This window comes from Nyctereutes procyonoides, unplaced genomic scaffold (assembly GCF_905146905.1).
Source record: "Nyctereutes procyonoides isolate TBG_1078 unplaced genomic scaffold, NYPRO_anot_genome, whole genome shotgun sequence".
NCBI classification, from domain to species: Eukaryota; Metazoa; Chordata; class Mammalia; order Carnivora; family Canidae; genus Nyctereutes; species Nyctereutes procyonoides.
Window position 1 is genome coordinate 51,743,409 of NW_026575135.1, and position 144,179 is coordinate 51,887,587.

Sequence of the window (144,179 nt, forward strand, 5' to 3'; positions counted from 1 at the left end):
ATCCTAGGAACTAGACAAGCACTTTGTCTCTTGTGCTGGACCACAAGTCTTTCCTCTCTGTATTTCTTTTCTTTTTCTTTTTTTTTTTAAGATTTTATTTATTTATTCATGATAGACATAGAGAAAGAGAGAGGCAGAGACAGAGGCAGAGGGAGAATGATCCCGGGACTCCAGGACCACGCCCCAGGCCAAAGGCAGGCGCTGAACTGCTGAGCCACCCAGGGATTCCCCCCTCTCTGTATTTCTAATCTGATCCCTTTTCATAAAACCTTAAGCATTGTTTTTACAAGGCCCCAAGTGACTGCCAGCCCTGAGTTGGCCTGGCTCACAACTGCAGGACCCACCACCACAAAAGCAGAGTCAGAGCCTTAGGAGCACTTGGCTGGCTCAGCCCAGGCAATAGTTGTTTCTCCCAGGTTGGGCTTCCAGCTACCAGCTTCATCACCTGGAACATGGGCGAAGGAGTTGGGCAATCTGGTAGTGGGTAGCAGAGGTAGTGGGTAGAGGAAATCCTAGGAGGGATATAGGTAGGGAGCCAATTACAAGTGGAGGGAACAATTGTGAGATGTTGAGATTGAGTGGGTGTCCTGAGTAACTAACCCACTTAGGTTCTCTCTGCCTTCTGCTGTCTTTGACTAGACACCTCTCAACTCTAAAGATGGAAGTTAAGTTGTAGAAGCTTGACAGGGATGCAAGCAATTCCTGTTCACTGAAACACAGACTGCTTGGTGGAGTACAACTGACTATTGCCTTGTGGGTATTGACCAGTTTCGAATCCATTTCTAAAATCACATCAGCATTCCTTATCTGACTATCTATGGGTAATACTTTGAGTTCTCTTTTGAATTGGTTGTAATATTTTAGTGCTTCTCTCATTAATTGATGAATTAAAATAAATCTTCAACACATGTTAATTTTATATCTGAGGAGAATCAGGATTGTATCCACTTTTAAAATGTATCATGGGGGATGCCTGGGTGGCTCAGCGGTTGAACGTCTGCCTTTGGCTCAGGGCATGATCCTAGGGTTCTGGGATCAAGTCCCGCATTAGGTTCCCTGCATGGAGCCTACTTCTCCCTCTGCCTACGTGTCTGCCTCTCTCTCTCTCTGTGTGTGTGTCTCTATGAATAAATAAATAAAATCTTAAAAAAAAAAAAGTATCATGAAGGGGCAGAGTCTGGCTGGCTCGGTGAGGTAGAGTGTGTAGTTCTTGATTTTAAGGTCCTGAGTTTCAGTCCCATGTTAAAAGAATTTCAGTGGAAGTTGTCCAAAAATTTAAGGGCAAAAATTTAAGGGCCATTTTTTTCTTTTTCTTTTTTTATTATTATCTTTATTCTTTTTATTTCTTTATATTTTTAAAAAGATTTTTAAATTTATTTACTTAGAGATTGAGAGAGACTGAGCATGAGTAGAAGCAGATTCCTCACTGATCAGGGAGCCCAATGTGGGGCTCAATCCCAGGACCCCAAGATCTGATCTGAGGTGGAGTCAGACACCTAACCGACTGAGCCGCCTAGGCACCTCTCTATTGTTTGGACTTTACAGACAATAAAAAAAAATTGCAAACCTAATATATGTTAAATTCTAAAGGAAAAAGCAAACTAAATAGTGCAAAATTACATTTTGGCATACTACTACAAGCCAGCCATGGGTAGGCAGAGGTAGTTGTTAGGACATGCTGCCTGCCTCTCAGGGAAGAGCATGAGGTTCAGGCTCCATCCATAGGCCAAAGTGTTCCAGGCACCCACAACAGTCACCTTGTGTCAGGAGCTGCCCAGGTGAGCAGACTTCCTCATTGTTCAATACATGCTGCATCTCCTTCCTCCTGCCCCTTGGCAGCCCAATCCTGGAACACTGATGGAAGCTCATGCCAGAATGGGATTTCTTCCTCCTGCCTTTCCTCCCCTAACAACCTGAGAGGTATCCTGCCCTCCCTAGCTTGCAGCTGAAAGGGAGAATCACTGCCAAATCTCTGCTTCCACAACAATGCACTTCTGAGAAGAGGACATAGAATTTCTGTCAACTGAATCCTGTTTTCCTCCTGACTTACATGATGGTCTAGATATGCTCTGGCTTCCATTGCTGTGGGTGGTTCATCCACTGTCAATGGTCCCAACATTTCATATTTTTCTATCTTCATGAAACCAACCTATAAACTGGAGTTTATTTAAGTACAATCTCTGGGATGCCTGAGTGGCTCAGTGGTTTAGTGTCTGTCTTCGGCCCAGGGAGTGATGCTGGAGTCCTGGGATGGAGTCCCACATCAGGCTCCCTGAATGGGGCCTGCTTCTCCCTCTGCCTGTGTCTCTGCCCCTCTCTCTCTTTGTGTCTCTCATGAATAAATAAATAAAATCTTTTTTTTTTTAAAGTACAATCTCTTATAAAAGCAAAACCTTCCTTCTAGGAATCCTTCTGTCAATCAAACCTGGACATTTGTCTCTGCTGTTTTCTAAGCATATATGTATGGTAGGGGAGACAATATCCACAGGCAGTGGGACCATGTCTCAACCCCAGGAGGCCCCCTGACCTTTGGCATAAGTGCCTGTAGTCCTGTAGTCCCTTGCATTTATCACATCAGCACAGGAGTGCTTCCTTAATGAACTCTGGCCTAGAAGGACCAAGGACAAAGGAAGGCATGAGCCCTGTGCCTCCCATTAGTTGCTGGACACTCAACTGGCCTGACAAGGGCTGGCCTTTCCCACTTTTACCCACTGAATCCAGGGTAGGATGCTCCAGGTGCTCCAGAAAGCTTCCCAAGGAGCTTACCACTGTTGTACAGAGGGAGTCTTACCTTTATTGCCTCTACTTGAGAATGTTTGAGCCTGGACTCCCAGTGTTGTCTGACTACATCCCTTTCTCCCTTAAGTCCTTCAGTGGCTCCCTATTGCTTGCATGATCAAGTCTAAGCTTGGCTTTTTTTTTTTTAAGATTTATTTATTTATTCATCACACACACACACACCACACACACACACAGAGGCAGAGACATAGTCAGAGGGAGAAGCAGGCTTCCTGCAAGGAGCCTGATGTGGGACTCAATCCCAGGACTCTGGGATCACAACCTAAGCCAAAGGCAGACGCTCAACCACTGCGCCACCCAGGCATCCCTAAGCTTGGCCTTTAAGTCCCTTGCTTCCCAATATGGCTTCAACTATATTTCTGGCATCCTCTCCCTATACCATGTACTTAAATGTCCAACCCCTCATTCACTTCATGCATACTAGAGTCCAACTTTCATTTAAGTCTAAAGGTAGTTTCCAAGTTCTCTTAGCTGCTCAGAATGCCTCATTTCCATGACAGCCTCTCTCTTATTAATTGATGTCATCAGAATTGCATTACTATAGCTGCAGACGAAAGCATGCTAGTGCCTGTTCTAATGCAGTGCCTTATTCTGGTGTTCACATCACCTCCATGGCTGCACCTGGGTGAACATCACACAGACCACTTTTCAGAATGGCTCTCTCCACAGGAGCAGCTGCAGATTCCTCCCATCTCCTAAAAGCGCACTGCTGTGGAGCTGAGGCAGTTGTATTAGGACACATCACAGCATCTCGCTGCCAAAGTGACAGCTACAATTATGTTTTGGCCGACAGCTGGAGATGAGAGAATGTACAAACAGCCAAAGCCACATGAGCCTTCATGAATCAGCAGTTTGTAATGCATGTCCAGCTGGTAGGTGAGGTGGGGAACCTGCTGGCTACAGACCTCACATTATTGCCAGGAACCCTCAGGAGAGATCCTCTACTAGATGGTGATAGTTAATGCCTTCAAGGGCTACCCCAGGACCCAGAAGGGCAAGAGAGTAGGATGATCAAGCACAGGTATAGTCTAACCTCAAGGGATAGGCACCTGATTCCCAGGCAAGGGAGGGAGCAGGCAATGCAAGGGGACAAACTTCCCAGTGGTGAAATCATTCTTGCTAAGCTGGCTGATGAGAGGTATATTCATACCAGGCAGAGGGTTCCTGTCGAGACACCAAGGGCACCACCTCCATAAAGGAGCCTCAGTGCCTTATAGGAGTGGGGTCAGGAGAGGGGCCAAGACACCATAGCAAAACCCAACACGGCAGCAGGGGCTGCAGCTTCCACATGCTGGGCACTGTGCTGACCCCTTTGCATACATTTCTTCTTTTCATCTTCCTCACAATCCAGTGAGGTAGGTTCTGTTACTATCTCCATCTTCCCAGTGAGGAAACTGAGTCTTAGTGGAATGTGATGGAGGCCAAGTAGCCAGCAATTATGGAGATGGAATTTGAGCTCAAACCGTCTGGCTCCAGAGATTGCCTGGTTTATGCCTCATTATCCTGGTTGGGTCCTTTCAATTCTGTCTTGGTGGCAGGAAGCTGAGATCCCTGGTGCATTCCACGCATAGGGTGAGTTAGAGTTAGGGCCTCCAAGTAGACTTTGGCCTGAAAGCCAAGACATTGCCAAAGGAAAATAACAACAGCTATTTCAGGCAACAGGTGCTGGGCTATGAAATTGGGGGAAAAAATAAAAAAGCTACCAGGATTTCCTCATTGTACCTTTTTGTACGTCCTGCGGAACAAGCATCATCAGGAAGCTGCTCCATGAGAGTGCTGCCTCTAGAGACAGAGGGCAGGAGCAGGAAGCGTCCTTTCTTTCTGCCCCCACAAGCCCTCTGGGGCAGCACCACAGGTGGCCTCCAGAGGCCAGGGCTTGGCTCTGACTCAGCCTGACCTGGGTTCTGGCCAAGGCCTCTGGGAGGGGTGGGCTCAGGCTCTTGGTGTCCTCCAGGGAGTGCTGCTGCCCTTCTCAGGCCCCTGGTTGGAGCAGAACCCACCTATCCTCACTTTCTGTCCACACACATGCAGACAGGGAGGCCGCAGGCTAGCAACTCTGTTCAACAAGCTTCCAAATGGGACGTCTGAAAGGCGAGTGGGGCTGGGGCACAGAAATGTTTGTATTTCATGTGTCTGCTGCCCATGAATCACCAATTGCATTTTGTGCTCTCAGCTCTGCGAAGGCATCATTTCCAGCAGCCTCACACCGAGCTGGCGAGCTGGCGGCCAGAGCCTCTTAGTGTGGCTATAAATAGCAGATCATCAACTCACCTCTTCTGAGCTCAGCACAGGCTCCTCAGTTCACCGTGTGTCTTCCTGCTGCCTGCATGTCAACGTCACTCAGATTTCCCAGGTGAGGACTGGCTGAGAGACTCAGGGTATGCTCTGGGGGTGGGGAGTGGGGGTGCAGGGTTTGGGTTCCCAGAGCTGATTGGGGTGACAGTGAGGGCAATGGCAGGCTTTTGAAGAGCTTGACATTTCGGGCGTCATAATTATAATCTCCTGTCTCTGAGCTCCTCTCCAATTAAATACAGCACCAAGGGACTGTCATTTCTTTAGGAGTCCTAGAAATAAAAAGCAAAGGACTCATCAAAAACACACCCAGGGAATGCCACCTGGAATGGGTAACAACAAACTAAAGGTTTCATGCCTTCCTGAGGACTTGTTCTCTAACACTGAATGAAATACTTTATGGCTCTCTGGCTGCTGGAGTGAGACACACTGAATGAAAGGCTTGATGACTCCCTGGCTTGAGAAGTGAGCTTACATATTTTAGTATTACTACCAGCTTCACAGAGTGCTCCCTGTGTGCCAGGCTCTGTGCCCAGCCTCTGCAAGCAGCATCTCATCAAGTCATCCCAATTGCCATACTGCTAGCATCTTGACTTTCTGCCGCCGAAGAGGCTGGGGCTTCTGCAGTCAAGTGAATGGGGCTGCTGGCTTCCAGAACCCAATCTCTGAACCACCATGCTTTCTGACTTCTGCAGGAGAGGACTGCTGGGGTATCTACATGTACCCATGTGTGTGTCCACATACTTGGGTGAGCAGCAGGATGTGAACTGTAGTCTCCTTTCCCCAACTCCGTGCATTTCATGACTTTAAGTAGGAGCCAGATGCTCAAGTCCCAGGCTCCTTTGGCACTTGAATGTCCCCTAGCACCATCTTCTTCTAAATCTGATCTTCTTCTAGCTCTCTTGTAGGGAAGGCACCAGGCTCCACTTGGCTCTCCAAGCCCAGTTCGATGGTCTTCCTCATGTCTCCTTCCCCTTAAGCCCTGAAACAGGCAAGGCTCAGGTGGGACTCCCTCCTCTCCTTCCCCTCCCTAGGGGGAAGCCTCCCTCCAAACTGTTTCCTCCTCTGCCTCCCCACTTTGAGGCTGGGTCTCCTTTATTGGTTTGTCACAATAGCTCAGGGCTCCACCCAGGGAATGTCTTAAGAACACAGATTCTTATTCCCTCCCTCCCTTGGTTCAGACCACCTGAAACCAAATCTCAGGGTAGAGGCCCAGATCTGAATTTTTTTTAAAAAGCTCTTCCAGTGATTATGCAGCCAGAGTTAAGAACCACTTTGTCTAACTGGCCGCCTAGATGTTAGCCTCTTCCTCTTCTGAACCCTCCCAACCACAGCTATCAGTTTAATTTTTTTTTAATGAAATCATGGATATGACAGCATTTATTCACTATAAAGAGTGATATCAGGCCACAGTATTATTACAACTTAAGGGTTTTCTTTTTTCTTTTTGCTGCACAAAACAAACTAAATGTTACTTTAATTTTCTTTTCTTTTTTCACTTAAATTTTTTTAAAGCATAGTTTATCTCATGTTATTCTCCTGCTAAAGATCCTTGGGTAGCTCACCCTGCCTACAGGAAAGTATGAAGTCCTTAGTGTGGTATTCAAGGTCCTCTCCATCCTGGTCCTTTCATTCTCCTGTAAACCCTATACTCCACCTACAGAGCTACCTCCCCCTGTGACAGCCTTCTGGCTCTGCTCTCTCCCCTTTGCTTATCTGGACTTAGTGTTAGCTGGGCACAGCAGAACACACCGAAACAACAGTGATCCCTCCTTAAGACTTTGAGCCCTTCAATAAAAGGTATAAGGAATTATTGCTAAAATGCCCCTCTTAATTCAAGAGCCACGTGTGCGGCTCTCAATTGAAGAGAGTTTTGTGTGGCCTGTAGATGAAAGGAGATCCGCCAGCAGATACAACACAATAGCAGTCATGTGTCAACACAGAGAGCAGGGAGCGGTGGGGCTCGTGATTAATTCCAAGGAGAAGGTATTCAGCTTTCTTGCTTTTACTCAAGCTCGGGAGACGCAACAGGTCTGGTAAAGCACTGGGGCCAGGGTCATGTCTCAAAATACCTCTCATGCTTTTTGTCCCTAGTCCTAGACATAAGCAGAGGGCCACATTTGGATCTTGTTCAAAAGGTCAAGAGTGTTTTACTAATATGATTAGTGTGTGTGTGTGTGTGTGTGTGTGTGTGTGTTTGGACTTTGAAACCTTTTCCTATAAAGAATGACCTACTTCCAAGTAAAATAAAAAGTGATTGTGTTGACTGACAGCAAGTGTTATTTCAGAACGGGGTCTGGAAATTGTTCTCCTCAAGTACTTCAGAGTGAAAATGAACCTGAAAGAACTTCTGGGTAAATGAGGCAAAAGAGCCTCTTAGGAATCTCCATCTGCTCCCTCCCAAAACTCTGCTGAAAACACCTACAAAGGAGTAAAAAGAGTTGCAAATGCACAAGGTCCATGAGAACAGGTGAGGAGACAGCAGCAGACAAAGGATGGTGCACATTTTTGGAAGGTGGGAAGCAGAGGAAGGAGCAGTGAGTCACACAGCAGCAGGGGGAGGCTGAAGGCCTGATTCTTGCACATTGGCTCTGGGGGACCGCCAGGGCAGGGCTGCAGGTGGGAGGGCTGCTGAAGGCTGTGAGAGAGCACAGTTCCGGGGGTATTGGGGTCCCACACCTTGCCCATTCCTATAGGTCATCTGAGGTGCTCACTGGGGAGGGTGGGCATAAAGTGCAGAAACTCTAAAGAACAGACAAAAAATCTAGAGGCTAAAAGGTCAAATCCCAGCTCCTTTTCCTCACCTTGTTTTCAGAAAATCTGTGGGTTCAGGACAACCCTTATCCCCAGGACAGAGACTACAGAATGCTTTTATGTAGCAGCTGAGCAAAGTCAAGGGAGAGACCTACACATAAAGACACGATATGGATACAAACTGTCAATGGAAGAGCCAGGTCATGACCATCTATCCTCTACAGGGAAGTCCACTGTTCAACAAGTTCCACCCAAGCATGCAGACCAGCAAATCATTGCTTCAAAGCATAAATCTTAGATATTATCAGACAGCCAAGATCCCCAGACATTTAAGGAAAGTGTCAGACATGAGAAACAGGTATGTGGGGTGGTGAGGAAAGGAAGAATGTCTAGGTTGAGGGAGAATAAAGCTTTAAAAATGCTATAAAATCATCAGGGACAAAAAATAAGATTTCTATTTCAAGATTTATTATCCATGAAATGTCAGAATACCAAGGATAAAGAAAAGACCCTAAAAGGACCCAGAGAGGGAAAACAGGTCAATTGAGAGGATCCGGAATCAGAATGGCACCAGACTTCTCAACAGCAACACTGGTAGCTGGGAGATAATGGAGTGAGGCCTTTAGAACTCTAAGTGAGACTTATTTATAGCTTAGAAATCTAAACCCAAACCATTAATTAAGAGAAATGGTAGAAAAAGAGATGCTTTCAGACACAAAAGCTCACAAATAATGGGCCTCTCATGCTCCCTTTCTCAGGAAGCTCTCTACCCAAACAAAAGAATAATTCAAGGAGGAGGGGTGCCTGGGTGGCTCAGTCAGTTGAGCATCTGTCTGATTCTTGATTTTGGCTCAGGGCATGATCTTAGAATCATGGGGTCAAGCCCTGCTTTAGTCTCTGTGCTCAGCGGGGAGTCTGCTTGTCTTCTCCCTCTGCTCCTTCCTCTGCTTGTGCCGCACACACACTCTATCTCTAAAATTAAACAAACAAACAAAACTTAAAAAAAAAAGGGGAGGAATCCAAGGATGAGGACAACATGCCCAGAAGAGACCAAAGGGATGCCCAGGGTGATGCTGAGGAAAGCCTTGATGACAGTGGGATGGAAGACCCAGGGGCAAGAGCTCCCCTCTGAGCCAGAGGATAGAGAGCTTCAGGTAAGAGATGGCCAGATCACCTGATAGGTATCCCCAGGTAGAAAATTATGTTGAGGGGCTATCAGACAGTTGTAAGAATTAGTAATAAGTTTATATATAAAAAAAAAAAAAAAACTGAGTAGGGACACCTGCGTGGCTCAATGGTGAGTGCCTTTTATTCAGGTCATGATCCTGGGGTCCTGGGATTGAGTTCCCCATCAGGCTCCCTGAAGGGAGTCTGCTTCTTCCTCTGTCTCTCTTTCTGTGTCTCTCATGAATAAATAATAAATAAATAAAATCTTTTTAAAAAACGAGTAAATAAAAAACATGAAGCAATTACTACCTACAAAAAAAAAAATCCATGACACATAAACTATAAAAATAAATGCAATACTACAAAAATTTACACAGCCATAGTAACATAAATACAGATTATTGATTTAGCCAAAGACTATAATAAACAGTGTTGGGAAGCTGGAGGAACAAGAAGGAGGATGCAGGTGCCAATGGATAAAAGAAGCAAATCCACATCTCCCATAATTGCAAGAAAACAGATAATGTCTAAAATTGACAAATCCACAAAATAGCACCTTAAGCGTATTATCTAGAGAAATGAAGGAGGAAGTTAAAACTGGGAGAAACAGCTGAAAGAGTTTATTTAACTGGGTACCTTTGGGTTATCAGTCTGGGGTAGGAGTTGCTATTTTTCACATATGTCTTTGAGAACGATTTCAATTTTCATGTGTATACATTATTTTCATAAAAATAAAAAATAATTTTAAAAGAAAAATCAAAAGAAAATATTATAAATTGGCAAAAACGTGTTTGATATTCATTAATTACATCTCTGCAATTTCTTTCTGTCTTGTGGATCATTCTCTTCATCCATCCACTCACCCATTTTTTTTCTTTCGAAGTCTAAATATGGATTAGAAAACACCTGGGTGGCTCAGTGGTTAAGCATCTGCCTTCAGCTCAGGGCATGATCCTCTTCTGGGGATCCAGTCCACACCGGGCTCCCTATGGGGAGCCTGCTTCTCCTTCTGTCTATGTCTCTGCCTCTCTCTCTGTCTCTTGTGAATAAATAAAAACTAAAAAAAAAAAAAAAAAGAAAAGAAAAGAAAAGAAAAAGAAAATGTGGTAGGGTTGCCAGAGAAAACACATTTGGGATATACTTACAACAAAAAAATGACTCGTTGTTTATCTGAAATTCAAATTTAACCGGATGTCTAGAACTTTTATTTTGCTAAATCTGGTGCTCTAAAATGTGAGATCCCCTGCTTACTCCACAGGCCAGGCAGGCCTATGGCTAAATAGATAATGGAACCAGAAAGTTTACCTACAATTTATATTCACAGCACAGGGGACATGTATATAGAAACTGTCAAAAAACTACGTGGTCAGATGCTGAGCAGTGATTTGTGATGTAGTCAAAATGAGAATGGTGTGGTGGCAACCAGTCCCTGGCCAGCTTCTGTGAGTGTATTAAAGAGGTGCAGTTCTTGCTCTGTGACTGGCAGCTAGGTCCCCCAAGGGCCCAACACCTGGAACTCATCCCTCCATTTGTTCCTCAGAGCTCAGGAGCTGAGCCCAGGGTTCCTACTCATCATCACCCCTCCTGCAACATTTCCTCCCCTAAGAGGGTCAAGGGTAGGATGACAGGTGACCTTAAATTTAGCTAAATTGGGGATCCCTGGGTGGCTCAGTAGTTTGGCACCTGCCTTTGGCCTAGGGCGTGGTCCTGGAGTCCCGGGATGGAGTCCCACATGGGGCTCCCCGCATGGAGCCTGCTTCTTCCTCTGCCTGTGTCTCTGCCTCCCTCCCTCTCTCTCTCTCTCTCTCTCTGTCTCTCATGAATGAATAAATGAAATCTTTTAAAAAAATTAGCTAAATTCAGGAGTGGGACTCCATACGTCATCTCTTATTCCCCCCCCTTTTATTTTATTATTTTTTAAATTTTTATTTATTTATGATAGTCACAGAGAGAGAGAGCGAGGCAGAGACACAGGCAGAGGGAGAAGCAGGCTCCATGCACCGGGAGCCCGATGTGGGATTCGATCCCGGGTCTCCAGTATTGCGCCCTGGGCCAAAGGCAGGCGCCAAACCGCTGCACCACCCAGGGATCCCACCTCCCCCCCTTTTAAAATAATATTTTATTATTATTTTTTTTAAAGATTTTCTTTATTCATGAGACACACACACATACACACAGGCAGAGACACAGGCAGAGAGAGAAGCAGGCTCCATGCAGGGAGCCTGACATGGGACTCCATCCAGGGTCTCCAGGATCACGCCCTGGGCTGAAGGCGGCACTAAACCGCTGAGCCACCCCGGCTGCTCCTCCCCACCCCCCTTTTAAAAACTATTTCTTGGGATGTTTGAGTGGCTCAGTCCGTACAGCATATGACTCTTGATCTCAGGGTTGCAAATTCAAGCCCCAGGTTGATTGTAGCAATTATTTAAATATAAAAAAACAAAAACAAAAAAACTATCTGTGAAACAAATTCTTATAGATATGCCTTATCTTGTCTACAGTGTCCTAACTAAAGAGTTTCATTCTCAAAAGAGGATTTTTTTTTTAAAGATTTTATTTATCCATGAGAGACACACAGAGAGGGAGAGACATAGGAAGAGGGAGAAGAAGCAGGCTCCATGGAGAGAGACTGATGTGGGACTCGATCCAGGGACCCCGGAATCAGGCCCTGAGCCAAAGGCAGATGCTCAACCGCTGGGCCACCCAGGCGTCCCAAGAGGATTTTTTTCTTGAACTGTCGGGAGATTGTCTACCACCACTGACTAATCATTGGTAGGAATGATGTAATCATTTTCTTATTTTTGTGCTGGGGAAAGTGGTCTTTGGAGTTAACAGAAGTAATGCTGAGGATATGTGAGTCCTCCAGAAGCAAAAATCATCTCTGGGATATGCAAATATATAATTTGGAAATACATAGATGTATATAGAGAATCAGCTACAATCCAGATATTTTAAAATGAGGAAGAACACAAATATGAAGTATTTCTGTTGTTTTGCTATTATTTCTTATGTGAGTAGATGTCAAGGGTGGCCAGGCCGGCAAGGGTTTTCCAAAATCTGACTGGGATCAAGGTCATTACTTACAGGGTCCTCTTCTACAAAACTAGTGTGAAAATAACTAAAGAGTTTGCTTTGCTAAGGCATTTTTAAGATTTTCTAAAAACAAATAGCTTTGGCCATGTGTTTTTAAACTGTAAAATCATTAATTATGTATCTCATTCAAAATTAATTTATTATAGATGTGAGATGACTGAAAGCTCAGTTCAACCCAAGGAAGTTATTTTGTATTTTTCAGACAACTATAATTGTTTAAAGTTTTTCTATTTAAAGATAAAGTCTGACTTTATATAGCTCTAAATCTTTGGCCCTATGCCTTCCTTGAACAGCAAAGAATGAGCTATCTTCTACAAAATAGCCCTTCAAAGATCTGAAGACAGTCCTAGGGCCTATCCAATTATGTCCTCTGCTGCCCTGCCACCTGGTCTCCAGCTCCCGTCTGCCATCTCCTCCCTCAAGAGCACAAAGTTCATCAATGTGTGCTTGCAAAAAGGCCCTCAAACTGAACTCCTGGTATGGCCTGAGGCGTACAAAATAGGAAGAGCTGTAACTTTCTGTGATCTGAATGCTGAACATTCATTTGGTTAGGTAAAAGCAGCCACTAGATTGCTGTTTTAAGAACATCAACTTCATGGTTTCTGGCAGGGAGACTTGTCTAATTCAATAGAAAAAAACCTTAAACTTACAACAGATTAAAATATTCATGCATTCGGATACAGAAACACCAACTTGTATGAATATAAATAATGGATTAACAGAAAAACTTTTGCACAACAGAAGCTAACCTTATTTTTATGTCCCTACCTTGCAGTTACCTTTGCACAGTAACTTCCTGCACTAGGAAGCCTTTGGGGAATGTAATTTCCACTGCCTTGTGATGTTAATTTGAGGCAATTATCATAAGTAGACTAAAAAAAGTTTTGCATATTATTTGTTCTTGTGGGAGCCCAGGGCTGTTGGCGAGTCAGGATACAGGAGAGACCATGGAGAGGAATATTCAGAATTTAGAAATTTCTTTAATAGCAGTGGATCATAAGGTTTCAAAGCTTTTAATGTTTCCCAGGCTTTGGCTAGTAAAACCTTCCTCTGCAGATGCTGGAAAGCCAGCTTGAAGGGTTCTGAGAGCTCTCTGCACTTGATATTTTTAATGCACTTGCATTTTCAGGTTTTCCAAGGCAGGATGGGCAAGAATAAAACTGCTTCTCTAGTCCATTTAGCTGTTTTAGAATAGTTCTGTCAGGTATAGAGGGGAAAATATTACCTATTTTCCAGGTAGGAGTGCTTCCAGGATCACTATGAATTTGAGTTACCTGCTGAGCTTATCAGTGATGGGAAGAAATTGGAAACCCTGGCATCCGTGGTTCAGTGCACTCATCTGACCACCCTCTAGGAGACTTCCTTGAGCCATTTCCAGGGGCATTTCCACCTGTTGGACTGGCCCACCTTTGCAAGACCAAAATCCGAAGAGCTTATGGTGCTCTTACTATTAAGTGACTTTCTGTTTTTCCAGACACTTGTCCCTATATTAGGGCATCTAGGCCGGCCGGGGGCTTCTGTGTATCAGTCTCAAAGCAGGAGGCTGCAAAGAGAAGGAAAATTTTGCTCAGGAGAGTCTGGGAACTCAAGAAATGTGAGAGCAGTGATTGCACTAACTATTCACTAGCTTTATTTATTTATCTATTTACTTTTAAAGATTTTACCTATCCATTTATTTGAGAGGGTGGGGAAAGAAGCAGAAGGAGAGGGAGAAGCAGACTTCCCGCTGAGCCTGATGTGAGGCTCTGATCCTCAACCTGGAGATAAATGACCTGTACTGAAATGAAGAGTTGATGCTCAACCAACTGAGCCGCCCAGCCATCTCTACCCCCTAGCTTTAAAAAGGAAGTCCACAACTGGTACAAACGTTCTACAGGGTACTTTGGCAAAACACAGTAAAAGCTTCAGAAGTGTGTCTGCTTTTTTAAATCAGGAATGTCACTTCTACAAGTTTATCAGAAGGAAATGCAGACAAATAAATCTAATGTCCTTAAAAGTTCATTTGAGGGACGCCTGGGTGGCTCAGCGGTTGAGCTTCTGCCTTTGGCTCAGGGTGTGATCCTGCGGTCTCAGGATCGAGTCCCACCCACGTTGGGCTCCCTGCATGGAGCCTGCTTCTCCCTCCGCCTCTGTCTCTGCCTCTCTCTCTCTCTCTCTCTGTGTCTCTCCTGAATAAATAAATAAAATCTTAAAAAAAGAAAAAGGAGAAGGTCCCATTTCAGAAGGAACACGGAAGTGTCTTGGCTCTGAACTGTCACACTCTATCAACAAGGATAACAACACTCAATAAGGATAACAACAAACCTACCAACTGCTTACTTGGTGAAATCAGGACGCAACTTTCAAAGTGTTAAGAGTTGTTGGAGATGAAAAAAGGCAGAATAGCTGGTGAAAAACCTTGAGGGAGGAGGGGATCTAGGGCCTTAGAGAGTTCAGAAATCTCCAGCAATTATTCCCTTTCAGAAAGAGAGGGTCCTACCCTGAAGGGAACTACAAGAACCAGGCCCAAACTGAACAAAGTGAGATTGCTGGGGATGGTGGGAAGTCTTGGAAAGCAGTGAAGGGGGTTATAAAAAAAAACTTTAAAAAGTGCTCTTAGAAACAAAGGCTGTAAAAAATTCTGAGAGAAAGACGAACAGAGAAGCTCTCCTCAACCAAACTCTGAAATCACAGAAGCCTTTGTGAGGTCCATCATCATGCTAACAGTGAGGGCTCCCCTGATCCCACCTCTCCACTCCTCTAGCACTTTCTTTCTTTCTTTCTTTTCTTTCTTTCTTTCTTTCTTTCTTTTTTTTTTTTTTTCCTCTAGCACTTTCTTAGGACAAAAATCACTACAACAAACAGTGGAATAACACCTGCAAGATACTCAAAGTCAGAAAACTATGGGGCAAGAATTTTATCCACCAAACTGATCTTCAAATAGAAAGCTTAAAGACAAACATTTTAAAACCTGTAAGAAATTAGAGAATATTATTTTCATGAGTTCTTTCTGAAGAACCTCCTAAAATCATAAATCAGCAGTCAGAGCACCACTTGGCAAGGCTGATGAAATTGGGGTAAAGGGATCTTCCTTGAGTGTTGGATGTATTTAACTGTAGAAGTAAGAGTAAAACAAACATAGATCAGGGTGCCAGATCAGAAGGCAAATGTTACACACCTAAATAATGTAGAAATTTCTCATAATTAATAAAATACTGCAGAGAGAGAAGATAGGGATAAAAATGAGCTTGCTAATTGCCTCAAATCAATAGATTCAAGGGATAGTATTTAAAATTTACAAATCGGGGCAGCCCGGGTGGTTCAGCGGTTTAGCACTGCCTTCAGCCCAGGGTGTGATCCTGGAGAACCGGGATCGAGTCCCACATCAGGCTCCCAGCATGGAGCCTGCTTCTCCCTCTGCCTGTGTCTCTGCCTCTCTCTCTGTGTCTCTCATGAATAAATAAATACAATCTTTAAAAAAAAAATAAAAAAAAATAAAATTTCCAAATCAAGTAGAATCTTAAGCATATTTAATATAAATACTAAGATTGATAATACTGTTGACTGTATGATGAGGGGGGAAATGGATTAGATTACAAGATAATTTCATTGTGCTCATGGTAGGAAATCAAAAGATACCGTGCCAAAAGAGAGTAAATCAAGGGTATTTTTACATAGGAAACTTCTAGAACAAAATTACCTTAAAAAAAAAATTACAAACCTTCCTAAATATCAAAACTACATTTAGAAGAAGGAGAAATACAAAACTACATTATCAAGGGTGCGTGGGTGACTCAGTTGGTTAACTTTTGATTTCAGCTCAGGTCACGATCTCATGGGTCCTGGGATCAGCCCCACTTCTGGCTTCTCAGTCAGCAGGGAGTATGCTTGAAAGACTCCTGCTTCTCCTCTCTCCAAATATAAATAAATAAATCTTTAAAAAATACATTATGAAAAGACAATGTAACATAATGACAGAATTGTGAACAAATAGATGTCATCTCAATAAAAATAATTGAGTTTAACTCATTTTTTAAAAATGGTTTTCAAGGGATCCCTGGGTGGCGCAGCGGTTTGGCGCTTGCCTTTGGCCCAGGGCGCGATCCTGGAGACCCGGGATCGAATCCCATGTCGGGCTCCCGGTGCATGGAGCCTGCTTCTCCCTCTGCCTGTGTCTCTGTCTCTCTCTCTCTCTCTGTGTGATGACTATCATAAATAAATAAAAATTAAAAAAAAAATATATATATATATTAAAAAAAATGGTTTTCAAAATGGAATTCAAAGTACAATCCAACTTTACACTGTACACATCTAAGACAAAATGATTTAGAAAGGTTAATGATGAAAGGATGGGCAAAGAAAGGCATACCAAAAGATTGCAAATATTAAAAAGCTTAGGATCTGAAAACATAAAATTCAGGACCAAAAGCTTTAAGCAAGATAAAGATAAGTGCCTCTTAGGGACACCTGGGTGACTTAGAGGTTGAGTGTCTGCCTTTGGCTTAGGGCATGATCCTGGAGTTCCGGGATTGAGTCCCACATTGGGCTCCCTGCATGGAGTCGGCTTCTCCCTCTGCCTATGTCTCTGCCTTCTCTCTGTCTCTCATGAATAAATAAATAAAATCTTTTAAAAAAAGAGAGAGATAAGTACTTTTTAATGCTAAAGACTACAATTCAATGTGAAAATTTAAGTTATAAATATCTATGTACCAAATAATAGAGCAGGAACTTTCATATAATAGAAACTATAGAGATTCAAGGAGATTTAGGCAGAGATACACTAATAATAGAGGACTTTGATTTATGTTTTCCAATCCAAAACAGATCAAGTGGTCAAAATTAAATAATGATCTAGAAGTCCAAACAACATAACCCAAATGGTAGGTGTTACTGATATGTATCAAACATTGTGCCCTGAGAATAGAGAATATACTTTCTTTTCAAGTGCTCTGGAATATTCATACACACACACTTACACACACAGAAAAGATAATATATTAGGCCACAAACCAAACCTCACTAAATTCCTACTGTAAAAAAATACATCTAGATAGCATTTTATAATACCAATACAACAAACATGGACATTTATAACATGTTCAGAAAACAAAAATTGTCCTTCTCTTTGGATATGTATGGGGGGAGGTGTCTATATTATGTAACTCCATGATCAAAAGGAAAATATTAATTAAAAATGCAGAATTTCTAGAAAATAACAATAATGAATATACCATATAGAAGGATCTATGAGTTCAGCTAAAGTAGTACTCAAAGAAAAATTCATTACCTTGAATAATTATATCAACATAAATGAAAGGAAAATAAATGGATTAAACTGGCTCAAAAAGGTAGGAAAGGGGGCACCTGAGTGGTACAGTGGTTGAGTGTCTGCCTTCAGCTCAGGGCATGATCCTGGAGACCTGGGATTGAGTCCTGAGTTGGGCTCCCTGCATGGAGCCTGCTTCTCCCTCTGCCTATGTCTCTGCCTCTCTCTGTGTGTCCCTCATGAATAAATAAATAAAATCTTAAAAAAAAAAAAGCTAGAAAAAGAGTTTTAAAATAAGCCAAAGGAAAGCAAAAGGAAAAATTAATAAAGATAAATACTGAAATTAATCAGTTAACATAACAAAATTATAGAGGAACCTATTAATAAATAAGCTTGTTCTTAGAAAAATTCAATTATGTTAACCAATTGGAATTTAAATAAAAACTTGAAAAAAGAGGGATGCCTGGGTGGCCCAGCTGTTGAGCATCTGCCTTTGGCTGGGGTATGACCCCAGGGTTCTGGGATCGAGTTCTGCATTGGGCTCCTTGCAGGGCGCCTGTTTCTCCCTCTGCCTATGTCTCTGCCTCTCAATCTGTGTCTCTTATTAATAAATAAAATCTTAAAAAAAAACTTGAAAAAAGAAAAATTTAATTCAATGAATTAGGTAAGCCACAATCTAAATTAACTTGTTAAAAAACAGAAAATGTACACTCAAAATAAAAAATTACAAGCAGGAGGGAAATAGTCACACAAACATTAGGAAATAAAAAACAAAAAAGCAAAACAATAAACTGTAAGAGAGGGACTCCTGGGTGGCACAGTTGGTTAAGCATCCAACTCTTGGTTTCAGCTCAGGTCATGACTCTGATCTCAGGGTCTTGAGATGGATCCCTGAGTCAGGCTCTGAGCTCAGCACAGAATCTGCTTAAGAATGTCTCCTCGGGCAGCCTGGGTGGCTCAGTGGTTTAGCGCTGCCTTCAGCCCAGGGCGTGATCCTGGGGACCCAGGATGTGATCCTGGGGACCCAGGATTGAGTCCCACGTTGGGCTCCCTGCATGGAGCTTCCTGTGTCTCTGCCTGTGTCTCTGCCTCTCTCTCTGTCTCTCATGAATAAATAAAATCTTTTTAAAAAAAGAATGTCTCTCCCTGCGCACCTGGGTGGCTCAGTGGTTGAACATCTACCTTTGGCTCAGGTCATGATCCCGGAGTCCTGGGGTGAAGTCCCACATCAGGCTCCCCAGAGGGAGTCAGCTTCTCCCTCTGCCTATGTCCCTGCCTTTCTCTCTGTGTCTCTCATGAATAAATCAATAAAATAGCTAAAAAGAAAAAAAAAGAATGTTTCTCCCTCTCTCTTTGCCTCTCACCATCTCTGTTTGTGTTCTCTCTCCCTCTCTCAAATACATAAATGAATCTTAACAAAAAAAAATTAAAAACTATAAGAGACTACCTTATACAATTTTTAAAAAAAGACTATTTGAAAGTGAGAGAGTGAGGGGGAGGGGCAGAAGGAGAAGGAAAAGCAGACTCTCCACTGAGCAGGGAGCCCCACTTAGGCTCTATCTCAGATCCTGAGATCATAACCTGAGCCAAAGGCAGATGCCCTACCAACTGAGGCACTCAGGCGCCCCAACCGTATACAATTTAATGCAAATAAATTTTAAAACCTGTAAAAAATGTACAATTTTATCAGAAAACTAAAAATAGAAAACCAAAACTGACATATCTGCATAAAATAGTCTGTTAAAATAATTTGAATAAACCATTATGCATAGATACATGCAGATATAATATTGTATAAAATACAATAAATAATTTTAATAAACAATGTCAAAATAATTGCTTACCCACTCCCTCCCAGAAAACCCCCAAACACCAGGACCATTGTTTTATAGGTAAACTCTACAAGTCTACTAACCTTTAAAGAACAGATGATTCAATGATTTTTAAAATGCTCCATAATCTAGGAAAGAATAAAGACTTAACAGTTTCTTTTCATAAAGTAAATAGAAGTATATCCAAACCAAAATTAATAAGAATAAAGACAAAAATAAGATAATATCATTTATAAATATCAGTGCAAAAATTCTACATAGAATTTTAGCAAGTAGAATCCAAGAGCACATTGGAAGAAAAAAATTGTGGCCAAATGGAGTTTATTCTAGAAATGGAAATGAAGTTCAATATTAGAAAATCTACCAATGTAAATCATCATAAATCATCATATTAATAGTTCTAAATATAAAATTATATGATTGTGTTTGTAGGTACTGACAATGCTTTTGATAAAATTAAATATTCTTGATTAAAAACAAGACATTCAGTGAAATGGAAACCAATGGGTACTCCCTCAAAACGAAGCAGTATTGTTTTTTCATACCAGAAAAGCAACAATTTACTTAACAGGGATATACTAGAGACTCAAATATTTAGGATATGTTAGACATAAAAACCAATGCAATGTAGACACAAGAAATAAATTTGTGGTAAAAGAAACAGAAGAGAAACATTCTAGATCTTTTTCTAGAGTATCTTCTAGAATTCTCTTAAGATTTTCAGGGTCACAATCAAAAGAACTGATGAGGAAATTTCTAGAAGATAAACTGAGGAGATGGAAGAAAAGATGAACAGAAGAGGGCAGGGGAGAGGGAGAGAGAAACTTGCAGACTCCTTGCCAAAGGCAGAGCTGGTTATGGGCTTTGATTCCACACTCCTGAGATCACAATCTGAGCTGAAACCAAGAGTCTGACACTTAAGCAAGTACACCAATCAAGTGCCCCCTGAATTACTGTTTTATGCAGATTGTGAAATAATAAATGTTTATTTTTCTTAACTCATTAGGTTTGGGGGAAACTTATGTAGGCATATAAGTACTAGAGGACAAAATAATGTCATTTTCAGATTGGCAAAGTGAGCTTGTCTCCAGCAGATCTGTACTAAAGGAAATACTAACAAAATTTTTCAGGTCGAAGAAAAACGATACCATATGGAAGGTAAGAGATAGGGGAAAAATGAAGGACAAATAAAGTAGTAAATATGTGTATTAATCAAGTGTTTCATCAGGTTTCATTTTTAATTTTTATTATTTTTTAAAGATTTTATTTATTTATTTACTCATGAGAGACACACACAGAGAGAGGCAAAGACACAGGCAGAGGGAGAAGCAGGCTCCATGCCAGGAGCCCGATGTGGGACTCGATCCAGGAACCCCAGGATCATGCCCTGGGCTGGAGGCAGGCACTAAACCTCTGAGCCACCTGGCCTGCCCCTCATCAGGTTTTAAAATACACAACAAGGGATCCCTGGGTGGCTCAGGGGTTTAGCGCCTGCTTTCAGCCCAGGGCATGATCCTGGAGTCCCAGAATTGAGTCCCAGGATCGAGTCCCACCTCGGGCTCCTGGCATGGACCCTGCCTCTCTCTCTCTCTCTCTGTCTCTAATGAATAAATAAAATATTTTTAAAAAAATACACAAGAAGACCTAAATAAATGGAGAGATCTACCATATTTATGGATTACAAGATTCGATATTATTAAGTGTTAATTTTCTCTAAATTGATCTATAGATTCAATACACCCTCAATTAAAAACCTAGCAGCCAGGGATGCCTGGGTGGCTCAGCGGTTTGGCGCCTGCCTTTGGCCTGGGGTGCGATCCTGGAGCCCTGGGATCAAGTCCCGTGTCGGGCTCCCGGTGTGGAGCCTGCTTTTCTCTCTGTCTGGGTCTCTGCCTCTCTCTCTATGTCTATCATGAATAAATAAATAAAATCTAAAACAACAACAACAACAACAAAAAAAACAACAAAAAACAACAATAGAGGGACGGCTGGGTGGCTCAGTGGTTGAGCATCTGCCTTCAGTTCAGGGCATGATCCTGGAGTTACGAATTGAGTCCTGCATCGGGCTCCCGGAATGGAGCCTGCTTCTTCCTCTGCCTATGTCTCTGCCTCTCTCTTTCTGTGTCTCTTATGAATAAATAAATAAAATATTTTTTTTAAATTTAAAAATTAAAAAAAAAAACATTAGAAAAGGTTTCCTAACTTCTGAGTCACAATAATCAAGACAGTATAGTATTGGTAAAAAGATAGACACATAGATCAATGACACAGAATAGAGAGTCCAAAAATAGACATACACAAATATGGTTAATTGATTCTTGACAAGGATATCAAGGTAATTGAATGGAAAAAAGATAGTCTTTTCAAAAAATTCTACTGGACCAATTACCTGACCATATGAAAAAAAAAAAAAAAAAGGAGAAGGAAGAGGAGGAGAAGGAGAAGAATCTCAACCTCTGTTGACAGACAATTCTTAAAATTCTCAGTGGGTCTCCTGTATCTGCACATCTTTAGATTTAGATACTAATTGCTCTTTTGTTGCAGACTGTCTTCTTAAGGATGTTTGTCCATTAAACAGCTCAGAGATAGTGTCCACCTTCAGAGTAAAAGGCAAGTTTGTTTACTGTCCAGATTAAAAAGGTAATGTATTGTTCTGGGCCAAAGGTTGGACAGGTTAGCTTGTAGTGCATTATAAAAAGACTGCTGTTCCCTAAGCTTAGGGTTTCTCAGCTGTGATGCAAACCTACTGTGTGTACCTCCTGTACTTCATCCACCTGACCCTTCAGCATAGCTTCTCTGGGACTTGTGGACAAGGGGAACCAACATAAGCCTGAGGCCCATGCTGCTCCCTATGCTATGAGTCATAAAGTTCTTTGTCTCTATCTAGGAGGCTTTCGTCTTTTGCTAGCAGCCATTGAAACTGTGGCATGGATCTTATTAACTTGCCAGTAGAGTAAAATCTTATATCCTTTACCCCTCCTGACAACCCATACCTTGCATCATATACAAAAATTAACTTGAAATGAATCATACAACTAAATGTAAAATCTAAAACTTCCAGAAGAAAACAGAAAATCTTTACATCATTGGGTTAGGCAAAGGTTTCTTAGACCAAAAATCATGATTCAGGGGCACCTGGGTGATTCAGTTGGTTAAGCATGTGCCTTTGGCTCAGGTCATGATCTTGGGGTCCTGGGATCAAGCCCCACATTGGGCTCCCTATTCTGTGGAAAGTCTGTTTCTCCCTCTCCCTCTGCCTACTGCTCTCCCTGCTTGTGCTCTCTCTCTCTCTCTCTCTGTGTCAAATAAATAAAATCTTAAAAAAAAAAAAAAGCATGACTTGGAAAAAATAAGTTGTATTTCATCAAAATTTAAAACTTTTGCTCTTTTGGGATGCCTGTATCGCTCAATGGTTGAGCTTCTGCCTTTGGCTCAGAGCGTGATCCTGGAGTCCCAGAATTGAGTCCCACATTGGGTTCCCTGCATAGAGCCTGCTTCTCCCTCTGCCTATGTCTCTTCTTCTCTCTCTCTCTGTGTCTCATGAATAAATAAATAAAATCTTAAAAAAATAAAAATAAAACATTTGCTCTTCAAAAGACAGGATTTTTAGGGCAGCAAAACTATTGTGTATGTTACTATAATGGTGGAAGCATGTCATTATACATTCATCAAAATGCATAGAATGTACAACTCCAAGAGTGAACTCTAATGTAAACTATATGGACTTCAGATGATAATGATGTTCCAATGTAACAAACGTACCACTCTGGTGCTAGCTATTGACAGCTGTGGGGGTCTGGAGAGAGAGGAGGGAAGGGGGAGATGGAACTGCATTTTCTGCTCAATTTTGCTATAAACTTATAACTGCTCTAAAAAATAACATCTGGGTCTTTTTTTATTTTTAATGGCAAGAAATCTAAATAGACATTTCTCCAAAGAAGATATACAAATGGCCAATAACCACATGAAAGATGCTCAACATCATTAGTTCTTAGGGAGATACAAAACCACAATGAAATACAACTCTGTACCCACTAAAATGACTATAATCAAAAAAAGGGAAAATAGTAATCGATGGCAAGGATGTGGAGAAATTGGAATCCTTATACAGTGCTGGTGAGTATGTAGAATGGTGCAGACACTGTGGCAAACAATCTGTTAGCTCTTCAAAAGATTAAACATAGACCAAGCAATTCACTATATATCCAAGAAAATTGAAAACGTATGTCCACACAAAAATGTATACATGAATGTTCATAGAAGCATTATTCATAATAGCCACAATGTAGAAACAAACCCAGATGTCCATCAAATGATGAATAGATAAACAGAATGAGTCTTATCCATATAATGGAGTGTTTTTCAACCATAAAAAGGAATGAAGAACTGACACACACTACAACATGGATGAACACTGGAAACATGTAAGTGAAAGAGCTAGTCACAAAAGACCACATACTACATGATTTCATTTATGTTACACATCTACGATAGGAAAACCATAGAGACAAAAAGTAGGTTAATGGTTGCCGGGTGTTGATGGGAATGGGGAGTAATTTCTAATGGTATGGCGTTTCTCTTGGGTTTTATATTCAGCTTGTTTTGATAGTTGCACAAATCTGTGAATATACTAAAACCATTGAATTAAATACTTTAAATGGGTGAGGTTTATGGGATGTGAATTACATTCCAATAACAAGAAAAAAAAAAGATGAAGTAGGCGGGCGTCTGGGTGGCTCAGTTGGCTAACTGTCTGACTCTTGATTTTGGCTCAGGTCATGATTTCCGGGTCATGAAACTGAGGCCCATGTGGAGGCTCTGAGGGGAGTCGGCTCAAGATTCTCTCTCTATCCCTCTGCCCTTCCCCCTCCCCTACTCTTACATGCTCTCTCTCTAAAATAAATAAATCTTAAAAACAAAAAGATGAGGCAGGAAAATTGATCCTTGTCTATGTAAGTACTCCATTTTGAGGAAATTTGAATCATAAACAAGTTAGAAATAATTACCCATGGGGCACCTGAGTGCCTCAGTCAGTTAAGCATCTGCCTTTGGCTCAGGTCATAATTTCAGGGTCCTGGGATCAAGCTCCATATTGGGCTCCCTCCTCAGCAGGCCCCTGGTACTGGGCCTGCTTCTCTCTCTCTCGCTCTGCCTGCCTGTATGTGAGTTCTCTCTCTCTGTGTCAAAAAAAAAAATTTTTTTTTAAAGAAATAATAACCTGGGCAGTAATTGGACTTGCCACAGGGTCATATAAAATGTTAATACTAACATTTTTAGACAACTTCAGATTTTGAAAGAATAATGTAACAATATATTATTTTTTAAAAATATTTCATTTATTTATTCATGAGAATGAGAGAGGCAGAGGCAGAGGGAGAAGCAGGTTCCCCGCAGAGCAGGGAGCCCCAAGCAGGACTCAAGCCCTGGACCATGGAATCATGATCTGAGCTGAAGGCAGATGTTTGACTGAGTCACCTAGGTGCTCAATATATTATTTTTAATAATACCTATTTGTGCACTTTTGGGTTCTTATAACTTGCATGCATGTTTGAATATATTAGTATGTAGGTATATAGACATATATGCATATGTTCCATCATTATCAAAATGATGCTAAATACGTTATTTGCTGGGTGACCCCTTAGCTTTTCCCACCTCAGTGGCCAAGTTAGCTGTGTAGCTATAGTTGTTGATAACAAAGCCTAGGTTCCTATTTTAGGGCCAGCTTCTCAACTGTACATCAGATGATTAAGAATTTGGTTCACAGAAGCCTGATCAATGTTTTTCTTTTCTTTTTTTTTTTTTTAAGATTTTACTTATTTATTCATGACAGACACACACAGAGAGAGAGAGGCAGAGACACCGACAGAGGAAGAAGCAGGCTCCATGCAGGGAGTCTGATGTGGGACTTGATCCCGGGTCTCCAGGATCACACTCTGGGCCAAAGGCGGTGCTAAACCGCTGGGCAACCAGGGCTGCCCTCTTTTTCTTTCTTTCTTATTTTTTTTTTTTTTAAGATTTTATTTATTTATTCAGGAGAGACACAGAGAGAGAGGCAGAGACATAGGCAGAGGGAGAAGCAAGCTCCTCTCAGGGAGCCTGATGCAGGACTCTATCCCAGGACCCTGGGATGACACCCTGAGCCGAAGCCAGATGCTCAACTACTGAGCTGCTCAGGCGTCCCAATCAATGTTTTTCAAAGTCTGGTCAGTGGCAGATGGAATCAGTTACCTGGAACCTTGATTCTGAGCATCCAGTGATAGGCTTGAGAATCTGCTATTTCAACAAGTCCCTTAGGGAATATGATCTGCACTCAGTTTTTAGAGCCCCAGCTGTGGGCACCTATTCCTGATTGCTGTGGAGAAGCTAAGATTGTCTTTGGTTTCAAGGTCCTGTTCACATTCTTCCTGCTTGCCAGGGTGAGAGTGGTATGCCTCCCTATTGTTAACCATAATGGGACTTTGCTGAGACTGGTACTGGGCCTGCAGGCACAGTCTCCTCATTACACCACCTGGTATTTCCATTTTGGATGGGGTTTCTGCCTGCTGGGGTCCTGACATCCTATCAGGAGATGCAGAAGCAGCAGACAGCACAGTTGGCTCTGCCCTTGACCCCTACTCACAATGTATTACACTGGAGCCCTGGATTGTGGACTCTAGGCCTAGCTCTATAACTTTTTAAAAAAATATTTATTTATTTATTCATGAGAGACACAGAGAGATAGGCAGAGGGGAGGAGCAGGCTCCATGCAGGGAGCCCAACGGGGAAGTCTGGGAAGTCGATCCCAGGTCTCCAGGATCACGCCCTGGGCGTGAAGGCAGGTGCTAAACCATGGAGCCACCGGGGCTGTCCCCCCGGGCTCTATATCTTGCCCCACAAGTGATGAGGGATGAATGGGCATCCTCTTACTTTAATCTCTCAACTATCTCTCAATGGGGGATCAAATGATTTCCCAAATATTGTACTTGAATGCTTCCAGGGATGGGAAATTCACCATTTATAAGTAAGCTCTTTAGTCCATAGATCTGCTACCTGACCCTTGAACAGGCAGCAGAATTATGCTAGTTCACCTGCTCATCTCTTGTGAACATATCTATTCTGACTCTTTCCAACATCTTTTGGAAACAGAGGTGTCATTGCTCTGGTTAACGTCCTTCAGAGGCTCCCATTCCTCTTAGGATCTAGACTACAGCCCCTACCATGGCCTAGTATCCTTGCTGATCTTTGCAGTCTCATCTCCTCCACTCTAGGACCCTGTCATACAGATTCTGGCATTCTCTTCCTAGGCCAGTCTGTGTCTTCCCATGGCCCAAGTCTCTTTAGTGGTTAACTTCTATTTTTTTTTTAAATTTATTTATTCATGAGAGACACACAGATAGAGGCAGAGACAGAGGCAGAGGGAGAGCTTCCTAGCCCGAAGCAGGACTCGATCCCAGAACCCTGGGATCACGACCCGAGCCAAAGGCAGATGCTCAACCATTGAGCCACCCCAGTGCCCCTATGTGGTTAACTTTTGTTCATCCCTCCACCCTCCAGCATCATTTCCCTGATCCCCAAGTCTGAATCAGGTCCCTTGCTTATTCATGCCAACACTCTGGGCCTCCCCTTACTAACATCTGCCATCGCTGAAATTCTTCACTCAAGCAATTCACTGTCTCCCCCAGTAGAAGCAAAGTTCATTGCGGTAGGGATCTGAGCTTGCTCTCTTGCATTCCCAGCATCTAGCAAAGAGGCCTGGCAGGTATTCAGTTGGAAGGATGGCTCGCTCCAGCGGGGCGGGCCACCACCTGAAAGGGTGTCTAGACCTCTGGGAATTCATCAAAGACAGACCCCCGAGCAAGCAAGCTACCCGTATAAGCCCTCCGAGCTGAGGGCATCCGTATGCGGGCCGGGTGCCCGGGGAGCCACCAGGGCAAGGGCACAGCACAACTCTGGCTGGCACCTGGCTGCCACCTGGCTGCCACGTGGGAGAGGGGCACTCCGTCTTTGCGCCGCGGGACCTCAGTTTCCCTACCGGTTCCCCGCAGGGTCGACTGAGAACCTGCCTGCCTCTACCGCAGAAGCTGCACGCAGGCGCCACAGGCGCCGCAGGCTGGGGAGGTCTGAGCGGGCAGGAGCCGGCGAGGCCGCCCGTCCCGCGGAGGGCGCTCCAGGCCGGTCCTCCGGAGCAGTCGCGCGCCGCCGGGGTCCCTCTAGCGGCGCGGAGGCGGCGCGGTGCGAGTCGGGAAGGCGGCGGGCGGGTGCGGCCCTCGGCGGCGGCGGGCGCCATGGTGGGTGGCGAGGCAGCCGCCGCGGTAGAGGAGCTCGTTTCGGGGGTGCGGCAGGCTGCGGACTTCGCCGAGCAGTTCCGCGCCTACTCGGAGAGCGAGAAGCAATGGAAGGCTCGCATGGAATTCATCCTGCGCCACTTGCCCGACTACCGCGACCCTCCCGATGGCGGTGGCCGCCTGGACCAGCTGCTGTCCCTCTCCATGGTGTGGGCCAACCACCTCTTCCTGGGTTGCAGGTGCGAACCCCTGCGGGAGGGCTGACCCCGTCCTCCCCTAGGGCTGGCTGCCTGCTGCCCAGGGCTGACCCCGCCCCCAGCCTCCAGCCGCACCGGCCCGGCCGAGGGCAATTCGGGCAGATTCGCGTGCTCTTTGGAAAGACGATTAACCTCCGAGCCTCAGTTCCCGCCTTTGGAAAATGAGTTGTGATGGCTACAATATTGAGTTAAAAAAAAAAAAAAAAAAAAGCACCTAGTACAGGCTGCTGTTTAGCAAGAGCTCAATTTATGGTGGGCACTAAAATGCCATTGTTATTTGTAGTATTTTTAGCTTAGACCATCACCTTTGTGAACTCCATTGTAAGTGTCTTCGCTCCTTCCTCCCACGTGGCAGACGTGCAGAGACAGAAACCGAGATTCCTTCCATGTCCATACGGAGAAGCTGAGAGAGAAGGTCTTCTGGCAGGATTGTGGATTTTACCATTTATGGCAGCATGTAATTTGTGGCCTTTGGCTTTTTCTCCCCACTCCCCAGTCTGCTGGACTCTTACTAAGAGCCAGCCTTTGCCTCTCTGCTTTTCCTGTTATGAAAATAACAGATGCCTTCAAAGTACTGTTTCTGAGAGTGCCCCCTCAAATGAAGGTGTCAAATCTTGAGGCTCCCACAATCTTCTGTTTGAGTGTCCCGGAATTGTGTTAGGATAATAAGATGATTTGTCTTCGTCCTCATTTCTCTGCCCCTTATGACTGGCTGACTCTAGTCACGTGCTCCCTCCAACTCTTGGCCACTTGGTTTTGTTGTCAGATGTTGGCATTAATAGAACAGGATTTGGAGAAGCAGTGCCAAAGGCCTTCTCTATTTTTCTGGGTGCCCCTGGGAAATCATAGTTAATGGGTTCCAAGATTGGACAAAATGAAGAAATGATGTTGTTTACATTAGACCAAAATTCCGTGTTTAAAAAATAAAAAATTTTGGCCTTCATACCGTATCCACTAATATGTACTGCCAGATGTATAGTTACCTGTATTTTTGTAAATCTTTTTTGTTTTGTAAATCTTGAAACACCTGCTCTATTGGCATTCCTACAGTCACTTCTGAATCCACAAGCCAGAAAAATGGTTTCCAACCTGCTGCTGAACATGTGGCCGTTTCCCCTGTAGTATCGCATCAGAACTCTGAGAGTTGGAATAGCTGCAATTTCTTGTTAGCCCACAGAGACAAGTAATTCCTCCAGGGTTTTTGATTTTTTTTTTTTTAAAGATTTTATTTATTCATGAGAGACACACACACAGAGCGAGGGAGAGACACAGGCAGAGGGAGAAGCAGGCTCCATGCAGGGAGCCCGATGTGGGACTGGATCCTGGAATTCTGGGATCATGCCCTGAGCCAAAGGCATATGCTCAACCACTGAGCCACCCAGGCATCCCTCCTCCAAGGTTTTTTATCTAACTACTTTTTATTGTGCAGTTACAACAAAGACCTTTTAGACAAAGTGATGGAAATGGCTGATGGGATTGAAGTAGAAGACCTGCCACAGTTTACTACCCGAAGTGAATTAATGAAGAAGGTAAACAGGATTTCTAAGTGCATTTGAAATGATATAGAGTTAATGGCCTCTGCTTTTATGTTGATGTGTTAGAGCATATTGTTTACTGCTCAAGGATCTAAGTCCTTTTATTAAATTTAAAAAAAAATTTCCTGAAGTATAATTGATATACAATATTCTATTCATTTCAGATGTACATTATAGCGTTTTTATACATTACAAAATAATCTCTACTTATTGTCTAGTTACCCATCTGTCACCATACAAAGCTGTTACAGTATTACTGACTGGATCCTCTGCTATACATCTCCTCATGACTTGATTTATTTTGATTGGAAGTTTGTAGGTCTTAATCTCCTTCACCTCTGTGCCCCGCCCCCCCCAATCTAGTAACCAACAGTTTCCTGTATCTATGAATTTGTTTTGTTTGTTCATTTGGGGTGTTTTTTGTTTTTTAGATTCCACATGTAAGTGAAATCATACAGTATTTCTCTTCATTGGTCTTCATTTAGCGTAATGCACTCGAGACCCACCCATATTGTTGTAAATATCAAGATCTTTCATTGCCAAGTTGTATTCCATTATATATACATATGTATAACAGCACATTTTCTTTATCCATTCATTTATCTGTGGACACTTAGGTGCCTTTTCACTTTTATTTCTCTGTAAATGGTATAAACCTTTTCATAGCTAGATAACTAAATTATACATTGTTAGTGGAGTAATAGATAAATTCAGCCTCTAAGTTTCCTTTATGAACATTGTTTTGAGCTTTTTGCTTAATTTTTAATTTGTGGTGAGAGTGCTACAGTTTCCACTTACTAAAAAATCTTGTTGGTAACATTAATTCATCTTTACCCCAATGGGTAAGGGCCTAATAAGACTTGTTTGGCCCATCTGACTTGCTGATGGGAATGTAGATGGAATAATGCCCACATACAGCTGTTCCCTGTCCTGTAGGACTTAGTCTGATCTGAGATTGAGGACTTTACATGGTGAGTTTATTGCCTGTGGAGCCTTGTATCTGGGTTCTGGTGCTAGAGCATTGGAGAGTGTGGTAGAAAGCAGCTCAGATGATGGGCTGGGCATCCCAATGGCTTTTCAAAATCCCCTAAGACCTGCTTTTTTTTTTTTTTTTAAGATTTTTATTTTAGAGCAAGCATGAGCAATAGGGGGGCAGGGAGGGCAGAGAAAGAGGGAGATGAGTCTCCAACAGACTCCCTATTCAGTGCAGAGCCAGATGGAGGGCTCCGATCCAGGACCCTGAGATCAAGACCTGAGCCAAAGTCTGACACTTAACCGACTGAGCCACCCAGGTACCCCTAGACATGTTTTTTCTCATTTGCCTGGGCCTTTTCAGGCAGAATTAATTGCTTCCTCTCCCCCAAAGTTTGTTTCTTTTGCACACTACCTAGGCCTGTTTTGAAAGGTTGTAAGCTTCTCGAGGGAAGAGATGGTGCCTAAAGTTTTAATCATGTCTCCAAAACCTAGTGTAGACTTATCTAAGAGCAGCTCAGAAAATGCTTACAAAATTGACCAGAACAAGAGAGTGAAAGGCTGCAGGCCCCTGTTTTATTTCTGTCCTCAGAAACATAGGTAAATCCTTTCCTCACTCCTGTTGGGTCTTGTTTAGGTAGGGTGTATAAAGAGGTTCCCTTCTGTATGGATATCAAGGAACTAATCAAAGCCTTAGCTTCCCAGAAAGTACTTCAGTCTCAAATAGTACACCCCACTTGATTTCAGATAGTTTTGCTAAAGAAAGTACTATTTAAAATCTGGATTTGGGGGATGCCTGGGTGGCTCAGTGGTTGAGTGTCTGCCTTTGGCTCAGGGCGTGATCCCGGAGTCCTGGGATTGAGTCCCACATCGGGCTCCTCCTGGGGAGCCTGCTTCTCCCTCTGCTTATGTCTTTGCCTCTCTTTCTGTATCTCTCATGAATAAGTAAAATATTAAAAAAAATAAAAATAAAAATCTGGATTTGGGGTCAGGAATTGGAAGTTTGTGACTCTTTGGGTTGTCTCATGTAATACTTTAAAAAAATATCTGGGCAGTCCATCAGTGTCCCATAGTGGTGAGGTTCCTTAGGGCTCCGTCACCACTAGATAGTTGCTGGCTACCTGAGTGCACCCCACAGGGAGGGGTAGGCAGGAGAAGAATGAGCTTTTACTTCCTAACTGCTTGTGGCAGATTCTTTGCTTTTTACTTCCAAGAGGTATTTTGACCTCCTTAAAACTTTTTTCTTTTTTTAAAGATTTTATTTATTTATTCATGAGAGACATAGAGAAAGAGGCAGAGACATAGGCAAAGGGAGGAGAAGCAGGCTCCATGTAGGAAACCCGATGCAGGACTCCATCCCCAGGACTCCGGGATCATACCCTGAGCTGAAGGCAGATGCTCAACCGCTGAGCCACCCAGGCATTCCCAAAACTTGTTTTTTCAAATCATTTTTTTTGTTGTACTTCTCCTTTTTAAAGATTTTATTTGAGAGAGAGAGAAAATGACTGGCAGGGAGGGCCAGAGGGAGAGAGAGAGAGAGACAGATTCCCCCCTGAGCAAGGAGCCCAATGTGGGGCTTGATCCAAAGACCCTGGGATCATGACCTGAGCCAAAGGCAGACACCTAATCGACTGAGCCACCCAGGCACCCCTGTACTTCTGTCTTGTAAATAGCTGTAGTCTTTCTAGTTATGCTGGAATATTAGAGATCAGAACCCTTCATGATGTTTGAATCGCAGACCAGGGGAGACTAAGACTTTGTAATTGATAGGCATGTCCATAGACCAATGTGAAGAAAATATATGTATGAATGTTGGGCCAGGGTGTTTCTCTAATCTGTTAATTGTAAATTAATTTTGTAACTTTGCCAGTTTTTAAGACTCTCCTAGATTTCTAGATGCTTCAGTCCTGAGAAGGAATCTTCTGACGCATGTGCCATGACAGACTTGTGTGGTGTGGAAGGCTGTCCCTTCTCCATTGAAGGCCACCCTGGGAGGCCACTGGAAAGACTCATGGGAACTTCCCAGCAGTTCTTTTGTTTCTTGCCTGAAGTTTCTGCATGTAATAGAGGCTGGCGAACATTAAGCAACATTGCCAGCCCTCATACCAAGAAAAAAGAAAAAAGAAAAAAGGAAAAAAACCTTGATAGTGAGCCATGCACCTGAAAGTGTCTGTCGTAGTTCTGCCTGGAATAGATCCCCAGCTCTAAAATTAGTTTAGGTGGGTCTTAATGCTAGCTAGCAAGTAGAAATGAGTCACCTGGTATCGTTAGTATCTTGAGACTGGACAGTGAAGGTAACTTAGGACATAATTTCTTCCAAGTAAGATTAAAAAAAAGTGTGTGTATATATATATATATATATATATATATATATATATATATATATATATATATATATATTCTGTAGTTTTGAGGCAAGTAAATCTTTGTAGTCTATCCAACTCTTATTTTTTTGATCTGAGAAAAGAAATGAGCATTGTTCTCTGACAGGTGGTATTTATCAAACAGTTGCAGTGTATGACTTTTCTATGGATTCAAATTCATTGAGCAAACAATCTCCGTTATCTATCTCAGTCATCCCTAGACACCTACGAGGAGCCTTTGTGGTGGACCAGCTTTACCCACTAGCAAACAGTAACAGCAGCAGCTCGCTTAGGAAGGGTGTCATTACTAGGACTGTCAGAGTTAATATTTCCAAGCCATTGTCTTAAGGAGAAAAGGAGGAATGATTAACTAGAAAGCTATCATTATTGGCTCACAGAAAGAATTTGTTAACTTACTTTCTTGGCCTATTTTTCCTGAGAACATTTTTATCCAACAAGAAAAATGGCAGTATGGAAAGTGACTGAATATGAAATATGAATGAGAAGGTAGGAAAACAAGCATACTTGCATTTCAAGAAGTTCTTTTCTGTGCACTGTGTCCAGTCTTGGCAAGGTCTAAGGTAATGGAATAGCCACTCCCTTGGTGAAAGATGATGTGATTTTAAGGCGGCAGTATTTTGAGTATTAAAACAAATACAGCCTGTCAGATTAGTGGAGCTACCTTTTCCCTTTATCCACTAGAAAGAGAAAAAGCTAGAAAAGCTGTATCTGACCCCATATGCAGTCTGTTACCTGGTGCCCAGGATGAGTAAGTCACATGCCAACACCTTGTGTCAAAGACCATACTTGGAGCAGCCAAAGCTGTGGCAGCTTCTGTGCTGCTGTAGTCTTGGTCTGTCCTATGGGAAATCTGTAAGATGTCTTAGGGGATTTTCTTTTCCTTTGGAGTAATGATGGTTTCCTTAGGTGATACTGCATTCTCTTAAAAGGGGAAAGACATTTTACATTTTTTTTTCCTGAGGAATTTTGCTTTTTCATTGCTCAAAAAGACTGGGGTGACAGGCTTAGCTAGGAAATAGGTCATACCTTGAAAACTCTGATTACTAAAAAGACTCTCAGATTGATTCACTTCCACTGCTAAATGTTAAGGAAATCCATTCAAATACAAGGTGACAGCCAACCATGATTTCTTCACACCCAGCTTAGAAGTTGTCTAAAGCCAAGTTTAAATTTACCAAAGGTGCTAGAGAGCACCCAGAAAGAATATATCTGTTTCAGTTCGCCACTATTTGAAGACATGCGTTTACAGTTTCTAATAGTGTGAAATCCAGAAATACATAACCTTCACATCTCCTAAATATCCTGAGTCAGTGTGAAATCTTGTGAATTACTACCTGGATTCAACTGATTTTAATTTAGAACAGTAAGTGTTTGTGTGATTCTGCTTTTAGAACCCTTCACTGAAGAGCATGCCATGAAGAAAGTTAAATTTTAGGTATTTCTGTTATCACTTTAAATTGTGAACATTTATAGATCACAGGTGTCAAGACAAAAATTAGGCTCTAGCTTCCAAATGGATAGTATGTTCAATGTTTTGAATTTTCTGTATGTAATAAAATGATTTCTGAGTTTATTTTCCATCTGAGTAGTACATAAATATTATATCACTGCTGTGTTTTAATTTATAAATTTGATTTGCTGGACTACATGGCAAAATAACCTTTTCTCTTTTTTCCCCAGCATCAAAGTTAAGGCAGAAGATTCATCACATTTTTCAACATCAGCTACAGGCTCAGGAAGGAGGCGGGGATGAATGTGACATTGACCACAGGAGCTCTCATAAGATCCCTGATATTTCCAGCATGTAGGAAAAAGGCAGTTGGAATGACAATCTTGTCTAGATTGTAGTTTTAAAAGGTCTCATGCTTCCAGTAGCTATCATTGTAAAAGTGTGCATGGATATTTATGTATTTATAAATCATGCCCTTTTTAAAAAATTTTTTGAATGTCAAACTTTTTGTTAAAAATGCCTATTTTTTTATGTTGTAATAACTGCAGGGAATGAATTTTATAATTTGGATTTTTTTAATAATATATCTTCAAGTCTGATTCTGTTTTATGGTCTTTTTCCCCTTGCACTGAGGCAAACCGGCTCTTATTATATTCCTTTCTGAAGTTTATCCCATCTTTTTTCAAGAGATGAGTAAGAATCAAGTCATAGGCCTCAGGTACCTACCAGCACATGGGGAGAGGCAGTTTTGAAAAGGCATCTGGCCATATTTTAAAATGGACACCAGAGGGCAGCCCAGATGGCTCAGCGGTTTAGCACTGCTTGTAGCCCAGGGCATGATCCTGGAGACCGAGTCCCACATCAGGCTCCCTGCATGGAGCCTGCTTCTCCCTCTGCCTGTGTCTCTGTGTGTGTCTCTCATGAATAAATAAATAAATAAAATCTTAAAAAAAAAATGGACACCAGAAGCCACAGCTTAGTCCAGGCAGCCAGCTGATTTATAGAATCTCTAGAGGTCTCCCAGGCAGCTGAGTAAAGCCCACATTCTCTTTTTATGGAGGGAGCCTGAAGATTTGGTCTTCTAGACTTGAGGAGTTGCCTTGCATATAGCCCCTGAAGAAATACCTGTTTAGTACAATGTTATTTTGCTCTGAAATTCTCACAGTAATTTTCCCCTTTTAGTTAATTTGCTCTTTATCCCTCCTCTTCCACTCACATTCATTATTTTTTAAGATTTTTAAGTAATCTAAAAAAAAAAAAAATAGATTTTTAAGTAATCTCTTCACCCAAGTTGGGGCTCAGACTTACAACCTTGAGATCAGGAGTTGCCATGCTTTACCAACTGAGCTAGCCAGGAGCCCTCTATTTCTTATTTAATGCTCACCATTAAGAACTTACCTCCAGGAGAAAAAAAAAAAAAAAAGAAATTACCTCCAGGCATAATTACTGAGAGAGGGACTTCATTTGGGGTCAGCAATATAACAATCACAGCAGGATTCACTCATCACTGAGCTTGGTATTGGGGATAATAGTGAATAAGACAGTGCCCCAGTCTGGCCAGGCATCACACCTTGGATGGGCCACATCTCTGCAGTTTCTGGCTCTAATCTGTAGTGATCACTGGAGTGGACCAAGTGAGGTCAAGGTCTCTGATATAACCTTGGACAAGTGACTTCTTTCCCTAGCTTTACCTGGGAAATGGAGATCACAGAAATACCTAGCACAAAGAGCTGTGGCAAAGACAATGATGTTGCAGGGCTATGCCAGTGCTCAGTGAGCCTGAGACTCTTCCTCACATGCACCCTAGCCTCTTTCTCTTTTGGTCACCTATACAAATTTGTGAGGCTTAAAAACCATATTACAAGTTGAGAAATACAAGAGTGGGGCTGTGAGAGCATCTTTTCTGTTCAAGACTTAAGTCTCAAGACCTTGTAAGAAGCAAGTACTAACAGTACAGTTTAGGGTGCTCAGTTAACCATGATATCCTTTTATGTTACCCAGATTTTTTTTTTTTTTTACAATATTCATTAGAGTCTATAGCCCACCTGATGAGTTCTGTACCTTTGCAGAGGCACGGATTTCCCCCTGCCCATCCTGAGGCTTTGCTATTTGTAGTAAACGGCACTGAAAATACATTGTCACATCTGAAATGAGATTTATATTATTCTAAATGTCAGGTAATTCTGTGTTTCTCTGTTCTTCGGCTCTAAAGTCTCTGCTGGGTATTCTTGTCTGGAAAGAGCCTGTCAACTTCTGGAGTCTGAAGACTATGGTCTAAGTATATCATCTAGTCATGGCTCTCATCGTTGACTAGTTCAGGGACACCTTTTGGTTCAGTAGGACTAAACAGATCTTTAAGAGACAAGAGTTTTAGAACTTAAACAGTCGTGGAAATTGCTTCCTTTAATGAATGCTGAATGCACAATAAGAAAACTGCCCTCATGGAGATTATATATGTGTGTGTGTGTGTGTGTGTATACACACATATTTATATAAATAAATGTTTCAAAATATATATTACATATACATAATATATATTATGTAAAAATTATATGTTACATAAACTCTGGGGGAAGAAAAAAATCTCTCTGGGCTTTTCATTAAAATAAATACATAGCAAGCACGTTAAAGAGCCTATTTATTGATTAAGTGAAAAGCAAGCCAGACAAGATTCTGTTTCTTCCCCAAAGTTTACTCTGTCCCTTCCAAGTTAGGACTTCCAGGTCTAGGGGTGGCAGTGTGTTGGCTACCCTTTCTCATTTTGGTTGTTTTTCTCACGATGCCAGCAGTAGGGACAGAGTTCTTTGCATATGTGCTCTTGTCAGGGAGTTCGGTCGGCCTGAAGCCTTGCCCACAGACAGGAGGACCAGCTGAAGAAGTGGGAGTAACAAAATATATCATCTGAGGGACACCTGGGTGGCTCAGTGGTTGAGTCTGCCTTCAGTTCAGGTCATGGTCCCAGGGTCCTGGGATCGAGTCCCACATTGGGTTTCCTGCATGGAGCCTGCTTCTCCCTCTGCCTGTATCTCTGCCTCTCCGTGTCTCTCATGAATAAATAAAATCTTAAAAAACACACACACACACAAAATATATCATCTGAACAGACTCCCTTAGGAATCAAGAAAGATTGAGACTATTAAGTTCCCTTTAGAAGGAACTATAAATTAGCTTAACATATCCTAGACATAGGCATGTGAACCAGAACTTTCTTCCTTGACAGTACTGTCAAGCAAGGATGGGTGGTTCTTTAGAAATAATCCAAGTGGAAGCAGGCTCCATGAGGGGAGCCTCACGTGGGACTGGAATACTGGGTCTCCAGGATCACGCCCTGGACTGAAGGCGGTGCTAAACCGCTGAGCCACCCGGGCTGCCCTGTTAGGGCATCTTGAGGCAGGTCTTGGTCTTCCTGGTTTAGTGAAAGGGCAATTAGCAGTTCAACCTTGAACTCTTAGGCCTGTTGATTACCTAAGCCTTTGCGCTTTGCTGTGAATCCTAGGACCAGAATCTCACTGCTTAGGCTGCATTTCCTTTCTCTTTGACATCTTCTCATATTAAGAATATCTAACTGAACCTAGATGTGAACTGGTAGATAATTTCTTCTTCCTGATTTACTTCACCTCAGTGTAAGGATCTTCGGGGGGGGGGGGGAATGATCCTTTTAACTTTTTTTTTTTTTAAGATTTTATTTATTTATTCATGAGAGACACACACACACAGAGAGAGAGGCAGAGACACAGGCAGAGGGAGAAGCAGGCTCCATGCAGGGAGCCCGACGTGGGACTCGATCCCAGGACTCCAAGATCACACCCTGGGCTAGGCGCTAAACCGCTGAGCCACCAGGGCTGCCCTGATCCTTTTAATTTTGATCTTTACTGGAGGATTCAGTGGAAAATTTCCTTTTTAAGTACCTGGCATTTAGTGAGCTGTCCCTGCTTCATTCCAACCCTTCTCTCCCTTTGAGGCCAAGTGGGGAAAACACAACATGTTTTAAATAACAAACTTACACAAAAGAAAAATGAGCAGCCACAGTAAGCCCCACAAGACCAGGCTCCATCCCCAGGGCTGCAGAAGGGCAGACCACTTCAGTTCCAGTTGTGGAGTAGGGCCGAACATGAATTGGCACCCATTAAGTACTATGTAGTTATGCTGACAAAATGAATGCCAGCAGGCCCTGAACGATGTAGCCTCAATCAAATGCCTGGCAGTCCTGGAGAGGGAGGTAGAAGCAGAACCTCTGGTGGGATGAGGAGAGGGTCAGCAGATGGCCAGAGCTTACAGGTCCACCACAGTTCTCCTCTAACACTAGGCACCTTGGAACCCCTCCCTGTACCACCTGTATCTAGGGTCTGTGGCTTGCAAAGGCAGAGGATATGCTCCTTTCTCCATGAACATGGCCATTGCCCTAGAACTGGCTGCACTGCAGATTGCCCAAGTCTCACCGCGTAGATCGATGAGACTGTACCACTTGGTGTGAGTTGTGGGCCCCAGATGACTGGGAACACTTGGGCTTGGACTATCACCTACAGTCCCACTTCCCCTTAAACCAGTTGTTTTCAACTTCTCAGGTGGCAAGACAATGACTCATGCTTCCTTCTACCTTTGTGTTTACCAAATTATTTTTTGATTACACTTCTCCTTTTATAACAAAACCCAGAAACCTGCTAATCAGTGTCTCCAGAGGATTTGGAGCTAGGACCCTGGATGTCCTCTGCTGTCCTACTGGCCTCCTGCCCAGGCCTGTGCACGTATTTCCAGAGGCTACCTGAAAAGGAGATTCCTTTCATTTGGATTTATATTCCGATCTTTGGAACTGTACTTGTATTGTTGCTCTTATAACCTGATCTGTCACACTTGGTCTTGAGAGAGTGCCCTGAGGACTGTGCTATTCTCGAGCTGTTCTGTGCAAAGGAATATGTAGCCCAAAGAACCAATGTGTAAGGGCTAATAAAAGCCAGGGAGGGGAATTGTCTCCCTGGACAGATGGGTTCATCAATCTCTTGCTGGCTTGCAAAAGATCCCTTGTACTCATCCCTGGGATCAACACTGTCTTCATTCTAAATTTTTTTTAAATTTTTATTTATTTATGATAGTCACACACAGAGAGAGAGAGAGGCAGAGACACAGGCAGAGGGAGAAGAAGGCTCCATGCACCGGGAGCCCGACGTGGGACTCGATTCCGGGTCTCCAGGATCGCGCCCTGGGCCAAAGGCAGGCGCTAAACCGCTGCGCCACCCAGGGATCCCCACTGTCTTCATTCTAAAGGCAACCTTCCAACTGTTCTGAGGAGTCTCGACCTGAAACCAGATTCAGGTGCTTGTGCCGGTACAGGCTTATAACCACAGCCCACTAAAACAGCAAGATTACTAATCCAGCTTTTATTTGGAGGTGATATTCCAAGCCTTTGGCCTTAGCTGACATGGGCTGGAATCTGATTTCTTTTCTTATTCTCTGCCCAGGATATTACCAGGACAAGAAGCTTCCAGTTTCTTGTGGTCTTTATACTCACAACTACCACAGTAACATAAAATCTCCCAACTCAGTTTTGTAAAATGACTATACAGAGGCCAAAGAGGTATAAACCTCTCTGCATTTGACATTCTCTTATTCAGGAGTGCAGCCAGTCCAATTCAGTTGGTGGGCTGTGCTATTCTTGGCCAAAGGCATGGTTCGTAAAGGGGGAAGGGAAAGGGCAACTTACACCTTCGGCTGTAGACAGGAAGCAGCATTAAGAGGTCTGCCTTAAGTGCTCTTAATGTTTGCATTTTGGCAGCCTTCAAGACACCACAGAAACCCTCCTGCATCCCAGAAGACTGACAACTAAATGGTAAAGGTTGATGGACCCTGAGGAGATCCTTTTAGAGATAAGCTCTGATCCTCTCTAGACAAGTACCCAACCCAGCAGCTTTAAGGATCCCAGTCTTCCAGGTAAGACTTTATTTAGATGGCTAACCTTTCTGGAAAACACTGCAGAAGCATCATACTTGTAAGCCAAGACTGTCACCATATAAAGACTTCTCTAACCAGCTAAAAAGTTATTTGCTTTGTCAGCAGAGTACATTCTCTCTAGTCTTTTCAAACATATTATTCTACAAGTGACTGATAAAAGCATCATGTGGCCAAGCTTTACCACTCAACTCAGTGGCAGTTCCTGAAAGTCAGCCGACACAGGCTTTGCACCCAGCCTGAATCCTCCATATGCCAACGAGGAAGCTTGGAGACCTTCTTTCCAGCGTTCTTTATTTCAACTGGCAAGGAACTCACGTTGCTGAGCTTGAGGTGAGTCATATACTCAAAAAGGTTTGTGCAAGGCACAGCTCATTTGGTCTTCCTGGCCCAACTAAAAAAAAGTCCTAGCCTATGCTATGAATAGGAGATGTAAAAACCTCAAGACATTATTAAAACCGTTTAAACCAATGCAGCTGGGGGAAGGGAGAGGTAGGAAAATTACTGAAAGAGGAATGGCACACACACTTCTATCTTCTTTTTCAAAGATAGAGAAGTAAACAATAAAACTTTGTTTCTAATCTCTTTTCTCTGTCATACACTTGAACTAAAGATAACTAATCTTTTTACTCCTATCGGACAGATGCTGTTTTTTTTCCTAACTAGATGGGAACTGAAGTAACAGGGCTACCCTTGGGACAAGGCCCTTGCTCTTTGGACAATTTCATTTACCTTTAATAGCTTTCCAACTACTGACTTTTCCATTTACATAATAATCCCCACATAACTGAGATTCCCTTGGGACTCTGCATTACACTAAATGCAAGAAGAAAGGAATTGTAATAAATACCATGGAGACCTAAAAAGTTGATCCCTATCTCTTAAAACCTGGGAGAACTCAGAGCTCAAAATATCTTAGACATCACTCTAAATTGTACTTTATGAGTCCCAGAGTTCTTTCTTAGGAGTACTAAGTGAATCAATGAAGTAGACAGGTACTTTGTTTACTGAACAGAAAATACAGTTATTAAATAAGGCACCTTTAATAGATTTTTTCCCCACTATCTTCCACCTACAGGAATAAGACTTTTTAGATCAGTTTTAGAAGTTATTCGTGGAACTACTGGTGTGGGGACTGGTACTGGCTGAAGGATGAAGGGGAAAAAAATGTGGTCTATAGAAAAGTCATAGGTCTTTTATATCAGAGACTAGAAAGTGTTCCTATATGCAAAACAAAAATGAAGAGGGAGAAAATGGTGGTTGAGAAAATGTCTTCACTGGGTAGATACCAGTCTGTACCCAAGTCTAAACTCAAGTATTTTTAAAAATGGGAGGGCATTTTAAAGTCTATTAGACTTTAAATAATTAGACTAATAGATTAGTATTTTTAAAAACAGGAGGACATATTAAAGTCTAATAGATTTTCTAAAACAGAACTCAATCCCTTAATATCTCTTAAGGAATAGTCTACTTCTTGGCTAAAAGACCAGATTGCCCAGATACAAATCCCAGCTCTATCACTTGCTAGCTTGCTGAAATTGAGCAAGTCACTTAATCTGTCCGTAAACTATACTCATCTGTAATATAATTGTACCAACCTCACAGGATTACCGTGTGTCTGAAATGTGGTCATATACGTTAAAGTGCTTCGAATAGTGCCATGTGCACAGAGCATTCTATGTTAGTACTACTGCAGAGAAAATGCACCACAAATGTATTTAAACTTTAGCATGAATCCAACTTCATACCAAAATAAGTTATTAACTTAGTTCTAGCCTCCTGCTATGCCACACATTTAGAAGATTTACCTAGTTTAAAATTAAACCTTTTTAGTACGGTATAACCTTGAAATTGAAGGTTTACATCTAGTACTTAACTAAAGAAACAGGAATCTGTTCCAAAGCTGAAGAAAAAAATGGAGGAGTAATTGGGAGAGGAATATTCCTAAGAATTTTCTCCAATGGGAATGTGAACTAGGTGGTTTTAGGTGTTGAATTTATTAGGACCTAGAGCTCAGAGACTTCCTGCAAAGTGATATGTAACCCCCTTCTAAGTATCAATACTTGAAATATTTCAATTTTACATAGGGAAAGGAAAAGAGATTAGGATAAAAATGGATTCTGAAGCAGTACAAACAGCATTTAATAAAATAAGAGGGGAGACTCTCGTATACCTACTGTATATTAAGAGTCAGTCATTGGAGTAAATGTCTCCAGAAGCTACACTTTGTCTCAGAGCTGAATATGAAAGCATCACATTTACTATGACCAAAAAGTAACTGTAAGCATCTTTTTTTTTTTTTTTTGGCCATTAATTCCAGTGAATGGACTCTCATTTGTATGAAAAGCTTTCTAAGACCATACAATTACTCCCAAATTTGCCAAGTAATAACTTTTAAAGGAAAACATCAACATTTAGTCTTCCAGTGTCAAACTTGGCTTAATAAATAGAAGCTGTAGACACTGCCATCCTGCAGTCTTCCAACAGAGAAGCTGTTAGCTTACTAAACTAGTAAGAACAGGACAAGAAACTATTGGGGTTACTCAAATAGCTGTTTTTAACTACTAGAAAGACTACACAGGTGGTTCAACAGAATTTACTTGTATATTTTCCATTTTCTGTACTATTTGAAGGCATAGGATAGCTTTGTATAAGCTTTCTACAATACTGTTTTAAATTTATCCAGTAAACTAAGATGCAGTACAACTTTTATACAACTTAGGAGATTAAAAAAAAAAAATCTCCACAAGAGAAAGCAACTCAGCAGGCCCTGATATTAAAACATTTTTCCAGAATAAACAGATATGCAATTGCATTAAAAGGCAGTTTTCAAATATTTTAAGTTACACCAAGAATCCTTCCAAGTATCTGCCTTACTAAACCAATGCAACCAATTCTTACTCAGTGTTAATAGTGGGGCGTGAATTTTAATAAATGTTTACTGTTTTACTTTCTTCATTATCAAAAATCTTTTAAAGTGCTATCAAGCAGCAAAGTAAGTTGCATTAGCTCTCTATTCCCGTAGAGGTGCCAATTCCTCATGGCAGAGGTACAAACTGTGAAAATTGTAAAAGGTACAGTTTAACAGTAAGTAGTGCATGAAGAAACAGTAACAAGTGGCCTAAATACAGAGTTGGACAGAATCAAACCAGTTATGTCTATAATTGCTCAAGTGAAATGGATATAGTTTCATTCAAACATTCAAAATAAAGTTTGAAAATTATAATTGGTGGTTAGAATCAAATTTGAAGAATTTCTTGATAAAATATAAATCTGTTCTTTTGAAATTGGAAATGAAACTACTATCAATTGATGGAGAGCTAGAGACTTATTAACCCCTCCTAAACAGATAAGGAAATAAGTGACAAAGTCTCTTGCACTGAAGTTATGTATTTTAACAGCTTTACATGTAATATTCATATATAAAAAACTTTAAGTGCTTTTCTCCAATTTAAAAATCTAAAGAATTCAAAAATAAGGCATTCAATATTTGAAAAAAGTACAGATTTACAAAATGTGTATTATTCTGTCATGAAAACTCCACACCAACATTATACACTTGGAAAAAAATACAAACAGGATATATTACAAATTTATGTAAGCAATAACTTAGTTCACACCATGCAATAAAAAGTACATTAATCAAGATACACAAGCTTTTGTAGGTTCTAAACTGAAGGACTTTTTTTTTTCTGCAGAATCCTTAAAACCTGTGGCACTTAAAATTTGTTAGCCTTTCTACTGAGAGGTAAATTATACACAACAATGATGAAAAAAATTAACAGACCAGTTGTCTATTATGAATCATTCCAGCTTTGTTCAACAATGGCCGAAACTCTTTTCTCATATTCTCGTTTGTTTTCCTGATAAAGCTGTGCTGCCTGGCTATTGGCTGGACTGTTTGGATTCGGTTCATCCAGCAGAGACTGAAAGGAAAGAGAAAAGGGAAAAAAGGATTAGTTGAATTGCTCTTTACATTAACATGGGTCAGATATGGAGCATAGAGGTTGTATAAAAGAACAAATTACTCAGGAAAGAAATGGCAGATATTAGTATTATCTTCTGTATTTTTAGGTCTTAAATACTTTCAGAAATGGCTTGATCAATTTAATAATTTCCTGCTGCTAGAGAACTGACGTTTCCAAAACACAGTACTCAACTGCAGACCTCTAATTTCAAGGAAATTGGAAAAGTATATATATATATATATATATATACACACATATATAATATACATATACATATATATATGTATATATATATATAATATATATATATATTTATTTATTTATTTTAAGATTTATTTATTCATGAGAGACACAGAAAGAGAGAGAGAGAGACAGGCAGAGGGAGAAGCAGGTTGCATGAAGAGAGCCCAACGTGCGACTCAATCCCGGGTATCCAGAATCACACCCTGGGCAGAAGGTGGTGCTAAACTGCTGAGCCACCCAGGATGTCTCAGAATATTCTTCTTTAACATACTTAAGCATTAGCCAGGAAATAAACAGCTTGATTTGGTTAATATACAATATTTGGAAATAGCACAGCAACTAACATTAGTTAGTTGTATAATATTAGTTATTGTATAATAATATACAATACTTGGAAATAGCATAGCAACTAACATTTTCCAAAGTTAAACTTTATTTTTATGGTTTACTTTGCAAATGTCTGATAGTAAGCTGGGTAGGGAATCTTGTTTCCTTTAATATAGAAAATATATACACCTAGCAGCAAGGGAATGAAATAGGGAAGTTCAAAATGTTTATAAAATGACTTGAATTAAAGCAGAAATGCAACAGAAAAAGTTTTAAAAATATCACAAACCAAAATTTGACTTCTGCTCCTTTTACACCCACATAAACTAAAACATCCCTCACTTTACTTCTAAAACTGTCATTCAGGGTCAACTCTGAAATAATCTGCCAGACTGGTTTGGCAAATGGTTACACCATTGGTTTTTTTTTTTTTTTTTACACTATCTGTTTTTAAAAAAGGATTTCTTGGATGGGGTAACATACTTAATGCTTCTCTGCACTTGGCAGTTTCCTGAGGTCACTATGGTTTTTCTAAGCAATCATCTTTATTTCCAAGAAGAGTTTTCCTTCTCCACATCCTCTGGCTATCCTTGATGGTCATAAATAATACTTGACCTGTGAGAACACTTGATTTACACAAGGACCAGGAAAATGACTGTAGGTTTGATCCAATGTGATCACTAAGAGAAAGGCAGGCCAGGGATGCCTGGGTGGCTCAGTGGTTGAGCAATCCACCTTTGGCTCGGGGCATGATCCTGGGGTTCCAGGATCAAGTCCCGCATCGGGTTCCCTGTATGGAGCCTGCTTCTCCCTCTGCCTCTCTCTCTCTATTTCACATGAATAAATAAAATAAAACCCTAAAAAAAAAAAAAAAAGAGAGAGAGAGAGAGAGAGAGAGAGAAAGAGACAGAAAAGCAGAGCAGCGGTCTGAAAATCATGGGATTATCCAAGCTGTACTATTGGTTACATGGGTGCTAGGAAGCAAAGTTTGCTCATGTGGTCTTTAGAGTGCTCCTAAAGAAGCTATCCCACAGAATTTTGAAAATTCATGATGCAACCTAACATACACTTACCTGAATTGATGTTAAGATAGAAGATACATCATATGTTGGACTCCATCGATTCTGAAGGATATCTAAACATATGCTACCATCAGCATACACTGTAAAGACAATACTAAAATTGGTTACCTATTGACTTTATCATATTTAACAGTTAAAGAGAAATCTTTGCCACAAACAGAATGCTTGGCCCAGTCAGAAGTTTTGAACATTATTTACCAAACCCTCTTGTCTCACAGAAAAACCACTGTTATAACTAAGGGCTCTTATTTTTGCATCTTTTTGTCAGGAGGCTTTGTCACAGTTAAATTTTTTCAAATACCCATCTTCTATCCAATCTTTTTAAATCCCCTATTTCTAAATTCCTTAAATAAAGCTCCGGAAAAAAAAAATTAACATCATAATTACATTCCCAGAAATTACTTCTAAAAGAAATAAGTGTGAACATATGAAGTTTTATTTATAGGAAGTTCACTATAATACTGTTTATAAGAGTATAAAATTAGAAACTGCCTTGTGGTTCATAAAGAAGTGACTGGCTAAATAATAGTACATTCATATCACATAACCAACAGCAATGTAGCCAAGAGAAACGATACATATCTACCTTCTGTTAACTAATGCAGAAAGACCTCCACAATGCATTACACCTAAGATTCCATTTTTAGAGGATGTAATTTTTTTTACAAAATATTTAAATATTTTCATTTGAACCACGTAACTATTTTGACATTTTGTGTAGTCACAAAACATCTGTAAGACTAAATGCCAAAATATAAGTACTGGCTCTCTGTAAATAAAAGGATTCTTGTATTTCATGATTTGTTTTTATGAATATGCATTCCTTTCATACTCAAAAAATAAACTAAAAATCAAGTGATTAATAGTTTTTTTTTTTTCAAGATTTTATTTATTTATTCATAGAGACAGAGAAAGAGAGAGGCAGAGACACAGGCAGAGGGAGAAACAGGCTCCATGCAGGGAGCCCGATCCAGGGTCTCGATCCAAGGTCTCCAGGACCACGCCCTGGGCTGCAGGCGGTGCTAAACCGCTGCGCCACCGGGGCTGCCCTGATTAATAGGTTTTAAGTCTTTAATATTTGGACGGTTCTCCTCCCTCTGAAACTAAATAAATTTTTTTACCTGCTTGTGAGAGACTCTTGTCTATATGACAAATTTCCATAACTGCTGTGTTGACAAAGAATAAATGCATTTAAATGTTATACTTTCAAACTTTGGAAAGTTTCACAGAGCAAGCCGGATCCTCTACATAAAGACACAACTAAGTAAGGCTTTTGGGGGGAAGAGGAGGCAAATTATATCTAAATACTGTCATTTCTCAGGGCTCTCTCTATCCTCTATCCTCTTCCTTCTTGCCCTCCTGTATATATACTTTCTGGGCATAGTTATTCACTCTCATGGCCTCAATCACCATTCATGTGCTAGCTACTTCCACTTACTAGTTTTTTGTTTTGTTTTTCTAAGATTTTATTTATTCATGACAGACACACGGGGGGGGGGGCAGAGACACAGGTAGAGGGAGAAGCAGGGTCCATGCAGGGAGCCCGACGATGCGGGACCCGATCCCAGGACCCTAGGACCACGCCCTGGGCTGAAGGCGGCGCTAAACCGCTGAGACACCCAGGGCTGCCCGACTTACTAGCTTTAGAGCAGATTTAAAGCTCCACTTTAATGCAGCCCAGTCAACTGCCTAGTATTTATCCCGCATGAACTCAAACTTGGCAAGCCTAAAGAACAATGATCACCCCTGTAAAATCCATAAAAGTACAAAATGATTTTAAAATTCTGAACTAGTAACTACTTCTAAGAAGTAATCCAAAAGCAAACAAGAAATAAACATCAACTGACAAATGAGTAAACAAAATATAGTATATACCCATAAAACGAAATTTCAGCAATAAAAGGAAGTGGAATAAATACAGTTACAACATGGATGAATCCTGAAAAACTATCCCAGCTGAAAGAAGTAGACACAAAAGACTATATTATAGGATTTCATTTTAATGAAATATCCATAACAGGCAATCCTTTTTTTCTTTTTTTTTTTTAAGATTTTATTTCAAATAGAGAGAGAGAACATGGGCAGGAGGAAGGGCAGAGGGAGAGGGAGAAGTAGGCTTGCCACTGAGTATGGGAGGCCAATCCAGGCTCTATCCTAGGACACTGAGATCATGACCTGAGCGAAGGCAGATGCTTAACCAACTAAGCCACCCCAGCACCCCCCTAACAGGCAAATCTATAAAGAAACTACAACTGCCTAGGGCTAGGGTGCTGGGAGAAAAGGGAGTGAGTGCCAACTGTCATGGGATTTTTTTGGAGATGAAAATGTTCTAAAATTGATAGGGTGATGGTTGCACAACTCCGTGTACCAAAACTCCCTGAGTTGTAAAATTTAAATGAATGAACAGCATGATATGTGAATTATATTTCAAGTAAAGATGTTTATTTATTTTTTTTAAATTTTTATTTATTTATGATAGTCACACAGAGAGAGAGAGAGAGAGAGAGGCAGAGACACAGGCAGAGGGAGAAGCAGGCTCCATGCACCAGGAGCCCGACGTGGGATTCGATCCCGGGTCTCCAGGATCGCGCCCTGGGCCAAAGGCAGGCACCAAACCTCTGCGCCACCCAGGGATCCCCAAGTAAAGATGTTTAAAAGGTAGACCAGAAAGTTAATAAAAGTACTGATAAAAGACAAAAGAGAAACCATTGTTATAATACATTGTTAAATTGTATATAATACAATGTATATATAATACATTGTTATAAACCATTGTTAATACAAAGGGATGAAAAATAATCTAATACATTGTTTCCGTAAGGATGAAAATACTACACCTATACACAGATCCCTTCTGCACATTCTACAGTCTTTCCCACCTTGATTTACAAAACCTTACTATATTGTGGGTCAATTCAATAACAAGTCTAAGTCAGACAAAACTAAAGTGGAATAAATGTAAAGTGACTCCTTCTAAAACTAAGTTAACTGATGGAGAAGTCCATATTTAAATGAGCAAAGGCTACAAAATGGAAAGCTTAAATATTTTGGAAAATAACTTTTCTAATTTGTAATCCAGAAATATACATGCATTAGAAGTGAACAAGAAATTATGGAAGAGCATATCAATTACACAGAGTCACTCAGCATTTATGGAAAATAGGAATAAAAAAAATTTCTCCAAATGAAAATAGAAACGAGAGAAAAAAAAGGAAAACTGTATTTTAAAAAGCCTTAAAAATATATGAACTTAAAAAAAAAGATTTTATTTATTTATTCATGAGAGACAGAGAGAGAGACAGGAAGAGACACAGGCAGAGGGAGAAACAGGTTCTCTGCAAGAGCTCGATTTGGGACTCAATCCTGGGACTCCAGGATCACACCCTGAGCCAAAGGCAGATGCTCAACCGCTGAACCACCCAGGCGTCTCAATGTATGAATTTTTTACCCAATAATACCACTTCTAAAAATTTATTCTGTAATACTCTCACAGGTATTTGGGAAAAATTTTCAAGAATGTTCAAAGTGCTGTTTAAAATTACAAACAGGGGCATCTGGGTGATTCAGTGGTTGAGCCTTTGGCTCAGGTCGTCATCCCAGGGTCCTGGGATCGAGTCCCTTATCAGGCTCCCTACAGGGAGCCTGCTTTTCCTTCTGCCTATGTCTCTGCCTCTCTCTCTGTGTCTCTCATAAATGAATAAATAAAATCTTTAAATAAAATTACAAAAAACTTGGGGTACCTGGGTGGCTCATTTGGTTAAGCAACTGACTCTTGATTTTGGCTCAGGTCTTGATCTCAGGGTCATGAGACAGAGCCCCAAGGCAGGCTCTGCTGAGTGTGGAGCCTACTTAAGATTCTTTCTCCCTCTCCCACCTCACGCTCGCACTCTCTCAAAATAAAATTAAAAAGTCTTAAAAAAAAAAAAACCTGAAAATCACCAACTGGACATATATTAATTATGATAATCGCAGAGAACATTTTGCAGCCATTAAGAATGATGCAAAAGAAAAAAAATGATGCAAAGGATATTTAACAAGGAAAGATGTTCAATATATTAAAATAAGTCATTTTATATACATGACCTCAATTTTGTATAAGCATTAATTTGTGTTTTTTAAAAAATATTTATCTGAGAGAGAGAGAGACAGAGCTAGTGAGAGAGCACAAGTTGGGAGGAGAGGAGGGAGAAGCAGACTCTCCGCTGAGCAGGGAGCCTGATGTGGAGCTCAATCCCAGCACCCTGGGATCATGACCCAAGCTGAAGGCAGATGCTTAACTGACTGAGTCACCCAGGCACCCTTTTTTGTGTTTTTTAAAAGCTAAATTTTAAGTGACAAGTTCTTTTTGGTATCCTTCACATTTCTACACATGCATAGTATTTTAAAATCAAAAGTATACGAGCATCTGAGCTCAGGTCATGATCCCAGGGTCTTGGGATTGAGTCTTGCTTCCGGCTTCCTACAAGGGAGCCTGCTTCTCCCTCTGCCTATGTCTCTGCTCCTCTCTGTGGGTCTCTCGTGAATAAATATATAAAATCTTAAAATAAAAAGTATTAAAACCTCACCTGAAATTTGGAATCTTCTAAAGATTCTAGGGTACAAAAATGTAGCTAATACTGACATGGAAGCAACATCTAGAAGTGGCCCCTAGCAGTGAGAAGTATGGGTCAACTCTTAAAAGAAGGAAAAAACTACCCCCCCCATCATTTGTGTGAAGTTTAATAAAATGTTACTTACCATTTGGATGAAACATTTTGGATAAAAACCTAACAGTTGGTGGTTTATTTGGATACTCTTCAGAAAATTCTATTACTAGTTTAAAAGTACCTAGATAGAAAACAAATCAAAATAATTATGGTAAAGACAAGCATTAATTTTTAATCTCCTCATCAATGAATTCCCAACCCATACTAATTTTTGCACAACCATACAAAAATTAATGTCACTTCTGGCTTAGCACATAAAACATACTAAATATACTTTGATTTACATTAGACTGGTAACATGCAGCATTGGCAAGCACTTGGGAACACACTTTCATGTGCTATTGGTGGGAATGTGAAACTGCCATACTTTTGGAAAGCAATTTGGCCCTAGCTACTGAAATTTAAAATGCACATTTGGGGAACTACAGCTAGTTTATTATAGCTATTATAGCTTAGAAGAGGGTATGTAAAAGATTTCAAGAGGGGCTAACGACCACATGACAAAGGACTTAGACTGGAGGCATGGACATTAATCTAAAACGTCTCTTCTGTCCACACACGAATCCTTCCACTTAAATATGCCAAAAACCAGTAAGTATTAGTGTAACTGCCTATAGACCAATGTGGTACATTCTGCAAAGCAGTATTTTATGTCAGTACAGACACAGGCTTTTTTTTTTTTAATTAATTAATTAATTTATTTATTTATGATAGTCACACACCCAGAGAGAGAGAGAGAGAGAGAGAGAGAGAGAGACAGAGAGAGAGGCAGAGGGAGAAGCAGGCTCCATGCACCGGGAGCCCGACGTGGGATTCAATCCCGGGTCTCCAGGATTGCGCCCTGGGCCAAAGGCAGGCGCCAAACCGCTGCGCCACCCAGGGATCCCCAGACACAGACTTTTAAAAAAATTACACATTTCTGGGATCCCTGGGTGGCACAGCGGTTTAGCGCCTGCCTTTGGCCCAGGGCGCGATCCTGGAGACCCGGGATCGAGTCCCACGTCGGGCTCCCGGTGCATGGAGCCTGCTTTTCTCTCTGCCTGTGTCTCTGCCTCTCTCTCTGTGTGTGACTATCATAAATAAATAAAAATTAAAAAAAAAAATTACACATTTCTAACAAAGTCAATCTGTTCACAGGGTACAAAGTAGAACTCTCAACTCCCAATTCCAAATCTGTTTTGCAGAAATGACCATTATTACTGGTTTGGTAGGTCTTTTAGACTTCTATTTATTCATTATCTAGAGTTCTTTTATTTTGAGGAAATCCACCTGAAGGTTGGAGAGGTATTTTAACTAGAGCCCCTTAAACATACTTGGTAAATTGAGACTTTTTCCTAATGAACTCAATAAAAGACATTCCAGATGTCCCTACAAGGTTCTTCCCTTATTTCATCAATGTAGTTTTAGAAAAACTAAACAATCTTCTCTAATTTTTTTAAAAATATTTATTTATTTATTATTTATGATAGACATGGAGAGAGAGAGAGAGAAAGAGGGGCAGAGACACAGGAGGAGGGAGAAGCAGGCTCCATGCCAGGAGCCCGATGCGGGACTCGATCCCGGGACTCCAGGATCGTGCCCTGGGCCAAAGGCAGGTGCTAACCCACTGAGCCACCCAGGGATCCTTCTCTAATTATTTTATCTGATATTTTATCTTTACATATTTGGTATACAACCGCTACCTTTTAATCTTTTAAAATTATTATTACTATTATTTTTAAAGATTTTTATTTATTTATTCATGAAAGACACAGAGCGAGAGGCAGAGACACAGTGAGAGGGAGAAAAGCAGGCTTCCATGTAGGAAGCCTGATTTGGGACCTGATCTTGGGACTGCAGGATCACGTCCTGAACCAAAGGCAGACGCTCAACTGCTGAGCCACCCAGGTGTCCCAACCTCTACCTTTTTACATTTTTTTTGCCCTTTGGAAATTTGGGATGAGGGAAGCCAAAGATACAAGCAAAATCTGTTATCTATTTTATATTCCAAATATATCAGACTATTATGAAACATACAGTTAAATAGTGAAAACAGCCTTGTATCTAACCTGTATTTTGAAGGTTTGAATTTTAATTAATTAAAAAAATGTAATTTTAAGAATTTCAGCCTACAAAATATGGAACAGCCATTTTCAAGTTTTTTTCCTTCCACTTTATGGAGTCTCAGGACCCCCTTATACTCCTATTCCCAACCAACACCAAGCTTCCAATGGAAAGTCAACTGAATGTGAAGCTGGAAAGAGATACATGGGACAGCATACCATTTTATGTATTTCCAAAGATGAAAAATCATTTCACTTTTAAATATTGGCTCTTTAATAAATAGCCTGCAGAAATTCCCCCAATTTTTAACAATCTGTTCTCACGAACTCGTACAAACTGCTTCCAGTGCTACTGGATGTAACTATTAGTATTTCCTGTATTAGACAGTATTTAACTTATGAATTTCCTTAAAAAGTAATTTCTATTTTCAATGAGAGGCTGTAACTCATGACCCCGAGATCAAGAATCACATGCTCTACCAACTGATCCAATCAGGCACCTCTAACTCAGAAAAATTTTAAAAATTCACTAATTACTGTAAACTCACCACAAAATAACCTGAGTAACATTTAATGAGAAGTAATATATTTCCCCACAAAGTTAGTAAAAAGCTTACCACTGTTTTACATTTTTGCAAATCTCAAATGATTGACTTAATACAAGACAGCTAGATTCTCTCAGCTGCCTCTGCATTCGATTTGTTGCAATATGTTGTTTTGGGATGAGATATAGAAGAAAATAAGGCCTCACAAAAATACATAAATGAAAAAATATTTTCATAGTTTTCTTTTTTTTTTAATTTTTATTTATTTATGATAGTCATACAGAGAGAGAGAGGCAGAGACATAGGCAGAGGGAGAAGTAGGCTCCATGCACCGGGAGCCTGAAGTGGGATTCGATCCCGGGTCTCCAGGATCGCGCCCTGGGCCAAAGGCAGGCGGCAAACCTCTGCGCCACCCAGGGATCCCCCCATAGTTTTCTCAGATAACTGTAGATACTCTTTTTTGGTTACTATACTAAGGAAGTGGTAAGCTTTTAAAGGTTAGCTGCAATGTAGACTGAAATCATATAAACTTTTTGCATCAAACTAAAATCTGTTACTCATTGCATAAATGTTTTATCCATCCATAATCTTCTAACATGATACATTGGTCATTCAGAAAATATTGGTTCAATGAATTATACAAATCTTGTAAATGTTGCCACATTTCATTACACACTATGCATAAACATATAACAACTAGGTAATACTGCCTACTGATGTTTATCAGAGAAGTCTTGAAGTACTGGGAAACCATTATTTTATCAGCAGCAACAATACTGTCAGTTACTTTCCTTGATCTAACAGCTCATTTCAGTCCCTTATGAGTCTAAACAGTTGAGTCTAAATTATCAGTTTGTCTCTCATTCAAGTAAAAATGTTCCATGAAAAAAAGTGTAAGTTGCAACTCAAAACAACTGCACAAGTGCTTTGCCTCCAGAAAATCATGAGAAGTGTTTTATGTATATTTCCCACTTAATCACACAGAATATTTTAAAAATGCATACTCAAAGGTCAACAATTAATAATATCTACTTTTTTCATCAAGACGAATTTCCTTTGCTATCAAGACATTTTTAAGTGAAAATGACAGTTTTTTAAAAATGCAAAGAATATGGGGCACTAGGCTGGCTCAGTCAGGCTCTTGATCTAGGGGTGTGGGTTCAAGCCCCACATGTTGGGTGTAGAGATGACTTAAAAACAAAACAAAACAAAACAAAAACCAGGGACGCCTGGGTGGCTCAACGGTTGAGCATCTGCCTTTGGCTCGGGTGTGATCCTGGATTCCTGGGATAGAGTCCCACAACAGGCTCCTTGCATGGAGCTTGTTTCTTCTCCCTCTGCCTGTATCTCTGCCTCTCTTTCGGTGTCTCTCATGAATAAATAAAATCTTAAAAAACCAAAACTGAAACCAACAAATAAAATGCAAAGAATAGGGGTGCCTAGGTGGCTCAGGTCATGATCTCAGGGTCCTGGGATTGAGCCCAATGGGCTCCCTGCTCAGTGGGAAGCCTGCTTCTCCCTCTACCTCTGCTCCTCCCACTATTTATGCCCTTTCTCTAATACATAAAATCTTAAAAAAAAAAAAAAAAAGCAAAGAATACCATGACTATTAGTACAGTTTAGAGACAGTCTTAATTTGTACCAAGATGCTAAACTGCATAGGTCCAAGTTTAGCCACTAATGTTTTTGTACCATCACTGCAAACGCTGATAGAGCAAAAAAAGACAAATGCCTTAAATTATAAAGACAGTTTTAATTAGAAGGAACCCATGAAAGTCTCAGGGACTTGAAGGGGGTTTATGGACCACCTGAGAACCCCTGGTACAGTGCAAAAAGCTGAAGTCCTTAGAGCTACTTCTCTTCAATTCCTTATCCCCACTTAGAAGAAACCACTGATAATGGTATGGTTTATAACCCTTTAATACCCACACACTTGGATATATGTGTTTAGTAAAAATATATGTTATTCTAAAACTTTGTCTCGAGACATATGTCCAGATTTGCCTTACTATTCTTCAACAAGTACATAATATTCCATAATATAGATACCTCATAATTTGCTTAACCATTTTCCCCTATTAAGCATTTCAGGTTATCTCCTTAAAAAATAGTATCTTTGTTCAAATATCTTCAATGGGTTAATTCTGGAGACATTTTGATAATTAAAACAAATCTGTTCAATAATTCTTAAAAATCTATGCTGTAATTAGAGAAAATCTAAGAACCCGATTACAATCAATTTGAAAAGTGTAATTATAAATACGTATCAGGACCAGTTTCCCATTTTCCTGGCTTTTGGAGGAAATACTAAATTTAAGAAGTAAAAGATTACACAGAATGCTACTTACGGGTGTCAAAAGCCAGCTGTATGTGAAGCTACTGGCAGGTCTTTCTTACTTTAAGATTTCAGTTATTTTATTTTTAAGTAATCTCTGCACCAAATGTGAGGCTCGACCTTACAACCCTGAGACAGAGTCGCGTGCTCTACTGAATGAGCCAGCCAGATGCTTCAGCTATGAAAGTTTAAGAACAATTTCAGCTTGACACCTTATCAACATAGATAACAATGTTAAAAAAGCACGATTATCCACCATTAACCTACTATCTAGGCCTACAGTTCTACAGCCAAATACCAAAGTAACACAGAGAACTGGCAATGGAGGTGGTCAAGCTGATACAGAAAATAGTTTTAAGTATGTTGGTGTTAACAATTATTTACTTAAACGCAGCATCCTAATATTACAGAAAACATAATTGAGAATGACTTACCATCTTCAAAGGGTGTCCCTTCTGGTCTGAAAACAAGAAGATTTCTGATTAAAAGATGTTTCATTCTGCCTTTTCCTGATTTTTTTTTTTTTTTTTTTTTAAGTAGGGTCCAGGCCCAATGCAGAACCCAATACAGTGCCTAACTCCAGAGATCTAAAACCTGAGGTGAGGGATCCCTGGGTGGCACAGCTGTTTAGCGCCTGCCCTTGGCCCAGGGCGCGATCCTGGAGACCCGGGATCGAATCCCACGTCGGGCTCCCGGTGCATGGAGCCTGCTTCTCCCTCTGCCTATGTCTCTGCCTCTCTCTCTCTCTCTCTCTCTGTGTGTGTGTGTGTGTGTGTGTGTGAGACTATCATAAATAAATAAAAATTAAAAAAAAAAAAAAAACTTTTAAAACCTGAGGTGAGATGATGAATCAGTTGCCCATACAAGCCACCCAGGCACCCCTCTTTTTCTTGATTTTTAAGAGTCAAAAGGATAAACACACAGAGAAAGAGGGGGCTTATTCTAATGATTTGTGGAGTTTTAAAGATACTGTTAGTTTGGTACCATCTTAGCTCTAGATTTTTATAGAGATAGGCATAAAGGATGACTATTCTATGTTTTCATTTTAGGGGGGATTTACAAAGACAAGCCTCATAGTTTTAGCACCAAAACAATTCAGTTCATAAATACCAACCAGTCACTTTGTAAATGTATATTCTTAAGAGAAAAAAATCATATTTTCAATTCACATCAATAAGATGGAAATGCCCCTGCAAGATAATTATATAACATCAAACCAAGCATCCTGCTTCCCAACAAAGCAACACTTCTTGTTCAAAACAGTTACATCAAAACTGATGTAACCAAGAAAGCCACTTTCTTTTGCTCAAACCTTTTCCTGCCTCCATACCCCAATTTCATCTTTCCTAAGCAGCACCATCAAGCATTATTTCTTCTTGCAAGGCACATTCAGGACCTCAAAGCATGTTAGCCTGAATTTAATGTAATCTATTTTTAAAAAGATTTTATTATTCATTCACGAAAGAGAGAGAGAGAGGCAGAGACATAGGCAGAGGGAGAAGCAGGCTCCATTGGCAGGGGTGGGAGTGGGGGTGGTGGTTCCTGCTTGATGCAGGACTCCATTCTAGGACTCTAAGACCTGAGCCAAAGGCAGATGCTCAACCGCTGAGCCACCCAGGTACCCCAAATATAATCTCTTTAGAAGAATAAACTACACTCATTTTTCCACTAGTATTTAATATAGTTTCATAACTAATTCAATGGCTACTCAGAACTGTTTATGAAGGTGTTCCTTTAAGGTTTTAGTACAAACCCCTGGTTTTAAAAAGTGTGAAAGAAAAAGAGATCAAGTCCAGAAAAATAAAAGGCATAAGGAAATTTTAAATTAAGAGGCATATATACAGGGCACCCATATATAGCTCAGTGGTTGATTTGGGCTCAAGTCATGATCTCAGGGTTGTGACATGGAGCCCTGTGTTGGGCTTGGCACTTGGTGTGGAGTCTGCTTGAGATTTTCTCTCTCTCTCCCCCCTCTACTCCTGCCTCTATTAAAAAAAAAAAAAAGTGTTATATATATATACAACATGTGATACATTTCTCATGAATTCTTGCCATACTGGAAGCTCTGGGTATTTTTTAGTTCTTAGTCTTTTTACAGTTCCAAAAGAATGCAAGCATAAACATTTGCTTGGTACATTTTATTCTGTACAATAATTTACCTTTTCTTGTTTAATTTTTATCAGATAAAACCCAAAGTGACTGTAAAATCATAAATAATACAACACAAATTTTAGTTAACTGCAGAAATAACTAACAGAATTTCTTTTCTAATTTACTTTGCAGTTTCTGTAAGAGCCCTCAAGTCCACCTCAGCCTCTTTGCCTACTTGCTATTCACTTTTCTTAAAAAATTACTATACCTATCATTTGTTATATCTTTCCACTCACCCAAATATAACTGCATTCCACTGCATAATGTTGTTTTCAGATGGTGCGCCACTGACACCCACAGGTGGGTCCTCTTGCAATCTAGAAATCCAGAGTAGTAATTTTCAAAGTTGAACATTAAGGTCTCTATGAAGGCCAAAGAGAACCCTTATGGACTATTCTACCTACTTTAACACCATTTCCTTGTTCTTGTGCTTAGGGGGAAAATAATATGACTTTAAAAAAAAAGAAATCAACCACATATATACTACTTCTTAAACACCTCTCCAAATTGACTAAAATTCCAAAGGCCTTTGGACTCATCCTTTTTTGAATACCAAGCTTAAGATGTACCTTTGAGAAGTGATACACACAGAATGCCATCAACAACAAAAATTAAAGACCCCAAGTCCGATTTTCACAGACCACCTTTTTTGGTGCTCTAAAGATGCAAAGACGGTCTGATTCCAAACCAGAGCTACCTGTGCAACATGACCACCCCCACCAAAACCAAAAAAAGGATCCTCAAGGCAAACACTAAATGACTGAAAACACTTATATTCAATTTAATTAGGAAACTAGTTTTAGGAGAGTAGCCTTCTCCTATTTGCTTCAATTAGCAGTAGCTTTTAAAGTAATCAAGCTTCAGTTAGGTTTTTTTCATCAGTCGCTATTTTAAAGATCTGCGCTACAGCTAAATCTACCTCTTTTATCAAGAGACTCGATACAAAGCTACCTTCCAACACTTGTCATAATCAAGTTTTTGTAACCTGAAGCCCCTTGGAAAACTACCAAAGGTGCCATGTGTTCAATTCAGAATTAACAGAGAAAGGCAGTAAGAAACCAGAGTAACAATGGACACGAACTCCAAGTTTCATTATTTGGATTTCACTCTTTGGAGCTAACGTGAAATTTGATTTTAAGCTTCAGAAGACAAACTTTTAAAACAAATATAGCATTTTATATACAGATATCAATATGTAGTGATTGTCAAATAAGATACTTTGAAATTAGTCTACATAAAAATAGTTCTCTCCAGTCAACCTCAAACACATCACGCCTTAATGGATTTATGCTGCTTCTAGCCCACTGAAGGTACATTAGGAATATATTCAATGATAAACTGCCCAAAGCCTAAAACAATGGCTTCCAAATGCCTCACCTATGGCTTTATAATGGCGAAGTTAAAAGGTTGCTTCCTGGGCAGCTAACCCAAGTTTCTATATTTTGTCAGAGCAGGTCTCCCCAGGAAAACAACAAAACCCCCACAAAACGTGCAGTGGATCGTAATGGTAAGTTTTCTTATTTTTTTTTCCGCCTCCGTACTTCCAAGTATCCAAAGGTAAACTGAAAAAAAGGTCACTTCCTCCTTACTAACCCCAACACCTCCTAACAAAACCCTATTTTACAAAAGGAGGCCGAGCGAGTATCAGGTTAGCGCCAGTCTCAAGGAAGGCATTTTTCCAGACTTTGGAGGCTATAGATAGGGCTTTAGACACCAGGCCACAGAGCTGAGTTCCAGAAGGCCCTGGCAGCCCAGCCCGGGCTCCCAGCCCGAGTCCCAGCTCTCTAAGCCAGTTCTCAAGGTCCTTTCGGGCGGCGAGGGAGAGTCGGGTTTCCGAGGATGGGTTAACAACCTCCGGACCTCGCGCTGCAGACCCCACCCTCGCTGCAAAGAGAATGAGAAGGGGGGGGCGCTTTTCATCCCAACCCTGCCCCTCAGCTAAGACCGCAGGGCCATCCAGCAAAACTGGTGCAGCAAGCAGGGAATATGACTCTGCAAGGGTTTGCTTTTGGGGGACGGAGGAAGGGGAAATGAAGCTTGAGCTCTAGGACTAGACGTCGGGGGGCTGACCCAAGTGGGCACCGGGGAGCCCTAGGACAAACCATAGCCATCTCTTTACTTTTGGGGGAGGGGGTACCGAAATTTCTTACGTCGGCAGAATGAGCAAGGATGAAGGAGTGCGAACCAGGACTAGGGCTGGGCTTCCTTCGGGACCCCTGGGCCCAGAGGAGGCCCTCTTAGGGTTAGGAGAGGAAGGTGTCCCGGATCCCCGCCCTGCAGCCCCATAGCTGTGGGGAGGAGCCGTCATCCAGGCGGAGGTGAGCGCCCTTACCGCTTGAAATCCCGCATGAGCCTCCTCCGGGCCGGAGTCGACATGCTCCCCAGCTGCCCCGCGGTCAGTCTGAAAGAAAAGAGTCCCGCGCAGCCCCCCCACCCCCCGGCGCGGCGGCCGAATCACTGTGGGTCACCGCCGCCGCCGAGGCTGCACAAACAACCCTGCAATGACGTCTCCCTCCGCCGCCTCCAGATCCCTCCGCCCTCCGCCAGTACCACGGGTGAGGGGGTTGGGGGAGAAGGGCACGGGGCGTCTAGACGCGTTTTGGGAGCTCTGCGGCAGGGCTCTATCAATTTTGGCTTCCTAATCTAATAGATAAATTAGTCCTCTCTGTTCTCTGATTGGAGGTTGTGGATTAAGAGACCCCGAAACCGAAACACCATCCTATGCCTCCCCCTTTTAGTAGTTTAAACTCGACCGGGTGGGGACAGAGAGCCGCATCCGGGGCCAGAGATTTCAGGGAAAGGAGGTGGGGTGACGTAAGGTCACGTGACCGCCGGCGGCGTTGTCAACAATCCACCCCTGAGGGGGAGGGGACGAAGTATCTAGAACCACGTGTCCCTATGACGAGGTTGGAACGGATCACGTGAAAGTGTCGTCTGAATCTGAGCCTCAGGTCTATGGAGCGGGTAGTTAAGCTTATGGGGTTGAGGGCGGGTATGTGTCTTTACTAAGTTTTCCCTCCAGTTTGTTTCATGAAAAGGGTCGGCGGTCGTGGCGGAAGCAAAAGCTTGTTTTGCTTAAGTTTTAAAAACAGCTCAAAGTAATACGGACTTAAAATCTTTTCTGGTTGATTCAGTGGCTTATCAAATCTGGTACATGGGGCAGAGTGAGGGAACCTCTGTTTTTTATAATTAGCCCAGCATTGAAATGTTGAGGCCCACACCAACTAAAATTCCCCGAAATGCTTCCATGAGGCCACCAAAGAGCCTGTATGCGCATCACAATGGGGTTTGCAGGGTTGGAAATTCCGAAGACAAAATAAATAAATAAATAAAAATGGTATAGAGATTGTCTTAAGGTTTGTTGACTATCTCTATGGAATTACAGAATTTTATTTTAACATAAGCCTCCTCTCATTTGAGGATTGGTGTCAAAATGTGTCAAAGTCCATGACTGGCTAAGATAGGGTACATGGAGATGAGATCACAAAGCATTTAGAAGGGTGGCTGGTTGTCAAGAAAGCCTAAAAACTTGGATGTGGGGAAGAGATTTTGCAGACGTGGGTGGGAGTTACATAGCTAACCTGGGTAACTCATTTCAGGTTTCCTACACCAGCAAGTAAGGTGCAGATGGGTCTGAGATGTCCACCACGTTGCTCAGAGGTGTTGAGTTCCCTCCTTCCATTGCCTTCGATTCCTGGCCTCAGGGCTTTGCTGGTCTGGAGGACTCTGAACACCTTATATTCTTCTGGGTAATTCTTCAGCCCAAGGCATAGTGGGAGCGTTGCACCAAGTTGCCCATAGTTTCCTGGAAACTGAAAGCGTTCATTTCCCCTCACTTTCTTGCTACCTCCTTTTCTCAAAACCCTGAATTCTGTCTTTTGCTTTTATAACTTCATTGGTGATCAAGTAAGCCAAGCCTAACTCTTGATAGGTTCTGCGATGCATCCACAAATGAAATTCTGTAAGTTAAAAGCTGAATATTCTCATCTTTTGCCTCCCACAGTAGCGATCCTAATTCTCACCATAGCTAAGGATGAAGACATACGGGTCAGTATGTATGCAGTAAAATGCCAAAGAAAATCTTCAAAAAAATATCCCTATTGGGTCATTAGCTAGCAATGTATAATTGTTCTGGAATCTCACAGTGTATGGAGGCTGTCAGGCCAGCAGAACCCCATATCTAGTTTTTAAGCAATTAGATAATGTTTATCCCCCCTTTGCTGTGTCCTTTTATGTCAGTTTGTTTTCTCAAGGAGGGCGTTTTTAAAAAGGAGTACTACGAGTTCGAAAAAATTTCTAAGCATATAGCAAGTGTTCAAGAAACATTAAGAACCGTCTTAACCCCGTCTTAAAGGTGAATGCCGACCCCTGTGGTCGAACTCAGGTCTATGGAATATTAATATATAAATAGGTAACTTAGACGACCGTAATTACACAAGACTTCCTCGGAAGACTTGTTTTACAGTGTATCTCTATTTCACGACTCAAGCCATCCTTTTAGGACCCAGCACCTGCGGCACATTGTTCTTTGGCCTGGGAGCAAGCCTCCACCCTTCTCTAGGAGACAGACTCTCGGGGCAGTAAAATGTGGATCCTCCCCTCACCTCTGCTCAAAACTCAAAACCAACCTTGTAAGTTGGTCTCAACCCATATAATCCCCACCCTGACCCCCAGAAAGCTTTCCCTGAGCCTAAGCCCACCGGCAGCTCGTTTTCAACCCTTTATGATTTTCTCTTCCGGGTCGGGTCGGGTCGGGTCGGGCCGGGCGGATGTTCCTGTCTTGCGCAGTAGGTCCCGAGCGCGGGGTCTGCGGCGCCGTTGCCATGGTAGCGGGCTGCCGGAAGCTAGCGGGGCTCGCCAGCTCAGAAGCCTCGGTGTCCGGTTGTTCCGCCGGGTCTGCGCGGAGCCAGGCCGGCGGGGCTACAAAATGGGCTGAGAAGTCGGCGGCTTGACCGGACGAGGTCGGCTGCGGGGGAAGGGGCGCAGCGCAACACTGGCCCGGGACCATAAGACGTCGGGTTTGAGGAGCCGGTGGGGCTGAGGTTTTCCTGGGTCCGGGGGCCGGAGCTGTAGGTGACTTCCGTCTTTCGGAAACCCTGCTTTTGACCGGGGTATGGCAGGAGGTGTGCGCACCACGCTCCTGATGGATAGGTGGCACGTAGTGAGGGGCTCTGAAGCCTTCGTGTGGACGGGGATGCCTGAGGCAACAGGAAGCCCCCTCGTGGCTGTGAGGTGTGCAGCCCCACACAGACACCCTCCTGCCTCGTTGGCGGAGTTCCCCAAGACGAGCGACCGTCTGTGGAAAAAGAACAGTTTTCGCTTTCACAAATGTCAAAATACGGGTTTATTGTGGAGATGCATTGGCCAGCTTGTATGCATGAACGTACAAATGTCTAACTTTTTTTTTCCCCTTTCTTTTTATGAAGAAGAATCCGGGCTTGAAAATGGAGATGTATGAAACCCTCGGAAAAGTGGGAGAGGGAAGTTATGGAACAGTCATGAAGTGTAAACATAAGGATACTGGGCAGATAGTGGCCATTAAGATATTTTACGAGAAACCGGAGAAATCTGTCAACAAAATTGCAACAAGAGAAATAAAGTTTTTAAAGGTTTGCTTCTTTTACCTTCGTTGGTGTAAGTCAAAAGAGGAATTGTTAATGGAACAGGATTTTTTTTTCCTTTAAATATTTTATTTATTCATTCATGAAAGACACACAGAGGCAGAGACAGAGGCACAGGGAGAAGCAGGCCCCATGCAGGGAGCCCGACGTGGGACTCGATCCCGGGTCTCCAGGATCTCACCCCCGGCCAAAGGCAGGCGCTAAACCGCTGAGCCACCCAGGGATCTCTGAAACAGAAAATTATATGAGGAATCTTTTAGGTAGCATGTATCAAGACACAGTAGGGGGAAAAGAAGTGTAGTACCCTATCTTATTGTCTATATTTTGGAATTTTAAAGTGATACAAGATGTTTATGCTTCTATATAATGTAACAAAAGCTTTGCCAAATATTATGAAATATTTATTCAGAAATATCCAGGTATAGTTATTAATAAGAATACCTGCTTCATGTAAGGCATTTTGCCAGATGCTGAGATTATAGTGTGGCAAAAGAAAGATGGGAGGGCACATGACAACAATATTGAATAAAAAGTGACTCATAATAAATGCCAAGTGATTAACAAAGTCCAGTTGGGTAGAGAAATTTTCATGGAGGAAGTGGGACATGCATTTGGCCTTAAAGGATGTGCACAATTTAGGTAGGAGGGAAAAACTATTGTATTCTAGGTTAGAGGAACAATATAAACTTAGAGATGCTCAAGCAGGACAGAGGACAGAGAGCAGAGACATTGGGCTGTAGAGTTTTTGTACAGAAGTAGAAAGAGGTGAGATTAGAGAAGTAAACTAGAGTTAGGTTTTATTTTTTTGTAAACGATTTTATTTATTTATTCATAAGAGACACACAGAAAGAGGCAGTGACCTAGGCAGAGGGAGAGGCAGGCTCCCTGTGGGGAGCCCAATGCAGGACTCGATCCCAGGACCCCAAGATCACAACCTGAGCCAAAAGCCGACACTCAACCACTGAGCCATCCAGGTGCCCCTAGATTTAGGGCTTAAAGTCTTGTCTTAAAGGGACAAAATTTGATTTTGTAAGACATGGAAGGTTTTAAATTCAAAATAAATCAACTATGCATATTAATATAGAACTACCTTTTGGAAAAGATTGGAACACTGGAAAAAAAAAAGATTGGAACACAGAGTAAAAATAGAGAGGTCTCTTGTAAAAAAAAAAAAAAGAGGTCTCTTGTAAGTTTAATTCAAGAATCCTGGTGGGTAATCCCTGGGTGACTGGGAATCCCTGGGTGACTCAGTGGTTTAGTGCCTGCCTTTGGCCCAGGGCATGATCCTGGAGTCCTGGGATTGAGTCCCACATCGGGCTCCCTGCATGGAGCCTGCTTCTCCCTCTGCCTTGTCTCTGCCCCTCTCTCTCCTCTGTGTCTTTCATGAATAAATAAATAAAATCTTAAAAGAAAAATAAAAGAATCCTGGTAAATATCATGAGAGCCCTTGCTGGATTGCAGCAATTTGAATTTAAAGTTAGAAAAGCAAAGTTAGAATATATTGCAAAAGAAGACATGAAAGAATGTAGAAGGAGACAGAAAGAGGAAGACAAAAGAATTAGTGAAGTTCAGTGACTGTTCTCACTGATGGAGCTATGAAAGACCCAAACAAGGAATGGTCAGGGAATTACTTCAGTTTTAGAAATGCTGAATTTCAGATGACAAAGAATACATTTAAGTAAAGCTAACTAGAATACTTTTAGAGATGGGGAGGAAAATAGAATATTGTGTAGGTATGACACGTCAACTTGGGAAAGAACTCAGGAGTGTGAAGAAAGAAGCATTAACATTCCTTGGGGTACAAAACTAGTGATTAAGTAAATACTTAAATCTACATATTTTATTTATTAGAATCTATCTACATGCTTTAAGGTTTATGATTTTGACAACATAGGCTAAATGTTTTACATGGTGAAGAAAACAAATACTCTTTCATTTTTATCTGATACAAAAGTAATATTCACCTCTTTATAATTGAAGAATTAAAATACAATGTTATATTAATTTCAGGTATACAAAGTAATGATTTGACATTTCTATACATTACTGAGTGCTCATCATGATGAGTGTAGTGGTCATCTGTCACCATACAATGTTATTGACCATATTCCCTGTGCTGTACTTTTCATCTCTGTGACTTTTTAGTTTTGTCACTGAAAGTTTCCCTTTTATCTATTTCACCTACCCACTGCCATCCCTCTCCTCCCCTCTGGCAACCTCCAGTTTGTTTTCTGTAATTAAGAGTCTGTTTGATTTTTGTATGTTCATTTATGTTTTTTAGATTCCACATGTAAGTGAAATCATATGATATTTGTCTTTCTTTGACTTATTTCACAGTGTACTACTTTCTAAGTCAATCCATGTTGTCTCAAATGTTAAGATCTCATTCTTTTGGGGGCACCTGACTGGCTCAGTCAGTAGAGCATGCAACTCCTGACCTCAGAGTTGTTTGAGCCATTCGGTTTAAAATACACTGGGCAAAAAAATAACTCATCCTTTTTTATGGTTGACTAATATTCCATTGTGTATACGTGTGTGTGTGTGTGTGTGTGTGTGTGTATGTATACACATACCAAATTTTCTTTGCTCATTGTCTGTGGATGGATACTTACGTTGCTTCTGTATATTGGCTATGCAAATAACACTGCAGTAAATGTAAGAGTGCATGTATCTTTTTGAATTAGTGTTTTCACTTTCTCTGGGCAAATACCCAATAATGGAATGACTAGATCATTTGGTATTTCTCCTTCTAATTTTTTTTTAAGATTTCTATTTATCCATTCATGAGAGACACAGAGAGAGGCAGAGATACAGGCAGAGGGAGACATAGGCTCCCTCTGGGGAGCGTTATGTGGGACTCTATCCCGGGACCCTGGGATCACGCCCTGAGCCAAAGGCAGACGCTCAACCACTGAGCTATCCAGGCATCCCTCCTTCTAATTTTTTCAGCAACCCTCATACTGTTTTCCATAGTGGCTGCTCTAACTTATAGTCCCCTCCCCTGACAGGGTACCCTTTCCTCCATATCTTTGCCAACACTTGTTATTTTTCTTTTTTTTTTTTAAGATTGTTTTTATTTATTCATGAGAGACACAGAGAGAGAGACAGAGACAGAGGGAGAACCAGGCTCCTTGCAGGGAACCTGATGTGGGACTCGATCCCAGAACTCTGTGATCACACCCAGAGCCAAAAGCTGATGCTCAACTGCTGAGCCACCCAAGCGTCCCTTTTCTTGTCTTTTTAGTACTAGCCATTCTGATTGGTGTGAGGTGATATCTCATTGTGGTTTTGATTTGCATTTCCCTGATGATTAGTGATGTTGAGCATCTTTTATGTATCTGTTTGCCATCTGTATATCTTCTTTGGAAAAATGTCTATCCAGGTTCTTGACCCATTTTTTTAAATAGTGTTTATCATTTTTAGTGCTGAATTGTGTAAATTTTTCATATATGTTGGATATTAACCCCTTAGCTGATACATCATTTTAAAGTATCTTTTCCCATTCAGTAGGTTGCCTTTTTGTTTTGTTGATGGTTTCCTTTGCTTTGCAAAAGCTTTTTACTTTGGTGTAGTCCCAATAATTTATGTTTTGCTTTTGTTTCCCTTGCCTGAGGACATAGATCCATAAACATGTTACTAAGGGGGACCTCTAATAGATTCCTAATGTGTTTTTTTTTTAGTCTAAAAAGGTTGCCATAATGACTTCATTTGTATTAAATTTTCATTTGCTAGAGTTCTATTAAATAGATTACAGTTAGAGTAGTGAAAATATCTGTGGAAAAGTTGTCTGGTAATGAAGGAAAACAAAAGTAAACGACGTTTGGAGCAATGGAGGATTTCTAGGACCTTCATGGTTAATCTGAGGAAGTACCTGATGCCTTACTTTGGGGGATCTTCTGTAATCCTTACTAACTCACGTTAACTCTTCTTTGCTTTAACCTTTAAAATAAAGACTGGAAAAAATTAAAAAAAAGACTGGACAGGGAACCAGTAATTTTCCTTGGTTGAAGGATTAGTAGTGTAGTGTCCAAAAGCAGTCAGTTGTTTTTTGCTGCAGCTAGCATGGTGTCACTGCAGCATGCTGGCATCTTGCCAACCAGAGAAATTGGGAGCAAAAATAGGAAAGGAATCTGGCATTATATTCTGGCATGTTTTTCTTTTAGTCATATTTTAAGAACCTTGATCTATGTTGAGTACAGATAAATAGAAAAATGGATGTTTTACTGTTAGAATACAGACAAATATTTTTTCATAAAAAGTATAATTTTGTAATGAATCTAACATTAAAAATATATCTCAATATTTAGTCAAATGAGTAAACATTTTTGGTAATTTGAAAATGTTAAATATTTGAGATTGGTAAAAATTAAATTAGTGTGTTAAAAAATAAAGTGGGCAGAATAAAATACTGAATCTCATTTTTTTCTAAGCTGATAAATTCTATTTTGACCTTTTGAAGCTTTTTTTTTTTAAGATTCTATTTATTTATTCATGAGAGACACACAGAGAGAGGCAGAGACATAGGTAGAGGGAGAAGCAGGCTCCCTGTGAGGAGCCTGATGTGGGACTTGATCCCAGGACCCCAGGATCACGCCCTGAGCTGAAGATAGATGCTCAACTACTGAGCCACTTAGGCATCTAAAGAACATCTTAAATTTCAAATGTTAAATTTAAGTATGAACCGAGTTAAAGGATAGAAAGATATGTCTTGGGGCACCTGAGTTATGCAGTCAGTTAGGGGTCTGACTCTTGGTCTTCTTGGCTCAGGTTGATCTCAAGAGTTGTGAGATTGAGCTCCACATGGAGCTCCATGCTCAGTGCCGAGCCTGCTTGGGATTCGCTCTTTCCCTCTCCTGTCCCTCCTCCTTTTTTTTTTTTAAGATACTATTTATTTATTCATTGTTCATTTTATTTATTTATTCATCTCTGAGAGATACACAGAGAGAGACAGAGGCAGAGACACAGGCAGAGGGAGAAACAGGCTCCATGCAGGGAGCCCAACGTGGGACTCCATCCCAGGTCTCCAGGATCACACCCTGGGTTGCAGGTGGCGCTTAACCGCTGGGCCAGCAGGGCTGCCCCTGTCCCTCCTGCTTGTGCATTTTCTCTTTCTCTCTTTCAAATAAAGAAAAAAAAAAAAGATGTCTTAACAGCATACCAAGTTGCATTATAGTATGTTAACTCCACAAATTATTTTAATAAACAATCAAATGGCAACTTGAAGTAAGGCAACACATCTCCCCTTGTTCTATACATATTAATTATGAAATATTTTACCATTTTTTTAAGTTTATTTTTTTTAGTAATCTCTACCCAACGTGAGACTCAAACTCATGACTGCAAGGTCAAGGGTTCTATGCTCTTCTGACTGAGCCAGCCAGGCACCCCTAGTTTAGCATTTTAAAAGATACGAATGTAAACAAATAAGTCAAAAGTTTTTTACTGAAATGCATGGAGTAAAATAGGCTGAGGGTATTTCTGCTTTTAAAAATTGTATGGGTATTATATGTACAAATTACTGTTCACAAAATAACTTATTATAAATCTGTTTCTTTTACCAATAGCAATTTCGTCATGAAAACCTGGTCAATCTGATTGAAGTTTTTAGACAGAAAAAGAAAATTCATTTGGTGTTTGAATTTATTGACCACACAATATTAGATGAGTTACAACATTATTGTCATGGACTAGAGAGTAAACGACTTAGAAAATACCTCTTCCAGATCCTTCAAGCAATTGAATATCTTCACAATAATAACGTGAGTGCTTCAGAGTAAGCCAAAGTATAGAATGTGTATGAATCATAAGTGCCCTTTAATGAAGGTTTTATTTTTTATTTTTATTAAGATCTTATTTATTTGAGAGAGTGCGAGCATGAGTTGGGGGGTGGGGGAGGAGGCAGAGGGAGAAGAAGACTCCCACCCAGCTGTGCAGGGGGAGCCTGACTTGGGGCTCAGTCCTGGTACTTGGGGATCATGACCTGAGCCAACTGAGCCACCCAGGTGCCCCTAATGAAGGTTTTAAAGTATTTTCCTGTGTAGTCATTATTGACACCCTGAAACTGGGGTCACTATGCTATAGTTGCAGAATTGCAAAACATGTTAAGTACATAGTGATAAAGCTGTAACTCTAACAATAGGGCAGACCAAGTATGGGATGCTAAATGAGGTATGGTAATTTGGTAAGGAGGAATCAGCAGTCAATTGGGGCACCTTTTATTGCTGGGAAAGTACAGCAAAATGTTTGTGGGTGGGAATGAGGGAAAGTTTGGAGGTGGGAAACTGGAAATTAGGACAGGGAAACAGCAAATGAAGGTGGATGTCTTTAGGAAAAGAAAGCAGAAATTAAGTAGCTAAGAAGTATAGAGTCTTGTTTAAGATGAAAACATCAAGACAGTAAAGATCAACTGGTCTGATTTTTAGTGTTGCCTTTGACATTGCCTAGTAAGCGAAGTAAGGCTCAGCAGGCTTTTATGGAGGAATTTCATTCCCAACTTCAGCTCTACTTTCTGGAAAGTTAGATATATATTCAGGAAATAACAGGAAGAGCCTCAAAAAATTTATTAGTAAATAACATAGGTATAACGTCCACATGTTCTAAGCTTTTTAAGATACCTTGCTTTTAAATTTTCTATTTTGCTAATAGTGCATCTCATTTTGTGGTTTTGAAAAATGAGGTGGTGAAAGTGACTGAAATTCAGATTGTCATTTCCTTGCCGGCTGGATCCATGGGGAGGCAGTATAATATAACAGTTAAGAGCATAGTCTGTGGAATTAGACTATCCTATGTTTTCACCCACCAGCTTTTCTCTGGATAATCACACAACTGTACAGTTCATGGCTCACTGCAATAGTGCACAATGATAGGTAGCAGACCCATTACCTCTCGTCCCAGGAAAGTTACCTAACCTCTCTGAGCCTCATTGTCCTAGTCTGTAAAATCATGTAGTACTTCACAGAATTTCTGTAAAGATCAAATTAGGTGGTAGGTATAAAGTTTTTAGTGCCATGTCAAGCATATTTTAAGTGCTTAATAAGTAGTGCTGGTAGGGAGCCAGGAATAGTTGTGTTATTCATATCCCTATAGTGCTTAAGTATTTGAAAGTATTTCTTGAATCAAGGGAGACACCAGTACTGCATCTACTCAGAGTAGAGGATTTCAAAGAGGAGGAAGTAAAACTAAAGTAAGTAGAAATTGGAATTGTAGCTAGGATTTCTCTTTCTTTCTTTTTCTTTTTTTTTAAGATTTTATATTTATTCATGAGAGCCTCAGAGAGAGGCAGAGACACAGGCAGAGGGAGAAGCAGACTCCATGCAGGGAGTCCAATGTGGGACTTGATCCTGAATCTTCAGGATATGCCCTGGGCTGAAGCCGGCGCTAAACCACTGAGCCACCTGAGCGGCCCTGTAGCTAGAATTTCACTGGAATAGTAAAGGAAATAAATTCAGTTGGGGTCCCACCATGAGAATAGCAGGCCTGAGCAGGGGACTTCAGAGAGTGGTGGTAAGTAAGCTTTACAGAGACTGAGTCAAGGGTGATAAGATGGCAAAGATTCCCTTAGGAGAGGTTTCCAGAGTCTTGAAATAAATGCTGAAGAGTTTAGACTTTTTCCTGATGATACTGGAAAACCACGGGATGGTTTTGAACTTGGCTGTTAACAGGATTACAACAAAACCTAAGTTTATTTTGGCAAGCGTAGAGGATAAATATGGGCAGAAGCAGATCAGGTGAGAGCCTTTTGTGACAGTCCAGCTATAAAGTGGTAAGGATTTGAAATAGGAAGAGGAAGGATGGCAAAGGGAGAGGATGGAAAGACTTCAAAAGAGAATAGGATATGGGGACTAAGGATGTTATCTAGGAAAGGGATGTGAGCAAAGTGAGAAATCAAAGATAATTACAAGATGTTTGATTTGAGTGTAGGAGAATTATGGTGCCATTGGCAGTAACTGGTTTTACGAGGGAGATTGCTTTTAGAAATACTGTTATATTTTAAGAGAGAATTTCTAAGTCAAAATAGTGGTTGACTTATTATTTAACATGGCCTTCCTAGGAATTTGCCAGAACTGGATATACAGTTTGGGGAATATTTCTCTTAGAGACTCTGGTTGAAGAGGTGGTGAGGGTGCATTATTCTCCAAGGGACAAAAAGGAAAGTAAAAGGTAGTTCTAAGCACCAAATATGGAAGAATATCCATGGGATTGTGGAGGCAGCAGCAAAAAAGGCCTAGACAGTAGAACCTCATCAATTCTTTTATTCTCTTGGTCTCATCTAGGGCCTAAGGTAAAACTATCCCTGTCCCTTCACCTGACAGAATATTGTCAAGTTAGTTACTCCTGAGAATTAAGGCAGCCATGAGTGAAGTGGCTCGTTCGAATATTATTAGGCCTATTGTCTGGATATCTGGGTTCTAGCCTTGATGATTTAAGGTTACCTTCACGCTGATAAAAATCAAGAATGGAAAACTTTATTTTCCTAATATCTTCAAATTTCAGATGAATGTTTTTATGTAACTGAAATGTCGGAGATAGTGTCTACCATGGATACTCCTATGTTACTTTTCATAAGAATTTTTGAATTCAGATATGGCCCAGTACCTGAAAAAGCTTTTTATTTCCAGAAGTATTTGTCTACCTTCTTTTATTTAATAATGAAAATATATCTCCTATATAGGTTTCGAGGCAGCTCAAATAAAAATTTACTATTCAGTTACAGTAACTAGTTAATTACAGGAATTTAGTTTATCTTTTTCATTCTGGTTGTGTTGTTTTTAAGATTTTATTTGTTTTTTCATGAGAGACAGAGAGGCAGACATAGGCTGAGGGAGAAGCAGGCTCCCTGTGGGGAGCCCGATGTGGGACTCGTTCCCAGGACTCTAGGATCACGACCTGAGCCAAAAGGCAGATGGTCAACCACTGAGCTACCCAGGTGCCCTCATTCTGGTCATTTTTTAAAATTTAAAATTTTGGTGTGCCTGAATGGCTCAGTCAGTTACCTGGGATCACGTCCTGCATTGGGCTCCCTGCTCATCAGGGAGTCTGCTTCTCCCTCTCCTGCTCCTGTTCCCCCTGCTTAGTCTCTCTCCCTCCCTCTAGCTCTCTCTGTCTCTCTCTCTCAAATAAATAAATCAAATCTTTATTAAAAAATAAAATTTAAAATTTTGAGCTGGTTAATAGCATAAGCCTCTTACACCTGAAACGAATGTAATATTGTGTGTCAACTACAATAAAAAAAATTTTTTTTTTTAAACAAAGATCTCAGACTCTTTTTTTTTATTTATTTATGATAGTCATCACAGAGAGAGAGAGAGAGAGAGAGGCAGAGACACAGGCAGAGGGAGAAGCAGGCTCCACGCACCAGGAGCCCGACGTGGGATTCGATCCCGGGTCTCCAGGATCGCGCCCTGGGCCAAAGGCAGGCGCTAAACCGCTGCGCCACCCAGGGATCCCAATAAAAAATTTTTTAAAAGATTTTATTTATTCACAAAAGACACAGAGAGAGAGAGAGACAGGCAGAGACATAGGCAGAGGGAAGAGAAGCAGGCACCCTGTGGGGAGCCCGAAGTGGGACTCGATCCCGGGACTCTGGGATCACGTCCTTTTATTTTTTTTTTTTAAGGACTTTATTTTTTCATGATAGACTCAGAGGGCGGGGGGGTGGGCACAGACACAGGCAGAGGGAGAAGCAGGCTCTATGCAGGGAGCCTGACGTGGGATTTGATCCTGGGTCTCCAGGATCACACCCTGGGCTGAAGGCGGCACTAAACTGCTGAGCCACCCGGGCTGCCCTGGGATCACCTCCTGAGCTGAAGGCAGATGCTCAACCATTGAGCCACCCAGGCATCCCTCAATAAAAAATTTTAAAAGATATTTTATAAATTATCGAAACCATGTAGCATAAGATTACATGCTGTTTCTGCTGACATGCACTGCTGGTCTCCCACTTTCAAACATGCATGTGAGAGTTGACTGTGTTTGGCTTTAGCAAGTGAGATGTCATGTAATTTTAGTTCATTATTTTAGCGCTAATGGGTTTGACAGATTAAAACTGTGTAAACAGGGCAGCCCGGCTGGCTCAGCGGTTTAGCGCCTCCTTCAGCCCAGGGCCTGATCCTGGAGACCCGGGATCGAGTCCCGCGTCGGGCTCCCTGCATGGAGCCTGCTTCTCCCTCAGCCAGTGCCTTTCTCTCTCTCTCTCTCTCTCTCTCTCTCTCTCTCTGTCTCTCATGAGTAAATAAATAAAATCTTAAAAAAAAACTGTGTAAATAATAAATCTTACCACGCTAATTATTAAAAAATACTCAGTTTTGGAATTCCTGTGATAATTCAGACTGCTTATTGTTTACTTACAGAGAAAATAACATACTGTACACAAAGTTTTGAACTTCATACAAATCAAAATAATTCTTCAAAGATAGTCCAAGGTCCTATAAGCTTGTGAAACTTACCTAAGTGATAGGTAAACAGCTTGTTAATTCTAAATGGATAAAGTTTTGTGAATCCTGACAAAAAAAAATATTATAAGCTTCTTTGAAACCATTTTGGAAGCAAATTTTATTTTATTTTATTTATTTATTTTTTATTTATTTATGATAGTCACAGAGAGAGAGAGAGAGAGAGAGAGAGAGAGAGAGGGAGAGGCAGAGACACAGGCAGAGGGAGAAGCAGGCTCCATGCACTGGGAGCCCGACGTGGGATTCGATCCCGGGTCTCCAGGATCGCGCCCTGGGCCAAAGGCAGGCGCCAAACCGCTGCGCCACCCAGGGATCCCGGAGGCAAATTTTAAATGCAAGCATTTGATTACTTATGGGGAAGAAATAGTTATTCATTCTGTCATTCATTTATCCAATAACTATTCATTGAGCATCTTCTGGTAACAGTCATTGATTGTAGTAGGAGCTGAGGATGCAGCCTAATAAAACACTTGTTCCTACCCTTCTGGAGCTTCCTAAATTTTATTTAGCTTTCAGTAATCTTTATGAATTATGAATTATTCTAATATCTAAGGATTGTTGATCTTTCTTACCCCACCCACCTCCTTTTTTTTTCCACCCCACTTCCTACTGTACAAAGCCTGTACTCCCTAAATTTAGGCCACTTTTCCATAATTCCTTAACTCTGCTTTGAATTTTAAACTCATAGCCTTCCAAATAAGAAATTGTTGTTATTTGAATAATGTTATTGTCAACATTTTACTATTATTTAGTATGTTTTGGGGTGCCTGGGTGGCTCAGTCATTTCAGTGGCCCACTCTTGGTTTTGGCTCAGGTCATGATCTCAGGGTCATGAGATAGAGTCCCAAATTGGGCTATGCACTCAGCATGGATTCTGCTTGAGATTCTTCCCTCCCTGCCTCCACCGTTTGTGCACACATGTGAACACACTCTCTCAAATAGATAAATCTTTAAAAATAATATATTTTAATATATTAGTATTTTGCTATATGTGCTTCATCTATTTTGTCTTCTGAAGTGTTTTAAATTATAGATACCTTAATGTTTTATCCCTAAATATGTCACTATGTATCTCTTTATAAAAACATTTTTCTGTGTAACTCAGAGTTGTGATTACATTTGCACAATAAGCAATAATTCCTTAATGTCATGTAATACCAAATTTATACTAAAATGTACCCAGTTGCTCCTAAATGTCTTTTACAAATGATTTATTAAGATCAGGATCCAATCAAGGCCTACATTTTCCATTTGGTTTTTAGGGCAAACAGGGAATTCCTAGTTTTTTGGTCTACCTCATACATCCTTATTTAGTCTCTTTCTGGAATTTATTGGCTTATTTTTTCACATACACATTAGCATTCAATTGTATAACTTTCCAACTGGAAAGTTTATCAAATTGAAGTTCTAGGTGATTTAGAATCAGGTTCTCTGAGACTGTTAGATGATATGGAAATTTAAGCTCCTCAAATGACTTATATTCAAGTACATAGGGCTACATAAGCAGAGGTGTTATAAGTCAGATTTTTAAAAAAAATTTTAAATGTATTTTTTAATTTATTTAAATTCAAGTTAGTTAACATACAGTGTCATATTAGTTTCAGGTGAAAAATCAGATTTCGACATGGAGTTTTACATAGTTCTGGAGCATTCCACTACAAAGTAAAGGAGAAGCAAACTCTGTTTGAATCCTAGGCCTGCTAGTTCACACTATATACAAAAATTAACTCAAAATGAATCGAGGACATAAATATAAGAGCTAAAACTATAAAACTCTTAGACGAAAATGTAGATGAAAAACTGTGTGAGCCATTTATTGGGTATTAGTTCCTTTTTTAAATGGATTTTATTGTTAAGTAATCTCTACACCCAGCATGGGGCTTGAACCTACAAACCTGATCAAGAGCTGCATGCTCTGCTGACTGAACCAGCCAGCCATCCCTAGGCAATAGTTCTTTAGATATAGCATCAAAAGCAAGAGCAATCAAAGAAATAAATGAACAAATTGGACTTTGTCAAAATTTAAAATGTTTGTGATTCAAAGGCCACTTTTTTTTTTAAGATTTTATTTATTTATTCATGGGAGACACAGAGACAGAGAGACAGAGACATAGACGGAGAAGCAGGCTCCTCACAGGGAGCCTGATGAAGAACTCAATCCCCGGACCAGGGATCTCACCCTGAATGGAAGGCAGATGCTCAACTGCTGAGCCAGCCAGGCGTCCCTCAGAGGACACTATTAAGAAAGTAACAAGTTGGGATGCCTGGGTGGCTCAGTGGTTGAAAGTCTGCCTTTGGCTCAGGGTGTGATCCCAGAGTCCCGGGATCGAGTCCTACAGCAGGCTGGAGCCTGCTTCTCCCACTGCCTGTGTCTCTGCCTCTTACTCTGTGTCTCTCATGAATAAATAAATAAAATCTTAAAAAAAATTAAAAATTTTACAAAATGGGAGAAAATATTTGCAAATCATATATCTGATAAGTATCCTGGATATGTAAAATACAACTCAAGAGTAAAAAGACAAGCCAATTTAAATAGGGGCAAAGGACTTGAATAGACATTTCTCCAAACAAGATATATAAATGGCTGGTAGCACATGAAATGATACTCAATATCATTAGTCATTATGAAAATACAAATCAAAGTTACAATGAGAAGTCACTTCACGCCCACCAGGCTGGCTGTAATTTAAAAAGCAGACAATGACAAATATTGGCGAGGAAGTAGAGAAATTGGAACCTTTGTACACTGCTGGTGGTAATGTAAAATGGTGCAGATGGTATGGAAAACAGTTTGGCAGTTCCTCAAAAAGTTAAATATAGAGTTAACATATGACATAGCAATTCTAGTCCTAGGTATCTATACAAGAGAATTGAAAACGTGTTCACATAAAAACTTGCACAAGAATATTCATAGCAGCATTATTTGTAATAACCATAAAGTGAAAACAACTCAAATATCTATCAGCCAGATGAATGGATAAACAAATAAGGTATATACATACAATGTAATGTATTCAGCTGTAAAAGGAATGAAGTACTGATACCTGCTACACCATAAATGAACCTGGAAAAAATCATGTTAAATGAAGAAATTCAGATGTAGGGGCACCTGGGTGGCTCAGTAGGTTAAGTGTCTGCCTTCAACTCAGGCGTGATCCTGGGTCCTGAGATCCAGCCCTGCATTAAACTCCCTACTCGGCAGGGAATCTGCTTCTCCTCTCTCTCTGTCCCTTCCCCTACCTGTTTTCTCTAACTCTCTCAGTCTCTTACGCATGCTCTCTCCCAAATAAATAAATAGAACCTTAAAAAACTTCAGATGTAAAAGACCACACAGTATAAATTCCATTAAAATGAAAACTTCAGAACTGTCAAATTCATATTTGTATATATTCTTTGAAGAAATGTCTATTTGAGTCCTTTGCTTATTTTTAAACTGGGTGATTTGTTTTTTTATTGTTGAATTATATTTTATATATTTTGGGTATTAGATGCCTATCAAGTATAGGATTACAAATATTTTCTTCTGTGGATTGTCTTTTTGCTCTCTTGATAGTGTTCTTCTGTATTTAGTTCTTTTTAACAATTTTTATCTCTATGGATATTCTTTATTTTTAATTTTTTAAAGACTTTATTTGACAGAGGAAGAGAGCACAAGCAGGGGGAGCAGCAGAAGGAGAAGGAGAAGCAGGCTCCCCTCTGAGCAGGGAGCCTGATGTGGGCCTCGATCCCAGGACCCTGGGATCATGACCTGAGCCTAAGGCGACGTTTAACTTACTGAGCCACCCAGATTTTATCTATTTAAAGTGAGAGTGAATGAGGGGAGGGACAGAGAGAGAGAGAGAGAGTCTTAAAGCAGAGTCTCCCTCTGGGCGTGGAGCCCAATGGGGTGCTCAATCTCACAACCCATGAGATCATGACCTGCACAGAAACCAAGGCACACAACCAGCTGACCCACCCAGGCACACCAGGGAAGATTTCTTAGTGACTGCTTTTCTTTCCATTAATGGGCCATACTTTTCTTTGCATATCTTTTTTAGGGGGAAATTTTTTTGAAATTTATATTTTTTTTTGTTGAAAAGTGAATTAAAAATAATATAATGTGGAAACTCTGGAAATCAGTTTCCCATCTCTCAAGAGTTTGTTGTTGTGGCTGTTTGTTTAGTCACTTTACTGAACTAATTCTGCCAAATATGTATTCTTCCTCATGTGTGACAGAAATCTCTGCTCATTTGGCTTAGTAGTTAGCTAATGGTTGGACAGAAGTTTCCTTAAATGCCTGAAACCAAGAAATCTCTCAGCCTTTTTTACCGAGGGGCTCTTTCAGTGTGTTGGGACATGCCCTCAATGTTCAGGCAGGCAGTTTGCAGCTCTAACTTAGCCTCACCTTGCTTGCTCAGAACCTCAAGGTTGTCCACAGGTAAGAGCTTCCATACCATCTCAAATCTTTCCTGGACATGTGCACAGCTCTGCATGTGGCCTTTTGCATTCTCAGGAATATGTTGAAGCTTTTTAAACCTTTTATGGACATCTTAGTCCCAACCCTTCTTTTTAAGAATTTTGGTCAACTTGTTGTTTGTCCTAATTGTTAGAGCCACCTCAGGTAGCTACCATGTTATAAAGTGGCTGCTGATTATTTCTGACCAAGGCCCCAGGAAGAAGGCTGTTTGAAGGCAAGCTCTGCCTTAGGTCAAATAAAGGGAAGGTTTCTGGTGGGATTTTCCAGTGACTTGTCCAAAGGCCAATGACAATTACCTGGGAATGGAGCTTTGGAGGAGATACCACCCATTTTATTTTCTCTGATGGCTGCTAGGCTACTGGTTTTCACCATGATTTTGGGGACTGTTGATTTACAAAGCTCCCAGGAGCGAGGGAGAAGGAAATAAAATAAGGCAATCAAGAATACTATATGGGGGAGTACATGGGTGATTCAGTCAATTAAGCATCCAGGTCTTGGTTTGGGCTTAGACCATGATCTCATGGGTCATGAAATCAAGATACCCACCCCCACCCCCAGCCCCACCCCTATTAGGCTCAGAGTTCAGTGAGGAGCCTGCTTGAAGATTCTCTCCCTTTGCCCCTCCCTCCACTCATGCACTCTCGTGTGCATACTCTCTCTCAAATAGATAATGAATAAATCTTAAAAAAATAAAAATACTACATGGGTAGGAGTGACTGGCTTCATCAGTAGAGCATGAGACTCTTGATCTTGGGGTTCATGAGTTCAAGCCTCATGTTGATTGTAGGGCTTACATTAAAAGAAAAATAAACCATATGAGTTATGTGATTTATGTTTTAACTTTTTAAAGAAACTGTCAAACTATTTTCCAGAGTGGCTGTATCATTTTACATTCCCACTATCAATGCATTCCAGTTTTCCACTTCCTCCCCAATATTTGTTTATTGTCATTTTGGTTGTAACTATTCTAGTGGGTGTGAAATGGTACTTTTTTTTTTTTTGAGAAGTAAAACTGTATTTATAGATGATATGATCATCTATATAGAAAAGCCTGTGGAAACTGCAACAAAATTAACAGAACTAATTTGTAAGTTTATCAAGGTTGTGGGATATAAGCTCTATATAACAAAATTAATTATATTATGTATTGGCAATCAGCAATCAGAAATTAAAATAAAAAATACCATTAAACAGGAGTAACTGGCTTAGTCAGGAGAGCCTGTGACTCTTGATCTCAGGGTTCTGAGTTCAAGTCCCAGATTGGGTGAAAAGATTATTTAAAAATAAAATCTTCCTTTTTTTTAAAACATTTATTTATTTTAGAGAGAGCACAAGAGAGAGTACATTGGGAAGATAGGGGCAGAGAGAGGAGGAGAGATAGATTCTCAAGCAGACTCTGCACTGAATACAAAGCCCGATGTGAGGGCTCATCTCATGACCCTGAGATCATGATCTGAGCCAAAACCAAGAGTGGGACACTTAACTGACTGAGTCACACAGGCGGGCCAAAAATAAAGTCTTTTTTAAAAAGTAATTAAACAGCTTCAAATATAAGAAATGGGGAGAATCTGATAAAAGATATATAAAACCTACAAACTGAAAACTACTACACATTAAGAGAAATTAAAGAAGACCTAAACAAATAGAAATTCCCTATTTATGGAGGTCGTAGTATAATAGTGGAAGACCAAGGAGGAGGTAGTCAAACAAAGAGTTTTAGAAGTTGGGATTTGGAGAGTGCTTGGTCCTCAAGGATCACAAAGTTCCACATATAGTCATGGTGTTAGTTGTGGAAAAGAATGAGAATATTAGGCTATCAACCAGGTGGATCTTTCTGCCCTGTGTTTAAAGGACTGTGGGGGAGAGTGATGAATGTGTAGTGGGCAGAATATGTGAAGTGTGGTGTCTTGATGTGCTTTTCTATGTCAGTTTTTGGTCATATTCTTAGGTCTTGGTATGGTGCCTGGCATATAGTAGTCATCTAATAAAGCTTACAGAAATAAAAAAAAGTTGTAGATGGCACATTTAAGGTGGCTCATTACCCTCAAGTTAAATTATTCACCATTTATAGAGTAAGACAGGCAGAATAAGAGCCAATCCCAAAGACTTATAGGAGTAAACTGTATAAGCAAGGAAAGATCTTAGATTTCTGTCCCTGAGACATTTTCACCTGTGCTCTGACACTTTGCTAGTGATGCTTCATTCATTTCATAAAATTTTTAAATGCTTTCTTTGTTTTAGGGACTGTATTGGCCACTGGAGATATAGCTTGAACAAGACAGACATACATCTTGCCCTTGTGGACCTCACAGTCTAGTGGGAGTTATAGACAAGGAAACAGGCAATTAGTAATATGGCATGACAAATAATGCGATGAGGGAAGAGCAAAATGATGTGAGACTATATACAAGGAACATTTAATATAAACATCTAAGCTAAGACTCAGCCAAAGTGTTCTGGGTAGTTGGAACAGCATCAGCAAAATCTCAAACAAGAGATGAGACAAACTGTGGAAAATTGGGACATATCCTATAGGTTAGGGAAGGAAGGTTGAGGAAGTGAACAAGGGCCAAATTCTACAAGGCCTTAAAAGCCATTTTCAGGAGTTTCAAATTTGTCCTGCGGAATGGGGAATCCTTAAAGGATGTTAAGCAGAGAAGTGGCATGATCACACGTGATTTTTTTAACTTTAAAATTTTTTTAGTAATCACTACACACAGTATAGGGCTCAAACCCATGACCCTGAGATCAACAGTCACATGCTCTTCCTCCTGAGCCAACTGGGTGCCACACATGTGTGATTTTAAAATAGTATCGTGACTGCCTTTTGTCAACAGTGGATTGGAGGGCATCAGAATGAATTCAGGGAGACCAGTTGGCAATGTAGTAATTTTGGTGAGAGAGTTGAGGGGACTTGAACAAGGGACAAAAGTATGTATGGGAGCTGAAGGAGAAAGATATCTTGGTTTCTGGCTTGAGCTATGGGGCCAATGTTTGTTCCATCCACTGAGCTAAAAGACTGTTGAGAACAAATAGGTTTGGGGGAGAAGATGCAATCAGTTTTGGATTTGCTAAGTTTGAGGGGAATGTGAGTCAGCCTTGTTGGACTTCTTGTGGACTTCCACTCCTTGTGGAAATCAGGAGAGAGATCTTGGTTACAGATAGAAATTTGGAAATCATCAGTATATTGTTAGTTACTAAAGGTAGAAGAGTAGATGAGATTGAGATATAACAGCCATTAGGTGAGAAGAAAACCGAGAGAGTATGGTTTCCCCATAACAAGTGAAGAAAGTGGTCAAAAAAAACAAATGAGTATATATGATTGCCCAAGGAACATGATGTATGAGAAAAGAAAGGCTGAGGCCAGAATCCTACTTTTAAGAGATACATAGAGAAAGAGGAAATGCCACAGAAATAAGAGGGACTGGGAGAATTCTAGGCCCCAGAAATCAGGAAGGGAGGAGTAGTTGGCAACATTTTTACACTAAGATATCAAGTAAGTTGTGTATTGAGGGGTGTATATTGGATGTAGCAACAATGAAGTTCATGATGATTCTGGTTAGGGTGGTCTAATAGAAAGTAGAAGCAAAAGACAGATTATATTTAAGGACTTAGTGAGAGTGGTGAGAAAGAGAAGACTTGGTAGAGAGAATGTCTTCAAGAGGTTTAGCTGTGAAGGTTTGAGAGGGCAGTTAGAATGACGTGGGGTTAAAGGAAAGTTAACCTGTTTTTCATTAAGTTCTTTTGATTACTTTTTGAGAATGTGCTTTACCTTTTTAGTTTTATGTTTGTTTTCTTGGCTGCATTTCGTTTTTTATTTTTTATTTTTTTTTTTTAAAGAATTTTTTTTAATTTATTTATTTATGATAGTCACAGAGAGAGAGAGAGGCAGAGACAGAGGCAGAGGGAGAAGCAGGCTCCATGCACCGGGAGCCCGATGTGGGATTCGATCCCGGATCTCCAGGATCGCGCCCTGGGCCAAAGGCAAGCGCGAAACCGCTGCGCCACCCAGGGATCCCTGCATTTCGTTTTTTAAAAAAATATTTTATTTACTTGAGAGTGAAACAGAGAGCAAGCAAGAAAGCACGGTGGGAGATAGGGGAAGGGAGAGGGAGGGGCAGAGTGGAGAGACAGGGACAAGTGGACTCTGCGCTGAGCATGGAGCCCAATGCAGGGCTCAATCTCACCACCTTGAGATGGTGACCTGAGCCAAAATCAAGAGTTGGAGGTTCAAACCAACTGAGCCACCCAGGAGCTCCTGGCTTCATTTCATTTTGAGACGATGGATGGGGCAAGAATTGAAACTGTTTAGCTTTTGCATTGTGTAGTTAATCGTTTGCATGTAGTAAGAAAATAGCTTTACTGGCTTAATTAGTTAGATTTTTCTCTATATAATTTTTGAGTGATCCTCTAGATAATGAAACCTCATTTTAATGTATTGCATCCTCTGTTTGTTTTTTAGATCATTCATCGAGATATAAAACCTGAGAATATTTTAGTATCCCAGTCAGGAATTACTAAGCTCTGTGATTTTGGTTTTGCACGAACTCTAGCAGCTCCTGGGGACATTTATACGGACTATGTGGCCACACGCTGGTATAGAGCTCCAGAATTAGTATTAAAAGATACTTCTTATGGAAAGTATGTATATTTTGGGGTCCTGTCTGACCTTTCTTGGTCATCCTTTTTTTCCCCTTTGTGCATCTGTCACCCCTTCTACTGACCCTCTGCCTTCTGTTTGTGGATTAGGGATAAGAAAGGGACATGTCTAAAAAACAAGGGACCCTGTAGGCACCTGCCATGCCAGATAATGATGTTACCACACTTGCTCTGTACCACTGAGTGGCCCCAACCCCAGGTGATCTATGCAGACATCCCTCAAGTTATATCCAAGCTTGCTTTAAACTGTGCCCCACCCTTGGCAGAGTTGCCTCCTTTGCTTATCTTTAGCCTCTACATTCTGAAAAGATTTAAAAACCATTTACCTCACTCTGCCACTGTTACCATAGGAACTGCCACGTTTCTTATTTTCTGGAATATGGTACCCTCTTTACAAAATCTGGTAAATAATTTTTAAAGTGTACTGTTCTAGATGCCTTAAAAAAGTATCATGGCCTCAGTCTATTGTGAAACAGTAGAAACAGTATATGAAATCGCAATCTAATATACGAATAACAAATCTTGAAGTACATAAAGGGACTAAGTGATTGAAATTATTACAATAAATAGGAGAAATAAGTGAATAATTTTCACACACTTTTCTTAGAAACCATTATTCTGTTTTGACAATGGTATCTAACTTTGGGGCACCTGTGTGACTCAGTTGTCATTAAGCATTTGCCTTTGGCTCAGATCATGATCCTGGGGTCCTGGAATTGAGCCTGGCATTGGGCTCCCTGCTCAGTGGAAAGCTTGCTTTTCCCTCTCCTCCTGCTGCTACCCCTGCTTGTGCGTGTGCTCTCTCTCTCTCTGGGAAATGAAGAAATAAATAATCTTTAAAAAAATAGCAAGGGGATCCCTGAGTGGCTCAGTGGTTTAGCACCTGCTTTCAGCTCAGGGTGTGATCCTGGAGTCCTGGGATCGAGTCCTGCATTGGGCTCCCTGCATGGAGCCTGCTTCTCCCTCTGCCTATGTCTCTGCTTCTCTCTCTCTCTCTCATGAATAAATAAATAAAATCTTAAAAAAACCCCACAAAATAACAAAAATACTTCCTAATTAAAGGTAGGTTCTTTGAGAATAGACATAATCTCTTGTAGTCCACAGAGCCAAAATTGGTGACTTGTACATGGTAAATTTGGATTCTATAAGATTTCACATTATTTTTGAAATAAATTTGTGGTGTGTGTTTGTTTATTTATTTATTTTTTAAAGATTTTATTTATTCATGAGAGACAGAGAGAGAGAGGCAGAGACACAGGCAGAGGGAGAAGCAGGCTCCATGCAGGGAGCCCGACATGGGACTCAATCCCGGGTCTCCAGGATCACGCCTTGGGCTGAAGGCAGCACTAAACCACTGAGCCATCTGTCCTGCCACTGTGGTGCATATTTTAAAAAATCCTTTTATTGAAAAACAGCACCCAGAAAAAAAGATCATACAACAAATGTATATAGCTTCACTATGAGATAAAAAAATAGAATTTTGGGGCAGAGGGATGGGTGAAATAGGTGAAGGGGATTAAGAAACATTTATCATGATGAGCAATGAATAGTGCATAGAATTCTCTAATCATATGCTTGAAACTAATACAGCATTTTATATAAATTATACTTGCATTAAAAAAATAGAATTTTTCTTCCTCTCTGAAAACCCTCCATGTACCGTATTCCAATTATATCACTCCCTTATCCCAAAAGTAACCATGATGTTGACTTTTATTATATTCAGTTCCTTGCATTTCTTAATAGTTTTATCTACTTATCTACATGTAGTTTAGCCTTTTTTTAATGACAGCTTTTTTTGAGATATGATTCACATACCATAAAATTCACCCATTTAAATTGTACAATTCAGTTGTTTTTAGTACATTCACAAAGTTGTACAATCATCACTACATTACATTTTAAAACATTTTTATCACCCCAAAAGAAACCCTATATCTGTTAGCAGTCACTTTCCCTTTCCTGCCAAGCCTTCCAGGCTGAGGTAATCACCAGTCTACTTTTATTGTCTATGGTTTTGCCTATTCTGGACACTTCATATAAATGAGATTATGCAAAATCTGTTTTGGGGGGACCAACTTCTCTCACTTTGAATATTGTTTTGGGGGGTTCATCCATGTTGTTGCATGTATCAGTACTTCATTTCTTTTTATGGCTGAATAATATTCACCCTATGGATTATACCACATTTTATTTATTTATTCATTAGTTGATAGACATCTTGATTATTTCTGCTTTTTGGCTTTGATGATTAATGTTGAGAACATGTGTAAACATATCTTTTTTTTTAAAGATTTTATTTATTTATTCATGAGAAACACGAGAGAGGCAGAAACATAGGCAGAGGGAGGAGCAGCCTCCCTGCGGGGAATGTGATGTGGGACTCGATCCCAGGACCCCAGGATCACGACCTGAGCTGAAGGCAGACTGGTTATTGAGCCACCCAGGGATCCCTTTGTGTACATGTTTTAGTGTGGACGTGTGTCTTCATTTCTTTTCGGTGCATCTCTGGGAGCTGGAATTATGGGTCTTGTGGTAGCTCTATGTTTGATCTTTTGAGGAGCTGCCAGACTGGTTTCCACAGTGTCTGGATCGTTTCATATTCCTGCCAGCAGAATGTAGGGACTATGATTTCTTCATATCCTTGCCAACACTTACTGTTACCATTTTTTATGGCCACCCTAGATTTTCTCCTCCACCCCCCAGGCATCCTTTTTAAAATACGCTTTTTATTTTGGATTAATTTTACATTTATAGAAAAGTTGCAAAGATAGTAGAGAGAATTCCCATACAGCCCTCACCTAATTTCTGCTTTACCCAACATCATAATCTTACATTACTGTGGTATATTTGTTAAAACTAGTTTTGCTTTTTTATTTAAGTAAGATCTGCTATGTTTTTTAAATTTCCTCTATCCCTTTATTTTTCTTACAACTTAACCTGTTGGAGAACCCAGATCATTGAGTTTCTAAGTCTGAAATTTTTTTTTAATTTTTAAATTTTTTTATTTATTCATGAGAGACACAGAGACAGAGAGGCAGAGACACAGGCAGAGGGAGAAGCAGGCTCCATGCAGGGAGCCCGACTCGATCCCGGGTCTCCAGGATCAGGCCCTGGGCTGAAGGCGTCGCTAAGCTGCTGAGCCACCCAGGCTTTTTAAAAAAAAAAAAAAAAAAAAAAAAGCTTTGTTGAGGGATCCCTGGGTGGCTCAGCAGTTTAACACCTGCCTTTGGCCCAGGGCATGATTCTGAAGACCCGGGATCAAGTCCCACATTGGGCTCCCCACAAGGAGCCTGCTTCTTCCTCTGCCTCTCTCTCTCTCTCTGTGTCTCTCATGAATAAATAAAATCTTCAAAAAAGAAAACAAAACTTTGTTGAGATAAAATTCATGCACAATACAATTCATTTAAGATATACAATTCAATGGTTTTTAGTATATTCAGAGATATATGCAATATCACCATAATTTTTGAACATTTTCATCATCTAAAAGAAACCCTGTATCCTTTAGCTATTACCTTTCCATATCCCCACCCCTTTTGTTCTAGCCATGATCAACCACTAACCTACTTTCCGGCTTTATAGATTTCCCTATTCTTGGGATCCCTGGGTGGCGCAGCGGTTTGGCGCCTGCCTTTGGCCCAGGGCGCGATCCTGGAGACCCAGGATCGAATCCCACGTCAGGCTCCCGGTGCATGGAGCCTGCTTCTCCCTCCCTCTGCCTGTGTCTCTGCCTCTCTCTCTCTCTCTCTCTGTGTGTGTGACTATCATAAATAAATAAAAAAATTAAAAAAAATTAAAAAAAGATTTCCCTATTCTGGATTTCATATGGATGGAATTATATAATATGTATAGTCTTTTGTGATTGGCTTTTTTACTTAGCATAATGATTTCAAAGTTCACCCTAGTTGTGGCACATATTAGTGCTTCCTTTCCTTTTTTTTCTTTTTTCAAGATTTTATTTTTAAGTAATCTCTACACCCAGTGTAGAGGGGGCTTGAACTCACAATTCCAAGACTAAGAGTCACATGCTCTTCTGACGGAGTCAGACAGGCAACCCCTTCCTTTCCTTTTTTTATATCCCAATTATTTCCCCATTATTTGGATAGATCACTTTTTTTAAAAAGATTTTATTTATTTATTCATAAGAGACAGGCAGAGACCTAGGCAGAGGGAGAAGCAGGCTCCCTGTGGGAAGCCTGATGCGGGACTCGATCCAAGGACGCTGGGATCACGACCTGAGCTGAAGGCAGACACTCAACCTCTGAGCCTTCCAGGTACCCCGATAGATCACTTTTGTTTATCCATTTGTCCATTGATGGACATTTGAGTTGTATTCACTTTTTGGCTATTATGAATAATGCTGCTCTACATATTTATGTACCAGTTTTTATGCAGACAAGTTTTAATTTCCCTTGGAGTAGAATTAATAGGTTTTGTGGTAATCTTATGTTTAATCATTTGAGACACGCCCAGCTGTTTTCCCAGTGTCTAAATCATTTTAAAATCCCACCAGCAGAGCATGAGAGTTAGTTTCTCTGATATCTTCATCAACATTGTTATTATCTGAGATGGATTCTAGTCATCCTCTTGGGTGTGAAGTGGTATCTCATTGTGGTTTGATTTGCATTTCCTTGATGACTAATGATGAGCATCTTTTCATGTGCCTATTGGCTATTTATATATCTTCCTTAGAGAAATGTCTGTTCAGATCCTTTGCCCATTTTTAAATTGTATTGGCTTTTTATTATTGAGTTGTAAGAATTCTTTGTATATTCTAGATTCAAATCCTTACCAGATAATACATTTTAAATTTTTTTCTCTCATTCTCCCTAATTTCTCTAGCCAGAACCTCCAGCACAAAGTCAAAAAGAAGTGAAGGGCACCTGGTGATTCTTGATCTTTGTGTTGTGAGTTTGAGCCCCATGTTGGGTTAGAGATTACTTAAAAAAACAAACTTTAGGGATCCCTGGGTGGCGCAGCGGTTTAGTGCCTGCCTTTGGCCCAGGGCGCGATCCTGGAGACCAGGGATCGAATCCCACGTCGGGCTCCTGGTGCATGGAGCCTGCTTCTCCCTCTGCCTGTGTCTCTGCCTCTCTCTCTCTCTCACTGTGTGCCTATCATAAATAAATAAAAATTAAAAAATAAAATAAAATAAAATAAAAAATAAAAAAAAACAAACTTTAGAAAAAGATCAACAAAACAATATCCATACATTATCATTATAGTCCATCACTTTATATTAAGGTTCATTCTTTGTGTTGGATTTCCTATGGATTTTGACAAATGTGTCATGTCATGTATTCACTATTACAGTATTGTACAGAATAGTTTCTCAGCCCTAAAAATCCTCTGTGTTCTATCTTTTCTTTTTTTTGTGTGTGTGTGTGTGTTCTATCTTTTCATCCTTTCCTCCTTCTCCCTGAACTTCTGGCATTCACTGATTTTTTTACTGTCTCTATACTCTTGCCTTTTCCAGAATGTCATGTGTATGGAGTCATATGTTATTTAGCCTTTTCAGACTGGCTTCTTCCACTTACCAATGTATATTTAAGGTTCCCCCATTTTTTGGTTTTGCTTTGCTTTGTGTCTCAATAGGTCATTTTTTTTTTATTTTTTTATTTATGATAGTCACACAGAATGAGAGAGAGAGAGGCAGAGACACAGGCAGAGGGAGAAGCAGGCTCCATGCACCGGGAGCCCGACGTGGGATTTGATCCTGGGTCTCCAGGATCGCGCCCTGGGCCAAAGGCGGGCGCTAAATCGCTGCGCCACCCAGGGATCCCTCGATAGGTCATTTTTTAATCACTAAGTAGTACTCCATTGTATGTGTATATATGACAGTTTATCCATTTATCTAATGAAGGGCTTCTTGCTTGCTCTCAAGTTTTGGCAGTTACGAATAAAGCTGTTGTAAACATTCACGTGCAGGTTTTTTTCAACTCATTTGGGTAAATACTAATTAGTGCAATTATTTTTAAAGATTATTTATTTATTAGAGAAAGAGGGGGGAGCGAGACAGTGAGGGGAGGAGCAAAGGGAGAGGGACAAGCCGACTATACGCTAAGCGCGGAGCCCTACTTGGGGCTCAATCTCAGGACTCTGATATGATTTAGCCAAAACCAAAAGTTGAATGCTCAGATGCTCAACCAACTGAGCCACTCAGGCACCCCTGAGGTATGCTATTATTGCTAGGTTGTGTGGTAACACTATGTTTAGTTTTATTGGAAACTGTCAAACTGTCTTACAAAGTGGCTGTATCATTTTGCATTCCCATGGAATGAGAGTTCCTTTGCTCCATATCCTCACAAGCATTTACTATTGTATTGTATTTTAGTCTTCCTAATAATAGGTGTGTATTTATGGTATTTATCTTATTGCTTCAATTTACAAGTCCCTGATGACATATGATGTTGAGCATCTTTTCATATGTGTATTTGCCATTTGTATATCTTTTTTGGTGAGCTATCACCTCGTATTTTTAACTTGATTGTTTATTTTCTTATTGTTGAGTTTTAGGTGTGCTTTATATATTTTAGACACAAATTATTTATTGAATATTTGTTTTGCAGATATTTTTTCCAACTCTGTGGTTTCTTTTTTCATCCTCTTATCAGTGTCTTTCACAGAACAGAATTTAAAAATTTTAATGATGTACCGGAGCTCCCAGGTGACTCAGTCGATTAAGGGTCTGCCTTCAGCTCATAACATGATCCCAAGGTCCTGAGATCAAGTCCCGCAGTGGGCTCCCTGCTCAGTGGGGAGCCTTCTTCTCCCTCTCCCTCTGCCTGCCAATCCCCCTGCTTGTGTTCTCTCTCTCTGACAAATAAATAAAATCTTAAAAAATTTAATGATGTACCACTTATCAACTTTTTTCTTTTGTGGATTATGCTTTTGGTGTTGTATCTAAAAACTCATCACCTAAGATCATCTAGATTTTTTCCTATATTATTGTCTAGAAGTTTTATAGTGTTGTATATTATATCTGTTGTCCATTCTGAGTTAATTTCTGTGAAAATTGTAAGATCTATGTCTATGTTCTTTTTATTTCTTTACATATGGATGTCCAGTTGTTCCAGTATCACTTGTTGAAAAGACTTTCTATTCTGTGCTGAATTGTCTTTTCTTCTTTGTCAAAGTTTATTTGAATATATTTTTATGAGTCTCTTTCTAGATTCTGTATTCTGTTCTCTTGATCTGTTTGTTCTTTCACCAATACCAAACTATCTTGATTACTGGAGCTTTATAATATGTTTTGAAGTCAGGGAGTATCTTTCCTCTGATTTTGTTCCTCAACAATGTATTCTGGGTCTATTACTTTTCCATATTGTTAAAACCAAATTTCAGCTGAGTAAAATTTAAAGATCTAAATACTTTTATTCAATGATTTGTGAATCAGGCAACATTCCATCTAGCAGACAGAAAGGCACACCAAAGGGCTATACAAATTAGATTTATATAGGCAGAGTGGGGCAGAACAAGGAAGTTACTAGTAAAGAGTAGATTGTGGCAAGGTCACCTTCCTTTAGGGGATGGCAGGGTTCTGTCAGTTTACCTCACTAGTGCTGATCATGTAATTCCAGATTGACTGGTATAAGAGTCCACTTCTGGAAGAAGTTGAAACTGATTAAGTATTTTTTTAAAGCATTTATTTATTTATTTACTTATTTGAGAGGGAGCATGTGCATGAGCTGGGGGAGGGGCAGAGAGAATTTTTCTTTTTTTCTTTTTCTTTTTTTTTAACATTTTATTTATTTATTATGAGAGACACACAGAGGCAGAGTCATAGGCAGAGGGAGAAGCAGGCTTCTCTCGGGGAGCCTGATGTGGGACTTAATCCCTGGACCCCAGGATCACTCCCTGAGCTGAAGGCAGATGCTCAACCACTGAGCCAGCCAGGCATTCCTCTTTTCCTTTTTTTTTTTTTTTAAGATTTATTTATTTGAGAGAGAGAATAGGAGCAGGAGGAGAGGAAGAGAATCTCAAGCAGACTCCCTGCTTAATGAGGAGCCTGAAGTGGGGCTCCATCCCACAACCTTGAGATCATGACCTGAGCCAAAATCAAGAATCAGATGCTTAACCAACTGAGCCTCCCAGGCACCCTGAGAGAGAGAATTTTAAGCAGACTGTACTGAATACACAGCCAGAAGTGGGTCTCAATTCCATGACCCAGAGATCATGACCCAAGCCAAAATCAAGAGTTAGTTGATGGACTGAGTCACCCAAGCACCCCTAAATTAAGTATTAAGTCTCAGTTTGGTGATGTGGGCTTAGCACAAGTGACTCCATTTTGGGCCTATGGTCTCTTTTTTAACAATATAAACTTTAGAATCAATTTGTTGATATCCAAATTGTATTTTGACTGGGTTTGCATTGAATCTCTAGATCAAGTTGGAAAGAGCGGACATTTTGACAATATTGAGTCTTCCTATTCATGAACATGCAATATCTCTCTATATACATTTTCTTGGAATTGTTCAGTGAATTTTACTTTTTTCACTTGAGGGTTCACCTTGGAGATAAATTTATATTGGCATATACCTTCTTTTTTAATACCTGAATAATATTTCATTTATTGTACAAAATATTACATAGTCATTCTCACATTGATGGATATTTAGGTTGTTTCCAATTATTTTCTACCACAAACAGTGCTTCAGTGAAATTGTCATATCATTTATTTTTGTGCATGTTAGTAGATCTTTGGATAAATTTCTAGGAATAAAGTTGTTTGGCCAAAAGTAGGTACATTTTTAATTTTGGTAGCTTTTGCCAATTTTCCCTTCAAAGTAGTTTTGTGATTTACACTCCCAGGATGGTACACGAGTGTTCATTTTTCATGGCTTCACCATTATAGCAGTTATTGATTCTTACAATTTTTATCAGTTGCATCATTGAACGATCTATCTCATTGTAATGTTTATATTTCTTCTGCATGTGAGATTGGGCTACTTTTTATCTGTATAAAATTCCTACTGGGGTGGTGCCTGGGTGGCTTAGTGGATTGAGCATCTGACTCTTGGTTTTGGCTCAGGTTGTGTTCTTGGGGTCCTGGGATTGAGCCCTGTGTCAGGCTCTCTGCTCAGTGCAGAGTCTCTTTGAGATTCTCTCTTCCTCTCCCTCTCCCTGCTCTAGTCCACTCACTGTCTCAGATAAATTAATCTTTTTAAAAAGTCCTAGTGGGTGCCTGGCTGGCTTAGTCATTGGAGCATGTGATGCTTGATCTCGGGGTTGTTAAGTTTGAGCTCTATGTTGGGTGTAGAAGTTACTTTAAAAAAATAAAATCTTTATTTATTTACTCATGAGAGACACAGAAAGAGAGAGAGACACAGGCGGAGGGAAAGGCAGGCTCCACATGGGGAGCCCAATGTGGAACTCGATTCCAGGAGCCTGGGATCACGACCTGTACTGAAGACAGACATTCAACCACTGATCCACCCAAGCATCCCCCAAAATAAAATATTTAAAAGTCCTAGTAATTTAAATTATCTTTTAAAAAACTGATTATGTGGGGAAAAAAGTCGGAATTATGGAAGACTCACAATACCTTAAATAAATATAGGTGCCTGGCTGGCTCAGAGCATGTGACTTTTGATCTTAGGGTCATAGTTTAAGCCCCACATTAAGCATGGAGCCTACTTTAAATAAAGTAATTTAAAAAATAAATGTAAGTGGTAAAAAATTTAAGATTTTTAATTTTTACTTTTTATTTATTTTCTTTTATTGTTTTAAAGATTTTAGGGCAGCCCAGGTGGCTCAGTGGTTTAGCGCTGCCTTCAGCCCAGGGCATGATCCTGGAGACCCGGGATCAAGTCCCACATGAGGATCCCTGCACGGAACCTGCTTTGCCCTCTGCCTGTGTCTCTGCCTCTCTCTCTCACTCTCTCTCTGTCTCATGAATAAATAAAATCTTAAAAAAAAGATTTTATTGATTTATTTGTCAGAGAGCACAAGGAAGTGGAGCAGCAAGCAGAGGGAGAAGCAGTCTCCCTGCTGAGCAAGAAGCCCAATGCAGAACTCAATCCCAGGACAGCAGATGCTCAACCGCTGAGCCACCCAGGCACTACCCCCCCCCGCTTTTTTTTTTAATTTTTAAATTTAGCTTCCTCACTTTCCTTCATGAGTCTTCTATAGTTTTTTAAGTACAGATCCTTTGCCTCTTTGGTTAGGTTTTTTCCTAGGTATCATATGGTTTTTGATGCAGTTGTAAATGGGACTGACTCCTTAATTTCTCTTCTGTCTCATTGTTAGTGTGTAGAAATGCAACTAATTTCTATGCATTGATTGTATATCCTGCCACGTTGCTAAATTCCTGTATGAGTTCTAGGAATTTTGAGGTGGAATCTTTTGGGTTTTCCACGTCTAGTATCATGTCATCCACGAAGAGTGAGAGTTTGACTTCTTTGCTGATTTGGCTGCCTTTTATTTCTTTTTATTGTCTGATTGCTGAGGCTAGGACTTCTAGTACTATGTTGAACAGTGGTAGTGATAGAGGACATCCCTGACATGTTCCTGGCCTTAGGGGGAAAGCTCTCAGTTTTTCCTTATTGAAGATGATATTTGTTATGGGCTTTTTGTAGGTGGCCTTATGATACTGTTATGTTTCCTTTATCTCAACATTGTGAAGAGTTTTAATCAAGAAAGGATGTTGTACTTTATCAAATACTTTTTCTGCATCTATTGAGAGGATCATATGATTCTTGTCCTTTCTTTTATTAATGTAGTGTATCATATTGATTGATTTGTGGATGTTGAACCACTCTTGCATCCCAGGAATAAATCCAATTTGATTGTGGTGAATAATCCTTTTAATGTCCTATTGGATTCCTGTTGGCTAGTATCTTGATGGGAATTTTTATATTAATGTTCATCAGGAATATTGGTCTATAATTCTTCTTTTTGGTGGGGTCTTTGATTTTGGAATCAAGGTAATGCTGGCCTCATAGAAAGAGTTTGGAAGTTTTCCTTCCATTTCTATAATTTGAGATAGCTTCAGAAGAATAGGTATTAATTCTTCTTTTAATGTTTGGTAGAATTCCCCTGGGAAGCCATCTGGCCCTGGACTCTTGTTGGGAAATTTTTGATTACTGCTTTGATTTCCTTGCTGGGTATGAGTCTGTTCAGGTTTTCTATTTCTTCCTGTTTCAGTTTTGGTAGTTCATATGTCTCTAGGAATGCATCCATTTCTTCCAAATTCCCTAATTTTTGGCATATCGTTGCTCATAATGTATTCTTATAATTATTTGTGTTTCTTTGGAGTTGGTTGTGATCTTTCCTCTTTTATTCATGATTTTATTTATGTGGGTTCTTTCTGTTTACTTTTTGATAAGTCTGGCCAGGGGGTTTATTTATCTTATTAATTCTTTTTTTTTTAAAGATTTTTATTTACTCATGAGAGAGAGAGCGAGAGGCAGAGACATAGGCAGAGGGGGAGGTAGGCTCCCTCTGGGGAGCCTGATGTGAGACTCCATCCCAGGACCTTGGGATCACAAGCTGAGCCAAAGGCAGATGCTTAACCATTGAGCCACCCAGGTACCCGTATCTTATTAATTCTTTCAAAGAACCAGGTCCTGGTTTCATTGATCTGTTCTATTGTTCTTTTGGTCTCTATTTTATTGATATCTGCTCTAATCTTTATTAATTATCTTCTCCTGCTTAGTTTAGGTTTTATTTGCTATTCTTTGTCCAGCTCCTTTAGATGTAAGGTTAGGTTGTGTATTTGAGATCCTCCTTATTCCTTTAGAAAGCCTTGTATTGCTGTATATTTTTCTCTTAGGATGGCCTTTGCTTCATCCCAAAGGTTTTGGACAGTTGTGTTTTCATTTTCATTTATTTTCTGAAACAATTTTATTTTATATTATTTTTAATTTTTTTAAAGATTTTTTAAATTTTTTTTATTTATTTATGATAGTCACAGAGAGAGAGAGAGAGAGAGAGAGAGAGAGAGGCAGAGACACAGGCAGAGGGAGAAGCAGGCTCCATGCACCGGGAGCCCGACGCGGGATTCGATCCCAGGTCTCCAGGATCACGCCCTGGGCCAAAGGCAGGCGCCAAACCGCTGCGCCACCCAGGGATCCCCCTTCTGAAACAATTTTAAAATTATAGTTACTTTTCATCTGGACTACTACATGGCTTCTCATGTGATTTAAATACAAACTAATTTTATTAGTAAAATGTGATGTAATGTTTAATATATATATTCTAAAGTTGGCATATGATATTAAAGTGAAAATTTATAAATGAGACTACCTAACTGTTCTTTTTCCTTTGGCTGGAACTTTATTTTAAAAAATTTTAGGGGTACCTGGGTGGTTCAGTGATTGAGTGTCCGTCTTTGGCTCAGGGCGTGATCCTGGGTTCCTGGGATCGAGTCCCACCCACATCGAGCTCCCTGCGTGGAGCCTACTTCTCCCTCTGCCTATGTCTCTGCCTCTCTCTTTCCGTCTCTCTCATGAATGAATAAATAAAATCTTTAAAAATTTTTAGAGATATTTTATATATTTCTCTATGAAAAAAGTATTTATTCTTGTTTGTTTCAGACCTGTAGATATCTGGGCTTTGGGTTGTATGATCATTGAGATGGCCACTGGAAATCCCTATCTTCCTAGCAGTTCTGATTTGGATTTACTTCATAAAATTGTTTTAAAAGTAGGTAGGTACTACTGAAATACACTGTTACGTACCTAAAGTAAATATTGCTATATCAGTTGTGCTTGATTTTCAGTTTCAGAGTTTTTTCTTTACATGAACAGGGAAGCACATTGTTTTGATATATGGCAGGAATAAAGAAGGTAGAAAATTTATCTCCGTTTTTGTAAATATTTTCTTTGCCAGGTTGCAAATAGCTACGTCATTTGATAATGGCTGATACTAAGAAAAATGGTGCCATAGGAACCCACTTCAATTTGTCTAAAAGTTGTTTTGAAATTTTGGTTTCTACAAGTATTTGCGTCTCTCAAAGAGGACTTTTATTTTATTTTTTATTTTTAAAAAGATTTGATTTATTCATTTATTTGAGAGAGAGAGGGATAAGCAGACCCCCTGCTGAGCAGGGAGCCTGATGTGGGCCTGGATCCCAGGACTTTGAGATCATGACCTGAGCTGAAGGCAGGCACTTAATCAACTGAGCAAACCCAGGCACCCTTCAAAGAGGACTTTTAAAAAATAGAGTTTATCTAGATTTTTTGTAAGCACTTAGAGATAGAAAGTTACTTATGGGGATCCCTGGGTGGCGCAGCGGTTTGGCGCTTGCCTTTGGCCCAGGGCGCGATCCTGGAGACCCGGGATCGAATCCCACGTCGGGCTCCCGGTGCATGGAACCTGCTTCTCCCTCTGCCTATGTCTCTGCCTCTCTCTCTCTCACTGTGTGACTATCATAAATAAATAAAAATTAAAAAAAAAAAAGAAAGTTACTTATGAGAAAACTTTTTTTTAAAACCACAGTGGATATCCAGGTAGCTAAATAACTTATCCAAAAATACATTTGATGAGCAGTTTTGCTTATTTGATGATCTGCTTTGACTACCCAAACATTTTGCTGGATAACCTTGATCATGGAGTTTCAATATTTTTTTTTTACATATTTCTGAATGATGACCTTGAGGAGCCCCTTTTGTGGTAGAGAAACTATACATAAACATGTAATTACAGGATCATGAGGAGGATACTGTACGTGACTATAAAAATCATGAAGTATGGATAAACATTAATTAAAGATACAGTTTGAAGTCTTAAAGCATCACACCTTTTTGGTTATCTTTAAAGTTCTAATTATGAGAGTAATGTTAGAAAAAATGCTAGAGGTGGGACTAATTCTGTCACTTTCCAGGTAAGGAAACTTAGAGAAGAAGCATAGAGAGGGAAGGAATTTGCCCAGGGTCACAGAACTAGTTGTAGCAAAACTGGCACTGGGACTTAGCTCTCTCCATTCCTATTTACAATTCTTTCTATTCTACAATTCTTTCTATTCTACCTCTACTCTATAGCCTTGTTTCTTTGTAATATTTCTATTTCTAAATAATGTTTGAATAAGGCTTTGAAGCTGTTTGAGTAAGGCTTTGCTGATAAAGACTTGTTAGACCATTTAGATACCCATATAGAAATGTGTAAGAGTTTGTGCTTTTCCTGATAACATTATATATGTCTTATATTTGGAGAAATGAAAATGAACCTGGTGGTTTTAAATTTTCTACTGCCTACATGCTATCAAGAGATTACTGGGGGGATCCCTGGGTGGCGCAGCAGTTTGGCACCTGCCTTCGACCCAGGGCGCGATCCTGGAGACCTGGGATCGAATCCCACGTCGGGCTCCCGGTGCATGGAGCCTGCTTCTCCCTCTGCCTACTCTGCCTCTCTCTCTCTCTCTCTCTCTCTCTCTCTCTCTGTGTGACTATCATAAATAAATAAAAATTTAAAAAAAGAGATTACTGGGGAAACTTCCAATTTTTTTTGCTATATTCAGATAGTTTCTTATTCAACCTTAAAAATTAAAAGAACATGGGACGCCTGAGTGGCTTAGTGGTTGATACTCTGCCTTTGGTTCAGCGTGATACTGGAGTCCTGGGATTCAGTCCCGCATGGGCTCCCTGCATGGAACCTGCTTCTCCTTCTGCCTATGTCTCTGCCTCTCTCTCTCTGTGTCTCTCGTGAATAAATACACAAAATCTTAAAAAAAAAATTAAAAGAACATAATTGTTATTCTCTTTTTAGTAATTTTTTCTTTTTAGTAATTTAATGCAGACCACATAGTAACTTGTTTATTTTGATTGTAGATTAATTTCCCTGTTCTTATATTCATATTTTTTTCTTTTTTCAGGCAATTTGACACCTCACTTACAGAATATCTTTTCCACGAGTCCCATTTTTGCTGGGGTGGTTCTTCCTCAAGTTCAACACACCAAAAATGCAAGAAAAAAATACCCAAAACTAAATGGATTGTTGGCAGATATAGTTGACGTATGTTAAGAATTAAGGACTTATTTCTGGGAAATTTGCATAAATTATAATATAGTTTTAAGTTATTATTTTAATGAAATTCTAAAAGGATTCAATAACATTCATTAATATTATCTCTTAAAAGTTACTGTATTTCTACTTTCTGTCTTTAGTCCAGAAAAATTAAAATTCATAGATTGTTAGAACTGAGAACTCCCTAGGATGATCCTGTCCATTATTTTTAGTTTATCCCAATTTTAATGATCATTAGGGATAAATTGGAAGATTTTGAAGGACTTAACCATGTTTAGCACTACCTTTTAATAGCCAGTCTACCCAAGTTCCTTGTGTACTTGTATCCTGAGAGATCTACTAGGCATTGACAGCTGCAGTTTTAATGTTGTTTGAGGTATACCAATGCCAAAATTTACCTTGAATTTGGAGAAAACAAAAACATTATACTATATATAATACTTGCTAATTATTTTTAAATGTAAATTTCTTTTTGAACTAGGTAATAAAGATAGTAATATACTTAGTGCAAAATTCAAAAAGTAAGAGAATTTACTGTGGAAAGTAATGTGTTTCTATTTATTTTGTCTATCTAGCTAATTTCCTTTCCCAAGGTCAACTGAAGTATCTTATTTCTGATGTGTATAGCCCTTTAAAAAAAGTGGTTACCTAAATTTCAAAGCAAGTATGGTGTAGTGTTTATAGGAAGGAGCTCTGGAATCACATAGACTAAAACTCAGCTCTGTCACTAATTAGCTCTGTAACCTTGGGAAAGTCACTTAATTTCTGTGACCCAGTTTACTGGGCTATAAAACAACATTAACAGTCTTTATTTTGGGGGGCTGGAGGATTAAATGAAGTAATGGTGAAAATGTTCTGAGCACAGAGCCTTGATTAAGCTGTTGACAAATTTTGTCAATTTTAATTGTTGCTGTTATTGTTTAGGTAAACTTGTTAAACATATAATATGTAGCATCTAAAGACTATTCTTTCTTTTTTTAAAGATTTTATTTATTTACTCATGAGAGATACACAGAGAGAGGCAGAGACATAGGCAGAGAGAGAAGCAGGCACCCTGTGGGGAGCCTGATGTAGGACTCGATCCCATGACCCTGGGATCATGACCTGAGCCAAAGGCAGAATCTGCTCAACCACTGAGCCACCCAGGTGTCCCTCTAAAGACCATTCTTAATGGGGAAAAATTATTTCATTGGTATCTGGAGAAAACTAGAGTTTATTAATAATCTGATTTGTCGGGGTCCCAGGTAGCTCACACAGTTGAGTGTCTGACTCTTGTTTTTGGCTCAGGTCATGATCTCAAGGTTGTGAGATTGAGCCCCATCATGGCCTCCACCCTCAACAGGGAGTCTACTTAAGATTCTCTCTCTCTCTGGAGGCACTTGGATAGTTCAATTGGGTAAGTATCTGACGATTGATTTTGGCTCAGATCGTTGATATCATGATTGTGAGATCAAACCCAGAGCTGGGCTCTGCACTCAGTGAGGAATCTGCTTGAGATCTCTCTCCCTCTCCCTCTGCCCCTCCCACTCATGCTCACTCTTGCTCTCTCTCACTCAAATAAATATATTATTTTAATGAATGAATTTAATGAAACATTCACATGGTAGGAAACTTTACAATTTCTTTTTTGTTTTTTAAAGATTTTATTTATTTGAGAGATTGAGAGAGAGAGAGTGCATGAGTAGGGGGAGAGGGGCAGAGGGAGAAGCAGGCTCCCCACTGAGCGGAGAGCCTGACTTGGGGCTTGATCCCAGGACTCTGAGATCATGACCTGAGCCTAAGGCAGATACTTAATTGACTGGCCACCCAGGTGCCCCTTTATTTATGTACCTCATTTATTTTTTATTTTTGTAGCCATAGTGTCCATTTTCCAATTTTATGACTGCTGAGGTGTTCTGACACCCTGTCTTAAAACCTGACTTGATGTGTGGTGGGAGCCGCCGGACACTTAAGATATTTTCACTTAAGATATTATTATTTTTTTAAAAAAACCCCGCCTTTTTTGTATATGTAATGATGAAACATGCTCTAATGGTTGAACAAGGAAGGAGAAAGAAAGACTAATTTCTGAGTGGAGATGTCTCCTTCTTTGTAGAAAAGTAGATCAAGACTGTTATCAAAATTTTGTCTGTTTTATTGCACCTGACTTTAGGATCCCTCCAAATTTTGTGGCCACGTTGTGCCTTTCTTCCTAGAATTGTAAGTTGAACCCAAAGTTTAGTACCTGTTTACACTGTGAAGTGGACATTGTTACAGAGAACACACCGGAGCCTTTCTTACTATTAAGCAAATAATGCCTATGTGAATGTATGATCTGTGGAAAAGCCCCTGTATTTTTACCTGCTGATGCTGTTTTGTTGGAGAATAAATTTTGGCTATTTAAAAAAATTTCCCCCAACAAAATAAAATAAAATAAATCTTAAAAAAGAATTGGGGGGCTCCTGGGTAGCTGTGTTGGTTGAGTTTCTGACTCTGGTTTTGGCTCAGGTCATGATCTCAGGGTACTGAGATTGAGCCCCACAGCCAGCTCTGCAGTCAATGTAGAGTCTACTTGCACGTCTCCTTCCCCCTAGGCTCCTTTCATTTCTCACGCTCTCATTCTCTCTCTCAAATAAATAAAATCTTTTTAAAAAGTAGAAGAATCAAATTTGTTTACTACATTTTCATTTGAATTTATTTTTTATATCATAGTTTTAATTATACAAAGAATACATAATGATTATAGAAAAAGTAGAGAATGCATGATAAAAAGAAGTTAAGATTTTCCCAACTCCTACACTCTGGGAAAAATTACTATTGACATTTTGATTTATATACTTCTAGACTTTTGTGAACCAAATATGTGCATAGAAATTTAAGCTTTTTTTCTCCCCACCCCCTGAAATTTATGCTTTTAAAAGATATCATACTTCACATAGTTATGTGACCTGTTTATGTTATGTAACCATGTCAGTGAATATGGTACTACATCATGATTTTCAATGGTTGCATAGTATCATATAGCCTGACTGTTCCATAGTTTAACTGATTTACAATTTTGAACATTTGTTTTCAGGTTTTCTCTCTTTTGGTAAAGATGCTTTAGTGAACATTTTTTAAATAAGTCTTTTTGAACTTGTTTTATTATTTGTTAGGATAAATTCCTAGAATTGTGATTAGTGGGCCACAGTGTTTATACTTTTTCAGAATTTTTAAATCTATTTTGCTATTTTTTCCTCCAGAAAGATTTTACTGATTTATGTTCAAGTACTCTCAAATAACACTGGATATAAATTCCCACTCTCAATCTAACATTGGATACTATAATTTTAAACATATTTTCCAGTTTTTAAAAAAGATTTTATTTATTCATAGAGAGAGAGAGAGAGAGAGAGAGAGAGAGAGAGGCGGAGACACAGGCAGAGGGAGGATAAGCAGGCATCATACAGAGAGCCTGACATGGGACTCGATCTAGGATCTTCAGGATCACACCCTGAGCTGCAGGTGGCACGAAACCGCTGTGCCACCGGGGCTGCCCATTTTCTAATTTTTTTAAAGTAATCTCTATATCCAACGTGGAGCTCAAACTCACGACCCCAAGAGCAAGAGTCACCATACTAAAAAAAAAAAAAAAAAAAAAAGAGTCACCATACTCTACCAGTTGAGCCAGCTAGGCGCTTCAAAATATTTGCCAATTTAAGAAGCTTAAAATAGCATCCTTTTTTTAGTTGCACTTATATCATCACAGGAAAGGTTGAACATTTTACTAATATTAATTGGCCATTTGTATTTCTTATTTTAAGAATCATTAAACTGGGGACACCTGGGTGGCTCAGTGGTTGAGTGTCTGCCTTTGGTTTGGAGCGTGATCTCAGGGTTCCAGGATTGAGTCCCCCATAGGCCTCTCTGCGAGGAGCCTGCTTCTCCCTCTCTATGTCTCTGCCTTCTCTCTGTGTCTCTCATGAATAAATAAACAAAATCTTTAAAAAATCATTAAACTATTTCTCAGACTATCTCTTTTCATATAGATTTGTAAAATAATAGGCATATTAGTCTTTTGTCATGTGTATTGTAAAAATTTTCTTCACCTTGAATAATCCAGTGACTTAGAATGCCACATTTAGCATACACAAAATGCTTATATACGCTTGGGTCTGTTTCTTTTTCATTGCTTTCTTTCTTTTTTCTAGTATAAACATCAGTTTGATTATTGTTAACTTTAAAATACATCTTAATATCTGGGGCAAAGCATGTATCATTTCCTAGATTTAAATTCTTTCAATAACTTTATTGTGATGTAATTATGTACATTAAACTACACATACTTAAAATGTATAATTTGATGAGTTTTGATAGATGTATACACCTATGAAACCACCATCGCAATCAAGATATCTTACATTTCCATCACCCTCCAAAATGTCCTTTTTTTAAAAAAAAAAAAAAGATTTTATTTGTGAGAGACAGAGAGAGAGAGAAAGGCAGAGACACAGGCAGAGAAAGAAGCAGGCTTCCTGCAGGGACTCATGTGGGACTCGATCCATCTCCAGGGTCAGGCCCTGGGCTGAAGGCAGTGCTAAACCACTGAGCCACCCAGGATGCCCCCAGAATGTCCTCTTATCCTTTTGCAATCCTTCTTTTCCTCCATTTCTGTTCCCAGACAACCTCTAAGTTGCTTTTTATCACTATAAATTAGTTTACATTTTCTAGGATATGTGTGTGTGTCTATATATATATATATAAAATTACATAGTATATACTCTTTGATACAGCATTATGGTTTAGAGATTCATTCATGTTTTTGTGTGTTTCATAGTGAATTCTTTTTTATTGCTGAATAGTACTCCATTGTACAGATGTATACAATTTTTATTAATCCATTCCCTGTTTTGGGTTATTTTCTATTTTTGTCTGTTACAAGTGCTATGAACATTCATGTGCAAGTCTTTGTAGGTGTATATTTTTATCCTTCTGAGTAAGTAAGAGTGGAATGGTGGGTTTAAGCTATGTGTATATTTAATTTTTAAAGAAACTGCCAGTCTGTTTCTCAAAGTATCATATTTTACATTTTCCAAACTAGGGCATGAATATAAATTTTCTTTTTTTAAAAAAAGACTTATTTATTTGAGAGACAGAAAGGTAGCAAGAGCAAGCACAAATGGACGTAGGGTGTGGAGAGGGGGAGAAGCTGGCTTCCCACTGAGCAGGGAGCTGGATGTGGGGCTTGATCCTAGGACACCAGGACCATGACCCAAGCTGAAGGCAGACGCTTAACCAACTGAGCCACCCAGGAGCCCCAGATTTAAAATTTAAAATTATTTTATTCAGAGAAAGACTCATTTGTCTGCCTCTAATAGGCTATGACTTGAGCAGATTTTTAAGACATTTTTATTAGTAAGTTTTACTGATGGATTACTCTCATATTCTAAAATAAGCACATATATTTAGTTAGTTGCTGTCTTAACAGTCAGGGTATTCCTCCATCATAAAGTAGATAATACATTCAGTTTTGCTTTGTGAGTCAATGTATTATTATTGTGGTAAAAAACATAACATGAATCTACCCTCTTACCAAATTTTAAAATGTGTAGCACAGTACTATTAGCTATATTCTTTTTTTTGTATAGCAGATCTTTGCAAGTTTTTTCATGGATCAGTTTGAGCATATACATTTTGAAATAAGCAAAAATGTAATATTATATTAAATTACCATTGATTTTCTGGATTTTAATTCTACTCTTCTATTTGTTAGATCTAGACAAATAACTTCATTTCTCTGGGCATCAGTCTCCTTACCTGTACAATGGGAATAATAATAATACCTACCTTGTAGGGTTGTTGTTGGCGTCAAGTAATAGGAAAAGGATAAAAAAAAAAAAGGAAAAAAAAAAGGAAAGGTCTAGGTAGAGTGTTATGTGGCACATAGTAAACATCAATAAAACTTACCTATTATTATTATTATGTTTTGCCTTTTTTAATGTTTTGCCTTTTTCTAAGGGAAGAAATGAAAACTATAAATAGCTTTTATTCAAATACTGTCTTTAATATTTTGGTTAAAAATATCTTCTATTTATAACTAGTTATTTGATTATATATAAATTTATGATATTTGACTTGTTTTCAAAACTCATCCTTCCATCATCTGTTTTTGTTTTGTAGGTTTGTTTGTTTCTCTATTCAGTTGAAGTATTCCCAAGATAGGGAAACAAAAAAGAGCTGTTCTCATAATGGTTTATTGAAAGATTCGGGGGTTTGAATGTTTGTGAAGTTGTGTTATGCCATAGAAAAGGCACTGATGGGCAGCCCAGGTGGCTCCGCGGTTTAGCGCTGCCTTCTGCCCAGAGTGTGATCTTGGAGACCCGGGATTGAGTCCCACGTCTGGCTCCCTGCATGGAGCCTGCTTCTCTCTCTGCCTGTGTCTTTGCCTCTCTCTCTCTCTCTTTCTCTCTCTCTGTCTCACGTGGATAAATAAAATATTTAAGAAAAAAAAAAGAAAGAAAAGGCACTGATTAAGATTCAGACAATGAGTTAAGATTCTCATATAGTAAATCACTGATTATGCTTCTAGCTCTATAGAATGGAAGTAATAATCCATGAACTTTCCACTTTACAATGCTGATACGAGGATCAAAATGAATTAATTAATTTCTGCTAATTCCAACAGAAACAGACTGACTTCTGTTTTGGCTAGAATCATAGGACATTTGAACTATAATAATGCTTTACCCAGTACAAATTTCTTAGGGAAATATGTGGTCAGAACTCACTGTCAGAAATTCCTAAGGTCTAAAGCCTTCTTTTCAAGATCATTTTTATTTTATTTTATTATTTTTTTTTAAAGAGAACATACAATATAGTTTGCATGCTCTTTTTTTTAAATTTTTTTTATTTATTTATGATAGTCACAGAGAGAGAGAGAGAGAGAGAGAGAGGCGCAGAGACATAGGAAGAGGGAGAAGCAGGCTCCATGCACCGGGAGCCCGATGTGGGATTCGATCCTGGGTCTCCAGGATCACGCCCTGGGCCAAAGGCAGGCGCCAAACCGCTGCGCCACCCAGGGATCCCTTCAAGATCATTTTTAAACTCTGGGTGATAATTTACTTCTACATATGTCAAATGAATTTAATTTTTACCTTATAGAGCCCTGTTAAGAACCTTATTTAATGTTAGAATCTTTTTTTTTTTTTCATTTTCTAGGCTTGTTTACAAATTGATCCTGCTGAGAGGACATCATCTACTGATCTTTTGCATCATGAGTATTTTACTAGAGATGGATTTATTGAAAAGTAAGCAAGTGAAGTGTGGACTTCTTAGTGTTTTATGTTAGGGAATTCTACTAGCATGAGAATTGTTAATATTACACACACAAAAAAATCAATTTAAGCAAGAATTTTACTGAGTTCCTCTACTAACTAGGTCTACAGCAGACTTACAGGTGTCCTAATGAAAATTCTACTAATAAAAATAATTGTAGTTAACATTCATTACAGTTACAATGTCCTACGCGGTGTGCTAAGCTTTTTATACACATTTTCAATGGTAATCATAAACCTGAAAATAGTAAATAAACAATCAGTACTTTTTAGCTTTATTTCTATTTGGACCTCTGAATAGTCTAGATTTTCCTTTTCTGATAGCATCTCTGATCTATATGTTATAATTGGCATTTATTCCCCAAATGATTTTTTTCTCTGCTTTATTTACTCTCTGTTGTAGTGTTTGTTGTCATATTTTCCCTACCAAAGTGAAAGTTTGAGAGAGGACCATGCCTCTAGCCCTTCTGTGTTTCACATTATATGTATAATATATTATGACAGTGTAGATATAGAAATCAGCTGTATTTTTAAAAAAAATTTATTTAAATTCAACTTAGTTCACATATGGTATATTATTAATTTCAAGGGTAGAATTTAGTGATTCATCAGTTGCATTTTACACTCAGTGCTCATCATAAGTGCCTTCCTTAATGCCCATCACCCATTTAGTCCATCCCCCTCACTTCCCTCCAGCAACCCTCATTTTGTTTCCTAGAGTTAAGAATCTCTTATGGTTTGCCTCTCTGTTTTTATCTTATTTTATTTTTCCTTCCTTTCTCCTATGTTCATCTATTTTCTTAAATTCCACATATGAGTGAAATCATATGGTATTTGTCTTTCTCTGACTGACCAATTTCGCTTAGCATAATACCCTTTAGTTTCACCTACGTTGTTGCAAATGGCAATATTTCATTCTTTTTGATGGCTGAGTAATATTCCATTAAATATATACCACATCATCTTTATCCATTTATCCATTGATGGACATCAGGGCTTTTAATGTATTTTGCCTAAAATCAGCTATATTTCTAAAAAACACCATTTTCTATTTGGGCTTTGAAAGAAATAGAAAAGAGTTTTCTTTAATTGCAGAGTCATTCAGTTGGGCTTTGAATGTGAGGTCAGAAAAGATGGACATCATTTAAAATGTGATGGACTTTAAAAAAATATTTAAATTTAAATATTTAAATTCAGTTTGCCAATAAAAATGTGATGGACGTAAGATTAGGCACAGAAAAGTTCCGGAACAACCGTTGAAGACAGACTAAAATAGAAAAATGCACAGAAAAGAGAATCCTTTAAAGTACTTAGAACTTCAGTCACTTTAAGAATTTTAATATAAGACAAAATAATTTTGACATGAAACAAAAAGGAAAAGATATATTGAAAGTGCCATTGATGAAAAAAATGCTAGTTATTGAATTAAAAAGTTGCTTATATCAGTTCTATGTAGACCAAGTTGATTTCTTTTGGGTAGTTAGGTACTAGGATTTTAGTATGTTGGGGTGAAAGTTCTTGAATTACAGTGATTGAATCCTCAGAAATTGTTTGGGGGAAGACCTTTTCCTTTGATAAGAGACCTCTCTCTTTCACAGAACCTTCTGCAATACAAGGGAGTTTTGACAGAATTGTGATAGGTTCTCATTCAGCCAGATAAATCACACTGGTTATTTTCTTCATCTCTTCACACTACACTTTACTTTGACATGTGCCCTGCACAGCTCTGGCAAGATTGGGCTAAACTGGGGAAGAATTCACTCGTGTAATGATATTTTAAAATTTCCGCGAACTAGGGGACACCTGGCTGTATTGGTCAGTAGAGCATGTGACTCTTAATCTCAGGATGGTGAATTCAAGCCCCATACTGGGTGTAGAGCTTACATACAATACAGTACAATACAATACAATATGATATAAAATTTCCCCAAATGGATAATTATATCTATTTCAGGAAAGGGAACTGTGCAAGTCAGGAGCAGGGTAGGAAGGAGACTTTTCAGTACAGCCTTTTGAATTTTGAGCCATGTGAATGGATTTTCTATTAAAAAATAAATAACTGAAAACAATTCAAACCAAAACCAAAACAATCTCCCTTCAATATTGATGTATTCTCTTACATTTTATACTAAAAATATTTTTCTAGAATTAATTTCTGAAACTAATTGGTTCATCTTTTAAGTATTACTACTTTAAAAAAAAACACAAAAAGGACAAAATGGCCTGAGTTTTCCTTGAAAGAATAACATATTTATCAAAATTAAAAATAATACTTTTACTAAGTAAAGTTTGCATTACCATAGGAATGTAATTCATATAAACCTATTTTGTAAAATTTTTATCTAGTAAATTCCTGTGGCAAAGTTTTTGGAAGCTGTGTGTTTACCAGTAAGCAATCTGTATTAAGTATTATACCATTTCTTGACATGCATCATTGAGAATTTATGTTTAGCTGATATGTAAATTAATTGATTAAATGATCCTTTAGAGATAAAATACTTTACATAAATAAAAAAGAATATTGGTTGATATTGTTTTATCAGATTCATACCAGAACTGAGAGCTAAGTTACTGCAAGAAGCAAAAGTCAATTCATTCATAAAGCCAAAAGAGAATTCTAAAGAGAATGAGCTTATGAAAGATGAAAGAAAAACAACTTATACCAATACACTGCTAAGTACTCCAGTTTTGGGAAAGGTAAAAACTGTTTTCTTTTAGCCAGTATAACGTTATTTTAGTTAGCACTGTAATGATAAAAATGACTCTCCTTTTTTTTTTTTAAAGATTTTATTTATTTATTCATGAGAGACACACACACACAGAGAGGCAAAGACACAGGCAGAGGGAGAAGCAGGCTCCATGTAGGGAGCCTGTTGTGGGACTGGATCCTGGGTCTCCAGGATCATGCCCTGGGCTGAAGGCGGTGCTAAACCGCTGAGCCACCTGGGCTGCCCAAAATGGCTATCCTTCTGACTCAAATTTTGGATGTTTCTATTCCAGGAAATGGAGAGAGAGAAAAAGCCCAAGGAGATCAAAGTCAGAGTTATTAAAGTCAAGGGAGGAAAAGGAGATATCTTAGAACCAAACAAGATAGAGTGTGAAGGTGGACATTGTCAACAGGATGCCGTTGAAAATGCTCATTCTATGTCTCAAGATACGAAACCTGTAATCAGTGAACCACTACCAAGCCCTGTCAATCCCAGCACTAATTCTAATGGCATGAAAGACGATCCACATGCTGGAGGTAGTATGATGATGCCACCCATCAATCTAACTAGCAGTAATTTGATGGCTTCAAATCCCAATTTAAATCTTTCCCATCCAAATTCAAGGTGAGTTATAACAGAAAATAGAAGGAAATAGACCCAAGTTATACAATGCTCCCATATAATGGTATTTCAGAGAATCAAGTTCATAGTGTCTGATATAAACTGAATTTGAAGATATATTGAAATTATAATCATATAATGGGCCATTACTGTTTCTTAAAAATGCTACACAAGAAGCATTTCTTTTTTTTTTTACAAGAAGCATTTCTTAATGCTGTTTCTTAATGCTTAAGAACTGTTTCTTAAGAATGCTACAGAAGAATGTTTAATTTTTCACTAATACCTTTTGGAAAAACCTCATAGAAGGAAAAGACTCTCGGAATAATTTCTTCCCATCTGAAGAGGAAAAAGATGATATGACCTAAGTTCTGGCATTGATGTGCCTTAGTACAACAAAGTAAGCATTTTGTCTGTATCAGCAAATTTTCTAAATGGAGAAAGAATAGTTGAAAATAATCTTTTATACTCAAGTAACTTTTAAAGATCAAATATTTGGGGGGTAAAACAACATATTGGGCCAGTTGTAGTTTTAGCTACTGATACAGATTGGAAGACTGTTACCACAAGTCTGCTTAATCAAGGGCAGTGTGTTATATAGCAAAGGTCTATCTAGCAAGGCATCATGGCCAGTCCTAAATTTAGGGAAACTACTGTGAATCTAGATGAGGAAGGAAACTATGTTCAGTATCCCAAACTAATACTAAACTAATACTTATAGCACACTGATTTGGGCTATAAGTTGTGAAGCTGAGAGGCCTGCAGAGATGGGCAAGTAGACATTTCTGTTAGTTCAGAGGTACAGCAGATTACACAGACAGCAAGAACCCATTTGTTTTTGAGATGATTCCAACACCATGGTTGCAATAACCATGGTTGTCAACGGCCTTGGACAGCTAGCTCAGAAATTCAGAAACCCAATATTTAGGAGAGCCAGATTTAGAGGCACCTGGCTGGCTCAGTTGGTGGAGCATACTACTCTTAATCTCAGGCCCAAGCCCCAATCTCCAAGCCCCATATTGGGTGTGGAGACTACTTAAAAAATTAGAGGGACACCTGAGTGGCTCAGTGGTTGGGCTCAGGGCATGGTCCTGGAGTCCCAGGATTCAATCCCACATGAGGCTCCCTGCATGGGGCCTGCTTCTCCCTCTGCCTGTGTCTCTGCCTCTCTCTCTCTGTGTCTCTCATGAATAAATAAATAAAATAAAATAAAAAATTAAAGAGAGAGAGAAAGAGAGAGTGGGATAGATACAGATTTAGAATAGAGACAAGGGCCCAAGTAGGACAGCTAGCATAAGCAAGTTGTTCTTTGCTCTGTTTTTGCCTACTTAGAGCAATTAGCAGTTACACACTCACAATTGCATTTTGGCACTCACTGTTCAAACTTTAGACTACCATGATACAACTTCCTCATTATTGAAGCCCAAATGGAAGTACTTCTGAGGGAGTTCTAATAACTTTGTGTTAATTTTTAAATAATAGGTTGACTGAAAGAGCAAAAAAGAGACGTACCTCTTCACAATCTATTGGACAGGTTATGTCTAATTACAGGCAAGAGGATGATGCAGGTCCCATTCAAGTAAGGCAAGAAGCTAGTCATTAAAACATGGCTTCCCTCAACATTATCCTTGACTCCTTCCCCCACCAAATCCTTCCTTCTATCTTTGGGGCTTCTGCATTTAAAAAAATGTGCTTTGGGATCCCTGGGTGGCTCAGCGGTTTAGCGCCTGCCTTCGACCCAGGATGTGATCCTGGAGACCCAGGATCGAGTCCCATGTTGGGCTCCCTGCATGGAGCCTGCTTTTCCCTCTGCCTGTGTCTCTGCCTCTGTGTGTGTGTGTGTGTGTGTGTGTGTGTGTGTCTCGTGAATAAAGAAATAAAATCTTAAAAAAAATTTTTTTTAAATGTGCTTTTAGGAGTGCCTAGGTGGCTCAATTGATTAAGTGTTCGACTCTTGATTTCAGCTCAGGTCATGATCTCAGGGTCATAATACCAAGCCCTGCATGGGGCTCTGCACTGAGTGTGAAGCCTGTTTGAGATTCTTTCTCTCTTTTTCTGTCCCTACCCCCCTCCCTGCTCTCACTCTCTCTAAAATAAAATTCAAAAAATTTTTTTAATGTGCTTTTAGCATTTTTGTTTTTCCTGAGGTGAAAATAGGCCATTGTTTCCTTATTGCTTTCACAATTTTAGTTAACTTCTTATAATTTGATTTCTGGATTTAATGTCTGACCTGCACCAAAAAAGTTAAGATTTTCGGGACACCTGGGTGGCTTAGCGGTTGAGCGCGTGCCTTTGGCTCGGGGCATGATCCCAGAGTGCCAGGATCCAGTCTCACATTGGGCTTCCTGCATGGAACCTACTTTTCCCTCTGCTTATGTTTGTGCTTCTCTCTCTCTCTCTGTCTCTCATGAATACATAAATACATAATTAAATAAATAAAATCTTTTTAAAAAGTTAGTATTTTGACCTTTAAAAGTTATAAAACTTGGGCACTGGCTGGCTCAGTCAGAAGAACATGCAACCCTTGATCTCAGGATTGTGAGTTTGAGCCCCATGTTGGATATAGAGATTACTTTAAAAAAAATGAATAGAATCTTAAAAAAAGTCAGAAGTTTTTTAGGTCTTTCACTCCCCCAAAAATGTTTTTAATATCTTATTTTATAGATTAAAGGCAATTGATAAATAGATACATCAAACTTTTCACTAGAAAAATGTAATCAGTGTCGTTCATTCTCTCATTTTTTACATAGGGAAGTAGCTTATTCAAAATTGATACATAATGTTATTTATAATAATAATAAAAATTGAGAACAATACAAATATATCTAAGAGCAAGTGACTTATTAAGCATATTAATATATATCCACATAGAGGAATACTACACATTGCATTGTGGCAGAATGTTTATTAATTTAGGAGAATTTTCATTATCTGTTACCAAATGACCAAAAATAGGTAAAAAATAGGTAACATGGGCAGCCTGGGTGGCTCAGTGGTTTAGCGCCACCTTCAGCCCAGGGTGTGATCCTGGAGACCAGGGATCCAGTCCCACATTAGGCTCCCTGCATGGAGCCTGTTCTCTCTCTACCTGTGTCTCTGCTTCTGTCTCTCTCTTTTTGTCTCTCATGAATAAATAAATAAAATCTTTAAAAAAATAGGTAATACTAAAGGTATTCTAGAATGCTGGATTCTCCTTGTGTCCAGAGTACATGGTTTTGTAAATAGAAAAATAAATAAAATGAACTGAAGCAATTTGTCCAAAATCAGGGTGCAATGAATAGGATTATGTATTAAAAGTTAAGATTGTGGTTTTCCTGATCAACACTATTATTCTCAGAATATCCAACATATTTTTAAAAGTTTGTTTCATGAAACTTTTATTGGAATTTGATGTTTATGTGTTTAAATGGTATTCTATTTCTTAATTATTAAAATAACTCTGCAAAGATAGATGTTTTGTGCCTATCTTATTACCTCCCAAATGGCTAGCAGTTTTGGGCTTGTCATTCAAATAAGTTACACATATTTTTTCATATTAACTCTTGTTTGTTTAGAGCCAAATGGAGAAAAGTGTATTTAATGAGCGAACAGGTCAAAGTGACCAAATGGCAAATGGACACAAAAGAAAGCTGAATTTTTCCAGATCTGACAGGAAGGAATTCCATTTCCCAGAACTGCCTTTCACAATACAGCCCAAGGAGGTGAAAGGAATGGAAGGTACATATTTGTTGGCAAGCTTTACAAATTTACAAGATCTTTTTTTTAATAAGACAACTTACATTTATGATATGATTTAGATAGAAGATAGCAAATTGCTTTGAAAAATATTTTCAGCTGAGGAGAATTTTTCCCTCATAGTCAAATAAGGAGACTTGAAGGAGAGAATTTTTAAAGAATTATTAGGGAAACTTTAAAAGGCGGATTTTTTTATTAGCTCATTATTGTTGAAATGTTAGAACAGTGTTTGCGGAAAGTGGTTTTGGTTTGGTGTATGACCTGGAGTAAATCAATTTCTTTTGTTTCCCTATGATTTTTGCCCAGATAATAGCAAGAATGATGTATGCACTTCAGGTATCCAAAGATGTAGTAGATTAAGCTTTATATATATATATATATAAATTAAGCTTTATAACATGTACTGAGCTCTTAAAATGAAACTCCTTTTTTTGCAGAGTAAATGTTTTGTTTCTTTGAAGAACAGTGACACCTTGTGAAAAGTTAATATAATAGCAAGAAAATAGTACTTGTACAGTTCATCTGATCCACTTACCAGTTATATGCAGAATTTAAAAAAAATATCTTCTTTTAATACCTGGTAGACTATTTATAAAGTTATAAAACAGATCATTTATGATTGGCATATTTTACATTACAAATAATGATTTATTCAGTTCCTTTATAATAAACTGAGAAACTGATTTTAGTGGATATCGGAATTTCTATTTGAACCTCTTGAAAAGGAAAGTAAAATTTCAAGGTAGGAATAACAAGTTGTTGTTGTATATATTTTTGTAAAAGTTAAACAGATAAAAGTGCTGAAGAGGGAATCAAGGAAAACAGATTCATCTAAAATACCAACTTTACTTAATGTGGATCAAAATCAAGAAAAACAAGAGGTAAAACTTTTTTGTTTATAGTTTTACTATGGAGTGTAATTTGGAACCCTTGACTTGGTGTGTAAATTTAGTTATCACTATTGGAAAGTTATATAAAAATACAAAGTGATGTAGTCTTTGAACATGAAAAACACCTGTTTTCTCTTAAAATGGCATATTAGTAAGAGTTTTTAAAAGTTATTTTTTGGAGAGCAGTTAATACCAGCCCTCATTGGAATGTTGAATGATTAGAGTATATAGTTCGCAGGGAAAATATTATGTGTATTACATATGATCGGGCAGAGGAAACAAATAATGGTGTGAACAGAGAGTTATGCTGTCCACAAGACCATAGGTATTTATCTTTAGCCCCTTTCTTCCTGTTTTCAGTTTATCTCTGCTGTCCACCTACTGTTCTATCTTCACAAAGATTTGTTCTCAGCCATCTGTCAGATAACTGTGTTGGAATGTCCCAACCCCCACCAACCAGTCTTGAATTTTATTGGAAATACTTGGAAATCTCAGTATCCAAATGCATACTTTCTAAAGACCTTCTTTTAAGGAAAGGGGATTGTGCTCAGCTCCCACTTAATTAAAGCATATAGATGGCCTTCTATTCTACACATCTGTAAGGTCATCAATTTCATTATATCAGTTTCTTATTTTATAAATAAAATTAATTATATTTTTATTCATAATAAAATTAGAACATGCTTATTAAGGAAATTTGGAGAAATTAGAAAAAGTAGAGAAACTTTAAAACCATATAAAAAGGCATTTTCACTAAGTCTATTCCATCTCTATGTCATTGGATTAAAGAGTTAGCAGATACCATTAGCATATCTGGTATGCTAACTAGCATATACCAGATAGCAAGATTAGCATAGTGATGCTTAATGCCTTAGAGCTTATGGCTTAGAACTTGTTAAGAACTCCACAGGCCACTTTGTAGGAAAGAAATATTTTCTAGACAGAACAAAGAAAGTCATTAATGGTCAACTTTTAGTTCATTATAAAAAATAATAAGGTCGCTTTAAATTTTTAAACTTGAGGGCAGCCCCAGTGGCGCAGCGGCTTAGGGTTGCCTGCAGCCTGGGGCATGATCCTGGAGACCTGGGATCGAGTCCCACATCGGGCTCCCTGCATGGAGCCTGCTTCTCCCTCTGCCTGTGTCTCTGCCTCTCTCTCTCTCTGTGTGTGTCTCTATGAATAAATAAATAAAATCTTTAAAAAAATTTTTTTAAACTTGAGCAACTTACTGATGTCCCAGCATGTTGAGCAGCACACCCTTTGCACATATTTTGAGTGATTGACTCATTGAGGCTCCTAATCTGTGTATTAAGCTCCTAGTATGTGCTTGCATATGTTTATCCTACTGTCATCTGAGAGCTTCTGGAGCTAAATTTATATATTCCAATGCAGGAAGAAAGGAGCTCTCCCAGTTTTTTTTTTTCATTAAACAACCTACATAAATAAATTGGAAGGGAAAATCCTGTCTTGCTCATGTGGTGTAGAACTGCTTAAAAGATGACCTTTTTAAAGTGACCTTGAAATAAGGCTATGGGAGTAGTAGATAGCCATAGATTCTTCGTGTTGCCTATTCATGCGCAGTTCTGACAAGCTGGTGAAATTGCATGTAAGGCTGGTCCAGACATTTTTAATACATCAGTGTCAGAATTAAGAAAATGTCCTAAATTTTGAGTTGGTAGTTTGTTATTTTTGAGCACAAGGGAACATGACATGTTTTTAAAAGTGTGAGATAGGAAATAGCAACTTTTTTGTTCTATTGGCTGTGCCACTGAGTTGTTTTTGAATTACCTACTCAGATCCAAGTGCTTCGAGTTGTATCTTCAACTCTTTCAGGCATCTTAAATGTGTGCTCAATTAGTGTATACGCACATTGAATGGACAATATGATCTAAGAGAAACCCTAAATTACTGCTGATGAAGTTAGGCAAGAGAGGAAAGAGTCCATGCAAGAGCCACCTTCAATTCTGTTTCATGATGATTGTGAGGAATACTTTACTAAATAGTCTCCCATATAAAATAAACCCCAGGTGCAAAGTACAAGTGCTTATCTGTGGCTATATTTCCTTAGCCAAAGACTCACCATTTCCTCAATTAAGGTCCTGTTTCTATTTACTTTTTAGAATACAGGAAATGCACAAACTGAAAGGAAGAAGAACCTGCCAGATGTAGAGTAGAAAATGCAGCATCTGAAAATTCAGGGAATCCCAGAATCATTGTATGGTTAAAAAAAATCCTTTTTTAAAAAAATCCTTTTTATTAATATTACATACGCAAAAAATGCTGACTAGAGAATTCTACAGATACATCAAAAATACTTTGTAGTTATGTGTATATTCACCTATTTGATTTTAAATTTATTAATATTTAAATTATTCATGTTTTCTTAATTTGAACACTAATTGATAAAAATTGCCTGACTGGTACATCAAAATAAAACTGCAGCTTACATTAAATCATATAATTTTATTTGATGATCTATTTTCTTAGTCATGTATGATAAATGGTCATTCTTAGCTTTGGTTTAGAACTTTATAGAAGGAAAAGTTTCTAATTGTGTCATAAAGTGAGATCCCAATGTTTGGGAGCACCAAACATTTCTGAACAAACAATTATACTTGATAAGCATGAAATACAGACTTGGTTCCACGCAGAACATTCTAAAACAACATTTAAACATATCATGAAGGTCATTTAAAAGGACAGAAATGGAGGAAAGCATTGAAGCAAATCTTTTGGCTTGAGCAGCATGTTTATCAATTAGTAGTTTACATAGAATATATTGTTACATATGATTTAACATTATTACAGTCAAGGTTTTGGCAGCATATATTTTAGTTCTTATTGCTGGTTCTTATTGGCTTGGTTTCTGATTTTAGGGTGGAGATGGCCATTTTAAGGGGAAGAACTTGAAGAGGAACAGATTTTTTTTCTGGTAGTGTCTTTTCTTTTAAATCTTAAAAATACAAATTGTCAAGTCTTCTTTTATTTTATATACAATAGAAATGTAACGGACTATCAAGACAGCCATGCGCCTTGCATTAGCATCTTCCAACTTTGTTTTGTTAGCAAACCATTCACTTTTTTCTTCTAAGAATTCTGTTGGTTTAGAATTGTGGAGTCCTCTCCTGTCTCTGCTACTTCTTTACTTGCCATGATTACTGAGTAGGTAACACATACTGTCATATGACACACACTGTACTTATACTGATCTCTGCCCTCTGCTGGTCACATAACCTTTAGTGTCTTTTATTTCCTGGAATGCTCAGGCTTCCTGAAGTGAGTTCTTAATGAAATATCTGATCGGTTGCTTTAAAGCCTGTTCTTACCCTTAGATGATTAAAAATATGTTCTCAGGGATCCCTGGGTGGCGCAGCGGTTTGGCGCCTGCCTTTGGCCCGGGGCGCGATCCTGGAGACCCTGGATCGAATCCCACATCGGGCTTCCGGTGCATGGAGCCTGCTTCTCCCTCTGCCTGTGTCTCTGCCTCTCTCTCTCTCTGTGACTATCATAAATAAATAAAAATTAAAAAAAAATGTTCTCAGCTATAACATCATTTATAGTACTTATAAAATATGTGAAAGTTATATTATTCAAATGTTAAATTCTTTTATTCTTTTTGTTTTGTTTTATTTTTATTAAATTCCATTTAGTTGAGAATTCTTTTATTCTTTTAAACAACTCCCAGCACTCTTCCAAGTTCCTAGTTCTGATAGTGGCTTTTATGTGGTACAGACTTTTTCTATTCCACAAAATAGATTGTATACAACCCAGAGGAGGCACACTACCAAAATTCTTGATTGTCCTATTCTAAAAATAAATAAAACAAAAACACAACACACAATAAAATGGGATTATCTGGTGTTTTACCAGGGATGTACCTGATTTGTATTTACTAAATAAGCATGAAGAACAAGGGAAAACATAATTTCTTTATTACAATATTGTAGGCTCTTTTCATCTCATTTTAAGGCTAATTGGAACTCATACCTGAGGTTTTTATACATAATATACCTTTCTAACAGAATTCCTGTTACTTTTAGCAACTAATCTCCTCCAAGGAACTGAAAAGTTGATCCTTGTGGTAGATTCAACCGGTATGTCTGCCTTTTACCTATTGCATTTATATATTTGTTGATCCTACATCAGTATCAAAGGATTCAATTTCTCAAAAATGCCTACTTGGATTTTAATTGGGGTTGTGTTAAATGTCTACATCAATTTGAGGAAAATTGGTATCTTGATAATATTAAGTCTCCCAATACATGAGCATGGTGTAAATTCCCTATTTATTTAGATCTTCTTTAACTTCTGTCTATAATATTTTGTAGCAGTCATATAGTAGTCATTAAATTTATTTCTATATGTTTTGTTTTTTTATGCATTATAAATGGTATTGTTTTTTAATATCATCTTCCAGCTAGTTTTGCTAATACACAGAAGTACAATTTGTTTTTCCATATTGATTTTGTATTCTGAGACTTTGCAAAAATTCACTTATTGGTTCTAGTAGGTTTTCTTCCCTTGTTTTTTCATTCCTTTCTTCCTTCCTTTTTTTTTTTTTAAAGACAACCCAATTTTCTTTTTATTTATTTATTTATGATAGTCACAGAGAGAGAGAGGCAGAGACACAGGCAGAGGGAGAAGCAGGCTCCATGTACCGGGAGCCTGATGTGGGATTTGATTCCGGGTCTCCAGGATCGCGCCCTGGGCCAAAGGCAGGCGCCAAACCGCTGCGCCACCCAGGGATCCCTCTTCCTTCCTTTTTTGCATGTTCCTTAGGATTTCCCACATAAGTAATCATAACATCTGCAGATAAAAATAGTTTTACTTCTTCCTTCCCAATGTTTATGCCTTTTATTACTTTTTCTTGACTTGTACTGACTAGGACATGTGATAATGTTGAACAGAAGTAGTGAGAGTGGACATCCATGACTTTTTTCCTATAGTAGAGAGAAAACATTCCTTTTTTTCCCATTAAGTATGATGTGAGTTGTAGATATTATGTAGATGACCTTTATAACATTGAGGAAGGTTCCTTCTGTTTCTCTTTGCTCAGTGTCCTTACCATGAACAGATGTTAAATTTTGTTAAACGATTTTCCCCACATCAACTGAGATGTTCATATGATTTTCCTCCTTTATTCTGTTAATGTGAACTATACTGATAATTTGAATGTTAAATCAATCCTACATTCCTAGGATTAAATTTCACTTGATCCTTTTTATGTTTTGCATTGGATTTGATTGGTTAATGTTTTATAATGTATTTTGGCATTTATGTGTTTTTTTTTTTAAAGATTTTATTTATTTATTCATGAGAGACACAGAGACACAGGCAGAGGAAGAAGCAGGCTCCCTGCAAGGACCCCGATGCAGGACTCTAACCCGGACCCACGGGATCATACCCTGAGCCAAAGGCAGCCGCTCAACCGCTGAGCCACCCAGGTGTCCCTGCACTTACGTTAATGAAGGATTTTAGTCCATTTTTTTTTCTTATATTGTCTTTGGTTTTATAAATGAGTTGCTTTATAAATGAGTTAGGAAGTGTTCCCTCATCCTGTTTCTGAAAGAATTTGTGTAGGACTGATCTTATATTCTCCTTAAATGTTTGTTAGAAATCTCCACAGAAGCCAATGAGGCCTGGAATTTTCTTTGTGGAAATATTGTAATGTACAAATTCAATTTCCTTAAATTTATTTAATAAATATGGAGATATCCACATCTGTTATTTCTCTTTATATCAGTTTTGGTAATTTGGCTTTTTCAAAGGATTTGTTCATTTCATCAAAGTTGCTGATTTTTTTGGCATAATGTGGATTATCATTTTTCTGTGGTTATTTTACAGTTGGGAAGATCTATGGTGATGTCATCTTTATCATTTCTTGTATTGGTGATTTGTGTTTTCTTTTTTTTCTTGGTAACTAGCTATATATAGGTTTATCAATTTTAATATTTTTTTCAAATAACTAGCTTTGGGTTTCATTGATTATTTCTATTGTTTTTTCCTATTCTATTGATTTATGATTTATTGATCTTTGTTGTTGTTTTTTTTTCCTCTGTTCAATTGTGACATTGTGATACAAGAAATATGTATATTTGGTCTTCATCACCTGTTCCTGGCACATAGTTCCCAAAACCCTTATAATCTCCTAACTAATGGGGATGAGAAGAGCATCTTTTGTTATTCCTAATAAGTTCCTTACAACCATACTTGAGTTTATTTATTTACTTATTTATTTTTAAGTAATCTCTACACCTAATGTAGGAGCTCAAATTTATAACTCCAAGATTAGGAGTCTCATGCTCTATGGATTGAACCAGCCAGGTGCCACCATACCTAAGTTTATGATAATGAAGCCCCTTTCAGCTACACCTGAGTTTATGTTAATGAGGTGTGACTCTTAGAGGAAGGGAGCTGGTTCCCAGAGGAACTGTCTGTGTGAAGGAGGATTAGAATTTTCAGCTCTGACCTCTTGGAAGAGGAGAAGGGCTAGAGATAGAGTTCATCACCAGTGGCCAATGATTTAATCGATCGTGTCTATATCATGGAACCTCCATGAAAACCCTGAACAATTGGTTTGGAGAGCTTTCTGGTTGTGAATACATTGAGATCTTGGGAAGATGATGCACCCAGAGAAAGCATGGGAACTCTGCTCTCCTTCCCACATACTTTGCTCTATGCATTTCTTTCATTTGGCTTTCTCTGCGTTATATCCTATATAAAAACTGATAATAGCAAGCAAAGCACTTGCCTGAGTTCTGTGAGCCATTCTAGCAAATTATAAGACCCAAGAAGGAAGTTGTGGGAGCTCCTGCTTTATAGCCAGTTTGGTGACAAGAGGAGGTTCAAACTTGTGACTGGAGTCTGAAGAGGGGGATAGTCCTAGGCTGAGTCCTCAACCTGTGAGTTAAGTCCTGCTAGTGTTAGAAGTGTTATGAATAGAGGAAGAAGTTTTTCCGTTTACTCTTATTTTTCTAGCTCCTGAAGGTGAAGCTGAGGTCAATGACCTGAGACTTTTCATCTTTTCTAATATCATTCAAAGCTTTACATTTCCCTTTTAACTGCAAGCCACAAATTTAAGTGGTATTATTTCAATCAGTTAAAAATATTGCCCAATTTCCCTTATGATTTATTTAGAAATGTGTTGTTTGAGGGACCCCTGGGTGGATCAGTTGGTTCCCTTAAAAAGAATTATTCTTGAAAATATATATATATTTTGCTGAAGTGTTGGGTGTAGTGTTTTATAAATGACAATTAGGTCAAGTTGGTTAATAGTATATTTAGGCCTCATATCTTTACTGTTTTTTAGTCTACTTGTTTTATCAGTTGCTCATGGGGAAATACTGAAATCTTCACTTATATTTATAGATTTGTCTGTTTCTCCTTTCCATTCTTTTAGTAGTTGCTTTTTAAAGCTCTGTTACTAGGTGCATATATATTTAGAGCCTTTATATTTCTGATGAAATTGACCTTACCTGCTGTCCAGTATCTGAAAACAGTTGTTTTATATGTTTTGTCTGGTTTTATTATTTAAGGTAAGACCAATACCTGCTACTCCATTATGGCTAGAACTAGAGGTTCAGTTTGAGTTCTGATAGTAGAGGGGTGTGTCAGGGAGGCTCAATCGGTTAAGTGTCCAACTCTTGATTTTGACTGAGGTCATGATCTTGGGGTCATGAGGTCCAGCCTTGCGTCAGGCTCTGTGCTGTGTATGGAGCCTCCTTAAAATTATCTCTCTTTCTTTCCCTCTGTCCCCACCAATCCCATGCTCACAGATGCATTCTCTCTCTCTCTCTCTCTCTCTCTCTCTCTCTCTCTCTCACACACACACACACACACACACACACACACACACACACACACACAAGTTCTGGTAGTGGAGATCTAGTCAATATTGTGAATAAGAGAGATCTATTGAATAACATACGTTATTTATCTTAAGAATTTTAAAGAAGCTTCAATCATTACTAAAAGTTACAGCCTTTTATAAAATGTCCCTGATTGATTTTCCTTGTTTCAGTTTAAGACCATCCCTAAGGATATGGATATGTGGAGAGAAGTTTGTTCCCTTACGTGTAAATAGGGGCCTATACCTTTTGTTATTGTTGTCCTTATTCTGGTTATTGGAATGATAATTTATTCTGTGAACTCTTTGCCAATGGCATGAAAGCTTGCAGCATGAAAGAATGAAATGAAACTTTAGCAGTGGACATAGTTGGTAGAATGGATAGTTAATTGGTTGATAATACTTGTCAAAAGGTATTAGGCCAAGTGTGTTTCAGTTGTATTTCTGGTCTGTTTTCATTTCCATATATGACTCTGTCTTATAAATATTTGTTACAAAGCATTTTTAAAGCAAATTGTTGAAGCAATGAGTTGCTTACATCAAAACTGAAAATGTTCCTTGGTGGCTAGAACATGATGACATTAGGATGGAGCTTGGCAATCTTTGAAAGAAGAAATAGTCCTGATTTCTATGTTTAAATTATTTCTGTTACATTCCTACAACCCTCTTATCAACTCTCCCAGAGCAGTTGGATTTCTAGGGCCTGAGTGATCGTAGTTTACAAAGTAGTTTCAGTGCCTACCAAGGCCCCAAGTGTGGTAGACTGCTGATGGAGAGTTGACATTTTCATGAAATTCATGAATTAAAAATTCAGATTTTTTTAACTCATAGTTCTGTGAACAGGAAAAACTAAAACAAATACACAGGAATGCCAAGAAGAGGAGAAGTTAGCTTAATACAGAATTGTACAGCTGCTCAAAGTATAAAAGAGCCTTAAATGGAAATTGGCCCATGTTAATGAAACTACTAGCAGAATTGCATAGGGAAATGATCAAGAAATTTTAAGTGATGTACAAATCATAAGTACAAGATGATACAAGACAAGAAGGCATTCTTTCCATTTTAATAAAAAGTAAAAATATAGGGATACCTGGGTGGCTCAGTGGTTGAGCATCTGCCTTTGGATAGAGTTCCACATCGGGCTTCCTGCATGAAGCCTGCATCTCCCTCTGCCTGTGTCTCAACCTCTCTCTCTCTCTCTGTCTATGAATAAATAAAGTCTTTAAAAACAAAAATATAGAAACAAAATAAAATATCCTACTATCCTGCTAGCCTCCCAACTGCCTCCCTTCCTCCTCTACAGTATTAGGAAAAGATGATAACTGATGGCAGAGAATTATAATGATTTTTCTTCTTTTCTGAAAAAATCCTGAAGTCAGATAACCAGAAGTATGTATTTAATGATGAGTGGGTTGAAAGCCAAACTAAAAGAGAAGAGGACAAAACTACTTAAAGCTGTGGTCTATTCAGTCTTGTCTAATATACTGTCATTCATCCTAGGATTGCTGAGAAATAGTTGCTATGGATTAGTTATAAGTGATTATTTGGGAGATCTCTCAGAAGGCAGACAAATGTTAGCAACCTTGTTTAAAATGTCATTGGCAGAGGTGTCTGGGTAGCTCAGTTGGTTAAGCATCTGACTCTTGGTTCAGGTCATGATCTTACAGGTCATGAGATAGAGTCTCATGTTGGGCTGCACATTTAGTGGGAGTCTGCTTGAAGATTCTCCCTCTCCCTCTATCCCTCCCCTATATGCTCTCTCTCTCTCTCTCTCTCTCTTAAAAATGAAATGTCATTTAAAAGAGAGAGAGAGAGATAACAGATTTATTTACTTTAATTTTGAAATCTGAAGACCCAAGAAAAATCACCAGTTGATTTATAGCTATCTGAAGGAATAATAGATAATAATCATCATGAATTTATTTTATCTGATTAGTTTCTCTTAGTGAGCCCTATAAACAAAGGGAAAGCAGGAGATATAATGGTTTGTAGTTTAAATAATCAAAAAGCATTTGGACTCAGTTCTTAGACCTTTTCTTTTTTGTCTATACTCCCTTAGTAAGCTCATCCAGATTCCTGGCCTTAAATATCATCTACATACTGACGACTCTCAGTTCTTTCTCTCCAGCCTGGACTTGACTCCTAAACTCCAGATTCTTTTTTTTTTATTTTTAAAAAGATTTTATTTATTTATTCATGAGAGACACACACAGAGAGAGGCAGAGATACAGGCAGAGGGAGAAGCAGGCTCCATGCAGGGAGCCCAACGTGGGACTTGATCCCAGGACTCCAGGATCAGGCCCTAGGCTGAAGGCAGCGCTAAACCACTGAGCCACCCAGGCTGCCCTAAACTCCAGACTCTTATTTCCAGTTGCCTATTCAACAGCTCCACTGAAATATATAATAGATATCTTAAATTCAGCATGTCCAGAATTAAGGTCCTGATCTCTTCCTTACTCCTGCTTTTCAGTATTTCTCCCATTTTAGTTAAGGGCAACTACATTCTTCCATTTGCTCAGGAGAAATATCTTGGAGTAATTCTTGACTTCCTTTTCTCTCATACCCTATATTCTTTCAGCTGTACCCTCAAAGAATTTCCAGAATTTGAGTACTTTTTACTCTTCTATTCCTATGCATAACATTTCAGGAAAACTTCCTTACTGGTTTTTAATCATATATGAAGCCTCTTCTACCACTTTATTTAAAATCACAACTTTTACCATTCCTATTCCCTTTTTAGGTTTTTGGTATAGCATTTCTCTACCTGAGAAGCTACATAACTTTACTTATTTTGTTTATTAATGGTCTTCCTCCACTAAAAATATTCCAGGTACCTTTCTAGATGTGAGGAATACAACAATGAACAATACACTAAATCTCTGCTCCAAGAGTTCCTGATTTCTTTGCCTAAATATATGGATACATATGGCATTGAAAGAATAAATGATCCTGTGAAATGTATACTCAAAGCAGTAAAATGAATTTTGCCTTTGATTGACTTTCACACTGACTTTGGGTTAAGATTCTTTCTTTTCATAAGTAGCTTTCATTTAGTGGGTAGCCTTATGTAGATTGTAGGTGTCCAGTGGTTATTACATAGTCTATGTACCCCTGTACTCCAAGAGCAAAAACAATTTTCAACTTCTCTTTGAAATCAGATAGTCCTAACCTCCTCCAGAGGGAGCCCAAGGTCCAGCATTTTCAGGCTCTAGAACCAGTCTCTGCCCTGGTTAAACAGAGGACAAGCCATTCAGTCCTCTGTTGGATAAAAAAGCAGGACCCATCTATTTGCTGTCTACAAGAGACTCATTTTAGACAGAAGGACACCTACAACCTGAAAATAAAAGGCTGGAGAACCATTTACCATTCAAATGGTTCTCAAAAGAAAGCAGGGGTAGCCATCCTTATATCAGATAAACTAAAATTTACCCCGAAGACTGTAGTGAGAGACGAAGAGGGACACTATATCATACTTAAAGGATCTATCCACCAAGAGGACTTAACAATCCTCAATATATATGCCCCGAATGTGGGAGCTGCCAAATACTTAAACGAATTATTAACCAAAGTAAAGAAATACTTAGATAATAATACACTTATACTTGGATTGAACTCTAGTATGTGAAGATGGGGTAACACAGCAATATTTTTTACTCTAATCAATTTTTTTGCTCCCTAGAAGAGAGATACTATAAAAATGCATGCTAGTAATTAGTTTGTTTCACATGAAAGACTCCAAAGTCTGAGGACATTTCAAACCAAGACAAATTATTTATTATACATTTCAGGCAACATCTCTTGGGCTTCTCTGACTAATTTGTTTATGGCTACTAATTATTACATTGAACAGTATTATCAAAGTCTTTAAAGCATATGGGGCACCTAGGTAGCTCTATCAGTTAAGTATTTGCCTTTCACTCAGGTCATGATCTCGGGGTCCTGGGATAGAGCCCCCTGCCAGGCTCCATGATAGACGTGGAACCTGCTTAAGATTCTCTCTCTCCCTCTTCCTCTACCTCTCCGCCCTCCCCCATCCCCTGATGTATGCACTCTCTCTTTCTCTTAAAAAAATGTTTTTTTCATTGTTAGTTGTTCACAGGGACCTTGGAATCTCCTTCAGAGATGCAGAATTATGATCTTTAATTTTAGTTCTGTTGTCCAAGCTGTCTGAATTTATCCTGACTTCATTCCCTTTGATAGAATATTTGGTCTAGAGATGCTCTCTACTCTTATTGTATGCTACCTGTGTAAATTCTCTACTCTTATTGCATGCTATCTGTGCCTTGTTCTCCACTTGTTTAGATAAGTTGGCCACAGTGACAAATATATCAACTATCTACTCTTTGTGTATAAATGTTCCATTAAATACAAGAACAAATATGGCATTTAGAGCTTTAAAAAAGAACTGTATAACATAGGTCCTTTTGTAGTTAGGAAAAAATAAATCTCTGCAGATTAATTATCACTTTCTAGAGTTGTGCTATGCTAAATGGGAGATACTTGTAGTTCTCTTCCATCCTGGGAAAAACTAGTATAGACCAGCAGTTCCCAACTTTCATCTTTTGAGGCTACATTGGATTTTCTCAGACTCTGTATGTTAGTAGACCAGGTAAGATGATGTTACAAACATGACTACATTAGAGTGCTGAAAGGATGAATTACTGGTTAACATACGGAGATCCGCGTATTATGGAGCCTGAAGCTTTCATATTTCAGAGCCCTTTTTGGAGAAAAAACACAAAATTGCAATTTAAGAATTGCTAGGGCTATTTTTTAAAATTTTATTTATTTATTTGAGAGAGAAATGGAGAGTACCAGCAGGGGAAGTGGCAGTGGGAGAATTAAGACTCCCCACTGAGCAGGGAACCCAGTGCAGAGTTTGATCCTAGGACCCCAGGATCATGACCTGAGCTGAAGGTAGATGTTTAACTGACTGAGCCACCCAAGCACCCCCAAAATTGCTAGGGCTATTCTCATGGCCTTGGAAGAAGCCTATTCAAGGGAGAGGTCTAAATGGCTTTTTGGCAAAAATACTCCTGCTATAGGGATTGCCATTACTTGGTTGTCGATGGCTACCAAAAGTCATGCAGAGAAATAGGTGATGGCAAAGGCAGTGGCAGCTGAATTGGCAATCAACAAGGTCAAATTTTGAAATCTTTTGGGTAGATATCCATGTGATAATTGGAAGTTCTGGTTCCAGTCTTTGACCAAGTGGAGTTTTTTTTTTTTTTTTTTAAGTGGAGTTGTTATAAGTGGAAGGAGCTACAACTCATAGCTCAGTAGGTTGCTGCTGTGTGGCATTCATTTCCTTTCATTTGGAAGAAGGAACACAGAATATAGTTGGAGAGGATAGGGAAGCACCTTAACACCTTGAAGGATAAAATTAAAATTTGATTCATTACATATTGAGTCTGGCTTCTGTTTTTACCACAGTAATAAAACCTTGCTTTTGTTAGCACCAATTTTTCCTAATTGTCAAATTCAGTGGCTTTCTTTAAGTCCTTATTTTCCCTGATTTTCTGTCACATTTGATACCATGAATCATCTTTTCCTTCTTGAAATGCGCTCATCTTTTTTTGTCACATCTTTTGTTTTCTTCTCACCTCCAAACACTTTTCTGCTCTACTGATAATTTATCTTCCTACCCTCTTCCCTGTTGGCATTCTCTGAAGTTCATTTCTTAAGCTTTCTTCTTGTCCCTGTTTCTTGAGAAATGTGTGTTCTTCTATCTTGACTATCACCACAGTTGGTATTTGAGAATATACTTTCCCTGAACTGACATTTAACTGAAGCCCCAGTTTCCACATTTTGCTAATATTTCTACTTTATTATTTTGCTGTTTCTTCAAATTTACCATATCTGAATTAGATTAATTTTCCCCAAACTAGCTTTCCTTTCCCTCCTGGATTTACTTGTTTCTAAAGTGGTAGCATGGTTTACTTGGCTTGAAACTTGGCATCAACTTTATTTTTTAAATTCATTTTCCATGTATCTGATAGCCATTAGGGTGTCAGGTCTATCTGATTCATTTATTCTCATTTGATCCTCCTACTTGTATTAAGTTTTCACGCTTAACATTATGAGCCTCTTTGTATGATTGGGACTCTATTTTTCCTCTAGATTCCCATTTTTTATTGCTTGTACTATATCTAAACAAATACATGTTTCACATCCTGCTTTGTGATGCTAGTTACCTCTTAATTATATCTTTGTAACTTGTAACTCCACCCAAGTGCTTTTATATAATTAAATACCTTAATACATATGAAACAAATAACTTGAACTCAGAACAACCTTGGTAGTTTGGAGACTTACTAAAGAACCAATGAATGATCTTAAAAATGATCAGTAAGAATCTGAGGCATGGTTCTTAGAAGAAATATTGAGACAGGAGTTAGTAGTGTCAAGCTGAAGTTCCTTGTTAAAACTTCAGAGCACTCCCAATTCTGTTTGCCTTTAGGAAGGTAAAAGAAGCTTTCCTGAAGTTTCAGACTTCTTAGATGAAAAGCAAATCTACTTTTCCATCTCCACCAGTATGCTTACTAGCTTATCTGACAAGATGTGTGCTGGATATCCTAAAAATTCCAATTATAATAACCTCTTATCAAAGGCCAAAAAGTACTGGTGGTTTAGAGAATGTTTTTAGCAGATCACTCAGATGAAATGAGATAAAGTCTGGGCCTATACAAGGTGGGAAGTTGTTTGGAAACTGCACATAAAGCTAGTCCTTAAAAAGTGATATGCTTAGTAAAGGGTAAGACAAAATCTATTCCTTAAAGAGAGACTGTAAAGAAGTTTGTCTCGCCCTTGGTTGTGGATGGTAAAACAAACAAAACAACCAACAAACTTTCCATTGAGAATTCATAACCATCCTTCATACAGGTTTGGTGTCAGAATTTGTACTGCATGTGTTATCCCAGAAACCGAAGATTAGAATGTAGCTTCAAGTTCTCATGGATTAGTGACGAAACCAGGTGGCTGGCAGAAGCAAAAACAAATCCTCTCTGGAGGAATGCACACTAAACTAGGATCTTAAAGAATTTTCACAGATGTGAACATGAGCTCACTATTAAAAATAAAAAACACAGGGGATCCCTGGGTGGCTCAGCGGTTTAGCGCCTGCCTTTGGCCCGGGGCACGATCCTGGAGTCCTGGGATAGGGTCTCGTGTGGGGTTCCCAGCATGGAGCCTCCTTCTTCCTCTGCCTGTGTCTCTGCCTCTCTCTCTCTCTCTCTATTATGAATAAATAAATAAAATATTTTTAAAAATAAATAAAAAACACACACACACACAAAAACCCCCAACATGAATGGAAGTTTCCAGAAACAGTAAACAGAATCAAATCTTCAAAGACTTTTTAACTTAAACTTGTCATATATATAACAGGCAAAGGTTTATTTAATATATATAAAGAAATAAAGATATTGACTGTAGGCTTGAAAAGCAAGAGACTATCAAAAATAATCAGGCAGGTTTAGAAGAAGAACAAAGTAGAACATCTAGAATCCTAGTGGATTAGTCCAAATCTAAGCTAATTAGTAAATTAGAACTGAAGAGAGAATTAGTGAACTGAGAGATGGATATAAAGAAATTACTCAGATTACAGGCTAGAGAAATAAGAAGTGGAAAAGATAAAGTGGAAGTTATGAGACTTGGATGAAATGTGTGAAAGTCCAACATATGACTAATTAGAACTCTGAAAGGAAGACATAGAAAGAAAGAGGGCAATAATAAAATAAATGGTAGCTGACAATTTTCCATAATTGATAAGAATTCTCAGATTCAGGAATCCCAGTGAATCCTAAGATGAAAATGAAACCTACTCTCAGACACATCATCCTTAAAGTACACAACACCAAAGAAGTGAAAATATTGAAAACAGTCAAAGAAAAAGACCAAGCCCTGTAAATGAATGGCAGATAGAATGACAGCTGACTTCTCAACAGCACAATGGAAATCATAAAATGGTTGGAATAATATCTTCCAAGGACCAAGAAAAAATAGCTATAACTTTGGAATACTGAGGCAGATTAATCATCGTCTTTCAACATCTATTCTTTGCTGCTTCTTTTGTAATAAAATTTATGATTTTTAACTGACCCATGAATGCCTAGAATAAAAACTACTTTTCCTAGCCTTCCTTACAGTTAGCATTATCAGAGGAGTAGTGAAGATAGTAATTTATGTTAAAGTCTAACAAGTCAAAAGGTTTGCTTTATTTTAGGCAATTGCTAAGATAATAGAAAAAATACAAAACAGCAGTCTTTGCTGTTGGACAACAGGCAGCCCAGAACTATGATCCTTGATAGAAGGAAGATGAATTAGGTGGTTGCTATGATCACACCAGCTTCCCACAATTTCTGAATCACAACACAAGGCGGTGATCCAAGGAGAGCCTGTCAATTTTGTTGAGTTGATGAGGTAGGGATGAATATAAGCTCAGAGAGGCTGAGGTGGCTACAGTTTGCAAGGCAGCATACTAGAGAAGAGAAAAGGAACTTAGAAATAGGTTCCCTTCCAATCTTTGAATACTAATCTGTGGATGTGTGGCAGCCATGAAAATGCATCTCTTAGTCCAAATGCAGACAATATAATTGACCTGATATCAAAAGTGTAAGAATTAACTACCAGCAGAAGCCAGGGAAATATCCCTGGGATTAGATTTTTAGGGTATTTGATCAAGGGAACTGAAATATAAGTTTAGACATGGAAGAACTCAGTGACTTGGGAGCACCATCTCAGAACATGAGATTTAACACCATCACAAGAACGTCAGGGGATGTAGCAAAATCACTGCTGAAGTGGCATAGAAAACGCTATGGCAAACAGTCAGAATGTAGAAATACCTGAGTTGCCCTTAGAGATGAAATAAAAAGGCTAATTGAAGTGGGCAGAATAAATCATGTAAGATCAGAAAACCAACCAGAGAATGATGTTCTATGGGAGGACCCAGTGGACACATTATTCACCAAGGCCCTGGTGAAAGAAGGTGCAAGGCTTGTACACTGAAAATTGCAGCAACAGAGACTAAGGTTAAGCTCCTGATATATTGTTATTCTTTGGGAAGATCAACTGGCTACTTGGTGGCAAGTCCAGTATATCAGAATTGTTCCATTCTTGACGGTCTAGGGTTTCATTTTCACAGAGAGCGATACCTATTCTGAATATGGCTATACTTTCCTGCCTGAAGATTCTCAGTAGCTTGGGGCTTCAGAATACCTGATCCATATGTAAATAGACACAGTGTAGCATCTAACTGTTTCACATTGAAGGAAACGTGTTAGTGGTCCCATAACCATGGAAGTGGCAGCTCAGAGGCAATCTTATAAAAGGATGATGTGCCATTCTTTAGGGTACAAAATATATATTAAATCAGATATTTATGGAGTGCTGTATCCCAGTAGATGTAATAGGATGCTGTATTTCCATGGCTCTGGGAACCAAGGCATTGAAGGAGGAAAGGCTCCTATCACTTCCAATGACCTACTTTGGGAATTTGTACTTCTCATCCTTGCAGCCTTGGGGTTTGGTGGAATTGGAGTTCCTGGTCTTCAAAAGGGGCATATTCTTGCTAGAGGCCACAGCACGAGTGCTACTGAACTAAAAGTTATACTTGCCACTGGAATTTTGGATTTCTTGTGCCCAGGGACTAGTGGTGAAAAAGAAGAGTCACCATATTGGTAGAGGTAAGGTCTGGATCAGCAGGGGGAGGTAGGCCTGCTGTTACATGAAGAGGGCAGAGATATGTGTTAAACCCAGCTATCCATTTGAGCGCCCTCCTGGTACTTCCTTACACTTTGTAACCATGAATGGACACATGTAGCCACTTCTGACTGATAAGGGTATATTACCAAAGTTTCAGGCTTCCTGGGAATGTAGATTTGGGTCACACTACCAGGTGAGCCACCAAGTCCTGCCAAAATGATAGGTGCAGGTGAGGAGAATTCAGAAAGAATCATTGAAGAGAATGAGTACAGTTGTAGCCCTGAGATCATTTGCACTTATGAAGGCTGTAATTTGTCTCATTATTTTCTAATTTCTGAGCTTCCTCTCAGGAATAAAGGATAATAGGAATCATGGAGGAGTCTTTCTCTAAATTATGAGGAGGGGCACCTGGGTGGCTCAGTGGTTGAGCATCTGCCTTTGGCTCAGATCATGATTGTGGGGTCCTGGGATCAAGTCCCACATTAGGCTCCCCTTGGGGAGCCTGCTTCTCTCTCTACCTATGTCTCTACCTCTCTCTGTGTGTCTCTCATGAATAAATAAATAAAATCTTTGAAAAAAATAAAATTCTGAGAAGTCTTTCTGTGTGGTGCAATGAGTGAACCTCTGGTGGCAACAAAATTGTACCTCTTGGATCTCTGACTTTGGAGAGCATAGTTGAGTAGTGGCCCCAGTTGCTGCAGCCTGACAGTTGGCATGATATTTACAGTAAAGCCACACTTCCCACATGTTAATCCTTGCTAATGACTGAATTCATCAGGGATAGAGGCAGGCCTGTTCCTGAGAAATGCAGGAGGAAGACCCTGATGGGAGACTTTGTTGCGAAGATTCCCCATTAGCTTCTCAAACTTCCTTAGATCTGTGGTGCTTTCTAGATGTCTTCCACCCAGTCTTTCATTCCTCTCTTTCTGAAGATCACAACAGTATTGCAATCTTATGACTCTTTTAGCTACACCTGGCTCCCTCCCATTTTTCTTTATAGGCACTTACTTCATGTAAATTCCCTTCTTGTCATCTGCTTTTTGGAATATCTCAGCTGACAAGGCATGTGTAGAGTGAAATTTACATGACCAATCAAAGATCATCTGCCTGAGCTGAATAATTCTTAGAGATCACATAGTGCTAGGAAAAGACTCAGATTTCTGACAGCCATTGTGGAAGGATCTTGTTGGATAGCTGGGGCATTCAGTAGAGATCTCAGAAGGATTATACCTTAGTAGTAGAGTTAAGCTAGCCTTAGGATAAAGGCCAATTTAGATCTGCTCTTAAAAGCTTAGAAACAAGTTCTCTTGGACCAAGCTGATCTTCATGTAACTCAATAACTTAAATGCTTTAAAGAAAATTAACAAAAAAATCCTAATCATCTCATAATGGTCATAATGCTTGCCATTCAAACTAAAATTACTAGATTTTAAAACAACCCAGAACACAGTGACCCATAATGAAAATTAAAGATTAGTCAATAAAAAGAGATAAAATTAGCAGATTAATCACTGCTATTAACATCACTGTTAACTATAACTATAGAAACCATACAAATTGAAACATAGAGGAAAATTGAAATAAAATGAAACAAAACTGAAATAAAACCAAAATGACTGTGGGACATATTAGTTCTTCTAACATATGTATTCTCAGAAACAGAGGAGAGGGAAGAAAGGGTAGAAAAGATATTTGAAAAAAAGAGGAGCTGAAATTTTTTTTCCCCAAATGTGATAAAAGCTATAAATCCTTAGATCCAGGTAGGTCAATGAACCCCAAACAGGATAAATACAAAGAAAATTCCAGCAAGGCACATAATAAATTGCTAAAAAACCAGGATGTATTAAAATAGAGTTTTAGGGCAACCTGGGTGGCTCAGTGGTTTAGCGCTGCCTTCGGCCCAGGGCATGATCTTAGAGACCTGGGATTGAGTCCCACGTTGGGCTCCGTGCATGGAGCTGCTTCTCCCTCTGTCTCTCTATTTGTCTCTCATGAATAAGTAAATAAAATCTTAAAAAAAAAAAAAACCAAAGGTTTATAAACTATTCAGATAGGGTGAGGTCAACAGATCAGGAGACTCCCAGTGAAAACATAAGCTTGCTATATTCATAGATTTCAAGAGGAAAGGGATCACTTCATGCCACAGGGGAATCAGCAATGTTGGTCAGGAGGCAGAGGGAATGAGGGAAAACCTGGGAAGAGCCTTTATTTTGGTTTCTATGGGAAGGAATATACAAGTCAGGGTAAGCAGTTTTAAGATGGGCTAATTTGAACAATTTCAGCAGGTTCTGGGGTGTAGAAGCTGTCCATAATTGTCTCGTACCGGGCCCTGAGGTGATGAGAGCAAAGGAATGGTGGTGACCTATAGTGTAACAGTCTCATGAAGAGGGTAGTCAGGGGAGATAGTGCATGTAAAAGGCATGCTTACAGGGGAGTTCTTTACTACCTCTGTGAATTGGCTAGCCTTAGGAGGGGAGGTTCCTCCAGGGTCAGCAAGATCTCAAGATGACAAAGCATCAAAAATACAGAAAGTAAAAATATATGATTAATATGCAAGGATATGGAGAAAATTTTAAAGCAGAGGAACACAATCCACAGAATGGCAAAAAATATTTGCAAATCACATATGTGATAAGGTACTAGTATCTATGGTATATAAAGAACTCTTAAAACTCCTTAATACAAGCCAACCCAAATTTTTAAAAGATTTTATTTATTTATTTATTTATTTATTTATTTATTTATTTATTTATTTAGGGGGTGGTGAGCAGGGGGAGGTGCAGAGGGGGAGAGAGAGAATTTCAAGCAGTTTCCTCGATGAGTGTGGAGCCCACCTCGGTGCTCAATCCTATCATGACCTGAGCTGAAATCAAGAATTAGATGTTTAACCAACTGGGCCACCATGGTGCCCTAAGTCAACCCAAAGTTTGGGATAGGCAAAGGACCTGCTATAGACTGAATTGCATTCTCCCACAGAATTCATATGTTGAAGTCCTAACACCCACTGTGACTGTATTGGAGATAGGGCCTTTATAGAAATAAGGTTAATAAGATCATAAAGGTTGAGTCATGACTTAATAAACAAGTGTCCTTTTTACAAGGGACACCAGAGATCTATCTCTCTCTTTCTCTTTCCATTTCTTACAACCCTCATGTGCATGCCCTGAAGAAAGGCCATGTAAGGGCACAGTGAGAAGGTGGTGTCTTAAGCCAGAAAGAGAGACTTCACTACAGCCCGACCATGCTGGTGCCCTGATCTTGGACTTCCAGCCTCCAGAATTGTGAGAAAATAAATTTCTATTGTTTAAGCCACCCCATCTGTGGATTTTATTTTGGTAGCCTGAGTCCCAGGATTGAGTCCCACATCAGGCTCCCTGCATGGAGCCTGCTTCTTTCTCTTCCTATGTCTCTGCCTCTCTCTCTGTGTCTCTCATGAATAAATATATAAAATCTTTTAAAAATGAATAAACAAATAAAATCTTAAAAAAAAAAAGGTTGGGGGGATCCCTGGGTGGCTTGGCGGTTTGGCGCCTGCCTTTGGCCCAGGGCGCAATCCTGGAGTCCTGGGATCGAGTCCCACGTCGGGCTCCCTGCATGGAGCCTGCTTCTCCTTCTGCCTGTGTCTCTGCCTCTCTCTATATATATGTCTATCATGAATAAATAATAAATAAAATCTTTAAAAAAAGGTTGGGGTTTGGGATCCCTGGGTGGCGCAGCGGTTTGGCGCCTGCCTTTGGCCCAGGGCGCGATCCTGGAGACCCGGGATCGAATCCCACGTCGGGCTTCCGGTGCATGGAGCCTGCTTCTCCATCTGCCTGTGTCTCTGCCTCTCTCTCCTTCTCTCTCTGTGACTGTCATAAAAAAAAAAAAAAAAAAAAAAAGGTTGGGGTTTACATTGGGCTTGAACTGAGGATGTAGTTATTTGGTACAGGCTAGAGGTCTTGTGCTATGGTACTATGCTAGATTTTCTAAAATGAAAATCTAGAACTCTTCTCCATGAGTTCATCATTCCTCAGGCACTGCTATCCTTCTCACATTGGCAAAATGCATCAAGATATTCTGCATCTGGGGACTCCTGGGTGGCTCAGTGATTGAGTGTCTGCCTTCAGCTCAGGGTATGGATCCGGATCCTGGGATCGAGTTCTGCATTGGGCTTCCCATAGGGAGCTTGCTTCTCCCTCTGCCTATGTCTCGGCCTCTCTCTCTGTGTCTCTCATGAATAAATAAATTTAAAAATCTTAAAAAGATATATACGTTCTGCATCTAGATGGGTTTCTTGTTATTAAATATTTAATGATAATTATAGATAAGACTGGATCCACATTTCCCTTAAATTGGCTTGTCTCTCATTCCAGAGTGTCACCTGACTTCATTAGAATCCAAGAGGCTGGGATCCCTGGGTGGCGCAGAGGTTTGGCGCCTGCCTTTGGCCCAGGGCGCGATCCTGGAGACCCGGGATCGAATCCCACATCGGGCTCCCGGTGCATGGAGCCTGCTTCTCCCTCTGCCTGTGTCTCTGCCTCTCTCTCTCTCTGTGACTATCATGAATAAATAAAAATTAAAAAAAAAAAAAAAAAAAAAAAAAAGAATCCAAGAGGCTGTATGATGTTGACAACAGCAGCAATGTGTGGGAAAGTTTTAAATGATGAACTCATTTTATTTGAAAGTTAGAGCCTATTAAGATTTTCTTTTTTTCTGCTGCTGCTGCTGCTGCTTGTTTGCTATGTTTTTTTAAAGGAATTTGTCCATTTCACCTAAATTTTTTAATTTATTGGGATAAAATTGTTCATAATATTCTCATTATCTTATAAAAGTCTATGGGATTTGTAATGAAGTCCTGTTTTTCATTTTTGATGGTGGTAATTTCTATTTTCTCTCAATTTTTCTTGGTGAGTTTTGACAGAGGCTTATCAGTTTCAAAGTTTTCAATGAAGTTGATCCTTTCTCTGTTTGCTCTCTATGTCATTAAGGTCCACTTTTATCCTTGTTATTTTTTTTCCTTCTATCTTGGCATAAATTCTGTGTTCATTTTCTAACTTAAATTGTTATCAGCCATTGTTCTTTTTATAATAAGCATTTTAAAGCTATATATTTATCTCTAAACACCACTTTAACTGTGTCACACAAGCTTCTATATGTAGTATTTTCATTATTTTTCAGTAAAAGATATTTTCTAATTTCTCTTGTAATATCTGTTTTGACCCATAAGCTACCGAGACATTCTTAGTATCCAAACGTGAAAATCTTTGAAATTGGTATTTAGTTTAATTAGAGTGTGATCAGAGAATACAGTCTGTGTTATTTCAGTCCTTTGAAATGTATTGATTTGTTTTATGTGCCAGTATATAGTACATTTTTGAACTTTAAAATATTGTGTATTCTCTAGTTGTTGGGTACAGTGTCCTACAGGCATCAGCTCAAGAGTGTTAATTGTGTTATTCAGATCTTTAAATCATTTCTGATTCTTTGGCCTGTGCCTCTTCTAACAGGTATTGATGGTATGTGTTAAAATTTCTGACTAAGATTATGGAGTTGTCTATTTCTCCTTTTAATTCTATCAGCTTTTTTTTTAATGCACATTTAACGCTGTGCTTTTAGGTGCATAAAATACAGATTTATTACATTTTCCTGCTGAGTTATACCTTTTTAATTATGAAATATTGTGTTTGTTCATTATGAAATATTTCTATATACTAGCTTTTTTTTTAGATTTTATGTGGTACATTTTAATTTTCTTTTGACTTTGAATATTCCTATATATTTATATTTGACCTAAATGGTTCTTTTACAGGCAGTATATGGTTGAGTTTAATTGTTCTTAATCTAGTTTGACTGTTTATATCTTTTATTTGAAACATTTTATTTGGAACCATTTATATTTAATGTAGTTATTGATATGTTTGGTTTTAAATTTATTAGCTTATTATTTACTTTCCATTTATTTTTATTTTTCTTCCTTTTATTGCTTTCTTTGGATTTATTGAGTTTTTTATTATTTAGTATTTCCCTTTTATTCATTTGTTAATAATTATATATTCTTTCACTTCTCTGTAGATTACTGCATGCACCTTTGACTTACTAGAGTTTAATAATAAAATTAGTACTTTTACTTGTTTTTGGTCAATGAAAGGACCTGAAAATATTTTAACTCCTTTTACTTCTCTCCTAACTTATGTGCCATTTTTGTCACGTATTTTAGTTTTGTATATTTTAGTTCACTACTGTTTAATTTTTTATTTTTAAAAATATTTATTTTAGAGACAGAGAGCTAGTGCAAATGGAGGGGGGGTGGAGGCACAGGGTGAGAGAGAATCCCAAGCAGACTCTGTGCTGAGTGAGGAGCCCAAAGGGAGGCTGGATCCCACAACCCTGAGATCATGACCTGAGCCAAAATTAAGAGTCAGCAGCCCAACCGACTGAGCCAGCCAGGTGCCCCTATACTATTACTATTTTAGATGGTCAATACTTAATATTTTTTTTGCTATTTTCCTCCCTGAATCTCCAGGCTTACATCAGGACCATTTTTCTCTGCTTGAAAACTACCCTTTCATATTTCCTTTAGCACAGACCTGTTGGTGACAAATCCACACATTTATGTTTTTCTGAAAGTATCTGTATTTCATCTTTATTTTAGGGCTTTTTGAGTTGATTTTAAGACTTCAGTTGAATGAGTTTTGGATTTTTTAGACAAATATTTTATTTATTTATTCATGAGAGACAGAGAGGGGCAGAGACATAGGCAGAGGGAGAAGCAGGCAGTTCTAACACCATAGATTAGTTTTGCCCATCTTTAGACTTCGTGAAATTTGAATCATATAAATAGAATAGAGTATATATACTTTGGTGTGATGTTTTTGAGATTCATTCATGGTTTACAGGTGTCAGTTATTTGTTACTTTTTATGGCTATTTAGTGTTCTAGTGTATGGATATAAAACAATTTCTTTATCCATTCTCCTGTTGATGCATATTTGAGTTGTTTTAATGATGATGATGATTAAGGATGCTATGCGTTTTCTTGTACAAGCCTTTTTTTTTTTTTGTAGATATAAACCTCCGTTTAGAGTGGCTCATTTGGTTGGGCATCTGCCTTCAGCTTGGTTCATGATCCCCTTGTCCTGATATTGAGCCCTGCATCAGGCTTCCTGCTTGGGGAAGAGGGGAGTGCTGCTTCTTCCTCTCACTCTGCCTACCACTCCCTTTGCTTGTACTTTCTCTGTGTCAAATAAATGAACAAAATATTTTAAAAAATAAACCTCCATTTTTCTTGGGAAAATACTTAGAAGTGGAATTCCTGGGTCATAGGGTAGGTAGGTATATATTTAAATTTTTAAGAAACTACCAAACAATTCTCTAAAATGAGAGAACTGTTTACACACCCAGCAGCAATGGATGAGAGTTCCAGTTGTAGCACATCTTATATACTTTTGATATTATAAGTCATTTTCACTTTATCCATTTTAATGGATGTATAATAGTATCTCATTGAGGTTTTAATTTACATTTCCCTAGTAAATAATGATCTTAAACATCTTTTCACATGCTTGTTGGACATCCTATCTTTTTTTGTTAATTGTTCAAATATTCTGCACATTTTTTGCACATTTTTAATTGGAATGTTTGCTTTTCTATTGATAGTTTTTAGAGGTCTTGATATATTCTGGATATAAGTCTTTTGTCACACATATGCATTATAAATATTATTTCCCAATGTGTGGTATGTCTATTCATTTTCTTAATGATATCTTCTTTTTAAGTATAGTTTACATAAAATAAAATGCACAGATTGTGTTTAGCTTTATACATTGTGACAAATACACTTATGTAACAACGACTCAAAACAAAATATAGAACAATTATATCCCACCGTATCCTTTTTTCAGTTAATACCTATCAGAGGCAACCACTATCTGACTTCTGTTACCACAGATTAGTATTATTCATGTTTGAACATTGTATAAATGGAATCATATAGTATATATGTAAATGAACCATATAGTATATATTCTTTTGTACTTTTTTTGACAGTGTTTTTGAGATTCACCAAAGTTGTACATGTATATTCAATTCTTCCTTTTTTTATAACCTTACTGAGATATATCTAATATATCTTAAAATTTGTCCATTTAAAGTAGTTCAGTCCTTTTTAATTGCTGAATAGTAGTCTCTTGTATGACTATGCCACAGTTACTTTTTTTAAGATAATCTCTGCCCAACATGGGGCTCAAACTCATGACCCCAAGATCAAAAGTCACACACTCTACCCACTAAACCAGTCAAGCACCCCAAACTATTATTTACTTAAGTAAGCTCTATACCCAACATGGGGCTTGAACTCAGGACCCTGAGTCACATGTTCTACCAACTGATCCAGCCAGGTGTTCCAATATGTTTCTTTATCCATCCTTCACATGGGTAACTTCTTTATCCATTCTCCATTGATACAATTTGGATTGCTTACAGATTTTTTAATTTTAATTTAAAAATATTTATTTGAGAGAGTGAGGAAGCGAGCATGAGCGGGGTTAGGGAAGAGCAGAGGGAGAGGGGAAAGGAGACTCCCCACTGAGCAGAGAGCCTGATGGGCTCAATTCCAGGACCCAGAATCATGACCTAAGCCAAAGGTGGATGCTTAACTCAGGCACCCTGCTCACAGATTTTTTTTTTATTTTATTTATGATAGGCACACAGTGAGAGAGAGAGAGGCATAGACACAGGCAGAGGGAGAAGCAGGCTCCATACACCGGGAGCCCGACGTGGGATTCGATCCCGGGTCTCCAGGATCGCGCCCTGGGCCAAAGGCAGGCGCCAAACCGCTGCGCCACCCAGGGATCCCTGCTCACAGCATTTTTTAAAAACATTTTTTATTTGAGTATAATTGACACACAGTGTTACATTAGTTTGAGGTACATCATAGTGATTTGACAAGTTTCTACGTTATGTTTCATTCACAAGTATAGCTACCATCTGTCACCATCACTATTACAAAGGCACTGAATATATTCCTATGCTGTGCCTTTTATTCCTGTGACTTAATCAGTCCATAACTGGAAGACTGTGTTTTCTACTCCCCTTCACCAACCTCTGGCAATCAGTAGTTTGTTCTCTGTATCTACAGGTCTGATTCTGCTTTTTTTTTTTCTTAGATTCCACATATGAGTGAAATCACATGGTACTTGTGTTTTTCGGTCTTACTTTACTTACCATAATATCCTCTAGCTTCATCCATGTTGTCACAAATGACATGATCTCACTGTAATAATATGGTTGCATAATACTCTACTGTGTTTGTATATATATATATATATATATATATATATACCACAACTTTTTATCCATTTGGAGAACCCTGAGGCTGCTTCCATACCTTGGCTATTGTAAATAATGCTGCAGTAAACATAGTGGTACAGATATCTTTTGAAATTAATGTTTTAGTTTTCTTTGGGTAAATACCCAGTAGTGGAATGATTGAATCACATGATATTTTTATTTTTAATTTTTTGAGGAAACTCCATACTCTTTTCCACAGTGGTCGTACCAGTTTACATTCCCACGAACAGTGCACAAGCTTTCCTTTCCACATCTTTGTCAACACTTGTTATTTCTTATTTTTATTTTAGCCATTCTGACAGGTATAAGGTGATAATTCATTGTGGTTTTGATTTGCATTTCTCTGATGATGAGTGATGTTGAGCATTTTTTCATGTGTCTGTTGGACATCTGTATGTCTTCTCTGGAAAAATGTCTTTTGAGGTCCTCTGCCCTTTTTTTATTTGGATTGGTTTGTTGTTTTGGTGTTGAGTTGTGTAGTATTTTGCATATTGAATCCTTTATCGGATATAACATTTGCAAATATCTTCTCCCTTTTGGTAGATTGCTGTTTTGCTTTTGTTGATGGCTTTCTTCACTGTGAGAAAGCTTTTTATTTTGATGTAATCCCAATAGTTTATTTTTGTTTTTGTTTCCCTTGCCTCAGTAGACATAAGGAGAAAAATGTTGCTGCAACCGATGTCCAAGAAATTATTGCCTGCATTCTCTTCTAGGATTGTTATGGTTTCAGGACTCATTTTTAGGTCTTTCATCCATTTTGAGTTTTTGAGTATGGTGTTAAAACTAGTCTAAGGGATCCCTCGGTGGCTCAGTGGTTTAGTGCCTGCCTTTGGCCCAGGGTGTGATCCTGGAGTCCCGGGATCGAGTCCCACATCAGGCTGTCTGCATGGAGCCTGCTTCTCTCTCTGCCTGTGTCTCTGCCTCTCTCTTTCAGTGTCTCTCATGAATAAATAAATAAAATCTTAAAAAAAAAAAACACTAGTCTAGTTTAGGGATCCCTGGGTGGCTCAGCGGTTTGGTGCCTACCTTTCGCCCAGGGCATGATCCTGGAGTCCCAGGATCGAGTCCCACATCGGGCTCCCAGCATGGAGCCTGCTTCTCCCTCCTCCTGTGTCTCTGCCTCTCTCTTTCTCTCTGTGTCTATCATAAAAATAAATAAATAAATAATAAATAAATAAATCTTTAGAATGACTTTGAGATTTAAAAAAAACTAGTTTAAAAAAAACTAGTCTAGAGTTTCATTCTTTTACATGTAGCAGTTCAGTTTTTTACACTGCACAGCTACATGTAAAGCTGTCTTTTCCCCATTATATATTCTTGCCTGTTTGTTGTAGATTAATTGACCATATAAGCATGGGTTTATTTCTGGGCTCTCTATTCTGTTTCATTGACCTTTGTGTCTGTTTTTGTTCTAGTACCATATTATTTTGATTACTACAGTGGTATATCTTGAAACCTGTGACTATGATACTTTTCAGCTTTGTTTTTCTTTCTTGAGATTATTTTGGCTATCCAGGGTCTTTTGTGGTTCCGTGCACATTTTAGGATTATTTGTTCTAGTTCTGTGAAAAATACCTTTGGTATTTTTTAAGATTGCATTGAATATGTAGATTGCTTTGGGTAGTATGACATTTTAACAATTTTAATTCTTCCAACCCATGAACATGGAACATCTTTCCATTTGTGTCATCTTCAATTTCTTTCATCGGTGTTTTATACTTTTCATCATACAGTTCTTTCACCTCTTTGGTAAGTTTATTCCTAGGTTTTTTAAAATTCTTTTTGGTATAATTGTAAATGGAATTGTTTTCTTAATTTCTCTTTATGTTACTTCATTATTAGTGTATAAAAACACTACCAATTTGTGAGTATTAATTTTGTATTCTGCAACTTTACTAAAGTCGTTTCTTTCTTCTAGTAGTTTTTTGGTGGAGTCTTTAGGGTTTTTTATATATAGTATGATGTCATCTGCAAATAGTGACAGTTTAACTTTACCAGTATGAATGCTTCTAATTTCTTTTACTTGTTTGATTGCTGTGGGTAGGACTTCCAGTACTATGTTAAATAGAAGTAGCAAGAGTGGACATTCTTGTCTTGTTCCTGATTTTAGAGGGAAATCTCTCAGTTGTTCACCATTGAGTAAGATGTTAGCTGTGAGTTTTTCATATATGGCCTTATTATGTTGAGGTATGTTCCTTCTAACCTACTTTGTTGAGAATTTTTATTGTGAATGGAGGTTGAATTTTGTCAAATGCTTTTTCTACATCATCTATTGAGATGATCATATGATTTTTATCCTTTTGTTGATGTGGTTGGTATATGATGTTTATTGTTTTATGAATATTGAATCTATGGATCCCCAGAATAAATGCCATTTGAATGTAGTGAATGTTTTATTAATGTACTGTTGTATTAGGTTTGGTAATATTTTGTTAAGGATTTTTACATCTGTGTTCATCAGGGATGTTGGCCTATAGTTCTCTTTTTTTGTGCTGTCTTTATCTGGTTTTATTTATTTTATTTTATTTTATTTTTTTATCTGGTTTTAGTATCAGGGTGATAATAGCCTCATAGAATGTATTTGGAAGTTTTCCTTCCTCTTCTGTTTTGTGGATAGTTTGTGGAGAATAGGTATTAACTCTTCTTTAAATGTTTGGTAGAATTCTGGGGTACCTGGATGGCTCAGTTGGTTAACTGTCTGTCTGCCTTTGGCTTAGGTGATGATTCCAGAGTCCTAGGCATGCTCCCTGCTCAGCAGGAAGGCTCTGCCCACACACCCCGCCCCTCCCCCCCCCACTTCTGCTCTTTCTCTCTTTCTCAAATGAATAAATAAAACATTTAAAAATTTGGTAGAATTCAAAAAAAAATTTGGTAGAATTCACCTGTGACTTTATCTGGTTTTGGGGTGTTTTTTTATAGTTATTTTTATATTTAAAATTTTATTTATTTGAGACAGAGAGAAAGAGAGAAAGCATAAACGGGGATGAGGGGCAGAGGGAGAAGCAGAGTAGGGCTCCACTGTTCAGGGAGCCCAACTTTGGGCTCAATTCCAGGACCCTGAGGTCATGACCTGAGCTGAAGGCAGATGGTCAACCAACTGAGCCACCCAGGCACCCCATATTTTTTGGATAGTTATTTGATTACTGATTCCATTTTGTTACTAGTAATTGGTCTGTTCAGATTTTCTAGTTCTTCCTGATTCCAGTTTGGAAGATTGTATGTTTATAGGAATTTATCCACTTCTTCTAGGTTCAGTTTACTGGCATATAATTTTTTTTTGTAGTGTTATCTTATAATCCTTTGTATTTCTGTGATGTCACTGTTTATTTGGGCTCTTTTTCTTTTGTTCTTGATGAATCTGGCTAAAGACTAATTTTGTTTATCTTTTTGAAGATACAACTCTTGGTTTCATTAATTATTTTTTCTATCTACTTATTTATTTTTAGTCTCTGTTTTAGTCATTTATTTCTGCTCTGACCATTATTACTTCCTCCCTTTCTTGGGCTTTGTTTGTTCTCCTTTTTCTAGTTCCCTTAGATGTAAGGTTAAATTAAATTGTTTATTTGAGCTTTTTTTCTTGTTCCTTGAGATAGGACCTTGTTACTATATATTTCCCTCTTAGAACTGCTTTTCCTGATATATGTTATATCCATCTGGTCTAATGTTGATGTAAATTCAAAGGTACTGTTTCTTGGGGCATCCCTGGGTGGCTCAAGTTTAGTGCCTGCCCTTGGCCCGGGGCGTGGTCCTGGAGTCTTGGGATCGAGTTCCGTGTCAGGCTCCCTGCGTGGAGTCTGCTTCTCCCTCTGCCTGTGTCTCTGCCTCTCTCTCTCTCTCTGTGTGTCTCTCATGAATAAATAAAATCTTTAAAAAAATTCAAAAATAATAATAATAATATAAAAATACTTTTCCTCTCCTCACCCATTTAACTGATTTGAAACCTGTGTGTAGTAAAAAAAAAAAAAAAAAAAAAAAAAAAAACACCTGTGTGTGTGTGTGTGTGTGTGTGTGTTGGGGATGGAACCCAAAATTAAATACAAACAGTAACAAATGAGGGATCCCTGGGTGGTGCAGCGGTTTGGTGCCTGCCTTTGACCCAGGGCTCGATCCTGGAGACCCGGGATCGAGTCCCACGTCGGGCTCCCGGTGCATGGAGCCTGCTTCTCCCTCTGCCTCTGCCTTTCTCTGTGTGTGTGTGTGTGTGTGTGTGACTATCATAAAAAATAAATAAAAATTAAAAAAAAAGGGGATCCCTGGGTGGCGCAGCGGTTTGGCACCTGCCTTTGGCCCAGGGCGCAATCCTGGAGACCCGGGATCGAATCCCACATCAGGCTCCCGGTGCATGGGCCCTGCTTCTCCCTCTGCCTATGTCTCTGCCTCTCTCTCTCTCTCTCTCTGTGTAGCTATCATAAATTTAAAAAAAAATTAAAAAAAAGAAAAGAGTATTTTGTCTATATACTGTAAAGTAAAAAGAGAAAAAACAATATATATAAATGTCATACTCTTGTTAGTA

At 39.1% G+C, this 144,179-nt stretch overlaps 3 protein-coding genes across 5 annotated transcripts; 2 read left to right on the forward strand and 1 right to left on the reverse strand.

Annotated features, from left to right (window-relative positions):
- Window positions 1–27,421: 27,421 nt before the first annotated feature.
- On the forward strand, window positions 27,422–34,646 carry CDKN2AIPNL (CDKN2A interacting protein N-terminal like). 2 transcript variants are annotated; one of them, XM_055302739.1, is made up of 3 exons: window positions 27,422–27,688; window positions 29,136–29,235; window positions 34,278–34,646. In XM_055302739.1, exons 1-3 carry the CDS (start codon window positions 27,450–27,452, stop codon window positions 34,287–34,289), a joined length of 351 nt encoding a protein of 116 aa, XP_055158714.1. In that variant the 5' UTR covers window positions 27,422–27,449; the 3' UTR covers window positions 34,290–34,646. The 2 variants fall into 2 exon arrangements, with proteins under 2 accessions (XP_055158714.1, XP_055158715.1); XM_055302740.1 differs by lacking the exon at window positions 29,136–29,235.
- Window positions 34,647–42,570: 7,924 nt separating this feature from the next.
- UBE2B (ubiquitin conjugating enzyme E2 B) lies at window positions 42,571–59,894 on the reverse strand. Its single transcript, XM_055302093.1, has 6 exons — window positions 59,722–59,894; window positions 57,626–57,706; window positions 55,673–55,698; window positions 50,348–50,437; window positions 45,602–45,690; window positions 42,571–43,916 (listed from the first exon to the last, which is right to left on the reverse strand). Exons 1-6 carry the CDS (start codon window positions 59,763–59,765, stop codon window positions 43,788–43,790), a joined length of 459 nt encoding a protein of 152 aa, XP_055158068.1. The 5' UTR covers window positions 59,766–59,894; the 3' UTR covers window positions 42,571–43,787.
- A 2,304-nt stretch (window positions 59,895–62,198) lies between these two features.
- Window positions 62,199–118,168, forward strand: CDKL3 (cyclin dependent kinase like 3). Of its 2 annotated transcripts, XM_055301414.1 has the most exons (13): window positions 62,199–62,998; window positions 68,575–68,769; window positions 82,380–82,558; window positions 95,116–95,228; window positions 97,392–97,531; window positions 104,720–104,808; window positions 107,379–107,532; window positions 107,836–108,167; window positions 109,644–109,740; window positions 111,716–111,878; window positions 112,680–112,777; window positions 115,663–115,718; window positions 118,083–118,168. In XM_055301414.1, coding segments are annotated over exons 1-13 (1,806 nt in total). In that variant the 5' UTR covers window positions 62,199–62,809; the 3' UTR covers window positions 118,084–118,168. The 2 variants fall into 2 exon arrangements, with proteins under 2 accessions (XP_055157389.1, XP_055157388.1); XM_055301413.1 differs by lacking the exon at window positions 118,083–118,168 and having other exon boundaries at window positions 115,663–115,747.
- The last annotated feature ends 26,011 nt before the right edge of the window (window positions 118,169–144,179 follow it).

Excerpts from the sequence above, each read along its gene's own strand:
- CDKN2AIPNL (XM_055302739.1), top strand. The coding sequence starts at position 27,450 with ATGGTGGGTGGCGAGGCAGCCGCCGCGGTAGAGGAGCTCGTTTCGGGG. Across the intron at positions 27,689-29,135 it reads CACCTCTTCCTGGGTTGCAG|TTACAACAAAGACCTTTTAG; the intron begins GTGCGAACCCCT and ends TTTATTGTGCAG.
- UBE2B (XM_055302093.1), bottom strand. The coding sequence starts at position 59,765 with ATGTCGACTCCGGCCCGGAGGAGGCTCATGCGGGATTTCAAGCG. Across the intron at positions 57,707-59,721 it reads CTCATGCGGGATTTCAAGCG|ATTGCAAGAGGACCCACCTG; the intron begins GTAAGGGCGCTC and ends CTGGATTTCTAG. Across the intron at positions 45,691-50,347 it reads CAAAATGTTTCATCCAAATG|TGTATGCTGATGGTAGCATA; the intron begins GTAAGTAACATT and ends TTGTCTTTACAG.
- CDKL3 (XM_055301413.1), top strand. The coding sequence starts at position 62,810 with ATGAAGAAGAATCCGGGCTTGAAAATGGAGATGTATGAAACCCTCGGA. Across the intron at positions 68,770-82,379 it reads AATATCTTCACAATAATAAC|ATCATTCATCGAGATATAAA; the intron begins GTGAGTGCTTCA and ends TTTGTTTTTTAG. Across the intron at positions 95,229-97,391 it reads TAAAATTGTTTTAAAAGTAG|GCAATTTGACACCTCACTTA; the intron begins GTAGGTACTACT and ends TTCTTTTTTCAG.